This window comes from Scyliorhinus canicula, chromosome 7 (assembly GCF_902713615.1).
Source record: "Scyliorhinus canicula chromosome 7, sScyCan1.1, whole genome shotgun sequence".
Lineage (NCBI taxonomy): Eukaryota > Metazoa > Chordata > Chondrichthyes > Carcharhiniformes > Scyliorhinidae > Scyliorhinus > Scyliorhinus canicula.
In genome coordinates this window covers 200,370,025-200,514,203 of record NC_052152.1, presented here as the reverse complement: position 1 = coordinate 200,514,203, position 144,179 = coordinate 200,370,025, and the positions used below count along the sequence as shown (strand labels likewise).

Genomic DNA, 144,179 nt, shown 5'->3' with positions numbered 1-144,179 from the left:
CCACAGTCCAAAGATGTGCAGGTTAGGTGGATTGGCCATGATAAACTGCCCTTAGTGACCAAAATTGCCCTTAGTGTTGGGTGGGGTTACTGGGTTATGAGGGAATAGGGTGGAGGTGTTGACCTTGGGTAGGGTGCTCTTTCCAAGAGCTGGTGCAGACTCGATGGGCTGAATGGCCTCCTTCTGCACTGTAAATTCTACAGCTGAATCACTGCAGTAAAAATGGGTTTGGTTCTTCGAATGGATAGGTAGAGGTCAGCCCAAATGCTCTGCTCTTTGATGGTTCTTAGATAGGGTCTCGTTCCTCTGCGGGTCTGGACCCTCTATTGCTCCAAAAATGTGTCTTATTAAATTATCCTAATCAGAAACCTATATTACGATCCTGGACCAGATCCCAACAGTGGCTAGGATACTGGATCGAAACCCCAATGTTATATTTGAATTTTGTAAGACTGTTTGGAAAGAATACCTCACTCCAGGTGTGATTGCACACAGAATAGGGATATGGGGCTGGATTCTCCACCCTCCGACACCGCCATTTCCCCGCATGGAATTGGGACCGGCACTGGTTCCCCGATTATCCGCCCCCGAAAAGTGGCGTACCCGGAGAGTACGCCGCGCCGCGTATCACCTACCTGTGGCCATTGCTGGAGGCCGTGCCGTCGGGGGTTCGGGCGATCGGGGGTGGATAATGACGGGGCGGGCCTCCAGCAATGGCCACAGGTAGGTGATACGCGGCGCGGCGTACTCTCCGGGTACGCCACAAGAGTAGCACCGAGCCCATGGGTAGCGATTTCCGGGGTTTCGGAGGATCCGGGTTTGCAGGCGGTGAGAAAGGCAATGTGTTAGCCTTTGCCCCCCCCCCTTGATATGCCGGAGGAGGACCATGTTTGGTTGGCGAGCCTCGAAGCCGCCTCAGGCAGCGGGATGGGAGAGTGATATGGCAGATGTCCTCCATTTGCAAAAGGTGAAGTTTGCCATGAAGGGCTCAGAGGAGGGTTTCCGCTTGTGGTGGAGGCCATTCACCTGCTTCTTTAAGGATTAGTAAACGTCAGCAGAGAGGTGGTGGTTGGAGGTGTTAGGGAGTGGAACCTTTTGGGGGGGGTTTTCTTCTTTTAAAAAAAAATCTTTTCTTTAAAGTATAGTTACAAAATGGAGCAGGTAAAGTTTAAGAAAGAGGGACGTAGTTAAGAAAGACTTGTACAAAGTTTTAAAAGTGTGTCTTTTGTATATAATCTGAAAATGCCTTGAATAAAATATTGTTATGTGAGGGGAATTGTTAAAGTTAAGGATAAAAGGGTGGAGGGAATTAATGATTGAGTGTCTTGAACATGTATAAAAAGGCACCGGGCCTCCCACAGCTAGTGGGCGCTGCAGGCCGGGGGTGCATCATCATCCCAGGAAATGATATTCCCATTTGATTGGTTAAGTTTCCTTTGACGTTTTGATGTTTGATACAGCGCCCCAGTAGGCGCTTTTACCCCCTCTCATTTTGATCTTTGGTTTGAGTTATTTGTTGTTTGATCAAAGGAGTATAAACAGGGGCTTGCTGGTGCGTTGGGTGGGCTGATAGTGAGGAGAAGGATTTGTGTCTCGATTCATTCTTCACCACCTGGTTGTCATCATTCTAGCGATTCCCACCTGGTGTGTTTTCATTCTGAGCAGTTTGGAGATAAGGCGCCTCATCAGAAGTGTTTACAGAGAACAGGATTTCCTGAGCTGTCCACAATGATGTCTTTACCTAAACCGAAATCTAAACTGTACCTTTCTGTCCTCAACCTTTAATGACCCCAAATTTTAGAAATATAGCCAGGCATGTGTGTTTCTATAATTACAGTTGATGTGTTGCAGCATAATTTCTCATGTCTCTCTTGCAAACAGGTATATCATGCACACCCTCATTCAATCACGTTGTTGTCAATGTTTTGTGTATAAGTCACTTTAGCCGAGTTCTATATGACTTTTTCATATAACATGCGTTGGCTTACACGGTGATTCCAGTTGCTGGGATGAATACCCCAATATGAAACGAGGTGATTGGGCCAGACATTCCATGGAGTTGCCGCCGTCACCGTCAGATTGTGACTCTGCTGGTCCCTCTCACTTACCTCAGTCGAGAACTGTACATCTGTCGCCCGACCTTCTCACCTGGGCCTGCTGTCAATTGTGCCTCATAGCGGCTCCGAGACGCTTGAGCACTGTACAGCAGCCCTGGGAAAAGGGAAGCCACGTCACCTTTTGGCTAGTTGCTGAAAAGTGGGTAAGGCTAAAGGTCCAAGCACTTTGAGAAACAAAGGAGAAGGTAACTGAGTAGGAGGGGGTGGGCGGGAGTGTGGGTGGGGGGCAGGGGGATGAGGGGCAGAAAGGGTCAGGGAGGTAAGACTTGTCGAGGGAGGGTAGGATGGGTTTGGGGGAGATATCAATTAGACCAGATTGGGGCGGGGGGGATGAGGGGCAGAAAGGGTCAGGGAGGTAAGACATGTCGAGGGATGGGTTGGGGGAGATATCAATTAGACCAGATTGGGGGCGGGGGGATGGAGAGTTCTGGTGGAATTATGAAGCTGGATAAGGCTGCAGGGGTAGGAAGGAGTGAAGTTATGACAGCAGCCCAAGAATGAGAATTTCAAATTTAAGATGCTGAGGGAACAGGAATCAGTATTTAAAACAAAGCAGAAAATGTTGGATATACTCAGCCTGTCTGTCAACATCCATGAAGAGAGAAACAGAGTTAACGTTTCGAGTCTGGATGACTTTTCTTTAGATTCTCCTCGCTCCACAGACACTGCGTTTATCAAGCACTTTCTGTTTCTGTTTCAAATTTCCAGCATCCACAGTATTTTTTTGCTTTTGCATCAGTATTTTGTGGTATTGTCATAACAGTAAGAACTGTAAGAGTTAATGAAATGCATGGAGTAGCCACAAGAGGGAGCTACAGCTACAAGTATATAAGGCATGGATGCTAAGCCTTGTGGGGGGGGAAGAAGCGAGGAGTTAGCTAGAGAGTCAGAAGTATTATTAGGGTGAGTAAAGAGCAGATCATAGTTTATACCAGTATTAAGACTGGTTGTAGATGAGTGTAGTTTATATGTTAACAATCAACTGTGTATTATTTTAGGAGTAAGTGTTGAATCCAAAGTAGTAGTGTTAATAAAACCATAGCTTTGTTTAAGTTTAAGCTATTTGTGGTCTTTGTGAACACTACACCAACCACCCTGAATTTAGCAACACAAAGAACGTCACATATTTAAGCACTGGTGGAGTAGTGGGTTTCATTTACTGGACCCGAGTTGAAAAAATGAAATGAAAATGAAAATGGCTTATTGTCACGAGTAGGCTTCAATGAAGTTACTGTGAAAAGCCCCTAGTCGCCACATTCCGGCGCCTGTCCGGGGAGGCTGGTACGGGAAGTTGGAAGACAGTGCAGAATAATGGGACCAAGCTCTTGTCTGTCTTTGGGGCAATGTGAGGGCCACAGCAGATAAAGAAGGCCCTAATTTTGTGTTAATCTTAGCACAAAGTTGCCACCTTACTCAGAAGGCGCACCAGTGGCTGTGAGCAATATTCTGCTGTGGGGGTAAAAATTGGGGCAGGGCGCGTCACCTCCTTTAGGATAGGCCCTGAGGCACATTGTCCAGGGAGGAAAAGAGGGAACTTTACTCACAACTTATCCGGGAAGAGATAATCGTGTCTGAAATTGCAAATTAATCTGGCTCACCTGGATAGCTGCAAAACCTTTCACCCAAAAAGAGTTTGAACAAGCTGATCTAGAAACCAACATTCACTTTGGGAGATCATAGAATTTACAGTGCAGAAAGAGGCCATTCGGCCCATTGTGTCTGCACCGGACCTTGGAAAGAGCACCCTACCTAAGCCCACACCTCCACCCTGTCCCCACACCCATAACCCCACCTAACTTTTTTTGGACACTAAGGGCAATTTATCATGGCCAATCCACTTAACCCTGCACATTTTTGGACTGTGGGAGGAAACTGGAGCACCCGGAGGAAACCCACGCAGACACGGGGAGAACGTGCAGACTCCGCACAGACAGCGACCCAAGCCGGGAATCGAACCTGAGATCCTGGCGCTGTTTAGCCATTGTGCTAACCACTGTGCTACCGTACTGCCCTGATGAGATTAACATTTGTGCTGTGATTTCTGTTAAAAGCAGCATCCTCCAAGATGCATGAGTTTCTCTATCCTAAATATAGCCTGTGTTTCACCGAAACACCTATTACTCCAATGCCTGTATGGACTGCGCCTGTTCTCAAGTACACAGGATCTGGGCAGGTTTGATCCACAGAAGCCTGAATTACTGAAATCTGCAGCCTCTTAGTTCAAAGAAATAAAAAGGCGGGGCAAAACTTACATTTGTCCTGATGTAGCTGAAATGAAATGAAATGAAAATGAATGAAATGAAATGAAAATCGCTCATTGTCACGAGTAGGCTTCAAATGAAGTTACTGTGAAAAGGCCCCTAGTCGCCACATTCCGGCGCCTGTTCGGGGGAGGCTGGTACGGGAATTGAACCGTGCTGCTGGCCTGCCCTGGTCTGCTTTCAAAGCCAGCGATTTAGCCCAGTGAGCTAAACCAGCCCCAGTTAGCTCAAGAATAGCGAGGTTCCAGCCTGTGTAATCTTGCAGGAGCTGCCCAGTGATCTTTCAGAGAGGAAGTTTAGATGGCTTGTAACTCTTTTTGTTCATTTACGGGATGTGGGCTTCGCTGGCTAGGCCAGCATTTATTGCCAATCCCTAGTTGCCCTTCAGAAGGTGGTGGTGAGCTGCCTTCTCGAACCGCTGCGGGCCCTGAAGTGTAGGTCCCACCTACAATGCTGTTGGGGAGGGGGGTTTCAGGATTTTGACCCAGCCACAGTGAAGGAACGGCGATATATTTCCATATTAAGGTGGTGAGTGACTTGGAGGGGAGCCTCCAAGTGGTGGGGTTCCCAGGTATCTTCTCGACGGTAGTGGTCTTGGGTTTGGAAGGTGCTGCCTAAGGAGCCGTGGCGAGTTCTGCGGTGTGTCTTGTTGGTCAGTGGTGGCGGGTTTCCATTTACACTTGCTTGAGGAGCAGTCATGGTGAGTATGGAACGAGCAGCATTACATTCACAAAGATAAAAGCTTTGACAAACAATCATCCAGACCCAAAACGTTAGTTCCCTTCTCTTTCCACGTATGCTGTTCGACCTGCTGAGATTGTCCAGTATTTTCTGTATTTGTTCTTGATTATATTCACAAAACCTGGGATCCCACCCAGTTGTTTATTCAACAACGTTCATGACTTTCAGATGACCTGTATGGTTTCCAAGCGGCGCTGCATTTTTTCAAGTGGAGTTATGTTTGCTACATAGGAACGGTGAGAGCCAATTTACACACACAGCGCGCTCCCACAGACAATACCATCCCCACGCAGCCACGGGGAGAACGCGCAGACTCCACACAGACAGTGACCCAGCAGGGAATCGAACCCGGGACCCGATGCGCTGTGAAGCCACAGTGCTAACCACTGTGCTACCAGGCTGCCCATCCATGGAGTAAACTTTCTCAAGGCATCTCACAGGGGGATTGTCGAACAAAATTTGTCACAGAGAGTTAATTGACTTTGGTCAAAGAGGTAGGTTTTAAGGAATATCTTAAAGGAGAAGAGGCGGAGGGGCAGAATGGCTTCAAGGAGGAATTCCAATGTTTAAGATGCAAACAGCTGACAGCTTGGCTACCAATGGGGGGGGAACAATCAAAATTGGGGTTGCGCAAGTGGCCAGGATTGGAGGAGCATACGTATCTTGAAAGATTGTAGGGAGAGGCAATGGAGGATCTTGACGATGATGCTAAGGCTTGGGGTCAACACTGAGAGTGCGGTTTAACAGAACAATTTGTAAATGTAATTTAGGGTGCGGTAGGCAGCACGTTGTTTATCGACGGTCGATTTGGCGAGATCATGGTCCATATTTAATGGCAGTTAGTGCCGGAAATGAGTCCCCACGAGTGTCTCACCATCACTGCCGGTCTCGCCGTCTGATTCACTAGACTAGTGCCTCAGTGTCTCGCCGCTAACAAGACGGAGCTGCTTTTAAACACTCCCTCAGCACCTCCTCCCAAACAACAAACAATCATGGCACCGTGCAGACCTGCTCAGCAGTTTGGTGATGCCAACCTGGCCAAGCTTCTCTTTGTCCCCACAGGAGAGGATAGCCCATAATAAACGGGAAAGGGCCAAGACGGGTGGGGTGGGGGGGGGGGGGGGGGGGGAGGGGGGGGGGGAACGGGAAGGGGGGGGGGAGAGTACCAGATATCTGCATTCACATCCTCTGTGAGGAACAGCCCTGGAAATCGCAGAGAATCCTGCAGCTCCAACACACAGAATCCAGGAGCTCACGGATGCACTTGTGAGCCGTAGCTTGTGAATTGCCGCACAGATCCCAGCTCGAGCCGAGGAATAATCAGGCAGCATAGAAGGTCAGAGCTGCGGTGACCTACACCACCACCAGGCGCAGGAGTTCCTCCTCCTTCACGGGGTGCCAAAGTCCGCCAGGGTGTGGCACAGGTGCCGCACTGTCTCTTTGTTGAGATGAAGTCTCCTGCAACACACGTTGTCCGTCACCTCCTTGACAGACCAACGAACCTTGCACACCCCAACGCCGGTGTCTCCCTCCAGCTTCCTCCTCGGCCTGATGGGCGGCTGGGTCTCCAGTGTGTGCGTGGTGGCCCCCTGCACATGGGGTGCCGCCTCCAGCCAATGTCGGCGCTGCTGTCGCTTTCTCCGGCGTCTGGTCACCTGGGCTACCACCAGCATCGCGAGGGCTTCCTCTGCGGGACCGACACCACCATCCATTTTTGTACCTGTAAGGAATTGGAGAAGGGGAGAGACTGACAATCAGTTTGGGCTTCCACCGCAGGACCCTCAAACCCCCCAAGGCTCCTCCTCCACCTTACGTGTCCCGTCTTGTCTTAGAGTGCGAGCCAGTCATGCTGGAAAACCTCGCTCTGTACACTCACCCCCGGACACAGCTGGAGCCCCTAGACCCAGACCCCCTTCTGGAAACATCAGGGAGATGATGGACAATATGTGCCGCAGGAGACTTCGTCTTAACAAAGAGACAGTGTAGCAACTTGCCACATACTCACAGACTTGGCCCCCCGCGGAGGAGGAGGACACCTGCACCTAGTGGTCGCGAAGGTGACTGCAGCCCTGAACATTAGGCAGACGGTGCTCAGGTGCCCTCCTCTGATCCACACACTCACCCTGTGTTCGCGAGGATATCCCCAGGGCTGAAGTCCAGCTCTTGAGTGTCTGATTGTTGGCTGCTGCCTCCATAGTGCTGACGCTTCTAGAGGTCAGACAAACCTCAGGCTTCAAAGTTTGATCGAATGTGATACAATTATCATCATTTGAGACATGTATCCACATATCACACTAACCATTAAACAACAAGGAAACGTCACCGTGCCACATTGGTATCAATACAAAGCTGTATCAGCTCATTTTCATAAAATAAAACCAAACACATGGGGTGCGATTCTCCGCTTCCCACGCCGGGTGGGAGAATCGCGGGAGGACCGGGCGAATCACGACACGCCGCCCTGGCACCCCCCGCGATTCTCCCACCCCCCCCACCCCAAAATGGTGTGTCGTGGAATCGCCGGTCGCCGTTTTTCATGGCGACTGGCGATTCTCCGGCCCGGATGGGCCGAGGGCTTGACGAACCCGACCGGTTCACACCAGCGCCAACCACACCTGGTCGCTGCCGGCGTGAACATTGCGCGTCAGGTAAGTGTGGGGCCTGTGGGGGGCGGAGAGAATAACGAGCACCACTGCCGTTCTCGGGAGGGGACTGGCCCGTGATCGGTGCCCACCGATCGTCGGGCCGGTGTCTCTAAGAGACGCACTCTTTCCCCTCCGCCGCCCCGCAAGATCAAGCCGCCATGTCTTGCGGGGCAGCAGAGGGGGAGACGGCAACTGCGCATGCGCCGGTTGGAGCCGGCCAACCTGTGCATGCGCGGCTGATGTCACTTAGGCGCCGCCTTCGCGTCATTCTTGGCGTGCCGCTTTGATGCAAGCGTCAAGGCCCGGCGGCCGAGTTTCTCACAACGCCGCTCCTAGACCCTGGGGGGGGGGGGGGGCGTGAATAGGGTGCAAGGAGGGGCCTCCGACGCCATCGTGAAACTCGGCCGAGTTCACAACGGCCTTCCCAATGCCGCGCGGGAGCGGAGAATCGTGCCCACGGTATCAGCCTTCGCAGGTTCCTCAACAGAAATGGAGGTTAAGCCTGAAAATGTGTTATCATGTCCAGAACTTTGTCGTAGAAATTATTTGGTATCGATGTGTTACTTGTTCCACGTATCAGTGCCATTCTCCGTCCAGGAGCCGCAGTTGTGCAGGCCCCTCCCACACGGCCCAATCTCACCGCAACCAAATCCTGGCATCCGCCTATTCCACTGGCGCTCAGGGTGCAGGTGAACATCCTTGATTCCAGCGTGTTTAACCCGCGGTGACGTGCCAGTTACATGCAGCACTCACCACACCAGCCACAAAAGTATCAGCAATCTGCAAAAGCATTTCTTCAACGGTGTTAGCAGGTGGCTCATTTGGATCAATGTCAAGCACCAGGTCCCGCAGCGTCTTTTTGCTTCAAACCAGATTGCCTTCTGGACTCATACATCCCCCTGAGCTCGGGCATCCAGGACTCAGGTATCTTAGAAAAAAATGTCCTTCTTTCCGGCTACAGAAAAGGAAGGAAACAGGAACAGCAGCCTCCAGGCATCAGCAGCCACCAGCAGGAGCAAGCAGCAAACACACCCTGCAGCTGCGAAGCACTCTCACAACTAACAAAGCCAATTGCTTATTAGCAAAAGCCTTCAGCTGCGAAGCAAGAGGCTGCTCAGAGTCAAAGGGAGTTCAAGTTACCTTCAGCATAGAACCAAGAACAGGACTCTGTTCTGGAAGTGTTTAGTAGGACAGGCAGGGCAACAGCTGTAGTTGCCCCTGTTCTGGGTATCCACAATATTTAAAATTGTCTCGGTGACATCACAGACAAAAATTCTCTCACTCCCCACACCCCCCAACACAGGAGCGCCCCCCGATCTGGAATGCTTCAGCCCCCTGGCGAAGCCTGACCCCCCCTGAGGTTAATTCCCGGGAGGCCGTTACATTCGACATCAATCTCACTGATGAGAAATTAATGCAAATTGGGGTCAATAATATGCGCTCAGTATTTGGGTGCGACTGGAACTTGCCATCGGGTGCAGGCCGGTTAGATGGTAAACTGAATCGCGCCCACGCGAATCTAGAACGCGATTCTCCGCAAATGCGGCGAGTTGTAAAGGCTGCCGTGAAACTGGCCGTGTTTCACAGCAGCCTCCGCGCCCCCTCCCGGGACCCGATTCTCCCCCCGGGCGGGACTAGCAGCGGGGCCCCGTGAAGCACAGCATCGCGGACTTAGCGACCGTCGGTAAGTCCGCGCGCCAAGCGTCACGCCGGCTGACGCGCACGATGACGTCAGCCGTGGACGCACGGATTGGACGGCTTCAACCCGCGCATGCGCGGGGCCGTCATCTCCCTCGGCCGCCCCGCGGACTGATCCTGCGGGGCGGCGGGAGGGAGAAAGAGTGCGTCCTTAACGGACGCACAGCCCGCGATCGGTGGGCCCCGATCGCGGGCCCATGCCCCCCTTGGCACGGCTGTGGTACTGCTGTGCCAATCGGGGCCCTGGATGCCCAGAACGGGCACATTGCGGCCGTTTTTACGACGGCAGCAAGCAGGTGTGTTTGCTGCCGTAAAACGGCCGTAAAGGCCTGGGAACTCGGCCCATCGGCCTGGGGAGAATCGCTGTTCCCGTAAAAAACGGCGAGCAGCGATTCGTGTCGTGGGGCAGCCGTGGGGGGGGGGGGAGAATAGCAGGAGGGCGTGAAAAATGTCGGGGATGCCCTCCCGCTATTCTCCGACCCGTCGTGGGCAGCGGAGAATTGCGCCCTAGATTTTGGCCTTTTTCCGCTATTTACCACTGCGCTCAGATATACGCGCGGGTGCAACGGGGTGATTAATTTGCGCCCCGGGGGCGCTAATTCACATCCTACTCAGAAATGCATCATTTTGGCTACTCGAGATTTTCGGAACATTGATGAGGTCAATTATTTATATTTGGATAGCAACTCGCGAATTTGTCAAAATATCTCAAAGTTCCTCACACAAAGACTTACTTTGTGGAGCACTAATGGTGCTCATTATGTCGGCAAACAGTCAATGATCAAAAGCATTGTCGGGCAAGGCCATTTATTGCCAGGACACTCAGTTCAAATTCTATTTTGCTGATGTCACTGAAATGCTCAAAGTGCTTTTCAACAGATCCGATCAATAACCAGTGTTAATGAAGGCCAGTTCAGACTATGTGTTGTTGGAAAAGTACTGCAGAGTGTTGAATGAGGTCTAAGTCCAAAAAAAATCCTTTAATGGCATACTAACAATCTTAGTGCATGGAGGGCTTTCTAGCAATGATTTCAAAGGCTCACAAGGAGGTTAGTTAATTAGGCGGAGAACTGATCTGACCTTGAAAGACAGTTCACAAACGGCTTAACTCTTTGAATGGTCCTCACAGGAAGCGATGCAACGGGGTGAATAGCACATCCAGCAGAAACATTATTGGAGGCAGTAGTTTGTACAGAGTTCTTTCAGTCTTTGGTTCCAATCCAGGTCAGACTGTACGGCTAAAGCTGGCATTTATGTCGCACCTTTCGTGACGTCACGGTACCTCACAGCCAATTAAAATGTAGGGAAATACCCAAATTTACACAGCAAGGTCCCACAAACAGCAATGAGATCAATTTGTGGACATTTTGGGTGGGATTCTCCAGCCTTGCCTGGACCTGTTGCGGGCGAGAATGGAAAATTTGGCATTCCTGCCAAAACTCCGCTCACTTTCAGCGAACGAGGAGGGAGGACTTCAGCCTCCGCTTGGGCGAGGTTAGTTGAGCAATAAATTAAGCCAGGTCTCTGGGAGAAAGCCCCTGTCCAAACATGCCATGGGATCTTTGACATAAACCTAAAAGGCAGAGAAGCCATTGGTTCAACATCTCCTCTGATCGACGTGTAGCCACCGAAGTTGGCCATTCCCTCAATACAAAATGGAGGAACGCAAAGCTTACAGGTTAAAATGGACAATGTTTGCAGCGCAAGCAGGCTGCAACAAGCCACTGTGTATTCTGTCTGCTAAGAGAACAGACAGCACCGAAACGAACATTCCGCATACTAATGAGGCAATCTTCGGGATAGTTAACATAGCAATGGAACGATCCCAGGGACAATGGACACAAATAGAGAAGTGATTGCAACAGTGTATGGGAAACCAGCGGGGTTCGAAAACAAAGCACCTGAAGGCCCGCCCAGTAGCCGAGAGACAGCCTCAGTATTGGGGGGATTCAAACAAATCAATTGGAAATAGACCCAATCGATCCCCAGCAGATAGAGGGTCCGCCCAAAAGGGCGCGAAGCCCTAGGACCTATAAAAGACAGGTCCCACACTTAGTTCATTCTTCTTGACCAGCCCTCCTCTCTGGACCAGCCCTCTCGACCAGCCTTTTACCGAAGAAGACCTTGACCGAGAGAGAGGAGAGGTTTGGGACAGCAGCCGCCAGCAAGTAAGTGTCTCACAACGATCGCTACCAGAGATAGACACTCCTGACCCCTTTTGAACCCATACCAACCTGAAGTCTGCGGACCAGTGCAGAGCAAGAGGCCTTGTCCCTGATCCGGCAGTTCCCTTTAAGATAAGTATTGGTTTATATAGTGGTAGGAATAGTTTAGTCATCTTAGCATGTGCATGGGTAGTATTATAATTATATTATAATAAACTCAGTTGTTTGAACTTACTAATTGGTGTATGGTTTATTGCTTTGAACTTGACCTTGAAACTTGTGGCGGTATCTTAACGATACCTGCCGACTCCAGAGCTAAGTAACGAAACAGAGCCAAATTGAGTGTTAAGCACACTCACGCAGAATGAGCAACAGATGGCATCTCCAACAGTACAGAGCTCCCAGAGCAGTGCACTGCGCTGTCAGCTTAGATTATGTACTCAATGCTCAAGAATGGGGCTTGAACCCATGACCTACTGACTCGGAGGGCTGAGACTCTTTGAGACGGAAGAGCAGAAGGATTTGAGAGCACAGAATCATGGGACATTAAAGGCAGCATGATATTAAGGCAGCCGAAAAAATAAAGCAATGGAAGTCTAGCTTTATTCTCATAGAAATGGCTTGAAGGATTCTATCAGTTGGGGTGGCACATTAGCACAGTGGTTAGCGCTGTTGCGTCACAATGCCAGGGACGGTTCCCAGCTTGGGTCACTGTCTGTGCGGAGTCTGCACGTTCTCCCCGTGTCTGTGCAGCTTTCCTCCAGGTGCTCCAGTTTCCTCCCCCAAGTCCCGAAAGACGTGCTTATTGGGTGAATTGGGCATTCTGAATTCTCCCTCTGTGTACCCAAACAGGCGCCGGAGTGTAGTGACTGGGGGGATTTTCACAGTAACTTCATTGCAGTGCTAAAGTAAGCCTCCCTGTGACATTTTAGTTCATCCATCTAGACTGATCCTGCAGCGGAGAATTATTCGTCAAATTATTCCAGAGTTCTCATCCCCACTACTCAATCTTGGAAGCCAATTCCATATACCGATCACTCTGCGGCTGAAGAGCTTCCCAATATCAGAGCTGAATTTGTCTTGATTTTCCCATCTTTAACCAGTGCTCAGTTTTTAATGTGGACTAACTTCCCAGTTTCCATACAGAAAAGATGGAAAAACTAGGATTTGTATAGCACCTTTCACAGGACATCCTAAAGTGATTTCTACCCAACGAAGTACTTTTTCCAAGTGGAGTCACTTCTAAAGCATAAGATGCAGCAGCCAGCCTCTGCACAACAAGAGCCTACAAACAATGTGATGGTTGTTGAGGGGTGAATGTTGGCTGGTCCAGACCTCCGCTGCTCTTGAATTGGACAGCGCCATGGGGATTTTCACACTCACCTCAGAGGGCAGATAGGACTAGTTTAACATCTCACCCAATCATCCGTACCATTTACAGTGCAGCGCTGCCTCAGTCCAGCACTGTCAGCCTCCATCTTGTGCTCAAGTCCATTGATTGAGACTTGAACCCACAGCCTTCTGCTTCAGAAGCAAGAGAGCTGGCGACTCGCCCACAGCTCATGCCGTTTTACTCAGGCATTCTTAGCCTGGCTGGCATGAATTCAAAGCTCGAAGCATAATCCACCGCTGCTTTGATGCTGATTCATTCCTATGCCTTCGAGAAGACAATGCCTCTGTTGAATAGGCTGTGGGAGTTACCCTGCACCTCAGTGATTCACTAACCAATATTGGCCTCCATTGGAAAGAGGAAGCTCTTGTCTCACTTTCTGCTGCTGGTAACACAGCCGAGATTGGGAATTTACCGAGGGAATCACAGATGGGGATACACACCTGCTACATCAAAGTCTGTGAAGAACAAATAGACAACTTAAGAGACCGCCAAATAAATTGTTCCAAAAGAACAAGGATCCTTTCATAATAATAGCAAACATCAACTGGATTACATCAAGGCAGCATTTGAGTGAGTATGGCTTCAAAAGTCCGAGCAAAACTGGAGTCAATGCAAATCAGGAGGGTAACTCCACTGGTTGGAGTCATACCAAAAGATGGTTGTAGTGGTTGAAAGTCAATCATCTCAGTCCTGGGACATCACTGCAGGAGTCCTAGACTCAACCATCTTCAGATACTTCACACCTTCCATCATAAGGTCAGAAGTTGGGATGTTTGAGGATGACTGCACGGTGTTCAGCACCATTCACTGCTCCTCAGGTAATGAAGCAGTCCGTGTCCAAATGCAGCAAGACCTGGACAATATCCAGGCTTGGGCTGACAAGTGACACGTAGCATTCATGCCACACGAGTGCCAGATAATGGCGATCTCCAACAAGCGAGAATCTAACCATTGACCCCTTGATATTCAATGGCATTACCATCCCAGAATCCCTCACTATCAACATCCTGGTGGTTACCATTGACTAGAAACTGATCTGGACTGCCATATAGATACAGTGGGTACCAGAGCAGGTCAAAGGCTAGGAATACTGTGGTGAGTAACTCCCCTCCTGACTCCACAAACCATCTACAAGGCATAAGTCAGGAAAGTAATGGAATACTCTCCACTTGCTTGATGAGTGCAGCTCCAAAAACACGCAAGAAGCTCAACACCATCCAGGTCAAAGCAGCCCGCTTGACTGCTCCTCCTTCCACAAACATTCAAACCCTCCACCACCGACGAACAGTGGCAGCCGTGTGTACCATCACAAGATGCACTGCAGGAACTCAGCAAGGTTCCTTAGGCAGCACCTTCCAAACCCACGACTACTGCCACCTAGAAGGACAAGGGCAGCAGGTACCTGGAAACCCCACCACCTGGAGGTTCCCCTCCAAGCTACTCACCAATCTAACTTGGAAATATATCGCCATTCCTTCATTGTTGCTGGGGCAACATCCTGGAATTTCCTCCCTAACAGCACAGTGGGTGCACCTACACCTCAAGGACTGCAGCGGCTCCACCTTCTGAAGGGCAACTAGGGCTGGGCAATAAATGCTGGCCTAACCAACGATGCCCACATCCCGTAAATGAATTTTAAAAAACAGAAACATTCCTTCACTGTCACTGGGTCGAAATCCTGGAATTCCCTCTGTAACAGCACTGTGGGTGTACCTACACTTCAAGGGCAGCAGTGTTTCAAGAAGGCAACTCACCACCACCTTCTGCCGAGTGCAGGATGAAAAGCTTTGACAACATGTCCCATTTTTCAGCAATATTCAAGATCTGTTTCTCTAAAGGATGGATACTGTGAGAGGGGATTTAGTTTAACTGGTCCATTTGTTTCTATAAAGACTGTTTATTTCTAAGAAGACCTTACAAGATGGCACACATTACTGAGAAGGAAACTGATACTCTGGTTTCGGCATTTAGTTCAAGTACCTTTGGTGCAATGCCCATCGACTCTCAAATAAAAGCAAAATACTGTGGAAATCTGGAGAAGGGTCATATGGAATCTGAAAGGTTAACCCCATTTCCCTTGCCACAGATACTGCCAGACATGTAGAGCTTTTCCAGCATTTTAGCTTTTCATGACCATTTGTCTTCCTTGATATTGGCCACACTGACAATGAGGCCGTGGGAGAGGGGTGTAGCTTGAAGAGCGAGGAACCCAAGTTCTCAATTTAATAAGCTCTGTGCAGTTATAAAACTGAGTACATTCCTGGAAGAGGGAGGGAAATGTCTGGAGATTTGGGCCAGGATTCTCCGAGCCCGCGCCGGGTCGGAGAATCGACGGGGGGGGGGGGGCGCAAATCCCGCCACGCCGCTCCGATGCTGGGCCGCCGATTCTCCGGCAACCAGAGAATCGCCGCCAATCGCGCCGACGCGGTTGCCGTTGAAAGCGGCCCTGGCGGCGATTCTGCGCGCTCGACGGGCCAAGTGCCCGCCGAGTTCCACCGAGTCCAGCCGGCGTCGTTTCTGTATGGTCCCACCCGGCGAGACCTCGTATTTCTGGCTGCGGGGGCCGTCCTGGTGTGGGGCCGGGGGCGCCTACTCCGGGGGGGGGGGGGGGGGGGGGGGGACCTCCACGATGGCCAGGCCCACGATCGGGGGCGCGCTAATTCCAGGGGTGGGGCCTATGTTCCTCCACGCCGGGTCCCTGCAGGGCTCCATGTTGCCTGCGGGCCGGCGCGGAGACGGCCGTGGTGTGCATGCGTGGACTCATGTCGGCTGTGGCGCGCATACACAGACCCACGCCGGCCGTGGCGCGCATGCGTGGACCCGCCCCAGCCACGGTGGGCCGGCTTTCGGTGCACACAGCACTCCGCTGCCGTACTAGCCCCCGAGGATGGGGAGAATGACTGGGCCTGGAGGCGCATAGATAGAAGCACCAGCATGTAGAAGGAGCTGGCGGCTGTGAAATTGAGGGGGTGGGGGGGGGGGGGGGGGGGGGGGGGGGTGAGGCCTCCATCATCCCAAAGACCACTTTTATCACATTAACAAAAAATTGTTAGCCGATTGCAAATTTGGTCAAAGGGATCAGAGGTCAAGACCGGAGAGACAGAGGTGTTTGGAGAGGAACTTTCCAGAGTGCAGCGTCCAGGGACCTGAAGGCAAGGCCACCAATGGTGAGGCAAAGGAAGAAGAGGCTGAACAACAGATCAGTGTTGGTGTTTCGCAGAGTTCTCACAGGGCAGCCAGTTCTGGAGGTAGGGAGGGGGCCAGGCCATGGATGGATTTGAACACAACAATGACATTGCAGTGTCAGAAGAAGTTTAATGACTTCTCTACCTCAGCAAAGATAAGAGTTTTCAGTTGAATAACAAGGAAGATAACTGAATTATAGGAAAGCATTTGGATAATCACTAGAACAAGAGTCAAGCATTGCCCTTTACGATATCACATGAACACCTAATCCTTTGTCCCAGAAGCATAGTTAGTCATTAGTACTTTGTTTGTGTTCTATTTATGTATTTTATGCTCCATTGGGTCCTTACTCCCGTTCTCGAATTATTATCATCCCCGCAGCTCCTGCTTGTTTGAGATTACAGGACCTGCAGTGTTCACACCTTTCATTTCTCCTGCATGGAGGAGGCCAGGGTTTTTTCTTTATTCATTCAAGGGACCTGGGCTTCGTTGGCTAGACCATGTGCCCAGCCATAATTGTCCTTGAGAAGATAGCTGTAAGCTGCCACCTTGAACCGCTGCAGTCGATGTGGTGTAGCACGAGGTGTAACAGTGCTGTTAGGGAGGGAGGTCCAGGATTTTGACCAAGTGACATTGAAGGAACGGTGACATATTTCCAAGTCAGGATGGTGAATGGCTTGGAGGGGAGTCTCCAGGTGGTGGTGCTCCCAAGTGCCTGTTGCCTTTGTCCTTCTAGATGGCGGTGGTTGGGGGCTTGGAAGGTGCTGTCTCAGGAACCTTGGTGAGTTCCTGCAGTGCATCTTGTAGATGGTACACACGGCTGCCACTGTTTGTCAGTGGTGGAGAGTTGGAATGTTTGTGGAAGGGGGAGCAATCAAGCGGGGCTGTTTTGTCCTGGACGGTGTCGAGCTTCTCGAGTGTTGTTGGAGCAGCGCTCAGCCAGGTAATTGGGTAGTATCCCATCACAATCCTGGGCTGGGATTCTCCATTTGGGAGGCTGGGTGTTCCTGCCGGGGCTGAACCGTGCGATTCACAATTCCGTTGAGGGTGGTATTCGGTAAGCGGGAATATTCAGGAAATGCAAATAGGCCAGCGGGCACCCACGTGAATTCAGAGAGGTTCCCATTGCCGCTGGCGCCTGTTTCGCCGAAATTAGTGCCGAAGAATCTGACAAGTTGGAGCTGCTTAAAACCACGTCACTCAGCACGCACTCTCATTCCAGCCACGAAGATGGGTCCAAGGGGACCTGCCTCCGCTTTCGGGAAAGTGAGCTGGACCGGGTACTGGATGCAGTGGAGGAGAGGAGGGACGCCCTCTTGCCCATGGTGGGCCGCAGACTAAAGCCAGCTGTAGTCAACAGGGGCTGGGAGGAGGTGGCAGGGCTGCCAGTCTGCCCAGGAGGACCTCAGGGCAGCTCAGGTGATTCACCACCTCTGTGCCTCTGGCATTACTCCCGTCCAGGCCCCACCTGCCCGCACCTCCCTTCCAGCTTCCCTCCCATCAAACCCCAACACGTGTACTCTCCTCCTTGGCCAGCAGCCTTGCACGCCCATGCCACCAGCTACAGGGCCCCTGGAGAACTCGCCCCCATGCATCTCGCCATATCCTTTCTGTGCCCCCGAGGATATGACAGCCCATAACAGGTGAGAGCGGCAGAAGGTGCCAGGGGGCATCCCAGATCTGTGAGTCCAAACCTTTGCGGTGGAGAGGGCAATGGAGCGAGTGGGCGAGGCCGAGGGAAGGGCAGGGGCACACGCAGGAGGTTAGTGTGTGGCAACCAAGTCAGAGCCCAATGCAGCACTGGTATTCCTATAGCAAGTGAGTCACCCCTCTCCCACAGACTAGTCCATCCCAGGATCTCACCATGTCTCGTGTCTTTCATCTTGCAGAATCACCAACAGACTAGGCCGGGTCGTGCGGGGTCACTGATCATCCCCCCCCTCACCCCCCCACACCCTGGATGGAGCACTAGTCCAGGGATGACACCGACTTCTCCTCACTGCTGTCACCTGCGCCCTCCACCAACACAGAGACTATTACTTTGATGGGCATTTTAGTGAAGAGGCTCCTGGGTCACCTTCTGGTGAGCACATTACCCGTGGTGCAGCACATCAGGTGGAGGCAGGAACTCCCGAGGGAGCGGAGGCTGGTGGGCTGCTCGGTTCCAGGGAACAGCTGCAGTCCGGACAGGTGTCGCACTTCTGGAAAGTATGATCCCATCACTGGTAGAGACGTAGACACGGAGCCAGAATCTGCAGGAGGGGGTGTCAGCAACTTTCCAATGCCGGCAAGTGTAGCTGGAGGACTCCAATTTCCTTCACGCACAGGAGATGGTGCCGACAATAGGTGGTGCCCAGGACAACACTGGCGTCCGCGGTGGAAGGCCTGGGCGAGAAGTCAGAGCCATGGGTCAAGATGTCCAAGGCTTGGGGCACACTGTATGGTCAACGGCTGAGGCGCAGGAGAGGGGAGCACAGTCAGAGGCAGACATGCCCCCGGCCCAAATCGACATGGCTGCGGCGCTCCACAACCTGGCCCGTTCACAAAGGGTTATGGCTAAGGGCATCGAGAGCATTGGCCAGGCGCTGACTGACTTTAGCTGGTCACAGAGGGACATGTCCCAGTCTCAGCGCACCATGGTTGAGGCTGGAGGATGGAGTGGGGCAGATTCTGTGACAAATGAAGATGTCACCCTCAGAGAGAAGTGGCAGGGAACAGGGTCAGAACTGTGAGTTTGCCGTGTATGACAGCTTACCCAGTGAGGGGGGGGGGGGGGGGGGGGGGGGAACTGTGGTAATAATAATAGTCATAATACTCTTTAATCTTTATTAGTGTCACAAGCAGGCGTACATTAACACTGCAATGAAGTTACTGTGAAAAAACCCCAGTCGCCACATTCCGGCGCCTGTTCGGGTACACAGGTGGAGAATTCAGAATGTCCAATTCACCTAGCAGTTCATCTTTCGGGACTTGTGGGAGGAAACTGGGGCACCCGGAGGAAATCCACAGAGTGGGTGGTGGGAAGGAGTGGAAGGCTAGAGGAAAGGTGGAGTGAAGGACTGAAGCACAAGAAAGGGGTGGAAGGACTGAGGGACAGGGAGATGGAGTGATGGACTGAGGGGCAGGGAGATGGAGTGATGGACTGAGGGAGAGGGAGATGGAGTGATGGACTGAGGGGCAGGGAGATGGAGTGATGGACTGAGGGGCAGGGAGATGGAGTGATGGACTGAGGGAGAGGGAGATGGAGTGATGGACTGAGGGGCAGGGAGATGGAGTGATGGACTGAGGGGCAGGGAGATGGAGTGATGGACTGAGGGGCAGGGAGCAGGAGTGATGGACTGAGGGGCAGGGAGATGGAATGATGGACTGAGGGAGAGGGAGATGGAATGATGGACTGAGGGACAGGGAGATGGAGTGATGGACTGAGGGACAGGGGAGATGGAGTGAAGGACTGAGGGGCTGGGGAGATGGAGTGATGGACTGAGGGACAGGAAGATGGAGTGATGGACAGAGGGAGAGGGAGATGGAGTGATGGACTGAGGGAGAGGGAGATGGAGTGATGGACTGAGGGAGAGGGAGATGGAGTGATGGACTGAGGGAGAGGGAGATGGAGTGATGGACTGAGGGGCAGGGGAGATGGAGTGATGGACTGAGGGACAGGGAGATGGAATGATGGACTGAGGAAGAGGGAGATGGAGTGATGGACTGAGGGAGAAGGAGATGGAGTGATGGACTGAGGGAGAGGGAGATGGAGTGATGGACTGAGGGAGAGGGAGATGGAGTGATGGACTGAGGGGCAGGGGAAATGGAATGATGGACTGAGGGACAGGGAGATGGAGTGATGGACTGAGGGGCAGGGGAGATGGAGCGATGGACTGAGGGAGAGGGAGATGGAGTGATGGACTGAGGGAGAGGGAGATGGAGTGATGGACTGAGGGGCAGGGGAGATGGAGTGAGGGACAGGGAGATGGAATGATGGACTGAGGGAGAGGGAGATGGAGTGATGGACTGAGGGAGAGGGAGATGGAGTGATGGACTGAGGGAGAGGGAGATGGAATGATGGACTGAGGGACAGGGAGATGGAGTTATGGACTGAGGGAGAGGGAGATGGAGTGATGGACTGAGGGAGAGGGAGATGGAGTGATGGACTGAGGGACAGGGAGATGGAGTGATGGACTGAGGGAGAGGGAGATGGAATGATGGTCTGAGGGACAGGGAGATGGAGTGATGGACTGAGGGAGAGGGAGATGGAATGATGGACTGAGGGACAGGGAGATGGAGTGATGGACTGAGGGGCAGGGAGATGGAGTGATGGACTGAGGGGCAGGGAGATGGAGTGATGGACTGAGGGAGAGGGAGATGGAGTGATGGACTGAGGGGCAGGGAGATGGAGTGATGGACTGAGGGGCAGGGAGATGGAGTGATGGACTGAGGGGCAGGGAGCAGGAGTGATGGACTGAGGGGCAGGGAGATGGAATGATGGACTGAGGGAGAGGGAGATGGAATGATGGACTGAGGGAGAGGGAGATGGAGTGATGGACTGAGGGAGAGGGAGATGGATTGATGGACTGAGGGACAGGGAGATGGAGTGATGGACTGAGGGACAGGGAGATGGAGTGATGGACTGAGGGACAGGGGAGATGGAGTAAAGGACTGAGGGGCTGGGGAGATGGAGTGATGGACTGAGGGACAGGGAGATGGAGTGATGGACAGAGGGAGAGGGAGATGGAGTGATGGACTGAGGGAGAGGGAGATGGAGTGATGGACTGAGGGAGAGGGAGATGGAGTGATGGACTGAGGGAGAGGGAGATGGAGTGATGGACTGAGGGAGAGGGAGATGGAGTGATGGACTGAGGGAGAGGGAGATGGAGTGATGGACTGAGGGGCAGGGGAGATGGAGTGATGGACTGAGGGACAGGGAGATGGAATGATGGACTGAGGAAGAGGGAGATGGAGTGATGGACTGAGGGAGAAGGAGATGGAGTGATGGACTGAGGGAGAGGGAGATGGAGTGATGGACTGAGGGAGAGGGAGATGGAGTGATGGACTGAGGGGCAGGGGAAATGGAATGATGGACTGAGGGACAGGGAGATGGAGTGATGGACTGAGGGGCAGGGGAGATGTAGCGATGGACTGAGGGAGAGGGAGATGGAGTGATGGACTGAGGGAGAGGGAGATGGAGTGATGGACTGAGGGGCAGGGGAGATGGAGTGAGGGACAGGGAGATGGAATGATGGACTGAGGGAGAGGGAGATGGAGTGATGGACTGAGGGAGAGGGAGATGGAGTGATGGACTGAGGGAGAGGGAGATGGAATGATGGACTGAGGGACAGGGAGATGGAGTTATGGACTGAGGGAGAGGGAGATGGAGTGATGGACTGAGGGAGAGGGAAATGGAGTGATGGACTGAGGGACAGGGAGATGGAGTGATGGACTGAGGGAGAGGGAGATGGAATGATGGTCTGAGGGACAGGGAGATGGAGTGATGGACTGAGGGAGAGGGAGATGGAATGATGGACTGAGGGACAGGGAGATGGAGTGATGGACTGAGGGGCAGGGAGATGGAGTGATGGACTGAGGGGCAGGGAGATGGAGTGATGGACTGAGGGAGAGGGAGATGGAGTGATGGACTGAGGGGCAGGGAGATGGAGTGATGGACTGAGGGGCAGGGAGATGGAGTGATGGACTGAGGGGCAGGGAGCAGGAGTGATGGACTGAGGGGCAGGGAGATGGAATGATGGACTGAGGGAGAGGGAGATGGAATGATGGACTGAGGGAGAGGGAGATGGAGTGATGGACTGAGGGAGAGGGAGATGGATTGATGGACTGAGGGACAGGGAGATGGAGTGATGGACTGAGGGACAGGGAGATGGAGTGATGGACTGAGGGACAGGGGAGATGGAGTAAAGGACTGAGGGGCTGGGGAGATGGAGTGATGGACTGAGGGACAGGGAGATGGAGTGATGGACAGAGGGAGAGGGAGATGGAGTGATGGACTGAGGGAGAGGGAGATGGAGTGATGGACTGAGGGAGAGGGAGATGGAGTGATGGACTGAGGGAGAGGGAGATGGAGTGATGGACTGAGGGGCAGGGGAGATGGAGTGATGGACTGAGGGACAGGGAGATGGAATGATGGACTGAGGAAGAGGGAGATGGAGTGATGGACTGAGGGAGAAGGAGATGGAGTGATGGACTGAGGGAGAGGGAGATGGAGTGATGGACTGAGGGAGAGGGAGATGGAGTGATGGACTGAGGGGCAGGGGAAATGGAATGATGGACTGAGGGACAGGGAGATGGAGTGATGGACTGAGGGGCAGGGGAGATGTAGCGATGGACTGAGGGAGAGGGAGATGGAGTGATGGACTGAGGGAGAGGGAGATGGAGTGATGGACTGAGGGAGAGGGAGATGGAGTGATGGACTGAGGGGCAGGGGAGATGGAGTGAGGGACAGGGAGATGGAATGATGGACTGAGGGAGAGGGAGATGGAGTGATGGACTGAGGGAGAGGGAGATGGAGTGATGGACTGAGGGAGAGGGAGATGGAATGATGGACTGAGGGACAGGGAGATGGAGTTATGGACTGAGGGAGAGGGAGATGGAGTGATGGACTGAGGGAGAGGGAGATGGAGTGATGGACTGAGGGACAGGGAGATGGAGTGATGGACTGAGGGAGAGGGAGATGGAATGATGGACTGAGGGACAGGGAGATGGAGTGATGGACTGAGGGAGAGGGAGATGGAATGATGGACTGAGGGACGGGGAGATGGAGTGATGGACTGAGGGAGAGGGAGATGGAGTGATGGACTGAGGGAGAGGGAGATGGAGTGATGGACTGAGGTGCAGGGGAGATGGAGTGATGGACTGAGGGACAGGGAGATGGAATGATGGACTGAGGGTCAGGGGAGATGGAGTGATGGACTGAGGGAGAGGGAGATGGAGTGATGGACTGAGGGAGAGGGAGATGGAGTGATGGACTGAGGGAGAGGGAGATGGAGTGATGGACTGAGGGACAGGGAGAAGGAGTGATTGACTGAGGGAGAGGGAGATGGAGTGATGGACTGAGGGACAGGGAGATGGAGTGATGGACTGAGGGGCAGGGAGGTGGAGTGATGGACTGAGGGACAGGGAGATGGAATGATGGACTGAGGGGCTGGGGAGATGGAGTGATGGACTGAGGGGCAGGGAGATGGAGGGATGGACTGAGGGAGAGGGAGTTGGAGTGATGTACTGAGGGGCTGGGAGGTGGAGTGATGGACTGAGGGGCAGGGAGATGGAGTGATGGACTGAGGGGCAGGGAAATGGAGTGATGGACTGAGGGAGAGGGAGATGGAGTGATGGACTGAGGGGCAGGGAGGTGGAGTGATGGACTGAGGGACAGGGAGATGGAATGATGGACTGAGGGAGAGGGAGATCGAGTGATGGACTGAGGGAGAGGGAGATGGAGTGATGGACTGATGGACAGGGAGATGGAGTGATGGACTGAGGGACAGGGAGATGGAATGATGGACTGAGGGGCTGGGGAGATGGAGTGATGGACTGAGGGGCAGGGAGATGGAGGGATGGACTGAGGGAGAGGGAGATGGAGTGATGGACTGAGGGGCTGGGAGGTGGAGTGATGGACTGAGGGGCAGGGAGATGGAGTGATGGACTGAGGGGCAGGGAAATGGAGGAATGGACTGAGGGAGAGGGAGATGGAGTGATGGACTGAGGGGCAGGGAGGTGGAGTGATGGGCTGAGGGACAGGGAGATGGAATGATGGACTGAGGGAGAGGGAGATCGAGTGATGGACTGAGGGAGAGGGAGATGGAGTGATGGACTGATGGACAGGGAGATGGAGTGATGGACTGAGGGAGAGGGAGATGGAGTGATGGACTGAGGGACAGGGAGATGGAGTGATGGACTGAGGGAGAGGGAGATGGAGTGATGGACTGAGGGAGAGGGAGATGGAGTGATGGACTGAGGGAGAGGGAGATGGAGTGATGGACAGGGAGAGGGAGATGGAGTGATGGACTGAGGGAGAGGGAGATGGAGTGATGGACTGAGGGAGAGGGAGATGGAGTGATGGACTGAGGGAGAGGGAGATGGAATGATGGACTGAGGGACAGGGAACGGGTGAGTGGTTATGGGGTAGGGGGTTTCATGTTGAAGTGGGGGGAGGTATGGAGAGATGGGACAGGGCGACAGGCCTGCAAGAGGCCAGGCCTCTTGGTTGGGAAAACAGGAGGTGATGAGGTTGTCCCCTGTGCAGTGACCCTGGATGACACATAGGGGGCCCTGCCCGGCCAGCCGGGCTCCACAGCCAGATAATCCTGGCCACCTTCTCGCCCTCCTCGTCAGGTGAGGCCTGGTGTTCTTCCTCCTCCCCCAGCAAGTTGCCCCTGTGCTGAGTAAAGTTGTGAAGGCTGCAGCTGGCCAGCAAACGCTCAAGACCCTCCTGGGGCTATAGTGGAGAGCTCCACCAGAGCGGTCCAGGCATCAGGAGCACATCTTCAATAAACCGATGCACCGCTCAATAATATGCCGGTTGCTGCGTGGGCATCTTTATAACACGGCTCTGCCTTGGTGCGGGGCCTCCAGACAGGTGTCATCAGCCAGGACCTCAGCGGGTAATCCTCGTCACAAAGAGCCAACCCCTCACCTAAGGGTGCGCATTGAGGGTGCTGGGAGCGTTGTGCACGCTGCCAGGGTATCGGGCACAGGCCTGCATGATGTGAACCTGGTGGTCACACACCACCTTCCTGTTCAGGGAGTGGAACCCCTTCTTATTGATGAAGGGCACCCCCTGACAAACTGGTCCTCCGAGGGGGACATGCGTTCCATCGATTACCCCCTGGACCTGCGGCATGCCAGCGATGGCGACGAATCCTGTTGCCCAGGCACCGTGTTGGGCCTGGTCCAGGTTAAAGGTTATGTAGTGCGATTCCCGGACGCAAAACGCATCCGTTACATCGCGGATGCACCTGTGTGCGGACATCTGCAAAATCACACACAGGTCCCCGCTCGAGCCCTGGAATGATCCAGTTGCATAAAGGTTCAGGGCGACCATCACCTTGACGACCATCGGGAGTGTGAATCCTCCTCCAAACCCCCACGGTGCTGGGTGTGCCACCATACGGCACAGGTGGTGCATGGTCTCCCTGGTGAACTGGAGGTGTCAGCGGCAGCGCACACGGTCCGGCAGCTCCTCGAAGAACAGGCGCCGGGGGTATACACGTGCCCTGACGCGGCGCCTCTTCTGCACCTCGTCCTCCTCAGCCGGTTGGACGGTTGGCAATTCAGCCTCACCGGCTGGACCCTGCTCTTCTCGGGCAGGTTCCTCTTTGTCCAGGGTCCTCCCTGAGCAGGCCCTGTGCCTCCAGCCTCCATGCATTCGCAACGGCAGTTACGGCCAGGTAGATAGCGATTATCCCTGTCTGTACTCCTTCCAAGGATTGGGGGGGGGGGGGGGGGGAGAAAGAGAAAGGAATGTGACCAAGTTGAGTATTCCCTTGCCCGTCGAAGGTCATCAGGGTACATGGACATCCTGAGTTGTACTACAGCGCCACCCTCAGCATGTCCCGCTCACCCCCAACCAAACCCCCATCCCTCACTCAGCCCCTTCGATATGTTATCATTTGCACTGCACCCCGTCCCCATGAATGTTGTGACACGGGGCCTGTGATGTGGGGAGTCTCTATATTTACCCCGCGTGGGGTTTACTGCGGGTTCCCTCACTGGGTGGGCCGTGTGTTATCTCGCCAGCAGGGTGGCGCCTGGCTGTGCGGTGGAGAGGTTCCCATGTGCTGCCAGTTGGCTCCATGCGTCGAGGTCTGTGTGTGGACAGGTCCCCCAGATGGGGGTGAGGCAGGGAGGTGTGTATCTGCTGGGAGCGTAGCTGCCGTGTGACGTGGGTCCTGGGTGTGACACACAGGTTGTGACAACCTGACCGGGGGCAGGGTGGATGGGAGCAGGGGGCGCGGTGGGCAGGCAGGGCTTGGAGACAGCTGGTGGTCCTGATGGTGATGGTGGCACTGGTGAAGTCTCTGCCCTGAGGGGCAGTGTGCCAGGGAGGGTGCCAAAGGCCATGGTGCTTTGTTTGAGGTGAGCTCTGCTATTCCCCTGCTTCCCCAGCAGTGGGGCTGAGCTTCTAATGAGCGAACTGAGGAGATGCAGCACCTGGTGGGCCACTGATTGAGCTTGGCCACGCCCATCCCGGTGACGATAGCGCCGGGGTCTGAGGGTTTCCAGAGGGGCGGCCAAGGTGGGTTCCCACATCACCAGAAGCTCTGTGAGCATTTACAGGACACAGTGAGCAGTGTGAGCAGAGTGAGCAGCCGGGGCCAGTAACTTGTACCAAATGGGTGCGTTTAAAACAAATAGTGCAGCAATGGTGATGTGAGCCAGGCCATCCCCGATCCCGAGAGGGGACATCCCGAGTCTATGGACCTGGCGACCAAGTCGTTTCCGCTACTCCCCTGGTCCAGCCGACCAGACCCCAGCAAGCCCAACAAGTTTGGAGAGATTTTGCGAGTTTCCAACCCACTAATTATGAAATGAAATGAAATGAAAATCACTTATTGTCACAAGTAGGCTTCAATGAAGTTACTGTGAGAAGCCCCTAGTCGCCACATTCACATTTCGGCGCCTGTTCGGGGAGGCTTGTACGGGAATCGAACCGTGCTGCTGGCCTGCCTTGGTCTGCTTTAAAAGACAGCGATTGAGCCCAGTGTGCTAAACCAGCCCCTTTTATTATGTTAAAATTCATACAAATGACGGTTTTGAATGGGCCTGCCAGCACGGGGCATAAACATCGATATTGGCAAGCAGCAAAGGACCGGACCCGGCATGGCATTGGAACCAGCACTGGGCACACAACAGATTTCTTCAACTTCGCGTGATCCTCTGCCCGATCATAATTCACTTCCAGCGTCACGAAACGGAGAATCCAGCCCCTCATTTGGGCCTTGCCAGTTGTGGACTGGCTTTGGGGGGTCAGGAGGTGAGTTATTTACCACAGAATTCCCAACCTCTGACCTGCTCTTGTAGCCACAGTATTAATATGGCTGGTCCAGTTCAGTTTCTGATCAATGGTAAGCCCCCAGGATGTTAATAGTGGGGATTTCAGTGATGGTGATGCTGTTGAATGTCAAGGGGTGATGGTTAGATCCTCTCTTGTTGAAGATGGTGAGTTTAAGAGCCGTGAGGTTATGCTGCAACTGTACAGGACCTTGGTGAGACCACATTTGGAGTATTGTGTGCAGTTCTGGTCACCTCATTATAGGAAGGATGTGGAAGCAATGGAAAGGGTGCAAAGGAGATTTACCGGGGTGCTGCCTGGATTGGAGGGTAGGCCTTATGAGGAAAGGTTGAGGGAGCTAGGGCTTTTCTCATTGGAGTGAAGGAGGATGAGAGGTGACTTAATTGAGGTGTATAAGATGATGAGAGGGATAGATAGAGTGGACGTTCAGAGACTTTTTCCTTGGGTGGATGTAGCTGTTACAAGGGGGCATAACTATAACGTTCATGGTGGAAGATATAGGAGGGATGTCAGAGGTAGGTTCTTTACTCAGAGAGTGGTTGGGGCGTGGAACGCACTCCCAGCTATGGCAGTGCAGTCGGACACCTTGGGAACTTTCAAGCGGTTATTGGATCGGCATATGGAGTGCACTAGAATGATTGGGAGTAGGTTGATTTGATCCTAGTTTCAGACTAGATCGGCACAACATCGTGGGCCGAAGGGCCTGTACTGTGCTGTACAGTTCTATCTTCTATGTATGATCATTGGGTTCAAGTCCTGCTTCGAAGGCCTGAGTGCACAACATAGGCTGAGACCTGTGGCGCAGTACTGAGGGTGAGCAGTACTGTCAGAAGTGCTGTTTTTCTAATGAGGAGCTGGGTGAGAGAGGTCTTTGATGGGCTGAAAGTTCCAATGCCGTGTGTAAACTATTTGTCCTTCAGGTGGTAAACTGTTGCTGCCCTTGTTCTTCATGGCCTGTGTCTGTAATGTTATCAACCCCTTAGCCAAGCCCTTCCCTTTCAGCACCGCTGTGTGAGGTATCAACCTTATCCCAAAACAGACAGAATTCCCCATCCAACGGTCTATCCATGTCCCTAGCTTTTCTTGTGTACATTGCCTGTGACGTTGTAGTTGTGATAGTAAGACATTTGAAGGGCAAATTAATATCGCGGGGTCAGAATTCTTGAGGACGAGAGTGGCCAACGCTCTCAAGTTAAATACTTCCTGGCGGTTTTTGCTGTATAGAATCATAGAATGGTGACAACACAGAAAGATGCCATTCAGCCCATCGAGTCTGTGTGGTTCTGCACCAGGGTGATTTAGCGAGCCCGACTTCCCTGCCCTTTCCCTGTAACTCTCCAATTTATATCCCTCCAGGTGCTGATCCAATTCCCTCCAGGGAGCCTCGGCTGAATCTGCCTCCACCACCCTCTGTATTCCAGATCACTACCTTAATTGTCTCTTTCCTCATATCCTCTCTGACGATCACTTCGCAACCCTTCCTACCTGTCCAGTTCAATAGCGTTTGGCCCATCTCCAATATTAATGTACAAATGTGGTCAAACATAGTGAAAAAAACAAACCTTGTAATGTCTTTCCCAGGTCCTGTTGCCTCACAGCATTGAGGACCCGGGTTCGAATCCCGGCCCTAGATCACTGTCCGCGTGAAGTTTGCACAATCTCCCCGTGTCTGAGTGGGTTCCGCCCCCACAACCCAAAGACGTGAAGGATAGCAGGATTGGCCACCCTAAATTAATAATAATCGCTTATTGTCACGAGTAAGCTTCAATGAAGTTACTGTGAAAGGCCCCTAGTCGCCACATTCCGGTGCCTGTTCGGGGAGGCCAGTATGGGAATTCACTGGAAAAAAAAAGAATTGGGTAATCTAAATTTATTTTTGAAAAATGTTTCTCCCAGGTTGACCCTAGCAATGATTGGATAGTTTAATCTTTGATTCCTGGAGACTCCAGGGCTGCCCTGTAGAGTTGGCAACCTTAATTTGTGGGCTGTCATTTGGAAATGCTGTTTTCCTGGGAGCTTTCTGTGGGAGTGGGCAAGGAGATCGGGCAGCGACCCAACTTAACGCCCGAACACTTGGTTTTAAGAGATCACGCAGCTGTCCCGTGCACTAATACGGAAGGAGTACAAAGCTTTACATCTTCACATCTGCTAATCCTGCCCATTTAATTCAAAGACAGCAATTATCTCTTGCATGCCGTGCAATGTTAGTCTCTTTAATGTGAGGAAGCAATGGTTAGAGTGACCTCTATGGATGGATGTGTAGATAGCGCTGCTGGGGAGAAGGTTGGCTCAGAGGTTTGCTAGGTGTGCTCAACAGGGAAATGCCTTTCAGATTTATTCGAAACAGGGTCACGACTGTGCTAAAGGAGCATAGAAACAGGTTTTCAAATGTATTAAGCAAAAAACAAATGAGAGAGAGGGTGTAGTACCATATGCCTTTAAAACAATGAAGATTTTTGATAGAGTCTGCCTATCAAAGAGGGAAGAGGCCATCACTCTCAGATAATCAGTAATAAAGGGCGGCACGGTGGCACAGTGGTTAGCACTGCTGCCTCACAGCTCCAGGGATCCAGGTTCAATTCTGGCCTCAGGTGACTGTGTGGAATTTGCACGTTCTCCCCGTGTGTGCGTGGGTTTCCTCCGGGTGCTCCGGTTTCCTCACCCAGTCCAAAGTTGTGCAGGTTAGGTGGACTGGCCATGATAAATTGCCCCTTAGGGTCCAAAAGGTTTGGCGGGGGGGGAGGTACGGGGACAGGGCGAAGGCATGGGTTTAAGTAGGGTGCTCTTTCCAAGGGCCCGTGCCGACTCGATGGGCCAAACGGCCTCCTTCTACACTGTAAGTTTTAGGAATTCCTATTAAAAAAAATCCAACAGGGAATTAAGAGGAAACACTTTTACCCAAAGGATGGTGGGAGTGTGGAACTCGCTGCCAGGGAGGGGTCGATGTGAATAGTATGGATGTACTTAAGGGGACAGGAGACAGGCCTCTGAGAGAGAAGCGAATGTGCTGGCAGAGTTGGAGGAGGAAGGATGGAAGGAGTCTCAATTACAGCATAAGGGCCAGGCTGGAGTGGTTGGGCCGAATGGCCTGCCATTATATGTTCGAATTAATCCTATGTCAATCAAACCTCCAGAGTTCTTTCACATCTGGATTGTGCGATTCAGTCATTCTCAAGTATAAGGCTAGTGCAGGTATGAGTCTGTTGGTGGAACTCGGACCTGCAAGTCTGAAGGTTGTGGATTTGAATTCAAATTTGCTATGATCTGGGCTGACACTTCAGTGCAGTTCAGTCTCATTGTCAGAGGCACCAGAAGGCGAGGATGTGTCGGCTTGTTCAGTGGTCCCAGGTGACGTACGGTGTCCCACAGGGGCTGTTTAGCACAGAGCTAAATCGCTGGCTTTGAAAGCAGACCAAGCAGGCCAGCAGCACGGTTCGATTCCTGTAACAGCCTCCCCGAACAGGCGCCGGAATGTGGCGACTAGGGGCTTTTCACAGTAACTTCATTGAAGCCTACTCGGGACACTAAGCGATTTTCATTTCATTTCACCAGCGAAGGTGAACACGGAATTTCACTGTTTACTTCAAGATCACCCAGAATGGATGTACAAGTACTTATTTACCTCACCCAGTGTTTTGTGGGATCTTTTAGTCTGCAGGAGAAATGTATGAGCTAATTGTATGTGAAGAGCTTTGACATTATCTTAGGCAAATATTAAAGGGAAATGGACAGGATATTGGGATCAGACTCGGTAGTTCCTGCATTAGAACAGCACATGAACTCGGTGTTTCAGTGTTGTAACGTTCCACGGGACACCTGTAGGTGTCAGTGTGGCTCTGTTAATACCAATATTGACTCTAAATCAGGAAGTCCTGGGTTTAAACCTCACTGCAGAGAGTCAAGCACATAATCGGCCAAGCTGACGTGCAGCGCTATATTCAAAGCAGTTCTCCATCGTCAGAGGACCCATCTTTCAAATGAGGCATTTAAACCACGGTTCCATCCACTCTTCCACGTCCATGGCACTGTTTGAAGAAGAGCAGGGAAGTTCACCTGAGGTCCCGGCCAATATTTATCCTTCGCCCTCCGTCAGTAATGTTGAATGATCTTGCCATCCATCTTATTGTTGTTTGTGGGAGCTTGCTGTGTAAAAATGTGTTTTTGTGTTTCCTACGTGGCAATAATGGCTGCATTTTAACAGCACCTCACTGACTGTAAAGTGCTGTGCGACATGCTGAGGTTGTGAAGGACGGGATTCTCCGGCACCCAAGCCGCGTGTTGCTCGGCACGGCGCCGTTCACTGACGGCGGGATTCTCAGCTCCCGCCGCTTGTCAATGGGATTTCCCAACGAAGCCACCCCATGCTGTCAAGAAACCTGTGGGTGGGGGTACTCTGCCGGCGGGGACACAGAATCCCAACACCCGGAGAATTCCAGCCGCTATACAGAGGCGAGTCTTTCATCATTGTCCTGGGTGCACTGCAATGCGCGAGTGTAGCACAGAGGAAATACTCACACTGCAGTACTGAGGGAGCGCTGCCCTGTTAGAGGTGCAGCCTGCAACAATATGGATATTGTATGTGAGACAAAGGGTTAACAATTTCATGCTAATACTTCTGACCACCAGATGGGGTTTAAGAGCAGTCATATAAATATCATGTGACTCCTGGGATTCCGGGAGAAGTTGTTTAGGCATGAGATAGAATAGTTGTGTATTAGAGAGTTCTGGAGAGATAGTCTGACCATAGTTTACTTAGCAACCTGGCAGCTAGGGATATGTTTGAATCTTATTTAAGTTGTGTTAATAAATTGGATTTGTTAGTTAACAAAGCTTGATGTTCTTTGTTCAACACTACGCATCCAAACCATCGAGCTAAAGCAAAACAGAGAACATGACGCTGCCCTCCAGATGCAATGGCCGTGATTTCCCAGCCCTGTCGAGGTGGGACCCGCTGCGAAGCCTGCGGCAGACCAGCCCAAAAGACGGCGATAAAAGATTCTGCTGCATGATTTTGAAAGCAAAGCAAGGTTTCCTGGTCAATATTTATTCATTAAGCAACACCACGAAAGTACAGATTATCCGGGCATGGTCCCAGTTTGTGGGATCGTGCTGTGCATAAACATGCTGTCGCACTTCGCACATCAGAACAACACTAGATCGGCGAGCGAGGAAGTGTGTTGGGCCAGCTAATCGGAAGCCAGCCCTGTCAACTGTGACCAGTGTCACTGGCGACGTACCTCTCAGCGGCCCAGGATTGCTGAGTGACCCAGGCCGCAGGAGAGCGAGGGTGACCGATAGGTCAAAGGGTGGGGCTCACCGGGGAGCCCGCAAACAATGTCGACAGAGAGTGCTGCCCCGGCGAGGCTGTGGGCTGCGTTTCTTCTCAGTCATGTGATCTGACACCATTCTCACAGCAGCATCGCGTGTGCTTCTTATCTTACCCTTTACTCCACACCTTCCCAGGTCAGATTGAACCAGAAGGTGTCGAGGTTCCCACCCGGCAACCCCACATCCGATTCAATGACGACCGCGCCTCCTAACTCGCCTCAAGTGAGGACATTAAGCTTCGCCCACGGTCTTCCGATAGTCGAGGCAAAAGAGGAGAGAAGGGAACAGAGAATAAGAGCAGGGATGGACAGAAATAGAGTGGGCTAGGTACGGAGGTCGAGGGCAGCAGATAGAGAAAGGAAAGTGGGGCACAATTAAAGGTGTCAAAAAAATGTATTTGATGATTAGACAAGATGCTATTCCCAGGCTCTGAAAATAACAGCTTTTTAAAATTCATTCGTCGGCTGTGGCCTTTGTTGGCCAGGCTAGTATTTGTTTCCCATCCCTCGTTGCCCTTGGGAAGGTGATGGTGAGCCACCTTCTTGAACCGCTGCAGTTCCTGTGGTGTAGGTACACCCACAGTGTTGTTAGGGAGTGAGCTCCAGGATTTTGACCCACCAACAGCGAAGGAAAAGTGATATAACCCCAAGTCAGAATGTTTTTAAAAATTCCTTCATTGGATGTGGGCATTGCCGGCTGGGCCAGAATTTATTGACCATCCCTAATTGCCCTTGAAAGGATATTTCAGAGTCAATCACATTGTCGTGGGTCTGGATCCATTTTTATCAACCAGCCAACCTTCGCGACCCAACCTGGCCGACCTTCGTGACCCACGCCGGCCAACCTTCGCGACCCACATCGGCCGACCTGAGCGACCCACGCCGGCCAACCTTCGCGACTCACACTGGCCGACCTTCACGACCCACACTGGCCGACCTTCACGACCCACACTGGCCGACCTTCACGACCCACACTGGCCGACCTTCACGACCCACACTGGCCGACCTTCACGACCCACACTGGCCGACCTTCACGACCCACACTGGCCGACCTTCACGACCCACACTGGCCGACCTTCACGACCCACACTGGCCAACCTGAGCGACCCACGTCGGCCGACCTGAGCGACCCACGTCGGCCGACCTGCGCGACCCACGCCGGCCGACCTTCGCGACCCACGCTGGCCGACCTTCGCGACCCACGCTGGCCGACCTTCACGACCCACACTGGCCGACCTTCACGACCCACACTGGCCAACCTGAGCGACCCACGTCGGCCGACCTGAGCGACCCACCATTTTATCTTACCTTGTTTGCTGCTGACAAAAATGGAGGAAATGGTTTTGGGTCCCTTTGGCCCTCGTACACGCTCCTCCAATGGAGCCTGTTGGATGAAGGTGAAGCCTTTCGATGTCGGAAAGTATGGAGTCTCCATCTGTCCAAAGTTCTGCATTTTGTTCCTGTAAAATTGTATCAAATAAAACCTCCCCCAAACTATAAAAAAAAGTAAAATGAATAAAATAAGTGAATAAAATGAATAAAAACCCCCTGAACTTATAAAACAAAAAGCTGCGACCGTTTAAAAAAATAGCGGCCACATTGCGCATGCACGCCCGATCATCAGCGCGCAAGCGCATAGTTTTACGCATGAGCGCCGATGATCGGGCGCATTTTCTTTTCCAATTAAGGGTCAATTTTGGTGGCCAATCCACCTAACTGTCACATCTCTGGGTAGTGGGGCTGAGACCCACACAGACACGGAGAGAATGTGCAAACTCCACACCGACAGTGACCCGGGGCCGGGATCGAACCCGGGTCCTCAGCGCCATAGGGAGCAGTGCTAACCACTGCGCCACCGTGCCACCCGATCATTAGACTTTTCATTCCCGATTTTTCTTGAATTCAAATTTCACCATCTGTAGTGCTGCGATTCGAACCCGGGTCCCCAAAGCATTACCCTGGGTCCCTGGATTACTAGCCCAGCAACAATACTACTACGCCACTGTCTCCCCAGGTGATTGACTTGGAGGGGAACCTCAAGGTGGTGGTGTTTCCAGGTATCTGCTGCTCTTGTCCTTCTAGATGATAGTGGTCATAGATTTGGAAAGTATTGTCGAAGGTGCTTTGGTGAGCTCCTGCAGTATGTCTTGAAGATGGTACACACGGCTGCCACTGTGTGTCGGGGGTGGAGGGGGTGAATGTTTGTGGAAGAGGGAGCAATTAAGCGGGCTGTTTGTCCTGGGTGGTATCGAGCTTCCTGAGTGTTGTTGGAGCTGTGCTCTTCCAGGCAAGTGGAGAGAATTCCATTGCACTCCTGACTTGTGCCTTGTAAATTGTGGACAAGCTTTGGGGAGTCAGGAGGTGAGTTACTCACCGCAGGATTCCTAGCCTCTGACCTGCTCTGGTAGCCACAGTATTAATATGGCTAGTCCAGTTCAGATTCTGGTCAATGGCTGATAGTGGGGTTTTCAGGGATGGTTGAATTTATTGAATGTCATGGGGCGATGGTTAGATCTCTCTTATGATGGTCATTGCCTGGCACTTGTGTGGCACAAATGTAACTTGCCACTTGTCAGCTCAAGCCCGGATATTGTCCAGGTCTTGCTGCATTTGGACATGGACTGCTTCAGTGTCTGAGGAGTTGCGAATGGTGCTGAACATTTTACAATCATCAACGAACATCCCCACTTCTAACCTTACGATGAAAGCAAGTTTCCACACACACGAGTACAGCCTCAACCGGGACCTTGGATTCATGTCGCATTACTTCCACCCCCCACCATCTGGCCTGGGCTTGCAAAATCCTACCAACTGTCCTGGCTTGAGACAATGAATAATATATTCACACCTCTTTAACCTGGGATTGCCCTCTCTCTGGATCTGTAAAGACGTAATTACTTGCAAATGCTCACATTCGAAGAATTGTCTTGCACTTTTGCCTTTGTCTATGTAAATGTTTCTGGAACCTACCTCTTCATTCACCTGAGGAAGGAGCAGTGCTCCGAAAGCTAGTGTTTGAAACAAACCTGTTGGACTTTAACCTGGTGTTGTAAGACTTCTTACTGTGCTCACCACAGTCCAACACATTTCCACATGATGGAAGCAAGGATATTGATGAAGCAGCTGAAGGTACTTGGGCCCAGGACACTGCCTTGAGGAACATCTTCAGTAATGTACTTGTTCTGAGATGATTGACCTCCAACAACCACTTCCATTTTTCTTTATGTGTAGTTTTCCAGAGGGTTGGAAAACTCCAACCAACGGAGAGTTTTCCCACCAATTCTCATTGACTACAGTTTTGCTCGGGCTCCTTGATGCTATACCCAGTTAAATGGTACTTTGATCTCAAGGGCAGACACTCCATGTTTGAATCAAGGCTTAATTGAGGTCAGGCTCTGAGTGACCCTGAAAAAATCTCAGTGAGCAGGTTTCTGCTAAGTAAGTACCACTTGATAGCACCATTGATGCCTCCTTCCATCACTTTACTGATGCACAAGAGCAGATTCATCGGGCAGTAATTGGCCAGGTTGGATTTGTCCGTGTACAGGACATACGTGGGCAATTTTCCATTTTGCTGGTTAGATGCCAGTATTGTAGCTGTACTGGTACAGCTTTGCTCGGGGTCCAGCAAGTTCTGGTACACAAGTTCTCGGACTATTGCCGGAATATTGTCAGGGCCCATAGCCTTTGCAGTATCCAGTGCTTTCAGCCGTTTCTTGATATCAAGTGGAGTGAATCAAATTAGCTGAAGACTGACATCAGTGATGCTGGGGACCTCTGGAGGAGACCGAGGTGAATCATCCACTCAGCACCTCTGGCTGAAGGTTCTTGCGAAAGCCTCAGCCTTGTCTTTCACACATAGGTGCTGGGCTCCTCCATCATTGAGGATGGGAATATTTGTGGCGCCTCCTCCCCAGTGAGTTGTTTAATTGTCCACCACCATTCACAGCTGGATGTGGCAGAACTGCGGAGATTAGCTGTTTGTTGAATCACTCAGCTCTGCCCATCATTTGCTGTTTATGTTGCCACAAAGTATTTTCAGTGCCTGGGCACAGAGCCATCCACTGGCCTATTTGTGCATTGCATTTAAGGGGAATCTATTCCTCAGGATTATCACAGAATTTACAGTGCAGAAGGAGGCCATTCGGCCCATCGAGTCTGCACCGACTCCTGGAAAGAGCACCCTACCCAAGGTCAACATCCAGGAACCCCACCCAACACTAAGGGCAATTTTGGACACTAAGGGCAATTTATCATGGCCAACCCACCTAACCTGCACATCTTTGGACTGTGGGAGGAAACCGGAGCACCTGGAGGAAACCCACGCACACACGGGGAGGATGTGCAGACTCCGCACAGACAGTAACCCAAGCCGGAATCGAACCTGGGACCCTGGAGCTGTGAAGAAATTGTGCTAACCACTATGCTACCGTGCTGCCCTCAGGTAAAACAAAAGAAGATTGGAAGGATGGCCCAGAGTTTATACGCTGCACTTGCACTTCGGGGCTATGCACACATGCACATAATAATACTATCCTAATAATACAGACATGTGCTCTTAATGAGCACCAAGTTCGAAATTCTGTTCCTGTGTTTTCCAAGTTCTTTGCTGCAAACGTTGACTATGAAATCTCGGGACAGCACAGACTTGACCTGCTTATTTATTTGTATTTTTCTTCCCGTCTAGAATCATCGAGCAGAGGCAGGAGACATCAGAGAGCATTTTCTCCTGGGGGTTAATGTTTTAGAATAGTTTTTATCCATATGTTTAAAATTTAATTTAATTTCATAATCTTTCTCGTCACAAGTAGGCTTACATTAACACTGCAATGAAGTTACTGTGAAAATCCCCTAGTCGCCACACTCCGGCGCCTGTTCGGGTACACTGAGGGAGAATTCAGAATGTCCAATTCACCTAACAGCACGTCTTTCAGAACTTGTGGGAGGAACCCGGAGCACCCGGAGGAAACCCACGCAGACACGGGGAGAATGTGCAGACTCCGCACAGACAATGATCCAAGCTGGGAATCGAACCTGTTACCCTGGAGCCGTGAAGCAACAGTCGTGTACATTAAGTGAAAAAGATATAGGGCGGGATTCTCTGTTGCCCGGCGCTGAAATTGGGAACGCCGATTGGGCGGAGCTCCTGCCGCCGGAATCACGGCAGGCATGTTTCACGGCGGGTCGCGATGCTCCGCCCCCTCCAAATTGGCGACATCGCGATGCGTGACGTGCACAGTCGCAACCACGTTTGCATATCATTAGCGGCCCACCCGCGCTGCTCCACCCCCCCCCCGATGGGCCAAATTCCCGACGGCACGGGCCACGTGTGGTCTCAACAGTCGTCAACCTGGCATGGCGGCAATGGAGAGAGAGAGGGGGCGTACGGACAGTGTCCAGCACTGCCATACTTCACCCCTGGCTGGGGGGGCTTCTGCCAGGGCTGGGGGGAGTAATGGGGAGTGGCCAGGAGGTGAGCTGTGGGGTCGGTGTGCGCAGGTACGTGATCCAGCACAACCCGTACCATATTTCCGGGCGCGATCGGTGCGTCTGTGGGGGGTGTAAGCGTACGCGCAGCTGCAGCTTGTCAGCCATGCTCGTGTCCAGCACATTGATTTTCCCACCATTTTTGGTGCGTTCCGCGGGTGATTCACGCGGTGCTGGCTGTAGCTTCTCACCGGTAGCGGAATCGTTGCGGAATTGGCGCTGATTTTCCATCATGAAAAACCACAGATCCTCCATTGGCATCAGCACTTAGACACAGGAACGGAGGATCCAGCCAAAATTCTTTTAGACTTTGGTTTGGCAGGAGGCTGGTAATTCCACTGAAAAACACTTTAATGTATAAAGTGAGTTTGAGGTCATAGAAAGTGAAAGAAAGATTCTTTTATACTTTGGTTTGTTGTGCGGATGTTAATTCCATTAAAGGAATTATAATGGATAGAGTAGGGTTCAGAGTTTATGCAATCTTCGGCAATCACTCACTAACGAGTATGATTGTCCACCTAAGATACTCCGTGTTACTGGTCATCGGTTCTGTGGGTTTTGCTTGGTTGTTGAGCCCGATCCCAGAGCCACATCTCTAATTACTCATTTGGCAGGTGTTTCCGGAAGGTGGGATCAGTCCTTGGATTCTAGATCTCTGGTATTACTTTCTCAGGCTCCTTTACTGGGCCTCACCTTGCTGTCGGGTGTCCTTGAAGAATTCTGTCCCTTCAATCAGGAGGTTCCTCCCAGTAGGTCCCTTCTGAGCAACGGTCTACCAGGCATTGATGTCTATGCTGCATTTCTTGAGGGATCCTTCAGGGTATCTTTGAAGAGCTTCCTTTGTCCTCCTGTTTTCTCAACAGAAAACGCTTTACTTCTTTGATGTAGTCAAGAGCTGTCAATCATAGCTGTTGCAGTTAGTTTCACATTGGGGTACTTGAGATCCAGTCAAGCGTGAAGGGAAATTAAATTAAACACTCCAGAAATCTGGTTGTCTGGTAGCTGTCAATCACAGCTTAGTTAAAGCTCTTTCTCATTGATGCGTATAAGCACCTTGCAGGTCAAAGGTTCTGAGTTGGGGGGGGGGGGGGGGGGTTGGGGAGGACGTTAAACCCTGGAGATATGGGGCTGGATTCTACGAGTTAGCGGCTATGTCTGGAGGAAGTGTCTGGTCTTACAACCAACGGCGTCGGTCGAGTGTCCTCTCAATTTTCGGGGACCTTACCTGGAGGCTGCGGACTGAGTCCAGCGCCGCCACAGTCAGGAGGGGGGAGCCGTTCCGCTGGCGGGGGTCTTCAGCGGGGGATGGAGGGTCTGGTAGTGATGGTCCTGGAGTGGTGAGGGGGTTTACAAGGGGGCAGTATCTGGCAGGTCAGGTCCACTGGGTTACGTGTGTGGGCCTAAGTGGGATGCTATGTCCAAGGGCCGGTGCAGGCTCAATGGGCCGAGTGGCCTCTTTCTGCACTGTAAATTCTATGATATGACATGTGGAATGAGCTACCAGAGGAAGTGTTTGAGGCTGGGATATGGACAACATTTAAAAGGCATTTGGACAGATACATGGATAGAGGGATGTGGGCCAAATGCAAGCAAATGGGGTTAGCCTAGATGGGCTTTCTGGTTGGCATGGACCAGAATGGGCCAAAGGGCCTGTCTCCGTGCCGTAGATTCTATGACACCTGAGGCTAAGTCTGGACACCAGAGGGCCAGGAAGTTTCAAAGGGTCCCAGCAGGGAGGGTGGGGAAGGCCTGGGGGCCTGTGTTGGCAGTGATCCGGGCCTGTTGGTTCAACAAGAAAGCAACAAGGGGGTCTGCGGTCAGAACCATGCCCATAACGTGGACGGTACTCAGCCCAGTACAACAGAGTATCTACCACAGCTCCCTCCAAATCGGGAAAATTACCTCCTTTCATATCACAAACTCCAAGAAACAAAATAACTATTTTGAGAGATATGGAGTGTTTTCAGACACCGCTCCTGATGCAGACTGCTGAGTCACCACCTGGAAGCAGCATAAACAACTCAGTGCCACTGACACATGTTTAAAGGATCCCCGAGGAAACATTCACCTTCAGAGTAAGTGTGTCACTGACGTAGTGACAGTCTGGGATTGTGCTGAGTTGGCCCATGAAGGGGAATAAACCTATTGTTTGGGAAGTGACTTGGTGGGATACCAGGTAACGGCCCTGCAGAGACTGGGGAAACAGAAGGGTGTGGGCAGCACGGTAGCACAGTGGTTGGCACTGATACTTCACAGCGCGAGGGTCCCAGGTTCAATTCCCGGCTTGGGTCACTGTCTGTGCGGAGTCTGCCCGTTCTCCCCGTGTCTGCGTGGGTTTCCTCCGGGTGCTCCGGTTTCCTCCCACAAGTCCCGAAAGACGTGATGTTAGGTGAACTGGTCATTCTGAAATCTCCCTCAGTGTACCCGAACAGGCGCTGGAATGTGGCGACTAGGGGCTTTTCACAGTTACTTCATTGCAGTGTTAATGTAAGCCTACTTGTGACAATAATAAAGATTAAACAAAAAAATCAGAAAAATTCTACTCAATTGCTGAGAGCTATAGAAGTCCCTAGCATCCTACAGGGGGCTTAGAGCCAACACTGAATTACTCAAAATTCTGGTCGCCACACAACCAGAAGGATGTGGAGGCTTTGGAGAGGGTGCAGAGGAGGTTTACCAGGATGTTGCCTGATCTGCAGGGTGTTAGCTATGTAGAGAGGCTGAATAGACTCGGACTGTTTTCATTAGAAAGACGGAAGTTGAGGGGTGACCTGATAGAGGTCTACAGGATTATGAGGGACATGGATAGAGTGGATGGGCAGGTACTCTTTCCCAGGGTGAAGGGGTCAGTCACCAGGGGGCAAAGGTTTAGGTCCATGGGGCAAAGTTTGGATGAGTTGTGTGAGGCAGGGTTTTCACGCAGAGGGTGTGAGTGCCTGGAACGTGTTGCCAGGGGAGGTTGTGGAAGCAGATATATTAACGGCATTCAAAAGGCATCTTGACAAACACATGGATAGGATGGGTATAGAGGGATACGGCACAAGGAAGTGCTGAGGGTTTTGGCCAAGGTTGGTATCATGACCGGTACAGGCTTGGCAGGCCGAAGGGCCTGTTCCTGTGCTGTATTGCTGTATTTGTTGTTTGTTCTTTGACTGAAGCAGTCCATGTCAAATGTAGGCAGGCCTGGGCAATATCTAGGCCTGGGCTGACAAGATGCAAGTTACATCCGCGCCAAACAAGGGCCAGGCAATGGCCATCATCAACAAGAGCGAATCTAACCATCGCCCCTTGACATTCAGTGGCATTACCTCCGCTGAATCCCCTAATATCAATGTCCTGGGATTTACCATTGATCAAAAACTGAACTGGACCAGCCATATATATACTGTGGCTATGAGAGCAGGTCAAAGGTCGGAATCCTATGGCAAGTGACTTACCTCCTGATTCCCCAAAGCCTGTCCACTATTTTTACAAGACACAACTGAAGAGTGTGATGGATTCGTCTCCACTTGCCTGGATGAGGGCAGCTCCAACAACACTCAAGAAGCTCGACACCATCCAGGACAAAGCAGCCCACTTGATTGGTAGTCCTTCCAGAAACATTTACGCCCTCGCTCACTGATGCACAGTAGCAGAGAGTGTGTACCATCTACAAGATGCACTGCAGGGACTCATCAAGGCTACTTAAGCAGCATCTTCCAAACCCACCTCAACCACTACCATCTAGCAGGAGAAGGGCAGCAGACACATGGGAACACCAACACCTGGAGGTTCCCCTCCTAGCCACTCACCATCGATTTTGTTGGTGGAAACTGGGATCTCACACAAGGGGCACCTGTAGTCCTGCCCAATTGGTCATTCTTCACAGCTTTGACTTACGTTTGATTCAGAACCTTGCCTAATCTTATTCTTGTTTTGGTGTCAGTCCTGGTTCAGGTGGGAGAAATCTAACCACTGAGCCCAACGTTGTGAGTTTAAGCCCCATTTTATATGCCTGGGTTCCATGCAGAGATCGCACTAATTTCTATTTCTAACTGGTTTTATTTATGCTGCTTTGAAATGTCTACTCCATGCTTCTAGCTCTAGCTCCCAGTTCTTTCTACATCTTTATTTACCTTTCTCTCAGTCCACACCCAGGCTTAATCAATCAAACACAGTGAGTGTCTGTAGTAACAGATTCACAAAATCGAACACAGGCCAATTGAAAACCACATTTAGCATTTAATCCAGGCTGATACGTCATTGTGATACTTAGGAGGTCCTTACACCATCACCGGTCCCATCTGACCTCTCAGGAGGATGTAATAGCCCCAAGGAGCTATTTCATAGAAGTCAAGGGGGCTCCAGCCCAATGCCCTGGCCAATAGTTATCTACCAATCAACGTCATAGAAATAAATGATCTGGTTGTCTATCTCATAGCCGTTGGCAATGTGACCCTGTTTGTCGACAGATTACGGCGGAGTGAATGGAGAGCCAAGAACAGGATGGGTGATAGTTGAACAAGGCGGGAAAAAAATTAAAAGTGGAATCTATTGGAGCAGCACGGTAGCACAGTGGTTACCACTGCTAAATCACCGCACCGGGTTCAATTCCGGCCTTGACTGACTGTGTGGAGTTTGTTCATTCTCCCTGTATCTGCGTGGGTTTCCTCCGGGTGCTCCGGTTTCCTCCCACAGCCCAAAGATGTGCAGGTTAGGTGGATTGGCCGTGCTAAAGCTCCCCTTAGTGCGCAGGGATGTGCAGGTTAGGTTACGGGGTTATGGGGATAGGGCGAGTGGACACGGGCAGAGTGCTCATTCGAAGGACGGTGCAGAATTAATGGGCCGTATCGCCTCCTTGTGGCGATTCTATGATTCTAAGACAAAGAACAAGCAATCAAAACATATTAGTGCCTGGAATCAAAATGTTTGATTTCTGTTTCAAAGATGGTATGATGATATTTCATTGGGACTGCAAGATTTCTCCAGGGCTCATGATTGGGGTAGGATAATAACTAGTGGGATGTGTTGAATTGGATAGGATTAAGTAATTCAGAGTAAAAGGTGGAGATAGAAAATCAGAACAGCAAATGGGATATTGGGTAGAATGTTTAGATTTGGCATTTGAGGTTATAAAGGAGAGGAAAGTCTAGAGGACGCTAGTACATTGATGCACTTTCTCTTGGGAATAACTGTCCTTATCTATGATTTTTATTTCAGAGAGGAAAATTTGTTACTCTGGTCACCACTGGAGCATACGTGAAGAAATAAGCAGAAATTGAGATATTTTGATAAGATCACAAAGAGTTCAAGAATGTGTGGTATGAGACTTGGGAAACTGCCTATGTTTACAGATGAGGTGCGTGTGAAGTAACTAATATGCAGGAGTAATAATATGAGGAGGAAACTGGAATTAAAAAAAAAAAAATTTTTTTAAATGCAATTTACAGATCACCCCACTCATGGGGAAAAGAGAGAGAGAGAAAAAAAAAGAAAAATAATGAGACACGGGGTGAAGGAGTAAGAAAACTGGATCCTTATTTACTTTGAAATGACATTAAATCCACAAAGGAAGCAATGAATTAAATTAACATAGCAACTGGTCAAATTTCATCTTTATACATGATGATTTATGAGCTGAAATTAAAAATGAAATGAAAATCGCTTATTGTCACGAGTAGGCTTCAAATGAAGTTACTGTGAAAAGCCCCTAGTAACCACATTCTGGCGCCTGTCCGGGGAGGCTGGTACGGGAATTGAACCGTGCTGCTGGCCTGCCTGGGTCTGCTTTAAAAGCCAGCGATTTAGCCCAGTGTGCTAAACCAGCCCCAAAGTTGCAATAACACTGGTGAAGCCAGTCCAGTCCCCACACTTACAGAAGAAAACACAGTGAGAGGTAGTTAACGCACAGCAATAGAATTCAATCTCAGCCTCAAGGTAGAGAAACCCATGTCAAACCATTAATTTTAGAAGTTAACACGCAATATTTTACACTGAATTCTGGGACACAAGCTCAGCACATGACGTGGTCTTTGCATTCTATTCAGAATTGACCAGGTAGAAGGAATATATGGCCCTCAGGCAGTGATGTGAGATGTCAAGTTGATCAATTACTGGTACGAATTATCTTTCTCTCTCGCAATTAAAGTTCTCAGTTCGGTTCTCTGGATTCAAAGTTCATTGCCCTCAGAAAAAACATTAAAACATTCAGCCTCCTGCATTAAAATTAGTGCTGTTTAACATGCGGCGATGCTTAAGAGAAGTCACTTTCACACTGTGCAACCATCTTTAACTTTGCAAGTTTAGGAGTAAGTCCTGTTAGTTGAATGTACTGAATAGACTGTGTTATATTAGCAGACAAATCACTTTAAAGCATTGATATGTATTTTATACAGACTTTGTGTTGTTTAAAAGTAAAGCAACTCTTTCCAAGTAACCCAGAGAGGGAGATATCAAAACCAAATTTTATCTCAGCAAGCAGTAACTGAAACAAACTTTAATGAGCGGGATGTTCCCTGAGAGGTCCAGTTATGGGATTATGGGGGGGGGGGGGGGGGGGGGGGGTTGGGGAGGGGGGGTTACGGGTATAGGGTGGATACGTGGGTTTGAGTAGGGTGATCATTGCTCAGCACAACATCGAGGGCCGAAGGGCCTGTTCTGTGCTGTTCTGTTCTATGTTCTATGTCTAGCTGTTAGTAGGTAAGTATAGACAAATATGTGCTTGGTAATAGACTATAAGACATGAGCAGAATTTGGCCACTTGGCCCATCGAGTCTGCTCTGCCATTCAATTATGGCTGATATTTTTCTCAGCCCCATTCTCCTGCCTTCTCCCCATAACCCTTGATCCCCTTATTAATCAAGAACCTATCTATCTCTGTCTTAAAGACACTCAGTGATTTGGCCTCCACAGCCTTCTGCGGCAAAGAGTTCCACAGATTCACCACCCTCTGGCTGAAGAAATTCCTCCTCATCTCTGTTTTAAAGGATCGTCCCTTTAGTCTAAGATGGTGTCCTTTGGTTCTAGTTTTTCTGACGAGTGGAGACATCCTCTCCATGTCCACTCTATCCATTCCTCGCAGTATCCTGTAAGTTTCAATAAGATCCCCCCTCATCCTTCTAAACTCCAATGAGTACAGATCCAGAGTCCGCAACCGTTCCTCATACGACAAGCTCTTCATTCCAGGGATCATTCTTTTGAACTTCCTGTGGACCTTTTCCAAGGCCAGCACATCCTTAGATACAGGGTCCAAAACTGCTCACAATGCTCCAAATGGGGTCTGACCAGAGCCTTATACAGCCTCAGAAGTCCATCCCTGGTCTTGTACTCTAGCCCTCTTGACATGAATGCTAACATTGTATTTGCCTTCCTAACTGCCAACTGAGTCTGCATGTTAACCTTAAGATAATCCTGAACTAGGACTCCAAAGTCCCTTTGAGCTTCTGATTTCTGAAGCATTTCCCCATTAAAAAATTAGTCCATGCCTAAATTCCTCCTTCCAAGCACTTTTCCACATTGTATTTCATCTTTGCCCACTTCTTTGCCCACTCTCCTCGCCTGTCCAAGTCCTTCTTAAGCCCACCTGCTTCTTCAATATTACCTGTTCCACTGCATATCTTTGTATCATCTGCAAACTTAGCAACAGTGCCTTCAGTTCCTTCTTCCAGATCATTTATTATATTGTGAAAAGTTGTGGTCCCAGCACAGACCCCTGAGGCACACCACTAGTCACCGGCTGCCATCCTGAAAAATTCCCCTTTATCCTCACCCTCTGCCTTCTGCCAGTCAGTCAATCCTCTGTCCATGCCAGGATCTTACCCTTAACCCCATGGGCACTTAAACCTATTTAACAGCTTCCTATATGGCACCTTGTCAAAGGCCTTCTGGGAATCTAAATAGATCATGTCCACTGGTTCTCTTTTGTCTAACTTCCTTGTTACCTCCTCGAAGAATTCTAACAGATTTGTCAGACATGACCTCCCCTTGACGAAGCCATGCTGACTCAGTCCTATTTTCTCATGCACTTCCAAGTACTCCACAATCTCATCTTTAATAATGGACTCTAAAGTTTTACCAATGACCAAAGTCAGGCTAACCGACCGATAATTTCCCGTTTTCTACCTCCCTTCCTTCTTAAACACCGGTGTTACATTAGCCATTTTCCAGTCCTCTGGGACCCTTCCTGCTTCCAGTGATTCCTGAAAGATCACCACCAATGCCTCTACAAACTCCCCAGCTATTTCCTCTAGAACCCCGGGGTGTAGTCCATCTGGTCCAGGTGATTTATCGACCGTCAGACCTTTCAGTTTCCCCAGAACCTTCTCCTTAGTAATGGCCATTACACTCACCTCTTCCCCTTGATTCTCCTGGAGTTATGATATCCCACTGGTGTCTTCCACCGTGAAGACTGATGCAAAGTAACTATTCAGTTCCTCTGCCATTTATTTGTTTCCTTGTACTACTTCTCCAGACTCATTTTCCAGTGGTGATATTATAATTAAGTATATATGACAAGAATATGATTGGTTAATTATACTCATTATGTAAACCTGATTATAAATCATGAATGGATATGGATAATTCCTACGCAAAATGTATTCTTTGATTGGTATATGATAATTATTTGGAAGATAAGCAAAAGATATAATTGCTCAGTATTTTCTTTGTTTGGCGAGCTGGCGTGCCACATGGTGGATGCTTAGCTCCCCTGCTAAGGCTTGAATAAAGCTTTTTAGGAACTGGAACTCGAAGAGCTAAGTCATTCACGGAAGATGTCAGAAAGCAGTTCTTCATGCAAAGTGTAGTGGAAACCTAGAACTTTGTCCCTCAAAAAAGGTGCTGAGGGTGGGGCTCAATTGACAATTTCAAAACTGCGATTGAATATTTCTGTTCAGCAAAGTTTTCAGCTAGTGATCGACTTCCGGTTGCGGCTATGCGGAGCTAAGCCGAACGTTCGGCAGCTCCCGCTTTAAAAGGACTTGTGGGCTCTTTTAAGGGCCCCAAACGGCGCTGATTCGACGATTCCCGGTGGATAAAGGGGTCTGGAGCAAAACCCCCCGGGATTTATGGTGCGGACTCGAAGTGGGGCGAGGAGAAAAACGGCAGCAGCTCCCCTGGAAAAGCGGGGGAAGGTGGACAAAATGGCGGCCGGTGGAGCCCCTGAGGAGTGGAGGCAGTGGGCTGAGGAGCAGCAGGCGGCCCTTCTGCGCTATTTCACGGAGCTGAAAGGGGAGTTGTTGGAATCCCTGAAGGTGACGACGAGTAAGCTGCTGGAGACCCAGACAACCCAGGGTGCAGCGATACTCGAGTTGCAGCAGCAGGCCTCTGAGCGCGAGGATGAGGTTTCGGCCCTCGTGGGGAAGGTGGAGATACACGAGGCACTTCATAAAAAGTGGCAAGATCGGTTCGAGGAGATGGAGTTTTGATCGAGGAGGAAGAACTTGCGGATCCTGGGCCTCGAGGAGGGGCTGGAGGGGTCGGACCTGCTGGCCTATGTGGCCATGATGCTGAACTCGCTGGTGGGGGCAGGATCCTTCCATCTGCCCCTGGAGCTGGAGGGGGCCCATAGAGTGCTGGCCAGGCGGCCTAAGGCGAATGAACCCCCACGGGCGGTGCTGGTGCGGTTCCATCGGTTCAGTGACTGGGAGTGTGTTCTGCGATGGGCCAAGAAGGTGAGGAGTAGTAAGTGGGAGAATTCGGTAGTGCGTATCTACCAGGACTGGAGTGCGGAGGTGGCCAAGTGGAGAGCTGGGTTTAACCGGACGAAGGCGGTGCTCCATGGAAAGCAGGTGAAGTTCGGCATGTTGCCACCTGCGCGCCTGTGGGTCACCTACAAGGACCGGCATCACTACTTTGAGTCTCTGGAGGAAGCATGGGCCTTTGTGCAGGCTGAAAAGCTGGACTCGAACTAGAGATTGGGGGCTGTGGGAGTTTTTCTATTCTATTCATGTATCATTGTTTATGCTGTAGCGGGTTATTCTGTTTGTTTTTGTTTTTTCTCTCGCTTTCGGACGATGTGGGTTATGGTTCTGTGTTCTAAGGGGGGTACTGGGGTTTGTGGTTGATCTGTGTCTTTGTTTGTACGGAGTTGGTGGTTGGGTTGGGACTGCGGTTTGGGAGCTGTGTTGGTGGGGTGGGGTGGGGCAGTGTGAAAGTGCGGGCTTTTCTCTGGTTTCCCGCGCTGCGGGACGAGGGGGTGGAGCTGGTGGTGAGGGGCGGGGTTACTAGACCGGGTATCCCGCGCCGAAGCGGTGCCCAGGAGCTGATGCAGGGGAGGAGGGGGGACCTCATATCGGGAGGGGTCGGAGTTAGAGCGGGAGCTGCCGGGGTCAGCAGAAGTCAGCTGGCTCACGGGAATACAGTGGAGGGAGAGTCGCGGCTAGGAGGGGTCCTAGCCTGGGGGGTGGGGGGGGGGGGGAATACTGGGTTGCTGCTGGATTGGCCAGGGAGGAGTTCGGGGCGGTCGGGGTGAGGGTCTATCGCCGTGGGAAATGGGCCGAAGGGGTGATGGCCAGGGGCGAGGGGGGAGGGGGGCGGGGTGCCCCCTGATCCGGTTGATTACGTGGAACGTGAGGGGGTTGAATGGGCCGGTTAAGCGGGCCCGGGTGTTTTCACATCTGAAGTGGCTGAAGGCGGACGTGGCCATGCTCCAGGAGACCCACCTGAAGGTGGCGGACCAGGTCCGTCTGAGGATGGGGTGGGTGGGGCAGGTTTTCCACTCAGGGCTCGACTCGAAGAACCGGTGGGTGGCGATCCTGGTGGGGAAGAGGGTGGCGTTTGAGGCGTCTGAGGTTGTGGCTGATAGTGGCGGCAGATATGTGATGGTGAGCGGTAAGCTGCAGGGGGAGAGGGTGGTGTTGGTTAATGTGTACGCCCCAAATTGGGATGATGCTGGTTTCATGAGGCGTATGTTGGGCCGCATTCCTGGCCTGGAGTTGGGGGGCTTGATCATGGGGGGGGGACTTCAATACAGTGCTGGATCCCCTACTAGATCATTCTAGTTCAAGGACAGGCAGGAGGCCAGCGGCCGGCGGCGGCCAAGGTATTGAGGGGGTTTATGGACCAGATGGGAGGAGTGGACCCCTGGAGGTTCGGGAGACCGAGGGCTCGGGAGTACTCCTTTTTCTCCCATGTGCACAGGGTTTATTCCCGCATTGATTTCTTTGTTTTGAGCAGGGGACTGGTCCTGAGGGTGGAGGAGGCCGAATATTCGGCTATCGCGATTTCGGACCATGCTCCGCATTGGGTGGATCTGGAGATGGGGGAGGTGCGGGACCAGCGCCCGCTTTGGCGTCTGGACGTGGGGTTGTTGGCTGATGAGGAGGTGTATAGGAGGGTCTGTGGATGTATCGAGAGGTACCTCGAGGTCAATGATACTGGGGAGGTCCAGGTGGGGATGGTGTGGGAGGCTCTGAAGGCAGTGATTAGGGGGGAGCTGAGCTCCATCCGAGCCCATAGGGAGAGGGGGGAGAGGGAGAAACTGGTGGAGGTGCTGTTGAGTGTGGATAGGAGATACGCGGAGGCCCCGGAGGAGGGATTGCTGGGGGAACGGCGTAGCTTGCAGGCCAAGTTTGACTTATTGACCACCAGAAAGGCGGAGACACAGTGGAGGAAGGCGCAGGGAGCGGTCTATGAGTATGGAGAGAAGGCGAGCAGGATGCTGGCGCATCAGCTGTGTAAGCGGGACGTGGCTAGGGAGATTGGTGGAGTGAAGGATAGAGATGGGAATGTGGTGCGGCAGGGGGCAGAGGTCAATGAGGTCTTTAGGGACTTCTATAGGGAACTGTACCGGTCGGAGCCGCCGGCGGTGGGAGGGGGAATGGAGAATTTTTTGGACTGGCTCCGATTTCCAAGGGTGCAGGAGGAGCAGGTGGAGGGACTGGGGGCGCCGATCGAGTTGGAGGAGCTGGTCAGTGGGATTGGCCACATGCAGTCGGGGAAGGCGCCAGGACCGGATGGGTTCCCGGTTGAATTGTATAAGAAATATGCGGACCTGCTGGGCCCCCTGTTGGTCAGGATCTTTAACGAGGCATGGGAGGGGAGTGTTCTGCCCACAACGATGTCTCGGGCACTAATCTCCCTGATCCTGAAGCGTGATAAGGACCTCTTGCAGTGCGGTTCATACAGGCCGATTTCACTGCTGAATGTAGACGCCAAGTTGCTGACGAAGATCTTGGCCACTAGAATAGAGGACTGCGTGCCGGGGGTGATACATGAAGATCAGACGGGTTTTGTGAAGGGGAGGCAGCTGAACACTAACGTGCGAAGGCTGCTAAATGTGATAATGACGCCGGCAGCAGAAGGAGAGGCGGAGATTGTGGTGGCATTGGATGCGGAGAAGGCAAGGGTTGACAGGGTTGAGTGGGGGTACTTGTGGGAAGTGTTGGAGAGGTTCGGGTTTGGGGTGGGGTTTATTAAATGGGTGAGGTTGCTGTACGAGGCCCCGATGGCGAGTGTAGCGACAAATGGGAGGAGGTCCGAGTACTTCAGGCTCCACCGTGGGACAAGGCAGGGGTGCCCCTGTCCCCCTTGCTTTTTGTGCTGGCAATAGAGCCTCTTGCCATGGCTCTCAGGGAGTCGAGGGGGTGGAGGAGTTTGGTGCGAGGTGGGGAGGAGCACCGAGTGTCGCTGTATGCGGATGACTTGCTGTTGTATGTAGCAGACCCGGTGGGGGGAATGCCGGAGGTGATGGAGATTCTTGCTGAGTTCGGGAGTTTCTCGGGATATAAATTGAACCTGGGCAAGAGTGAGCTGTTTGTCGTACACCGGGAGATCAGGAGGAGGGGATTGGTAGGCTCCCGCTAAAGAGGGCAGTGAGGAGGTTTAGGTACCTGGGGGTTCAGGTGGCTAGGAGCTGGGGAGCTCTGCACAAGCTCAATTTTACTAGGTTGGTGGAGCAGATGGAGGAGGAGTTCAAAAGGTGGGACATGCTGCCGTTGTCGTTGGCGGGTAGAGTACAGTCCGTTAAAATGACGGTGCTCCCGAGGTTTTTGTTTTTGTTTCAGTGTCTCCCCATTTTTGTTCCAAGGGCCTTTTTTAGGAGGGTGAACAGCAGCATTCTGGGATTTGTTTGGGCGCATGGGACTCCGAGGGTACGGATGGTCTTTTTGGAGCAGGGTAGGGATAGAGGGGGGCTGGCGCTGCCCAACCTCTCTGGGTACTATTGGGCAGCTAATGTCTCGATGGTACGTAAGTGGGTAATGGATGGGGAGGGGGCAGCATGGAAACAAATGGAGATGGCGTCCTGTGGCGGCACGAGCCTGAAGGCACTGGTAACGGTTCCGTTGCTGCTCCCTCCAACGAGGTACACCACGAGCCCGGTGGTGGCGGCTACCCTCAAAATTTGGGGGCAGTGGAGGCGACACAGGGGGGAAGTGGGGGGCTCGGTGGAGGCCCCGCTGCGGGGGAACCACCGGTTTGTCCCAGGAAACATGGATGGCGGGTTCCTGGGGTGGCACAGGGCGGTTATCAGGAAGTTGGGTGACCTGTTTATTGACGGGAGGTTCGCGAGCCTTGATGAACTGGAGGAGAAGTTTGAGCTCCCCCCGGGGAAAATGTTCAGGTACCTTAAGGTCAAGGCATTTGCTGGGCGACAGGTGGAGGGATTCCCTTTGCTGCTCCCACGGGGTGTAAGGGATAGGGTGCTTTCGGGGGGTGTGGGCCGGGGATGGGAAGGTGCCTGACATCTACCAGGTAATGCAGGAGGTGGGGGAGGCGTCGGTAGAGGAGCTGAAGGCTAAGTGGGAGGTGGAGCTGGGGGAGCAGATTGAGGAGGGGACATGGGCGGACGCCCTGGAAAGGGTGAACTCTTCCTCTTCATGTGCGACGCTTAGTCTCATCCAGCTCAAGGTGCTGCACTGGGCCCACATGTCCGGATCTAGGATGGGTAGGTTCTTTGGGGGCGAAAAGAGGTGCGTCAGGTGTTCGGGGAGTCCAGAGAACCATGCCCATATGTTCTGGGCATGCCCGGCACTGGAGGAGTTCTGGAAGGGGGTGGCGGGGACGGTCGAGGGTGGTGGGATCCAGGGTCAAGCCAGGCTGGGGACTCGCGATATTTGGGGTTGGGGTGGAGCTGGGAGTGCAGGAGGCGGAAGAGGCCGATGTCTTGGCCTTTGCGTCTAGTAGCCCGGCGGAGGATCTTGCTGCAGTGGAAAGATGCGAGACCTCCGAGTGTGGAGACCTGGATTAACGACATGGCGGGATTCATTAAGTTGGAGAGGGTTAAGTTCGCCCTGAGGGGGTCGGTACAAGGGTTCTTTAGGAGGTGGCAGCCTTTCCTTGACTTTCTGGCTCAACGATAAGGTACTAGGTCAGCAGCAGCAGCAACCCGGGGGGGAGGTGGGGAGGGGGGGGGGGGGGGTTTAGGAGGATAGTGTTTAAGTTAATTTGCTTATTGTTAATTTATTCTGTTGTTTATTGGGGTTGGGGGGGGGGTGGGGGGTTTGTTATATGCGTTGTTACGGGTGCCGGGGGGTGTTTATTATTCTTATTGTTATTGTTATTATTGTTTTGTTGATATATATTTTTCAAAAAATTCCAATAAAAATTATTTTAAAAAAAAAAGTTTTCAACTAGTTAAAAAAAAACATGTACTTGGATGCTGTTAAAATGCAAGTCAGCAGTGATCTAATTGAATGGTGGAACAAATCCAAGGGTTGAATGGACTCCTCCTGTACCTACAATGGACTGAATAGCTTCCTTCAAAAGCAGACCTGTGACAATGCAAAATGCCGTCATACCATATCCGAGATAGTTCTGGTCCCACAGTATCTTCTATCCACAGGTCAGCACTTGGCCACTTCGCGTTATCACACTGAAAGCTCAGCTATCAAATGTGGATGCAGGATTATTTCTCTGAATGGAAAAGGATTCAGGAACCGCGTGTGAAAATAAATCTACTTATTTGTCTTTTCAGTTGAAGGAAAGTGAGTTAGTGGGTTTCATTTCCTGCCTCTCTACTTTTAAGCGCATTAAATTGTTCTGCTTTAAAATGAGCATTTGGATTAATGGTCGAGCATCCCTTTTGAATTAACCCGCACAGAACATTTCAGAGAATGCATTAATGGCTGCTAAACATAGCCAGAGTTGGCGTTAAGCTCATTGCAGGTTTGAGAATTTGCAGCATACGTGTCACAATAGATTAGCCGCTCAATCGAGTGGTGTACTGTATTTTAATAGGCAACAGAATGAGCTGCGGAATGTCTTTACGATTTTAAGTGGGTTTGATTGAGTCAATGCAGAGGAGAGAAACACTTGCATTAAATATTTCGCCATTCACAGTCGCAGGGTGCCCCAAAGCACTTTACAGCCAATGAAGGAATTTTTGAAGTGTAGTGACTACGGTAATGTAGGAAATACAACAGCAATTTACACACAGCAAGATCCCAACAAATAGCAATGTGATATGATTTAATCATTTGAGGTTTTTTTTGGCAATGTTGATTGGGGGAATAAGACCATAAGACATCGGAGCTGAATTAGGCCACTCGGCCCATCGAGTCTGCTCCGCCATTCAATCATGGCTGATATTTTTCTCATCCCCATTCTCCTGCCTTCTCTCCATAACCCCTGATCCCCTTATTAATCAAGAACCTATCTATCTTTCTCTTAAGTGACTCAGTTATTTGGCCTCCACAACCTTCTGCGGTTCTACAGATTCACCACCCAGTGGCTGAAGAAATTCCTCCTCATCTCTGTTTAAAGGATCGTCCCTTTAGTCTGAGATTATGTCCTCTGGTTCTAGTTTTTCCTACAAGTGGAAACATCCTCTCCACGTCCACTCTATCCAGGCCTCGCAGTATCCTGTAAGTTTCAATAAGATCCCCCTTCATCCTTCTAAACTCCAATGAATACAGACCCAGAGTCCTCAACCATTCCTCATACGACAAACTCTTCATTCCAGGGACGATTCATGTGAACCTCCTCTGGACCCTTTCCAAGGTCAGCACATCCTTCCTTAGATACAGGGCCCAAAACTGCTGACAATACTCCAAATGGGGTCTGACCAGAGCCTTATACAGCCTACAGCCTCGGATGTGCATCCCTGGTCTTGTATTCTAGCCCTCTCGACATGAATACTAACATTGCATTTGCCATTCTAACTGCCAACTGAACCTGTACGTTGACCTTAAAAGAAAGTTGAACAATGACTCCCAAGTCCCTTTTTGCTTCTGGTTTCCTAAGCATTATAAGGACCCCCCCGCCCCCCCCCCCCCCCCCCCCCCCCCCCGCCATGAGAGACTACCAGGGGAACATTTATGTCCCCCTGAGAGATGAGAGAGCCCAGGGTTAATATCCCACCTGGGACCCCACACCTCTAACAATGCAGGACCCCCTCAGTGATGCAGTGAAGTGTCAGCCTAGATTTGGTACCATTGGTGTCTCTGGGGTAAGACTTAACCATACAACCTCCTGGCTCAGGGACGAGAGTGCTACGCACTAAGCCACAGCTGGCCCAGCGGAAAACGTGTCTCCTCTTGTGAGGGAGCTCCAAACGAAGGACCATAAATAAATCACCAGTAGTGAGAGTCGCTGATGTAAGTGCACACACTTATCAGCCTTCCCGAACAGGCGGCGAAATGTGGCGACTAGGGGCTTTTCACAGTAACTTCATTTGAAGCCTACTTGTGACAATAAGCGATTTTCATTTCATTTTTCATTTCACACTGTGCGTGTTAAACATTAAGAAGAGTTTGTTGTGACTCAGACAGAGCCCGATGTTGACATGTTTCTTCCTTCACTGATTTTATCTCAAATCGTCACAGCGTCTGACGCAATCACTCCTTTGATCCAAATGCTGACATTTCAGCATCTGATTCTAATCTGCCCCGAGGAGCTGCCAATTAAAAACTTGTGGAAAATGTAAGGATGCGTACTCAGTGGAAGTCACTCTGACTGTCCTCACACAAAATCTTCAATGCATTGAGTCACAATGACAGTTTTTACTATTTCTGTGCATGACGCAGGCAATTAAAATAGAGACAATTAACTTCTTCATATGTTAAATCGGAAGTCATGGCCAAACTTCATTAAACACTAGTTTAACCCCAACTGCAGCCTGGTGTCCAACCTAGGAGATGGCACTTTAGGTGTCCAACCCAGGAGATGGCACCTTAGGTGTCCAACCCAGGAGATGGCACCTCAGGTGTACAACCCAGGAGATGGCACTTTAGGTGTCCAACCCAGGAGATGGCACCTTAGGTGTCCAACCCAGGAGATGGCACTTTCGGACGGAGGTGAAGGCTTTAGAGGGGCTGCAGGAAAGATTTCCAGGAATGGTTCCGGGGGGGATGGACTTCAGTTCCGTGGATAGCTTGGAGAAGGTGGGACTGTTCTCCCGAGAGGAGAGAAGGTTGAGAGAAGATTTGATAGAGATGTTCAGAAATCATGAAGGGTGTTATTCATAGAATTTACAGTGCAGAAGGAGGCCATTCGGCCCATCGAGTATGCACCGGCTCTTGGAAAGAGCACCCTACCCAAGGTCAACACCTCCACCCTATCCCCATAACCCAGTAACCCCACCCAACACTAAGGGCAATTTTGGACACTAAGGGCAATTTATCATGGCCAATCCACCTAACCTGCACATCTTTGGACTGTGGGAGGAAACCGGAGCACCCGGAGGAAACCCACGCAGACACGGGGAGAACGTGCAGACCCCGCACAGACAGTGACCCAGGCCGGAATTGAACCTGGGACCCTGGAGCTGTGAAGCGATTGTTCTATCCACAATGCTACCGTGCTGCCCACAAAAGTAGGACAAGAGTAGATCAGGAGAAACTGTTCTCACTGATGGAAGGGCCATGAACTGAGGGGTACAGATTTGAAGTGAACTAAAGGTGACATAAAGTCTTTTTACACGGTGAGTGGCTAGAACCTAGAGAGTGTGATGGAGAAGATTCAAAAGGGGATTGAATAAACATTTGAAGGCAAAGAATTTGCAGCAGCATGGGGAAAATAATACCCTCTAAAGTCACACAGCAAACAAACCCAAGGTGTCTGTGCAAGAATCTCTTCTGTCACCAAAGAGACTCCATGCTCTGTCCAAGGGAATATATTTAAATACTCTGAACAAGCTATGCTCTGGATCACCTGCATCATTACAGGCATGGCACTGGATACATCAACCGACTAAAAACAAGTAAGCCTGGTGTTCAGCGACCCCAAAGACTGTTTCTGCAACTGTTTTTGAATGTCCGGGCCACCCTTTCCGCGAGCCCCTTCGAAGCCGGGTGATACCGGCCTGTCCAGATGTGTTGTACCCCATTGGCCTTCAGAAACCCCCGAGAGCTTTTCGCCCGTAAAAGGTGTGACTAGCACCTCGGGTATGCCATGGGTACAGAAAGACAAACGCAGCTTCTCAATCGTTGCCCTGGAGGTGGCTGCCCCCCAGCGTGGGGACCTCCAGCCATGAACATCAGAACCCCAAGCGGGCCGGCAAAATCGGTATGCAACCGCGCCCATGGCTGCCTAGGCCAATCCCAAGGGTGGAGAGGCGCGGCAGGCAGGAGCTTCTGGCGCTCCTGACAGGGCCAATTGTTCAATGTCACCATTCAGGCCTGGCCACCAAATGTAGCTGAGCACGAACGTTTGCATATTGGGCACAGCCGGGCTCCCATTGTGGAGATATTGCAAGATCAAACCTTGGCCCTTTTCTGGAATGACGACACGCATACCTCAAATCAGCACACCATCCTCCACACTAAATTCGGACATCTTAGATGTGAAGCCCGCGAGCTGTCTATGCTGGCCACCATTCAACACAAAATGACGAACTTTGGAAAGAACCGGATCCGTTTGGGCCCACTCACGGATCCGAGATGCAGCGACTGGCAAGTCCATAAAGTCCACATGTGGACTTAACAATGTGAGTCTTTGGACTGTGGGAGGAAACCGGAGCACCCGGAGTAAACCCACGCACTCACGGGGAGGATGTGCAGACTCCGCACAGTGACCCAAGCCGGAATCGAACCTGGCACCCTGGAGCTGTGAAGCCATTGTGCTATCCACTATGCTACCGTGCAGCAGTTACGGGAGGGAAGGAAAGGGAATGGCACTCGGTGAGTTGCTCATTCGGACAGCCAGTGCAGACACAATGGGCTGAATGGCCAACTTTGGCCCCATAACAATTTTGTGATCCTGTCATTCAAAATTCAATTCTGTTTTGAAAGTTACGATTGAATTGGCTTCCATCATCCTTTCCGGCAATGTATCCCAGGTTAACTGTCTCAAACCTGCCCTCTGGTTATTGACCCTCTTGTCAATGTGAATAGTTTCTGCTTCATTGATCTATCAAACCACTTGTTCAGTTTAAATGCCACAAGTAAATCTTCCCTTAACATTTCCTACTCTAAGGAGCACAATCCCAGATTCACTAACTGAAGTCTCTCATGCAGATCATTCTGGTAAATTTCTTCTACATCCTCTTCACAAATTTGACATCCTCGTAATGTGCCCTGTCCAGAATTAAGCAGAATACTCTGGGTAACCGGTGTTTTCATTCACATATTATGCCTGTACCACTGCCAAACTACCCAACTGTGGGTCACCTAGTGTGGCTCACTGTTAGATTCCTGCCCAGCTGCTTGGTGATGTTTTTGAGTGGATCATCCAACCTTTATAAAACCTGCTTCTCCCCATTGCCTCAGGTGGCCTCTGTAATTGGGTGGATTGTAAGGGACTGCTGCTTGTCATCATCTGGAAGTGTTGCGCTAGTTTTGCAGGAGAAACATGCGCTCAGTTCCCCTGCGTTAATGTCTATACCAAGCAGCAGCACTTTAAATTCTACTGCTCCAACAGATTAAGCCAGCAACCAGCCTAGAGCCTAGAGCAGTGTTTTCCAAACTTTTTTCTGGGACCCATTTTTGTCAACTGGCCGACTTTCATGACTCCATGTTCACTTACGTTGAATGCAAAAGGGAAGCCTGACTGGCCCTCACAAGCTCACTCCAATCAGGTTCATAGGAGGAGAGGGCGATGTGAATGTCAGGTGCCGAGTTAAGCCAGTTCCTTTGTGCCGTCTTCATCTTTATGAGAACCGAAAATCCATCCTCACACATGTAGAACATCGTGAAGGGCAATAGCAACAAAATGCTTGTTTTACTCAGTACTGGATTCTCCTGGGAGATGTTGCTCCAGAATTCTGACAGCCTCATGGACTTTCGGTGTGTTTTTAATATGCTGTACAGATCAGGTACAGCAGCATGGCCTTATCATTTGAAGTCAGCTGTAAGTTGATAACTGACTCTGGGGTCTCAACCTCAAAAAGACATTTTTCACCCACCACTTCCCTTTCAAAATCTGCAACTTCTCCTCTCATTTGCCAGTACTTCCCTACGTATAACACACATGGACTTTACATCCTTATCTGTATTGGCACAATTGACAAAACCATACCTCAACAAATCATTTTATACTGCTCTGCTAAGTTTAGTTTCTTCTTTGTCGGCTGTTAGTCAAATGTCCTGGAGCTCTGTACAGAGCAACCACGAGCACTGCACTGTGTTGCCCTGGATTCTCCTGAGCAGCTCTCTCCAACAAATTTAAATGTGAGATCCTGGCCAGTAGGTACTCTGCCTATTTGTGTCTCTGGCCATCCTTTACTTGTAAGAAAATGATTCATCTTCACAGTCCTCTTGCCTTACTTGCTACCAGCTAGAAAATGGAAGAAACTGTCCTCCGGCATTTGCCACCAAAAGGATGTTACATACAGGGCACTGGATGTCAAGGGCACCATGTGGGGCATGTGACCTGCTCACTGCTGCCACTTCTGGCCGGAGGACTGCTCATAGCCTCACTCCCTTCTCGTTTAAAGGCCAGCAATGGTCGCCGTTGTGAACAAAAATGCCGGGAGTGGCCGTTGGATGCTTCTCCCGCAACCGGGATCACCTTGGGAATGCCGCGACTGATCACCCTATGATCCTTCCAACACCCGCGGATCGCGACCCGCACTTTGAAAATCCCTGGTCTCGAAGATCACTGAATTAAACAGATTTTTGATCGACGCGAGAGTTGCTATGGGGAACAGGCAGGAAAGTGGAGCTGAGGCCACAGTCAGGTCAGACATGATCTTACTGTATGGTGTAGCAGGCTCCAAGGGCCAAATGTTCCTATTCCTCATGGTCTTATGGTCTTACCTACTGGGCAAAACATTTCCCCTGTGCCTGTAGCCAAATCAAATGCTGATGGGGGATGGGGCCGGGGGTTGGGGGGGGGGGAGAGCGGAGGGGTGGGCAGGGTGGGGGGGGGGGGGGTGAGAGGGTAGAGGGGCAGAGTTTAGGATGAAAGGATAAAATTCAACATAACCGAACCCTTCAGTCACAGGTGCAGGTGCGACCCTGCTCTGGGATTAAGCAGCCTAATCTTCTGCTGCAATCTCAACATTTAGTAAATGCAATTTAATTGCTTCAAATTTGATTGAGCTTCTGAAGTTTCTAACCATAGCCACTGTGGGCCGTTGTCTGAGCTGCATTATCTCACTCCTATCGCAGTTTCCTGCTACATTCTCTCTCATATCTGCTCACATTATGAGCCTGTGTTGCCATTTCGCACCGGAGACGCCAATAATGTTGCTCTTTTTAATTGGATACTGACATGACAGTTATTAATGATGATATTGCTTTTCAGAGTCGCCAGGTATCAAATGATACCACCAGAAGGCTTTACCGGATATTGATCAAAGACCAAACAACCAGTCGGTTAGTTCATGTTCAAAGATAGTTTATTTACACACAAGAATTACTTTGACATGCAACATAAAACACTACAAGCTAAATTACACCTAACAACTACAACAACCTGTACTTAACTTCAGGGCACCTGGCTTCATGCAGAGGAACAAGGCCTTTGTTCCGATCTTGCGTGGCTGGGTCTGGAGAAGTGTCTTCGTTTCTGCTGGGCTCATCCGTCTGGTAGCGATTGTTGGTCTTGAACTTGTCTTTTGGTCACGATGTTACACTTGGTTTTAGGCGTAGGTCGGGGCCAAAAGAGACCGAGCGCCAGGGCCAAGAGAGACTGAACACATGGCAGTGTCTCTCTTTATCCTTCTGGGGTTTCGCGCTTTTGAGCGGTCCTTAACTTTAGACACTATAATTCGGCAGGCTTCGATTACTGCCTTCGATTTTGGCAATAAAAGGGCATGTCCTGAGTGGTCATTGACCTTGGCTTTTTGGGCTTCCTGAGCAAAGGGAGTGGCGCCGATGAGTCTGTTTCTGTATCTGTTGCCTGAGTACAGTTCTTTTGTTCTGGGGAGATGGGCCATTAGAATGCAAAGGAGCTGGGGGTTTCGATAGCGTCTAGTTATCTGAGTTGCCAATATACGTAAGCTCTGAGCACCTGAGTCCTGGGTTGACCATATTTCCTATGGTCCTTTGCATATTTCCCGGGATCCTTAGTAAGTGGCCATCCCAGATGGCTGGCACCTGTCAAGAAAAGCAATTGTTTGTGGCTGGATTTCCGATGACTGGCTGCTGTTATCTCATCCCTGTTGATAAATGTCATTGCCGTTTGCATTTTCATTCATTTATCATTTCCTCCTTTCAAAAAATAAAGCACTGCGCTGAAGCCCACATGGTGATAGCTAATCCTAAAGAGGGGGAGAGGGGAAGAGACAAAAAATTCCACATCTGTGCTATTTTTGGCTTAACACGACAAGGTTGCTAGGCGATGGGACAATAAAAGGATTGAGTCAGAGGTGAGTCAGACGTGACCCATGCTCTGCAACAACCATTGGTGTTAAAAATGGAGTGAATCGAATAATTCGCAGTCATCGAGGGATTCATTCTGCTTTAACGTGTGGGCAGCTCTTACAGCGAACTGCAAAATCAGCTAATGTGGTCTGTTTGCTACCCTGATTCATCTTTATGGAACTAATTAAGGAGCGCGGTGTAGAAGAGTGAGGCTGCAAAATTTATTTTCCAAGGGAGGCTCTTAGTCAGAGACACTTAAAACCCACCCACCTTCCCTGGACCAACCTAATTAGCCCGAGCTGCTGTTGTGCCAATTATACACAAGAGGCATTATCTTAAGCCATGACTTCAAGGCACACACACTGCTCTGGTTTGGTGGGACATTAACATTCCTTCATTGTCACTGGGTCAAAATCCTAATATTTCTACAGTCGTTGAAGAATGAGGGTCTACCCCACTTCCTCAGGTAACTGAAGGATGGACAATGGATGTACCCCTTGCCAGTTTTGACCCGATCCAGAGAACATGTATAGAGCAACCACGGCCAGCATTTATATGGCAACATTAATGTCCTAAAGTATCCCAGGGGACTTCACGGAAGCGAGGGTAGGGGGTAGTGGAAGGGTGCTGGCAGTTATCAAATGGAATTTGACAGTCAGCCACAAATGGTGACCAAACGTTTGATCAAAGAGGTTTCAAGATTTCAAGGTTTTTCCCAGGTGAGCACATCACCAAAAATCTGTCCTGGTCCACCCATGTCGATGCTACCATCGAGAAAGCACAACAGTGCCTATACTTCCTTAGGAAACTAAGGAAATATGGCATATCCACGTTGACTCTTACCAACTTTTACAGATGCACCATAGAAAGCATCTATTTGGCTGTATCACAGCCTGGTATGGCAACTGATCGGCCCAAGACCGTAAGAAACTTCAGAGAGTTGTGAACACAGCCCAGTCTATCACATGAACCTGCCTCCCATCCATTGACTCCATCTACACCTCCTGCTGCCTGGGGAAAGCGGGCAGCAGAATCAAAGACCCCTCCCACCCGGCTTACTCACTCTCCCAACTTCTTACATCGGGCAGGAGATACAAAAGTCTGAGAACACGCACAAACAGATTCAAAAACAGCTTCTTCCCCACTGTTACCAGACTCCTAAACGACACTCTTATGGACTGACCTGATTAATACTACACCCCTGTCTGCTTCACCCGATGCCGGTGTCTATGTATTTACATCATGTACCTTGTGTTGCCCTATTCTGTATTTTCTTTTTATGTACTAAATGACCTGTCTGAGCTGCACACAGAAAAACACTTTTCACTGTATCTCAGTACACGTGACAATAAACAAATCCAATCCAATCCAATCCAAGGAGCATCTTAAATGAGGAGAGATTTAAGGAGGGAATCCCAGACGCTGGGCCCAAGCATCTGGATACATATGGCCGGCAATGGTGGAGCAAAGGAAAATTGGGAATGTGCAAGAGAGGCCAGAATTGGGAGGGGGAAGAGATCTTGATGGGCTGTCGGGCTGGGAGAAGCAGCAGAGATAGAATAGGCGAGCAAGGCCGCAGATGAATTCAACCACCTAGATGACGACTTTAAAATCAACGCTTTGCTAGACCAGAGACCGCTCTAAGTGCCAATGCCTTCTGCCAGCTGACCCAGCAGCTCCCCCCCCCCCCCCCCCCCCCCCCCCCCGCCCTGCAAAACACATTTTATTGCTGGAGGCCTCACTCTGAGAACGGGAGCAGAAGAAGCAAATTTATTTTGCAGGTTGCAGATTGTGAAGCGCTTTTGAAGATTAAACCGCTTCAGCCAGTCAATGAGCCTTGTTCTCGATGTTACAGAAAGGCAAACAATTATATCACTTACAGGCTGCTTGCCAATGAGAATTCCCACACAGCCAATCATCAGTGACATTAATATCAAACCATGCTAATGCTTCCAAAGATGACATCAGGAAAGACGAGCCAACAGCAGACCTAGCCAGTCATTAGATTTATTTGATTCACTCGCAGGACGTGGATGTCCCTGGCAAGGTCATTGAGCATCCCTAACTGCCCTTCGGAGGCTGCAGCTGAGTTGATTTCTTGACAACTGAGGGGCTTGCTCGATCACTTCAGGGAGAAATTAAGAGCCAACCACATTGCATTGAGTTTGAGTCGCGTGTAGGCCAGACCAGGTCAGGAATGGCAGATTTCCTTCCCTCAATTCTGGAGAAGGGGCGTCGTTTGTTCCATACACCCTAAAGACTCAGGAGGGAGGAAGTTGGGTGAAGTATGGACCCTCGGAGCCGATACCCAAAATGGTGCAAAGAACGGGCGCCATGGAAGCTACTGATGAAGACCGTGAGATTGGGAACTCGTATGAGGAAGGATTCCAAGAGTATTAATGAACCAGGCGGGTTTTTATGATAAACGGGAAGTTTTATGGTGACCATGACTGAGGTTAGTTTTTTGCTTCAGATTTATCGAACTGTGTCCAGTGGTTTTTCAAAAATATTTTTTATTCTTCTCCTTTTTCACATTTTCTCCCAGATTTACTCCCAACAATAAACAATAATCAGTAACGAATGTAATGTCAATCCCCATATCAATAACAACCATCCCATCCTCCCACCAAACCCCAGACATTAGCCCGCATGTTAACATAAACAAATGACAAAAAGGTATCAGGAATCACCCATAGTCACCATTAACACACACAGTCCCCCTCCCCCCAACTCCCAACCCCCCTAATGTTCGATGTGTTCCAATTCTCGAAAGTGCATAATGAATAACGTCCATGAGATTGTAGAACCCTTCCATCCTTCCCCTCAGTTCAAATTTGACCTTTTCAAACTTCAAGAATTCCAACAGGTCCCCCCCCCGCCACGCCAGGGCACAGGGTGGAGAGGTCGATCTCCATCCTAACAGAATCCGCTTTCAGGCGATCAACGAGGCGAAGGCTACAACATCTGCCTCGGCGCCCGTTTCCAACCCCAGCTGATCCGACACCCCGAATATGGCCTCCCGAGGACCCGGATCCAGTTTGACGTGCACCACTTTAGAAATTACCCTGAACACCTCCTTCCAGTAATCCTCCAGCTTTGGACAGGACCAAAACATATGAACGTGGTTTGCGTTCTTTTAGTGTCCTAATTCCTTTCTCCTCCCATCTCTGAAAATTTCCATCCCACTTCCCTGGCTCAAATCTATGATTCCCCTGAATCGGCCTTTTCCTTGACCCTGCCCCCAACCCTGCCCCCAACCCCAAGTGCTGTCGAAACTGCCTCCAAATTCTCAACAAAACTATTACTACCGGACTCCCTGAGTATCTCCCCGGGGCCGTCGGAAGCGGCGCTATCACTAGCGCCTTCAATCCCGACCCCCTGCACAAACTCTCCTCCATTCTGAACCATTGGGAGTCAACCCCTCTGACCCAGCTCCGTACCTTCTCCACATTCGCCACCCAGTAATAATACATCAGGTTCGGAAGACCCAAACTCCCTGCCTAACTGTGTCCAGTGTTTGATCTACAGGCCAGATAATCAGCTTCTGAAGCAGATCCACTTTTCACAACTTTTGGGCAGCACCTGATCTCAAGGCGGACAGAGAAAACGTCATAAGAATGCTGAGGGCCTCATTAAAAAGGGACAGATTGACATTGGTGCATGGGCAGAAGTTGTTGTGAACCTTGCTTGCTTCTTAAAATGTATTCTTTCACGGGAATCACAGGCTAGGTCAGCATTTATTGCCCATCCCCAATTACCCTTGAGAAGATGGTGGTGAGTCCCCTTCTTGAATCGCTGCAGTCCATGTGGTGTAGGTACACCCGCAGTGCTGTTAGGGAAGTGCGTTCTAGGATTTTGACCCAGCAACAGTGAAGGAATGCCGATATATTTTCAAGTCAGGATGGTGAGACATGGGTGTCCTAGTGCATGAGTCGTAAAAAGTTGGTTTGCAGGTGCAACAGGTGATTGCGAAGGCGAATGGAGTTTTGTCCTTCATTGCCAGGGTCCTGAACCTCAATAAAGGTAACTATGATGGCATGAGGACAGCAGACAGGCAATGATAGGCATTCAAGGAATGAATAGGTGAACTCCAAAAGTTGTTTATTGCTATTTAGTGCAAGAGTAAAAAGAGAACTGTGGCCAAACCATGGCTTCCTAGGGAAATTAGAGATAGTATTAGATTCAAAGAAGAGAACATAGAACATAGAACAGTACAGCACAGAACAGGCCCTTTGGCCCTCGATGTTGTGCCGAGCAATGATCACCCTACTCAAACCCACGTATCCACCCTATACCCGTAACCCAAAAATCCCCCCATTAACCTTACACTACGGGCAATTTAGCATGGCCAATCCACCTAACCCGCACATCTTTGGACTGTGGGAGGAAACCGGAGGAAACCCACGCACACACGGGGAGGACGTGCAGACTCCACACAGACAGTGACCCAGCCGGGAATCGAACCTGGGACCCTGGAGCTGTGAAGCATTTGTGCTAACCACCATGCTACCATGCTGCCCCTCCAGGGTACACATTAGCATGAAAAGGCAATAGACCTGAGGATTCGGAACAGTTTAAAATTCAGCAAAGGCGAACCAAGGGGCTGACTAAGAAGGGCAAAATACAATATTAAAATAAACTCGCGGGGAACATAAAAACTGATTATAAAAGTTTCTACAGGTGTGTAAAGAGAGAAAGATTGATTAAAACTAATGTAGGCTCTTTACAGTCAGAAACGGGGGTATTCATAACAGAGATCACCACTGACGGGTGAAAGCAGAACTAGGGGACATAGCCTCAAAATAAGGGGAAGTAGATTTAGGACTGAGTTTAGGAGGAACTTCTTCACCCAAAGGGTTGTGAATCTATGGAATTCCTTGCCCAGTGAAGCAGTTGAGGCTCCTTCATTAAATGTTTTTAAGGTAAAGATAGATCGTTTTTTGAAGAATAAAGGGATTAAGGGTTATGGGGCGCGATTCTCCGCAAATGCGGAGAGTCGTGAAGGCTGCCGTGAAACTGGCCAACTTCGCTAAGCCTGCGCGCCAAGGGTAACGCTGGCTGACGCGGACGATGACGTCAGCCGCGCATGCGCGGATTGGACGGCTCCAACCCGCACATGCGCGGGTGACGTCATCATGCATATGCCTGAAACCCGCGCATGCGCGGGCCGTTATGCCCCTCAGCCGCCCCGCGGACTGATTCAGCAGGGCGGCAGAGGAACAAAGAGTGCGCGGGATTCGGACCCGCTGCCCGCGATTGGTGGGCACCGATCGCGGGCCCATGCCACCCTTGGCACAGCCGTGATGCGGCCGTGCCAATCGGTGCCATGGTTCTCGAGAATGGCACTTTGTGGCCGTTTTCACAAACTGTGAGAGCAGGTGTGTTGGAGTTTGTGAAAACGGCCGTAAAGGCCTGGGAAATCGGCCCATCGGATAGGGTAGAATCGCTGCTCGCCGTAAAAAAACGGCGAGCAGCGATTTGTGTCGTGGGGAGGCCGTGGGGGGGGGGGGGGGGAGAATAGCGGGAGGTCGGGAAAAATGTCGGGAAGGCCCTCCCGCTATTCTCTGACCCGTCGTGGGGGGCGGAGAATCGCGCCCGCGGTGTTCGGGCCGGAAAGTGGAGCTGAGTCCACAAAAGATCAGCCATGATCTCATTGAATGGCGGAGCAGGGTCGAGGGGCCAGATGGCCTACTCCTGCTCCTAGTTCTTATGTTCTTATGTTCTTATAAATGGCTGAGGAACTAAATTCATACTTCACAAGGAACTCATGAATAATGTACCGGAAGTTCTAAAAAACACAAGTTTTAGTGAGGAGTTGAAGGAAATTAATATGAGAAAATAAATGGTTTGGGGGAACTTAATGGGATTGAAGGTGGACAAATCTCCAGGGCCTGACAATCTTCATCCTAGAGTACTTCAGGAAGTAGCCCTAGAAATAGTGGGGGTCATTCTCCAAAATTCTTTGGACTCTGGAATGGTTCCTACAGATTGGAGGTAGTGAATGTAACCCTGCTTTTCAAAAAGGGAGGTAGAGAGAAAACAGGGAACTATAGACCAGTGAGCCTAACGTCGGTAGTGGGGAAGTTGCCAGACTCCATTATCAATGATTTCAATGCACAGCATTTGGAAAGCAGTGTATAATCAGACAAAGTTAGCATGGATTTACAAAAGAGAAATCATGCTTTTTTAAAATAAATTTAGAGTAGCCAACTATTTTTCTTTCTTCAATTAAAGGGCAATTTAGCATGGCCAATCCACCTAACCAGCACATCTTTGGGTTGTGGGGGTGAAACCCACGCTGACATGGTGAGAATGGGCAAACTCTACCCGGACAGTGACCCAAGGCCGGGATTTGAATCAGGGTCCTCAGCGCTGTAGTCCTAGTGCTAATCACTGCGCCACATGCTGCCCTAGAGAAATCATGCTTACCAAATTTACTGGAATTCTTTGAAGATGTAACTGGTAGAATTGACCAGGGAGAACCAGTGGATGTGGTTTATTTAAACTTTCAGACGGTTTCCGACAAGGTCTCACATAGCAGATTATAATGTGAAGTTAAAATGCATGGGATTACAGGTAGTGTCTTGAGGTGGAGGGTGGCTGGCCGGCGGAAGTGCTGAGAGGAGGAGTTAGTGTGATCGTGCAAGTGGGGGATGTTAGTGCGATGGCCCTGAAGGGGGAGGTGCCAGTGGAGGGAAAGACAGGGGGAGGTGGCTGGTGAAGCTATGGGAACGGGGTGGAGGGAATGGCCAGACATGGGGAGCAAGGTCCAACCTGTTCATGGCACACACATGGACAAAGAAGTGTATATGTAAATGCACAGAAACAAGGCTGGCTGTTGTTAAGATTTATATCTGGTTGGATAGCTCACTGGATGAGGCATCACATGATTTCTTAATTGCCTGACTATGGGAGGAAACCAGAGCACCCAAAGGAAACCCACGCAGAGATGGTGAGAACGTGCCTCCAAAAGGGGTGGTGAAGTGTGTGAAGAAATGCTTTAAAAATGCACCTGATTGCTGTGGTTTTTTTTATTTTATAAAAAAACTTTATTAAAACAAAAGAAAATAAAACAATATTTAAACTTTTAAACTTCAACTCTAACAATCATTAGCAGATTACATGTAGTTTCTTAACCTTAACACATTGGTTCCCATTAAACAGCACGTTAAATAAACCTGATTGATGTTTATGGGACTTTGCAATGTGCAAATTCGCTGCGGAGTTCCCTCATTTTACGCCACTTTAACCTATTGCATCGGCTGTAAATAGGGATGGCCTGAGATCATGAATAATTGCAAATTCTTTCCCATTCCTTACCTGAGTTCTCCGCTTTCAATCAGACCAAGGGGCAAGAATATCCCAAATAAAAACTGAAAATGTAGGAAATACTCAGCGGGTCAGGCAAGATCTGTGTGAGGAAATAGAGTTAATGTTTCAGGTGGATGACCTTTCCACAGGACTATAGAAGGATAGAAACGGAAGTGTTTTGAAGCAGTGGAAGGGAAGGAGAGGGGGCAGGAAGAACTAAAGGGTTTACTGTGTACAGTTTTGGTCCCCTTCTCTAAGGAAAGATACACAGGCATTGGAGGCAGTCCAGAGAAGGTTCACTAGGTTGACCCGGGGTATGGGGATGTTTTCCTATGAGTAGAGGTTGAGTAGGTTGGGCCTGTACTTATTGTGTAAGGGCCCTTCCTGTTGAATCCCTTATTTCCTCTTTCTTTATTTTGGCTGTTATTATTTTGATCCATGGATGCCTAATGGACATGTATCTTTAAGTCAAGTAGGAGAAGTGAGGAACTAAAAGATACAACATAGTGTTTGCTTCCGAACAGCAGAACTCAGACTTTTCGGCACCTGTGATATCTATGGGACTCAGTTCAATTGGTTGGCTGGTGGCCAATCAATTGGTCAAAAGGCTGTATTCTGCCCAGTCACAGGCAGTGATTGGGTCCTGCCTGGGTGGGATGGTTTTCAGAGAGCCAGGGGAAAGTCAGTTCGAGACATGGATGTTGAGAGACAAGGGCCTGCTCTCTCTTGCTCCCTCATGGTTTCTCCAGAAAAGCTGGATAGCTGTTATAATAATAATAATCTTTATTGTCACAAGTAGGCTTACATTAACATTGCAATGAAGTTAATGTGAAAAGCCCCTAGTTGCCACATTCCGGCGCCTGTTCGGGTACACAGAGGGAGAATTCAGAATGCCCAAATTACATAGCAGCACGTCTTTCGAGACTTGTGGGAGGAAATCGGAGCACCCGGAGGAAACCCACGCAGACATGGGGAGAATGTGCAGACTCTGCACTGACAGTGACCCAAGTCGGGAATCGAACCTGGGACCCTGGAGATGTGAAGCCACGTTGCTAACCGCTGTGCTACCCTGCTATATTTCTGAAATTGCAGAGACCTGACTGAATCTACAGTGAAAACAAATACAGACAGGAAACATTCTCGAACTGAAAGACGCAAATGAAGGAAGGTGTGCAAGAAACAACCATCTGAAACAAAGACTTATCTTTTACCTATTATTTTACCCGCCTCTTCTTCCCTCTGTCTCTGGCTGTCTTGTGTGGGTGTAGAGGGTGAGACGAGTTTAACAGGAGGGGTTGGGAGTTAAATAACAGTTGTATTTGCTGCATATTTAATCATAGTTATTGTTATTAATAAAGTTAATTGTGTTTAAATTTACAAGCCTGGTGACTGTAGTTATTGGGCAACTTAGAGCCAAAAATGTCAGGCGTTTTTCTAAGAAATATTTATTAATTTCATCTGTGTTGTGACTCTGGGTCAAGTGGGGCTGGAGTTGACCCCACACGCACTAGCCCGGGGGGGGGGGGGGCAAAACAATTGACATTTAGAAGAATGAGAGGCGACCTTATTGAGACATAGAGGATTCTCAGGGGGTTTGACAGGGGCGATGCTGAGAGATTGTTTTACTCTTGTGGGAGAGTCTAAGACCAGAGGACATTATCAAAGTAAAGGGACACAAGTTTAAGACAGAGATGGGGAGGAATTTCTTCTCTCAGAAGGTAGTGAATCTGTGGAATTCTTCACCACAGAGAGCTGTAGAGGCTGGGCCGTTAAGTATGAGACAGACATTAATCAGTGAGGGAATCAAGGGTGATGGGGTTAAGGTGGGCAAGTAGAGTTGAGGATTATATCAGATCGGTCATGATCTCATTGAATGGCGGAGCAGACCCGATGGGCCGAATGGCCGACTTCTGCTCCTACATCTTCTGGTCTGTGATAGTGTGATGACAGGGAAGCGATGTGGCTGCTGCACTCCCAAGTAGGCAGGGAAGGGCTCTGGGCTGGAATGGAGTGCTACTTCCTCCGCCTGCTTTCAGCATGTCGCAGCCGACAGTTCAACTGCTACCTGCCGGGACCTGGAGGCCAACTGAAAAATCCCAGAGGCCTGATGGCAGCAAGGGGGGTCGGCAGGGGGAGGGGGAGAGCCCTGATGACAGCAGGGGGGTCGGCAGGGGGAGGGGGAGAGCCCTGATGACAGCAAGGGGGGTCGGCAGGGGGAGAGAGGAGAGAGCCCTGATGGCAGTGAAGGAGGGGGTTGGGCGGGAGGTGGGGGGAGAGGGGAGAGCTGTGATGCCACGCCGAGTTCCCGAAAGCAAATACCACACGCAACCAACGCCGTCGGGAACTCGGCCCATCGGGGGCGGAGCATCGGAGGGGGGGGGGGGGCCTCAAGTAATGTCCACAGGCTGTCCCAATGGCGTGCTGCCGTTTTGGAGGGGGCAGAGTATCGCAAAAGCAGCGCCGCCTTGATTTCGGCGCCAATGTGGATTCTCCGGCCGATCGCACAAACGCAATTTCGGCGTTGGAAACCGGGGAATCCCTCCCCAGGTGTCAGTCAGATTCTGACACTTTGCCATTTCTTGTGGAAATTCTGTCCATTGTTTACACCTATTAATCAGTCAGGTTTAACTCCTTTTAACTCCATGGCCTGATTTAAAATAGCTCCCGTCCCTTTTCCACCCAGAATGGAACCGATGAACCTGTATTAAATTTTCAACATCAATCTGCTGCCTTGCTGCTGTGGACAATTAACATTTGATCATATTTACTTTGGTTTTTATTATCCGGTGTTTTTCCAGATAAAACACGGAAGTCAGGCCGGAGCTACGGAGGACCTTTCAGTCTGACGTCACCCTTCGCTGACTGGATCAGCCCACAAGCTACGGCATTTGAAACCCTCATTTCCCCCCGGTGGAATGAGCTGTGGCCTTCGACCATCGATTCCAGTGGATCAGTCCGCAACGCAAGCAAAGTCTATTTTTAAATAAACCTGCCTTTGGAGTAACGTCAGGACGCAGCCTTGTGATGCAGCTGGGATGGGAGGAAGGTGGGGGGGGAGGGGTGAAGCAAACATAATTCACACACACACACACATTGGCCTACAAGTATCAGGCCCTGTGTGTATTTTCTAATTCCTGGGCATCGTTTAAAACACCCCCTGGTTCATTTCCCACCCAGAACGGAACCAATAAACCCGCAATGCCAATCTGGCATGCACATCTGAAATAGACACTTGCATTCACCTAGCGCCTTTTGTGACCTCTGAATGTCCCACAGCGCTTTTGAATCACTGTTGCCAAGTGTGCAGCCAGGCCATGCGCACAGCAAGCTCCCACAAACAGCAGCGAGGTAATAATTAAATTCTGTTACTTTTTAGCGCTACTGGTCAAGGGAGAAATATTGGGTGGCACAGTGGTTAGCACTATTGCTTCACAGCGCCAAGGACCCGGATTCAGTTCTCTGCTTGGGTCACTGTCTGTGCGAAGTATGCATGTTCTCCCGGTGTCTGCGTGGGTTTCCTCCGGGTGCTCCGGTTTCCTCCCACAAAGTCCCGGAAGACGTGCTTGTTAGGTGAATTGGACATTTTGAATTCTCCCTCCGTGTACCCAAACAGGCGCCAGAGTGTGGCGGCTAGGGGCTTTTCACAGCAACTTCATTGCAGTGTTCATGTAAGCCTACTTGTGACACTAATAAAGATCAGGACGGAGGAAGAACTCCTCTGCTCTTTACAAACAACCACAGAATCCTTTACACTCGGCCAAGAGGGGCAGGCAGGGGATTTGGTTTAATGTCTCATCATTAAAGTCGGCACTGTTGACGGTGCAGCACTCCCTCCGTCCTGCCCAGCCCAGATTGTGTGCTCGCGTCTGCAAGGAGGGAACCTGAATCCCGAATGGGTCAACGTGGCCATGACCAGTCTGTGTGCAACCAGCGCAGTGAGCAACAGCAAGGCTGGCTGTGCCTCAGGATGGAAATTCTGGGCGAGAGCTGGGGTCAGCTCCCTCTTCCCCAGATCCCTGCCGCAATCTAAAATGCAGCATCGGAGGAAGCGTACCGCTTAACTTTACTTTCACTTTATCTGATCGAAATGAACAATAGTTTAAAGTTGAAATGAAAGTGGTGATTGAAATGAACGGTCATGCTAATCATTAAAGGGTTTTGTGTAATTTGAATTTCTTGCTTCTATTACTGTGCGTAAATGTCAATGTTAAAATCTTTGATTAAATGGAGAGGGAAACGAACGATGGTGTTGGAGAGGATGACTGAAGTCTCCAACACCATAATTCGTTTCTCTCTCTCCATTTTATCAACATTCCAATGATCAGTATTCCTTTGAACGTTTCCCTTTTGATCTTCCTTTGGTCAATGTCCACTGCTCCTCACACGTTTTCCTCTATCAGAGGAGTTGAAGTCAAGAATGGCCACACTCTGTCGCTCTGTTGAGGCCAAGAAAGGTCCTGTATAAATACGAGTAATAATAATCTTTTTATTGTCGCAAGTATGAAGTTACTGTGAAAAGCTCTGAGTCGCCACATTCCGGCACCTGTTCGGGTAAGCTGGTACGGGAATTGAACCCGCGCTGCTGGCCTTGTTCTGCATTACAAACTAGCCCCAAGTATTCCTTCTCCTGCTCCGACATATCAATTCCCTGAAAACTCTTTAGCTTCTTTACCTCCCTTGATCTCCCCTTTGCTCCTCCTGCAGTTTACAGGGATTTCTACAACATGGGATTTTCCCCTTTTCTTGAATGATAGAATGTTTCCAACACTGAAGGAGGCCATTCAGCCCACCTTCCCTGTGCCCACTCTCTGCACGAGCAACTCAGCAAGACCCAGTCCCCAACTTTCTCCCCCCCCCCCCCCCCCTCACCCCCTCACCGCCACTCTGAAATTTCCATTCTCTTCAGATAATTATCCGATTCCCTTTGGAAATTCACCACACTCTCAGGCACCGCATCTCACATTCTTTATTTTTCTTTATTTTAAAATAAATTTAGAGTACCCAATTATTTTATTCCAATTAAGGGACAATTTAGTGTGGCCTTAACCTGCACATCTTTGGGTTGTGGGGGTGAGACCCACGCAGACACGGGGAGAATGTGCAAATCCACACGGACAGTGACCCAGAGCCGGGATTCGAACCCTGGTCCTCGGTGCCAGCATTTCAGATGCTAACCACCCACTGCGTGAAAAGGTCTCTGGTTTCCTCTGGGTCTCGTCCCCTAGGCCAACGGAAAGAATTTTTCCTTCACCCACTCTGTCCAGATATCTCATGACTTTGAAAACATGTGTGTAATCTCCTCTCACCCTTTCCAACTCCAGTTCCTGCCAGGCTTCGGGAGATCTGCACATGCACACTTTGTTAACCTTTCATGTGTTTAGGTTGGGAATGCGGATTGTGCGGAAGGTAAGGAGTCGAAGAAGTGAAACAGCCCAAAGCTGCAAGATCGCCGTAACCAGAGTGCCATGAAAGAGAAGGTGCCCCAGGGAGCAGGACATGGGGAGGGGGACAGGGAGAGGCCCCAAACCAAGAAGAAGATCCCAAGCCAGGGTGTGGGACAGGAAGAAGCCCCAGGCAGGGACAAGGCCAGACATCAGAAACAGATCCTGGTAAGCAAAGGTGAGAGAAAAGAACAGAGAAATAGGCTCCCAGTTAATGAGAGGGCGCTGTGAGAAGCAGATTTGAAGCAAAGTGGACTCGGAAGAAGCCCTGAAGAGCTGAGAGGGCAGCTGTAAGTCGGTGGCTCCATACCGTGGGCCATAAGGACAAAGATACCCTATTGGAGCAGCGGTGTTCTGCTTGGCATGGCCAAAGATCTGAAATTGTGCTTGGAAGGTGAAGCTTAAGATTCCGAGGAAAGGAATCTCAGAAGGTGAAATCAAAACCTGGAAGTGGATTCTTGTTGAAGCCATCCGAGTATGAGCAATGTGTGGAGAGAATTCCATGGTGTGTTCGTCAAATGTGGAGATTGCCAACCCTCGTGAGAAAGCCAAAGTCCCAGTGAGACTGGATAGCTCACATTGTGACAAGCATCGGATGGATTGTTGACAAGTCCATAGAATCTGCTTTGGTCATATCTGTCATTTGCTTTGCAATGTGGTGTGTCTGACCACAGTTCACCTGCTACTGCGCATGTACCACATATGTATCCTGAACATTAGCTTATGAGATATATTCGTAAATTATTTTAAGTTTCCAAATTTGCACACGTAAAGAGATAGCTGAGATGAAGGAACAGTGTGAGTTTGAATCATTTTCCTATGTTTGTATTGAGACCTTTCCAACCTTTGCAACTGGTGTAATTTAGTTAATTTTTCCTGTTCAAGAATATTTCATTATTTGTGTTAAAATCTCAGCAGCAGACTCCTGTGAATTTGTTCAGTAACCTCCCTCCACGGTGTCTAAAAAGGGTGATGTAGGGATGGCAAATCAGCAGCTAGTAGGTTTGATGGGTGAAATGGGCACAATTAGAAGGAATACTGAGGATGGAATGGGTAATGTGGGGACTGGGTGGTAGAGGGACAGTTAGAGGCTGCAGTTTTATGAATGGCCTCAATTCTGAACACAGGATCCACATCGATTACTGAAAAGCTCCCTTGTTTTCCTTTAATTGCCTAGCAACATAAAAAGAAAAAAAAATTGAATAACAGCTTTAATAGAGCTGGGAGAGGAGATAAAGTTCCTGTGCAACTTAATAGCATCAACACCACAGACCATAGTTCTAAAGATGTTCAATGGCAGTGATAATGCGAAGAAAAAAAATCTAACTCAATTGTGCGCGTTTATTGATTTGACCAAGTTCCAAAGAGAACAATCTGGCAGAGGGAAATGACATTTTCTGGGACGCAGTCTGCAGCCTTCCAATGGTATAACCTCTGTGTTCCCTGAGTGTTCACAGACTCAGTGGACACCCAGGCTAGATTAGCACTGCCCACTTCTCATTTTGCATGGAAGTTCCTTCAATTGACCTCAGCTTGAGGCAGGAAGGGGGGCTCAAGTTGCTGAAACGACACCTGCCACTTGCTTTGCCTCACACCCTTTACGCAGGAGCTCAATGAAGGAGTCGGTGTTGAGTGAGACCGGTACATGGTATTGAAATTACTAACTGTTATAACCTGCCCGGATCCTGTTGGCTGGGGGCAATTGTTATCCCATGTTATTTGGGGAATATTGAGCTCGCCCGACGAGATGGGGGCAGGGCAATCATTAACAGTGCAGCTGGGTCAATAGAGCTGGCCGGCGTGGTACCGGCTACAGAGGGAGCCGGTAATGAACTCCTGGCCCTGTGCACACATTCTTGTAAATAAAGTTACTTTCTATTTGACTTTACAAACTCGTGCTGGATTCTTCGTGGCCCTCACAAAACGAACCTACAACTTCACTATGATCGGCAAAAATCACTGCCCCCGTTTATCTGTCACGCAAGAAGAAATTGCATTTATACAGCATCTTTGAGGCAGTAAAAACTTCCCAGGACACCTGCCGGCTGTACCTGTCTGGCCCAAGTGTGACTGCAGATCTACAAGTGTTCCCCAAAATGGCCTGGCAAGCCACTCGATTGTTTTCAACTGCAGCAAAGACAATAAACAGGAATGATACCGGACAGACCGCCCGGCATCGGAGCAGCAGAAATGCCAATGGCCAACCCAGCCCTGTCGAGTCTGCAGAGTCCTCCTTACTACCATTGGTAAACTATGAAGAGGACAGCGTAGAACTTCAAAAGGACAATTTGGTGGAGTGGCAGATGGGTGGCAAATGAAATGTGAGGTGATGCATTTTGGTTGGAAGAACGTGGAGAGACCACATCAAATAAGGTGTAAAATTCTTAAAAGGGTACGAGAGCAGAGGGACCTGGGAGGATAAGGGAGGGGCTGGTTTAGCTCACCAAGCTAAATCGCTGGCTTTTAAAGCAGGCCAGCAGCACGGTTCGATTCCCGTACCAGCCTCCCCGGACAGGCGCCGGAATGTGGCGACTAGGGGCTTTTCACAGTAACTTCATTGAATCCTACTCGTGACAATAAGCGATTTTCATTTCTTTTCATTCAAGTGCACAAATCATTGATGGTGGCAGGACAGGGGGAGAGAGCAATTAATAAAACATACAGTAATCTGGGCTCTATTAATAGGGGCATAGGGTACAAGAGCAATGAGGTTACGCTGAACTTATACAAGACACTAGTTAGACTTCAGCTGGATTACTGTGCACAGTTCTAGCCACTGTACTAAAGGAAGGATGTGAATACATTGGAGAAAGGCCAGAAGAGGTTTACAAGAATGGTTCCAGGGTTGAGAAACTTCAGTTATGAGGATAGATTGGAGAGGTTGGGACTGTTCACCTTGGAGAGGAGAAGACTGGGAGGAGATTTGCTCGAGATGTTCAAAATCATGAGGGGGCTGGACAGAGTAGATCGAGAGAAACTGTTCCCGCTTGTAAAAATGAGAGGGCACAGGTTTAAGTTGATTTGCAAAAGAAGCAAATGTTTTTTTTTTTTTAATTTAGAGTACCCAATTAATTTTCTCCAATTAAGGGGCAGTTTAGCATGGCCAATCTACCTACCCTGCACATCTTTTGGGTTGTGGGGGCGAAACCCACGCAAACAGGGGGAGAATGTGCAAACTCCACACGGACAGTGAGAAAGAATCAAATGTGATGTAAGAAAAACCACAAGTGGTTGGGGTCTGGAATGCACTGTCTGGAGGTGTGGTGGAGGCAGGTTCAATCGAGGCATTCGAGAGGGCATTAGATGATTATTTGAATAGAAACAAAGTGCAGGGGTACGGGGGAAAGGGAAGGCGAATGGCACAAACGTACGCTGCTGGTTTAGTGAGCCAGTGCAGACACAATGGGCCAAACGGCCTCCTTCTGCGATGTTAGCATTCTGTGATTCTGTGACCTGGGTCTTGTCTCAAAGTTGGGAGAGCTGTCTCACAGACTAGTCAAGCAACAGCCTGACATAGTCACACCCACAGAATCATACCTTACAGATAATGCCCCAGAAACCACTATCACCATTCCTGGATATGTCCTGTCTCACAGTCAGGAGAGACCCAGTAGAGATGGTGGCACAGTAGTGCACAGTTAGGAGGGAATTGCCCAAGGAGTCCTCAACATCAACTTTGAACCCCATGAAGTCTCTTAGCATCAGGTCAAGCATGGGAAAGGAAATCTCCTGCTGTTTATCACGTACTATCCACCATCAGCTGATGAATCAGGACTTGTCCATGTTGAACACCACTTGGAGGAAGCACTGAGGGTGGCAAGGGTGCAGAATGTACTCTGGGTGGGTCTTCAATGTCCATCACCAAAATGGTACCATCACAGACCAAACTGGCCACGTTCTAAAGGACATAACTGCTAGCCTGGGACTGCAACAGGTGGTAATGGAACCAAAAAGAGGAAAAAACATACTTGACCTCATCCTCACCAATCTGCCTGCCGCAGATACATCTGTCCGAGACAGTATCATAGGAGTGACCACTGCACTGTCCTTGTGGAGACAAAGTCCCATCTTCACATTGTGGATACCCTCCATTGTGTTGTGTGGCACTACCACAGTGCTAAATGGGATAAGCATTGAACAGATCTACGAACTCAAGACTGGGCATCCATGAGGTGCTGTGGGCCATCAGCAGCAGCAGAATTGTATTCAACCACAATCTGCAACCATATGGCCCGACATATCCCCCCACTCTCCCATTACCACCAAACCAGGGGGTCAACCCTGGTTCAACGAAGAGGGCAGGAGAGCATGCCAGGAGCAACACCAGGCATACCGAAAAATGAGGTGTCAGCCTAGTGAAACTACGGCACAGGACTACTTGTGTGCCAAACAAATTAAGCAGCAAGTGACAGAGCTAAACAATCCCACAACCAATGGATCAGATCTAAGCTCTGCAGTCCTGCCAAATCCAGTCGTGAATGGTGATGGACAATTGAACAACTCACTGGAGGAGCCTCCACAAATATCCCCATCCTCAACAGCCCAGCACATCAGTGCAAAAGACAAGGCTGAAGCATTCGCAACAATCTTCCGCCAGAAGTGCCGAGCGGATGACCCATTCTCCCTGTGTCTGCGTGGGTTTCCTCCAGGTGCTCCGGTTTCCTCCCACAGTCCAAAGACGTGCAGGTTAGATGGATAGCCATGATAAATTGCGCTTAGTGACCAAAAAGGTTAGAAGGGGTTATTGGGTTACGGGGATAGGGTGGAAGTGAGGGCTTAAGTGGGTCAGTGCAGACTCGATGGGCCGAATAGCCTACTTCTGCACTATATGTTCTATGACCCTCCAGAGGTCCCCAGCATCACATATATCAGTCTTCAACCAATTTGGTTTGCTTCACATGATAATAAGAAATGGCTCAAGGCACTGGCTCAGGCAAAGTGTTTGGGCCCTGACGATATTCCGGAAATAATACTGAATGCTTGTGCTCCAGAATGTACGCAACGCCTAGCCAAGCTGTTCCAGTCCAGCTACGACACTGGCATCTATCCGGCAGTGTGGAAAATTGCCCAGCTATACCGTGTCAATAAAAAAAGTAGGACATATCCAACCTGGCCAGTTAGAGGCACATCAGTCTACTCTCAATCATTAGTAAAGTGATGGAAGGGGTCATTAACAGTGCCATCAAGTGGCACTTAGTTAGCAATAATCTGCTCACTGATATTCGGTTTGGGTTGACTCGATGCAGGAATGTTGTTTGCTCTGGCTGGAGGATCTAGAACAAGGGGGGGTCACAGTCTCAGGATTTGGGGCAGGCCATGTAGGACTGAGATGAGGAGAAACCTCTTCACTCGAATGACGGTGAACCTTTGGAATTGTCGACCACGGCAGGCTGTGGAGGCCACGTCACTGACTGTATTTAAGAAGGGAATAGATTTCTCGATTTTCTGAAGGTGTGAAGGGATGTGACGTTGAGATAAAAGGTCAGCCTTTATAACATTGAATCTCGAGCAGGCTGGAGGGGTAGAATCGCCTACTCCTGCTCCTATTTTCTATGTGATCTTTGCGGTTGATCTGCTGAGCATCTATTTCGACATTGGCAGTGCCTGCAAGCCCTTCAGAGAAAAATGTATTTCCGGTTCAAAGATCAGAGCTGCAGTTCACTCCAAACTGCCGGCAAAAGGTCCCAAACAAAAAGTCAATTGTCAAGAGCAGCAAACATTTTCTCTGGACAGGAACAGGAGTTGTAAATCCTGCCAAGTTCATAAGAAACATTAAAAAATAAACCACCATAAACACTCAGTCAGTCTGGCAGCTTCTCTGGAGAGAGGAACAGAGTAAACCTTTCAGGTCGACAAACACTTTTGATGAAAGGTCATCAACCTGAAACATGAAATCTGTTTCCCTCTCCAGAGATGCTGCCTGATGTGCTGTATATTTCCAATTTCAGATTTGCAGCATCCGCACTATTTTGCTTTTGTGTGAAGAAAACAAAACATTGAGTTTTCTCTGGGGTGGAGAACTCTGTCTGGGGTGGAGAATTCAGAAGATTGATCACCTTTCTGATACAAAACATTTAGCTCAAAGCAGTTCGTGCCCGATGAGGTACTTTGGTGCAGCCAGTTGCTGTCACAAAGAGATTGGGAAACACAGCCTCCAATTTGCGTGTGCCAGATCCCACGGGCAGCGATGAACTGAGTAACGCACATAGGACCCCGTTCGCCATCTTTGCACACAGCAAGATCCCACGGGCAACGATGAACTGAATAATGCACAGAGGGCCCCGTTCGCCATCTTTGCACACAGCAAGATCCCACAGGCAGCGATTAACTGAATAATGCACAGAGGACCCGTTCGCCATCTTTGCACACAGCAAGATCCCAGGGCAGCCATGAACCAAATGACGCACATAGAACCCTATTCGCCATCTTACGCTGGTAGCAGCTGATGATCCAAAAGCAAAGGAGCCCAAAAGATCCGCTTTAAAATGCCTTTAAAATTTGAAAATGGGACTTTCCCTTCTGATATTATGTTCCTCCGATTTGCTGACTTGCCGGAGCTGAAACCAGCCTTGAGGCACTATTAGAGGGTGAACACACCATTGTGCTGCCTCCTGCTGCTCCAGCATCAACCAGCACCATCTGAACTGCACACAAACTCATCTCTTCTGCTCAGGAATACGGCTATTCCCATCACATCTTTCTCTGAGCCGTTAGTGTGAGTCACAGGCGTCATTCACTCCGTAACCATAGAAACTGTGCACAGTAATCCCTTGTTCTCACATGTGGACTGTGAAAGTTGGAAGCAGGAAAAGAACCTGCTCGGGGTATTAGCTTACACAGTTTGGAATGACTGGAAAGATAACTGGGAATAGCAAGTTATAGCAGCGGAAGAAATGGGGGCAGGAGCAGGCCATTCAGCCCATCTGGCCTGTTCTGCACTCAGTAAGATCATGCCTAATCTGCTTGTGTCCTTTACTTCACCTTCCTGACTGCCCTCCATAACTCTTCACTCCCTTGTAGATCAAAAATCTGTCTAACGCAGCCTTAAATATATTCAATGACCCAGCCTGCATTCTGTCTGGAGTGGAGAATTCAGAAGATTAATCACCTTCTGATAGAAAAAAAAAATCCTCCTCACCTCTGGCCTGAAATAATAATAATCTTTATTATTGTCACAAGTAGGCTTACATTAACACTGCAATGAAGTTACTGTGAAAAGCCCCTAGTGGCCACATTCCGGCGCCTGTTCGGGTTCACTGAGGGAGAAATCAGAATGTCCGAATTGCCTCACAAGCACGTCTTTCGGGACTAGTGGGAGGAAACCAGAGCACCCAGAGGAAACCCACGCAGACACGATGAGAACGTGTAGACTCCGCACAGCGACCCAAGCCAGGAATCGAACCTGGGACCCTGGCACTGTGAAGAAACAGTGCTGGGTGACTCCTTATTTTGAAGTTGTCACGCCACACCCTCCGCAGTTCTAGATTCCCTCACGAGGGGAGACATCCTCCAAGCATTTGCCCGATCAAGGCCCCTCAGAACCTTACATATTTCAATAAGATCTCCTCACACATTTCTAAAATCTAACATGATGTGGAGATGCCGGCGTTGGACTGGGATGGGCACAGTAAGAAGTCTTACAACACCAGGAACCACTGTGAAAAGAAATGGATACATGGGTGAATCTTTTGCTTAAAAACTCCTGTCAAATAACCAACGCAAAGTTCAAGGCAGACGCTGGCCGCCTGCCACAGGAGCTTTTCTTGGAAAGTCCAAGTGTGTGCCAGCAGGTTATGATTGATTTGAAGCGATTCAGCTCCTTCTTGGAGAGCAGCAGCTTTGAGATGTGAGAGAGTCATCAGGGTCAAAGATACTGCTCTTCCCAGATCAGTGGGAGGGCAAGGGGGTGTAGCGGGGTGGCGGGGGGGGGGGGGGGGGAGTGGGGGTGTCACACCCGGCCAGTGACCTCTGATCCTGATTGCTGGATGGGCAATTTTAAATACGCTTGCACCAATGTATTTTAGGCGTCTAGCATTTAGTGGGGTTGCTAACTCTAGTTGAATGTATTCCTGGAGGTTTACTGATAGAACCTCCTGCCTCCACTTTCCTTCACTTGAAAATGAAAATGAAAAATGAAATGAAAATCTCTTATTGTCACGAGTAGGCTTCAAATGAAGTTACTGTGAACAGCCCCTAGTCGCCACATTCCGGCGCCTGTTCGGGGAGGCTGGTACGGGAACTTTCACAACCTTCTCCAATATTTTTATGACTAATATTTCCATTTTCTCCGCAGGTTTCTCACAACCATGTCTTAGAGACTCCAGGGCAACCAGGGATGGTTCGCAATCCCACTTTGTAGCTGTGTGTGTGGGGGGGGGGGGGGGGGGGGGGGGGGGGGCGTTAAATGGGAGAGGGCAGCACGGTGGTGCAGTGTTAGCACTGCTGCCTCACGGCGTTGAGGTCCCAGGTTCGATCCCGGTCCCGGATCACTGTCCGTGTGGAGTTTGCACATTCTCCCCCTGTTTGCATGGGTTTCGCCCCCACAACCCAAAATGATGTGCAGGGTAGGTGGATTGGCCACGCTAAAATTGCCTTTTAATTGGAAAAAATGAATTGGGTACTCTAAATTTATTTTTTTTAAAGAATTAAAAGAAAGTTCCAGGTTATGGTCAGGGGATATTCTCATTTGCCATCGCACATTACCAAACAGATCTCAGGAGGGTCAAGCAGGAGTTCATCAGATGGTAACATGAAACCAACCTCACCTAATGTCATGCCACCCTCTCAGAGGGAAGAATGGAAGTCATGGAAGAAGATGCCGGGTGAGGAACAGTGTGACAGACTAACGTGAACACTTTATTGATCTGAAGTGATATTTTCGGAAAGCACGGGTCCCACTGTTTGCAACCACTTTTATATCAACTCATTGGGAGGGAGTGGAGATGGGAGGAGGTTAGTCCCATTGAAGGGGGGGGGGGGGGGTCCTGAGATGAGACCCCTTAAAACTGGATAGCTAGGATAGCACTAGAATAGTTCTACATAAATTAGTTTATTAAGGATTAATCATATAAAATATACCCAGTAATCATTATTAACCATTAAACATGTATTTTAAGACATAGCAGTAATAAGCATTCAAACTCTTGCTACAAGCAGTGACCACAATGCATGATGGGATTTAAGCTATCTAACTTGCCCATGTTTTCAGATAAACAGAGATATACAGAAGTAGTGTGGTCAGCAATAATACAGTCAGCTCAGTCAACAGTCCTTATCAGTGCCCCCAACATCCTGTCTCAGACAATCCATGATGTAAAAAGGAACCAACTTTGGCATCCTGCCCCTGGATGAACAATGAGGTGGACAGGAACTGGCTGCATTAAGTAGGCTGGGAATGAACAAAAACAACTTCATAATGGACACAGGATCCTAGTAAACAACAGGTAGCAGGATGGGGTTAAATCATGAGCTGATCACAGTCATCATTTTGCTGAAAGTAAATTTCCCTGCTCAATATAAAATTGGCAGCTTCAAGGATTGGATCAAGTCCAACTGAGGTGGGCTTTGATTTTTTAGAAAACTCTATAATTGTGTGTTTGTACCAGTGTCAGACAGGGTGATTTTGGCACTTATCCAGATCTCTCTCCCATGTACATGAACCAAGCTTGGGAAAATCAAACCATCTTAACCGGAGTTGGTGTGTCTGCAGATCTGTGTGTTCAGCTGAGCTGTAACTAAGAGAGAGGAATCCCACGTAAAAGCTAGCTCAGTACTCAGGCCTTGGAAGTGCTCCTACACTTACAAAACAGGAGGATTGTATAGTCTCTCATATGTCAAGCAATAAGAGGACAGCCCAGCAGATAAATAACCCACTGGACACCAACCCAGAATTCAGCGCTGGAGCTCGGGGCTCTCACTCACCCAGACTGTTTGGAGTGGGGGATCTCCCGACTAAGAGATGGGAATGGTAAACATTGAGCCAAAGGCTGCACCATAATAAATTCAGATCAGACATCCAGATTGAATAAGCTGCCATGGTAACAACTTTTGGTGAATTTGATTATCAAACAGTACATTTAGCACAAAGTGATCTTAATCAATGCCAAAGGTCAGCTGCACTGCCAATGTGTGGATTGGTTTAGATTAGCCAACAAAAGACGGGAATTTCTCAAAGGTATTCCAGAGGCACTTATGGTCCAATGTAAACAAAGATCTAATAACCATCAATCTTGTTGTATTGAAAGGTGGAATAAATGTCAATCACTATAATGATGATCCATCTCATTGTCATGGGAAGAGGGATAACGGGTGTGATGGAGATGCACTGATGGTAATGGGAAATGTCAAATTGGATTTGATAACGTTCCCGTGAAGCAGCTTGGGATGTTTTACCGCATTCATGGTGCTGGGTAAATTGCCTCTGATATTTGATCCACAAGGGAATCGAGCATTATCTGGATTTGGTGGGAATGTGGAATTAGGGTCACAATCAGATCAACCATAAACGTACTGGATGGTAGAGGGGGCTCGAGGGGCCAAGTGGCCTACTCCTGCTCCCACTTCCTGCTGTTCTAGTACTGTGTAATGAAGGTTCATCGCATTGTAATGGGAAATGGAATGGCAGGTGTAATGGAGATGAAGCCAGCATAACGCCCACTGAACTGAGGTGTAATGAGGGCTTAGCCGTGCCATTGTAACGCGGGTAACGATGTCAAACCTCTCATCCGATATCCAGTACTGGGTGAGCAGACATTTACTCAAGTTAAATATTGGGAAAACACAAGCCATTTGTTCTCAGCCCCAGTCCATATTCTGGTTTCCTAGTGACTAACTCCATCCCTCTCCCCACAGCAATAGTCTGAGATTAAGCCAGCCGGTTTGCAACCATGGTGTCACATTTGACCTCCGAGATTAGCTTTTCCTTAGCCATCACTAAGGTCACCCTATTTCACCTCTGCAGAATCACCCGACTTTGGCCCTGTCCCAGCTTATCTGCTGCTGAGACCCTCCTTCATTACCGTTAGACTTGATTATTCCAAGGAACTCCTGGCTGGTCTCCCACATTCTGCCCTTCATAAAGATGAGATCACTCAAATCTGAGCTGCGTGGGTCTTAACTCACAGCAAGTCCCGTTCCCCTATCACCCCTCTGCTCGTTGACCCCACACTGGCTCCCAGCCAAGCAATGTCTTGATTTATAACAATTTGAGCCTTGCTTTCAAATCCCCCCCCCCCCCCCCCCCCCCCCCAAAGCCTCGCATCCCCATCTCCGTAATTTCCTCCAACCTCACACCTCGGCCTGGCCTCTTGTAGACCCTCACTTTTATTGCTCCCCCATTAGTGGCTGTGCTATCAGCTGCCTGGGCCCTCTGCTTTGGAAGCTCTTGGTCTCTCTCTACCTCTCGCTCCTTCTCTTCAAGCACTTTGTAAAACCTACCTGTTCGACCCAGCTTTTGGACCTAACACATCCGTCTGTGACTGGATGTCACATTTGTAAAGCTCTTGTGAAGTACCTTGGGCTGTTTTATGATGTTCAAGGTGCTTTATCAAATGGCTGGGGGAGCAGGGAGGTGAGCGGGTGGTGAAGATCAAGGAGAAATGGGAAGCGGAGTTGGGAATGGAGATCAATTAGGGAGTATGGAGTGAGGCACTGCAAAGGGTAAACGGGACCTCCTCCTGTGCAAGGATGAGCCTGATATAGTTTAAGGTGGTGCACAGGGATGACTCGGGCGAGAATGAGTGGGTTCTTTCAGGGGGATGATTGTGAAAGGTGTGGGAGCCAGCAAATCACGCGCACATGTTTTGGGATTGCGAAAAATTGGGAAGATTCTGGGCGGGAGAGTTTGTGGTCTTAGCCAGGATAGTGGAGGAGGAGGTAGACCCGGACCCTTTGGTGGCGATATGTGGGGTTTCAGAGAAGCCGGAGCTCATGGAGAGGAGGAAGGCCGATGTCGTGGCCTTTGCCTCAGTGATTGCACAGCGGCGAATTTTACTGGAGTGGCGGTCGGCATCGCCACCGGGGGCAGCGGCTTGGTTGGGTGACCAGTTCGACTTCATGCGGTTGGAGAAGATAAAGTTTGAGTTAAGGGGCTCTGCAGAGGGGTTTGAGAAAAGGTGGATATTTGGGACCATATTTGAGGAGCTGTTTGTCGCGGGGGGGGGGGGGGGGGGGGGGGGGTGAAAAAGGGAAAACATTTGTACAGACTGTATAGTTGATTGTTGGGAAGTATGTTGCCCGGTGTTTATTTGCGGTAACCTGTTTTGATACATGTTTGTAATAAAATACTTTTTAAAAACAGTGCTGTATAAATATAAGTTGCTGTTAAGTGAATTGTGCTATTATGGTGCAATGCTGAGCTGTGAGTATTTATTCAGAGCAAATGTTGGTAAAAATTAGCAGAGATTCACCTGGGGAAGGGGGGCGGTGGGGGGAGATGGCAGTTGGATCGTTTTCAGGAACAGGAGGGCGACTGTGTATGATTTGGCTGTTATCGTGTTCAGTGAGAGGTCTCTGTGTACAGGCTAGCTGTCCCTATTCCCACCTTACAGAATTAACAACACTTATTGGCAGTCAAGCACTTTGGGACATCCTTGAAAGGCGCTATATAAATGCAAGTATGTATTTCCTTCATTGAAAGTACATTCCATGCTGCCATAACGTGATTATGTGCTGTGTTAAGTAAAAACAAAACTCTATTATTTAGAACAGCAAGAATATGATACACTGGATAGATGACCGTTGCATCAAAATTCGATTTTCACAGGATAATGAAATAAAATTGACCAGATTAAGCCTATTATTGGTACAGCAATTGGAGAGCAACCGCACATATATCAGGGATAAAATTTGTAATCCTGTCCTGTTTAACTTTCCCATCTTGCCAGATGCCAGTTTTATTTGTACCAGAAAACATTCCTCATTGTGTGAGGTCTGAAAGCTGGAAGCATCATGCTCCATCCAGCAAGAGCGGCGTCTAGTTTGTGTGTGTGTATGTCGTGGAGGGAGCAGATGCAACAACAGGGACAGGAATTGCATAATCTAATTAGCTATGGTGCTTCCTGTACGTCTGCACAGTCCTCAAGGTTGAAGTGGGCAGCGGTGATCAGCTGCTCAGAGTGTGTGTGTGTGTGTCTCAGAGAGTGTGTGTGTGTGTGTGTGTGTGAGTGAGAGAGTGAATGAGTGCAGGAGGGATGGGTGGCTGCAAATGTGAGCGCGCAGTGTGAAGCTGGCAGACTGCAGGTGCAGCCCCCCACAACCGAATCCATCGCCAACTAGACTCCAGGCAGCAGAGATTAATCCTCATCTGGCAACCGGGGCTGGTGGATGGGACTGCTGCGTGGGGAGCAGTGGTAAAGGTCTGCTCCGCAACAGGTAAAGCATGCAGGAGGAGTGAGCGCTGGATCCCTCTCTCTCTCTCTCTCTCCCTCTCTGTCACCCTCTTGTTGTCTCTCGAAATGATCTTCTGTCGGCGTTTCATAGAATAATAGAATCTGCCTTAGTCACTTCACAGCAGTCAAAATGTGGAAGTATTAACGTTGATATTTGTATCAGAATCAGACAGTGTCAGGGGCATGTAGCTCTGCATTCAGTTTATATTGATTCCAGCCTGGGCTGTACTCCGAAGTCATTAAAATATAGAAAGTCGAAGAGATGGGCAACTCTTGTGGAATGAGGTCTGAGGTTTCTCGACTCTTATTTCTCTCCTCTTTGTTCTTTCTAACCACTTTAATCTTGCACAATCTCATCAATAGTTTTCAAATCCCATTTGAAAGAGGTGGGTTCTGGGTGTCTTGCACTTGAAGCTGATATCATTTTAAATTGTTTCTTGTCCCCCAGGTTTTCTCTCTGGAAGCTTTACCCCTTGCTGCTGTTTGTTTTTCCTGTCTAAATTCTTTTTTCTGTCACCCCCCCCCCCCCCCCCCCTCACCTCTCCGCCCCATGTTTCTTTCAGCTCATGCTAACTCTCTCTGTGTTTCTGTCCAAACTCTTATCTCGTCCATTTATTTATCCCTCCTCTCCTCACATCTCCTTCCCTCCCTGGCATAATTCTTCCTCGAGATTCTGGGGGATGTGTTGACCTTGGGGGAAGTGCAGTGCAGATTCAACCCAATGGCACCGCGGCTAAACAGATTCAATTATGAGGAAAGGTCAGGTAGGCTGGTATTTCCTTGGGATTGGCAGATCGAGAATCGATTCAATCGAGATGATTGAAGAAGTTGACAGGGTGGAGAGAGAGAAACTGCTCTGCGGGGGGGGGGAGCAAAACAGAGGGGTGAATGGGGGGGGGGGTGTGATTGGGGGGGGTGTAATACTTAAAATTAGAGCTAGATGCTTTGGTGTAATGTCAGAAAGCACTTCTTCACACAAAGGGAAATCTGGAACTTTCTCAATCCCCCCCCCCCCTCCCAAAAAACTAGTGGAAGGGGGGAATTGAAAAATTCAAAACTGAATTTGATAGATTTTCATTCAGCAAGTAAGGGGTTCAGGCCCAAGACAGGTCAATGGGGTTAAGATCAGGCCTGATCTAATTGAACGGCAGAATAAACTCAAGGGGCCAAATGGCCTCTTCCTGTTCCTATGATGCATTCAGTTCAGGTCTTTGAAGAAGCTGATTTTCACTGTTTGAATCACTAGAGTGCCATTCAGCCCATCGAGTCTTCACCGACCCTCCGAAAGAGCACCCTGCCTAGGCCCAATCCCCCACCCTGTCTCAGTAACCCCACCTAACCATTTGGACACGAAGGGGAAATTTAGCACGGCCAATCCACCTCACCTGCACATCTTTGGATTGTGGGAGGAAACCGGAGCAGCCGGGGGAAACCCACGCAGACACGGGGAGAACGTGGCTGGAATTGAACCCCGGACCCCGGCGCTGTGAGGCAGCCAGTGCTAACCACTGTGCCACCGGTCAGCATTCTCCATGAATTCTCTCACATCTTTTACTCATCTGGCATATCCTGGAAAATTAAAGGCTAGCTGAACAGGAATTGTGTCTTTGGAAAGAGATAACTAACAAAGACCAGCCTGCCAATGCATGCGACTCAGCAACAGTTAAATCTCTCCCCCGATTCTGTCTTTGCACATTCTGTTCCTGCACACACAAGTGCGTGTGTCAGCTCTCCTTCCTCCCTGCCCGGCTCCACACCGCACGTTTACACCAGCTAACTATTACATTTCTCCCCTTCAATGGCTTCCCAATTAACATTTTTGATCTTATTTACACTAATCTGTCCCTTCACCATCTCTGTCTTAATTGTGCCAATTGACAGCTGTCTTTTTCTTGCAACTTTACCTCTTCATTCTCTCTAGCTCTCGCTATTAAACGTAATCCAAATGTAAAAGGTTGTCAACCGTTGCTTCAGTCAGCGTTGTCAATTATACAGAAAAGCTGCTGTCTCAGAATTAACATGTTCAAAACGCTCATTCTCCAAAATCCAGTTCTAACATGGTGTGTGTCTCTGTCTGCTTGTTCTGTGTGTTTTGAATACACACACAAATATAAATATAATTATCTGTCTATCTTCAACTCAACCTGCCTATCTAAGTGTATGCATGTCTGGTTGTCAAGCCTGACTCATTCACAGCGAGACAGGCACATTTCGGTCTAACATTTCGGCAATGAGATTTCCCCTGTTCAATCACTGGGGAGACAATCGACAGAAAATGTCACCTTGTATTGGTTCCAACTCGCATTAAAGGTACACCAGCCAAAATTTCAACCCTTTTGCTATTATCAATATCTCCGCGCGTTCAAATGGAGTGAACCTCTCTCAGCCTCACGATGATTTGTCCGTTTAACCCTCGCTGCCTCTGAGCCTGCACAGCACAAACCTTTCAAAACTTTTCTTTTAAGAGCACCAAATTATTTTATTCCAATTAAGGGGCAATTTAGCGTGGCCAATCCACCTAACATACACATCATTGGATTGTGGGGGTGACACCCCAGCAGACATGGGGAGAACGTGCAAGCTCCACATGGACAGTGACCTGGGGCCGGGATCGAACCCGGGTCCTCGGCGCCGTGAGGCAGCAGTGCTAACCACTGCTCCACATGCCACTCCTCCAAACCTTTAAAAGCACGACAGTGGGGCACACGCAGAGTCGTGTGTGCCATACGGGAGCTGTGCGCACTGTGCCAGACATGGCACAGACTGAGGGAGCAGGATCTTCTTTTTGGGTGTCAGAGGGCTGTGGGTTCTAGTCCCCAACCCAGGGGCCTCAGCGTAGAATCTCAGCTGACAACCCCCCCCCCCCCCCCCCCCCCGAAGTCGCGCTGAGGAAATTCTGTCGATGGGTTGAAAGGTTAAACCAAGGATCTCTCGGGTGAAGGTGTGAAAAATACCACAGCGCAATTTGAAAGAAAAGCAGAGAGGTTCTCCCTGGTTTTTCTGTCCAATACATATCCCTCGATAAACTTACACAAAAGAAAGTGTTCAAATTGCTGATTGTGCTTAAACCTGGCTCCCTACACAGCCAAAAGTGAACACAATAAAGCACCATGGAATGCCATGAGGATTTGAGAAATGTTACATTCAATTTTCTCATTTTTGCTTTACCTTGTGTGCATTCTGCAGAGCTTGGAGTAAATAGCAGCTCTTCAATCCCTGGTACCATTTGTTCTCTGCTGTTATCCGCGCCCAACATACCCAATTCACCCAATCATGTGACATTATGTCAGATCTACATAAGCCTGCAACAGTGGCAGAAGCACCTGTAGAGTTAGCTTCCAACTGCTATGTGCTGTGTGTATCTACTGATCTACCGCACACAAACCTTCTTTGCTAAGGTGCCTGTCAATGACTTTGTCTCAACATGCTACCGTATTGATGTGTGTACAGGCCCCCTCTGAATATCACATACAAACGTTGAAAAACTGTAGAAACCGCTTAACTGCTTCGAAACAAACCAGTCAACTTATAAACCTTAAATAACAGCCAGGTAACCATTCTGCCCAACATTCCATCGCTTATACAGAGGATGGTAGCGGTAATGACATCAGGACTTGTCGATCTGGTGTGTCCCCGAACAGGAGTCACATCACTCCTTCGTGTTCTTCACAGTTAATGAAAGGCAGCTCCTCACACCTGTGCACTGTTCGCATCAGGTTTACAAGACAGAAACACACCGACCATCAAAATCGGCCTCTTCACCCTCAATGACAAATATCACCTCCTATCTGGCTCCACTAAATCAGCGACACCTGTTTTCACATAATGGGATCCCATTGGACTTCCATCATTCAGTCCTGTGCTCCTGTTTCCAAAACAATGAGAAGTGACTGAGAGGAGGAGAATCTCCCTCCTAACCCTGGCCTAAACCTCTCTGTCTCTCTCACCTCCTTTTCAGGGTCTTGCCAAATCCATCTCTCAAGCCTGTCCTTTGGTTGCTCCAATTCAATTCCCATCCCAGTCATCAGTGTGAAGCCCCATGGCCTTACCTTTACACTGGAGGGAACTGGTTGGAATGATACAAAGTTTGCAGCAGAGAGAGAGCCCCACAGGTCCATTCTAGTCTGCACAATCCACACACGCCTCCTTCCACTCGACAGCATCTCGCCCTATTCTCCAGTGGGGTTTTAATACTTGGACTGGGAGCCCTATGACTGAGGTTTGTCTGCTTTGCCGTGACTATTAGTTTGCAGGTTTTCAAGTTGGTGGCATGTGAAGGTAGCTGCCTTCCTCCCAATGGAGGCTTCCCGTACCAGCACACATAGAACCTCCTGATTTCCGCAGGGGACGCGTTCCTGATTCAGGAACCCCTCTGGCTGACAGCTACCAATGAACTCTCATTGAGCAGGACCTCAAATAAAACCCCATCCGCCCATCTGAAATCCCATAGTGCTGGCTGGAGCACACTCCACACCCTGTAAACTGATGACAGCCCCACCTCTCGATGATGCACCTCTTGACTGATTGCAAACATCATCATCCTTAATTTGGTAACTGTCCCGAGTGGTGAAGTCCTGGGTTTCAACAAGCCGCAGCAATCCTGAACTGCTCGAGGGAAGATCTGGGCGTGCAGGTCCACAGTTCCTTAAAACTAGCAACACAGGTGGCCAAGGTGATTGAGAAGGCATATGGGGTGCTTGTCTTCATCAGCCAGGGCATTGAGTACAGGGGTTGGGAAATCATGTTACAGCTGTATAAAACCTTGGTTAGGCTACATTTGGAGTACTGTGTGATGTTCTGATCACCACGTTATCAGAAGGACTTGGAAGCTTTGGAAAAAATGCAAAGAAGGTTCACCAGGATGTTGCCTGGTCTCGAGGGTGTTGGCTATGAGGAGAAGTTGAATAAACTAGGCTTGTTTTGACTGGAAAGGTGGACGCTGAGGGGAGACGTGATAGAGGTCTACACAATTATGAGAGGCACAGACAGGGTGGACAGTCAGAGGCTTTTTCCAAGGGTGGAAGTGTCAATTACAGGGGTCAGAGGTTCAAGGTGAGAGGGGGAAAGTTTAAGTACGTTTTTCACCCACAGAGTGGTGGGTGCCTGGAATGCGCTGCCAGAGTATTTGGTGGAGGCAGGCACTTTAACAACATTTAAGAGGCATCTGGATGGATACATGAATAGGGAGGAAAAAGAGGGATACGGACCGGGGAAGGGCAGAAGGTTTTGTCTTGAGTTAGGACATTATGATTGGCACAGGCTCGGAGGGCCGAAGGGCCTGTTCCTGTGCTGTACTTTCCTTTGTTCTTCCTTTGTTCTTTGACCCACGAGTCAAATTGTGACTGTGGCCATCCAGGTCAGACCACCTCCCAGATACTGAACCCCTGCCCCAAGAGATTCATCTTTGGTGGCACCTCAACCCTTCACACTGCATCAGCTGAAACTATTCAAAGGTATGTTAACCTCGATATCAAACTATAACCGCTTCCCCGGCTTTCCGAATATATCCTCATGTCAGCTTTTCCTTCTATTCCTTTCTCCCTCATGCTTCCTTTGAAACACCCGTGTAAATGTACATGATCCCACTACCTACACCTCTATTCTGAGGTGATGATGGAACCAGTCAGGGTAACTTAAAGCCAGGCCTTTCATTTAAGCTTCAGCATAGCGAGATGTATTTCTAGCTCAGCAGAAACCGCACAAAGATAGAAGACAACATTTCTGCTTTATTTTTAGCTACTGTCATGAAACCAAGCTATAAACAGCGCAGAGCGAGAATGTGGAATGACTCGAAGAGGAAAACCGAACCAGCTCCAAACGCAATGGTGGCACCCAGCTTGTGAACAAAACCAGCCCCAGGAGCTGGAGGGTTGGGCCTTGGGCAGGAAAGCCGTCCATTAACCTATTAAGGCCCCTGGGTTGCCACTTAATGGCCACTTACCCGCGCAGCTGGCCTTGCTCTTCATCACAAACCAACCTCCCCACCGCCCCCCCCCCCCCCCCCAAACCCCCCGTACTGGCTGAGGTTATTCATGCAGGCCCCACCTTCTGAACCTTGCCCCTCGCCTGAGGTGTGGTGATCCTCATGTTAAATCGCCACCAGTCAGCTCTCCCCCTCAAAGGGGATGCAGCCTGTGGTCATCTGGGGCTATGGCGACTTTGTCGTTACCTTAATGGCCACTTACCACTTAATATCCCATTAGTATCCCACCCAGTCCCAATTTTTAAGCTGGCAGAGCGGGTGCGTGTAGGTTGGGAAAGTGACATTTACACTTTTCCCCCATCTCGGATGGAAGGGCGGGGGGCGCCTCACTCTGAATGCACCCTCAGTGTGGGAGCCCCGGAACCCGTTGGAGCTCCGGAACCAGGCAACCACTCCCGCTGCCCCCGGATGTTCCCTACCCTCTGGCCCCCGGGACACCCGGGACTTAGTTTTTTGATGGTCACCGGACTTATGCGTAGGCAGAGCACCGCAGTACCGCCTCTTGCCACTGTAGCACTGTGCCAGCTTCGGGACCTGCTGGCCAATCAGGTTGGCCGACAGCTCTCATGGCCAGGGCTCCCTTCCAAGGGTGGATGGGTGTCCCACTCGCTGCCAATCATCCCTCAAGTGAGTGTTAAATGGAAGTGGAAGATAGAGAATTGTCAGCTGTGCGTTGTACTCGATGAAGCAGTGTCGAGGGAGATTTACTCTGCGTCTAACCTGTGTTGTACCTGACCTGAGAGGAGGTCTCTCCTCCAATACTCTATCCTCTCTCTCTTGATGCCACACTCTTTTTGATGCTCTCTCTCTCCTCTCTTGTGAGCCAGTCACTCTCTACTTGTTCAAGAATCTCTCCTCCTCCTTGGCTCCACTCCTTTTCTCCGCTGAAGATGCTGGCATCTGGCCCAAGGGCCACTGGCCACTCTGCAATATGTCAGCCAGGCTCCCTCCCTTGTCTTCACTCAGAGCCAAGCAAGAAAATAATATCGGGTTCTATTTTTGAGAACATGCAGTGACGCCTGGAAAGTCAGTGTATGTGAGTGAGTGGGGCAGAATTGGGGTTTGTGGTGATGTCCTCTGTGGTCGAATAGCCTCCCACTATCCACTGTCCAGGAGCTTGCAGCAGGCAAGATTGGGGGGAGTGGGTGTTGTTGGGGGGTGGTGAGACGGGTGGGGGCGGGGGGTGGGGGGGGGGTTGGGGGGAGGGGGGGGGGGAGTGGGGCTCCTGGTACAATACTGTACTCCGGCGTGAATCAATGGAGAGGACAGCAGCGGGCCAGTTTCTGGGGAGGCTCTGTACTGGTTGGCAATCGTGGAAGTTGAGGGGAACGTTTTATGGTTTGTCACAGAACGGCAATCTGTAAATCCTCAACCCTACCCCATGAGGGGCTGGTTTAGCACACGGGGCTAAATCGCTGGCTTTGAAAGCAGACCAAGGCAGGCCAGCAGCGCGGGTTCAATTCCCGTACCAGCCTCTCCGAACAGGCGCCGGAATGTGGCGACTAGGGGCTTTTCACAGTAACTTCCTTCGAAGCCTACTTGTGACAATAAGCCATTTTCATTTTTCATAGCTGCTTTGTGCGGCCGCCGTTACAGATTGGGTGTAATTGCGGGTGACAAACTAACCACCTCAGTCCGAGCACTAAGGTCGCTGAGGGTTTAAAAGCATTGTAAGTTGTAAAGTTTGCGTTCACCCTTGTGTCTGGCTGAAAGATCCTTGGAAAGATATTGCTCTTTCTCCAGTTGACCAAAGTGTGCCAACCTTCCAGTGGCAATGAGCAGAAAGGATAACACCAACTTCAGTTGCTGTAAGGTGACTTTGTTCAAGATAACAATAACAGCTTGTCTTTATATCGCGCCTTTATAAGATCATAGAGCGCAGAAGCAGGAGGAGGATATTCAGCCCATCATTCAATGCGACAATGGCCCTAACTGCACCTTCCTGCCTGTTCACCAAAAATCTAAACTTAAACCTGAGTGTTGTCCTCAGTGAGTTCTCCCTGATGTTCGGGGATCAGTATCTACCCTCCCAGCAATATCACTGAAACAGAATATCCAGTCATCTTCTCACTGCTGTTTGTGGCATCTTGCTGTGCGCAAATTGGCACACGAGTTTCTTACATGGCAACAGTGACTATGCTTCAAAAGTACGTCACGTGAACAATGACCGAGGGGAAGTTAGATAAATACAGGAGGGTGCAAGAGACAGAAGAGACTAAAGCAGGGCGGGATATGAACAATGTTGTAGACCCAGTGGGGCTGAATGGACTTTTTCTGTGCTATAAATGCAGTGAAGTACATTTGTCACAGAGCAACGCAAGCAGACCCTATGTCACATGGCCAAAAGATTGGCCTAAGTTCTTAAAGGAGGGAGAAAGGGAGACCTCCAGTGGCGGCCATGGAGTGAGTGGTCGCACACAGGGAAACTGCTGCTCCAAGGCATTGGTTAGGGCTCTTTATACCCAAAAGTGGGGAAACTCCGGCAGGAAAGTGGTGCAGAAAGTGTGGAGGAGAAGTTCCCCTCCATGAGTGGCATGTCTACTGGTTACCAGACCAGGCAAAAAACAGTAAGAACAGCAGGAGCCCATTCATTTCCTTGAGCTTGTCACACCATTCAATGAGTTCATATTGTATCTGCAGTGTAATTCCATTTATGTTATTCCATATCCCTCACTGTGTGACTCCATATCCGTCAGTAAGTGGCCCCATATCCCTCAGTATGTGGCTCCATATCCCTCAGTATGTGGCTCCATATATCTCAGTATGTGGCTCCATATCCCTCAGTGTGTGGCCCCATATCCCTCAGTATGTGGCTCCATATCCCTCAGTATGTGGCTCCATATCCCTCAGTATGTGGCTCCATATCCCTCAGTATGTGACTCCATATCCCTCAGTATGCGGCTCCATATCCCTCAGTATGTGGCTCCATATCCCTCAGTATGTGACTCCATATCCCTCAGTATGCGGCTCCATATCCCTCAGTATGTGACTCCATATCCCTCAGTATGTGACTCCATATCCCTCACTGTGTGGCTCCATATCCCTCAGTATGTGACTCCATATCCCTCAGTATGCGGCTCCATATCCCTCAGTGTGTGGCTCCATATCCCTCAGTATGTGGCTCCATATCCCTCAGTATGTGGCTCCATATCCCTCAGTATGTGACTCCATATCCCTCAGTATGCGGCTCCATATCCCTCAGTATGCGGCTCCATATCCCTCAGTATGTGACTCCATATCCCTCAGTATGTGGCTCCATATCCCTCAGTGTGTGGCTCCATATCCCTCAGTATGTGGCTCCATATCCCTCAGTATGTGGCTCCATATCCCTCAGTATGTGACTCCATATCCCTCAGTGTGTGGCTCCATATCCCTCAGTATGTGGCTCCATATCCCTCAGTGTGTGGCTCCATATCCCTCAGTGTGTGGCTCCATATCCCTCAGTATGTGACTCCATATCCCTTAGTATGTGACTCCATATCCCTCAGTATGTGGCCCCATATCCCTCAGTATGTGGCTCCATATCCCTCAGTATGTGGCTCCATATCCCTCAGTATGTCACTCCATATCCCTCAGTATGTGGCTCCATATCCCTCAGTATGTGACTCCATATCCCTCAGTATGTCACTCCATATCCCTCAGTATGTCACTCCATATCCCTCAGCGTGTGGCTCCATATCCCTCAGTATGCGGCTCCATATCCCTCAGTATGTGGCTCCATATCCCAAGTATGTGGCTCCATATCCCTCAGTATGTGGCTCCATATCCCTCAGTATGTGGCTCCATATACCTCAGTATGTGGCTCCATATCCCTCAGTATGTGGCTCCATATCCCTCAGTATGTGACTCCATATCCCTCAGTGTGTGGCTCCATATCCCTCAGTATGTGGCTCCATATCCCTCAGTGTGTGGCTCCATATCCCTCAGTGTGTGGCTCCATATCCCTCAGTATGTGACTCCATATCCCTTAGTATGTGACTCCATATCCCTCAGTATGTGGCCCCATATCCCTCAGTATGTGGCTCCATATCCCTCAGTATGTGGCTCCATATCCCTCAGTATGTCACTCCATATCCCTCAGTATGTGGCTCCATATCCCTCAGTATGTGACTCCATATCCCTCAGTATGTCACTCCATATCCCTCAGTATGTCACTCCATATCCCTCAGTATGTGGCTCCATATCCCTCAGCATGTGGCTCCATATCCCTCAGTATGTGACTCCATATCCCTCAGTATGCGGCTCCATATCCCTCAGTATGTGGCTCCATATCCCTCAGTGTGTGGCTCCATATCCCTCAGTATGTGGCTCCATATCCCTCAGTATGTCACTCCATATCCCTCAGTATGTCACTCCATATCCCTCAGTATGCGGCTCCATATCCCTCAGTGTGTGACTCCATATCCCTCAGAATGTGGCTCCATATCCCTCAGTATGCGGCTCCATATCCCTCAGTATGTGGCTCCATATCCCTCAGTATGTGACTCCATATCCCTCAGTATGCGGCTCCATATCCCTCAGTATGTGACTCCATATCCCTCAGTATGTGACTCCATATCCCTCACTGTGTGGCTCCATATCCCTCAGTATGTGGCTCCATATCCCTCAGTATGTGACTCCATATCCCTCAGTATGTGACTCCATATCCCTCAGTATGCGGCTCCATATCCCTCAGTATGCGGCTCCATATCCCTCAGTATGTGACTCCATATCCCTCAGTATGTGACTCCATATCCCTCAGTATGCGACTCCATATCCCTCAGTATGCGGCTCCATATCCCTCAGTATGCGGCTCCATATCCCTCAGTATGTGACTCCATATCCCTCAGTATGTGACTCCATATCCCTCAGTATGCGGCTCCATATCCCTCAGTATGCGGCTCCATATCCCTCAGTATGTGACTCCATATCCCTCAGTATGTGACTCCATATCCCTCAGTATGCGGCTCCATATCCCTCAGTATGTGACTCCATATCCCTCAGTATGTGACTCCATATCCCTCAGTGTGTGGCTCCATATTCCTCAGTATGTGGCTCCATATCCCTCAGTGTGTGGCTCCATATCCCTCAGTATGTGGCTCCATATCCCTCAGTGTGTGGCTCCATATCCCTCAGTGTGTGGCTCCATACCCCTCAGTATGTGACTCCATATCCCTCAGTATGTGGCCCCATATCCCTCAGTATGTGGCTCCATATCCCTCAGTATGTGGCTCCATATCCCTCAGTATGTCACTCCATATCCCTCAGTGTGTGGCTCCATATCCCTCAGTATGTGGCCCCATATCCCTCAGTATGTGGCTCCATATCCCTCAGTATGTGACTCCATATCCCTCAGTGTGTGGCTCCATATCCCTCAGTGTGTGGCTCCATATCCCTCAGTATGTGACTCCATATCCCTCAGTATGTGGCCCCATATCCCTCAGTATGTGGCTCCATATCCCTCAGTATGTGGCTCCATATCCCTCAGTATGTCACTCCATATCCCTCAGTATGTCACTCCATATCCCTCAGCGTGTGGCTCCATATCCCTCAGTATGTGGCTCCATATCCCTCAGTATGTGGCTCCATATCCCTCAGTATGTGGCTCCATATCCCTCAGTATGTGGCTCCATATATCTCAGTATGTGGCTCCATATCCCTCAGTATGTGACTCCATATCCCTCAGTATGTGGCTCCATATCCCTCAGTATGTGGCTCCATATCCCTCAGTATGTGGCTCCATATCCCTCAGTATGTGACTCCATATCCCTCAGTATGTGGCTCCATATCCCTCAGTATGTGGCTCCATATCCCTCAGTATGTGGCTCCATATCCCTCAGTATGTGACTCCATATCCCTCAGTATGTGGCTCCATATCCCTCAGTATGTGACTCCATATCCCTCAGTATGTGGCTCCATATCCCTCAGTATGTGGCTCCATATATCTCAGTGTGTGTCCCCATATCCCTCAGTATATGGCTCCATATCCCTCAGTATGTGGCTCCATATCCCTCAGTATGTGGCTCCATATCCCTCAGTATGTGGCTCCATATCCCTCAGTATGTGGCTCCATATCCCTCAGTATGTGGCTCCATATATCTCAGTATGCGGCTCCATATCCCTCAGTATGTGGCTCCATATATCTCAGTGTGTGTCCCCATATCCCTCAGTATATGGCTCCATATCCCTCAGTATGTGGCTCCATATATCTCAGTATGTGGCTCCATATATCTCAGTACGCGGCTCCATATCCCTCAGTATGTGGCTCCATATCCCTCAGCGTGTGGCTCCATATCCCTCAGTATGTGTCCCCATATCCCTCAGTATATGGCTCCATATCCCTCAGTATGTGGCTCCATATATCTCAGTATGTGGCTCCATATATCTCAGTATGTGGCTCCATATATCTCAGTATGTGGCTCCATATCCCTCAGTATGTGTCCCCATATCCCTCAGTATGTGGCTCCATATATCTCAGTGTGTGGCTCCATATATCTCAGTGTGTGGCTCCATATATCTCAGTATGTGTCCCCATATCCCTCAGTATGTGGCTCCATATATCTCAGTATGTGGCTCCATATCCCTCAGTATATGGCTCCATATCACTCAGACAGGCCGACGACGGGAAAGGCAGTGGGGCAGGTGCAGAGGGCAAGGGGGGCATTATATGACTATGGAGAGAAGGCGAGCCGCATGTTGGCCCACCAGTTACGGAGGCAGGTCATGTCCAGGGAAATTCTATGGGTGCAGACAGAGAAGGGGAAGGTAGTGTCGGAACCGGGGAGGGTAAACAAGGTGTTTAGGGGGTCGCCTGAGAAGTTGTACAGGGCCCAACCGGGCACAGAAGAGGGGGATATGGATCTGATTTTGGATGGGCTGGAGTTTCCGTAACTGGAGAAAGAGAGGAGACAGGCGTTGGAGGGGCCGGTGGGGCTGAGGGGGATGATGGGTAGTATAAGGGGGATGAAGTTGGAGAATTCCCCGGGGCCAGATGGCTTCCCAGCGGAGATTTATAAGGAATTTACAACAGAGTTTGCACCGCATTTGCTGAGGATGTTTAGTGAGGCGCTAGAGAAGGGGGAGCTGCCAGAGACATTGACACAGGCATCGATTACACTAATCTCAGAGGAGGAGAATGATCCATTGGAGTGTGGGTCGTAAAGGCCCATTTCACTGTTAAACACAGATGTGAAAGTGTTGGCCACGTTAGGGGCGGGGAGGATGGAGGGGTACCAGAGGTGGCCGCTGAGGACCAAACGGGTTTTGTAAAGGGCAGGCAGCTCTCCAGTAATATTAGGAGGCTGTTAAATGTGATTCTGACCCTGTAGTTGGGGCGGGTACTCGAGGTAGTGGTCTCTGATGGATAGGGAAAAGGCTTCCAATCGGGTGGAGCAGAGGTACCTGTTCGAGATCTTGGGGAGGTTGGCCCGAAGTTTGTGGCATGGGTGCCCGGTGGCGTGCATACAGACAAATGAGAAGAGTTCAGAGTTTTGGGTTTCACAGGGGCACAAGGTACGGGTGTCTGCTCTCACCGCTGTTGTTTGCGCTGGCAATACAGCCCTTGGCGATGGCCCTTAGGGGGTCAGTGGGTGGCAGAGGATCGTGAGGGGGGAGTAGGGAACACCGGATGTTGCTGTATGCGGAAGATTTGTTGTTGTTTGTGTTGGACCCTCTGGAGGATATGGAGAGGATCATGGGAATGTTGGAGAGGTTTAGGGCCTTCTCGGGATATGAGCTAAATGCCGGGAACAGTGAGGTGTTTCTGGTGAATGTGGCGGATCGGAGAGAGCCAACCTGGAGGCATTGCCATTTAGGGTAGCCAGGGATAGAGGAATGGGTGACGATGCACAGGTGGAATCTGACAACATTGGTGGAGGAGGTCAGGGGGGGTTTAGGAGTTGGGTACACTGCACCTGACATTGGCGAGGAGGGTACAGGTGGTTAAGATGAATGTGTTGCCGAGATTCCTGTTCAGAATACAAAGGGTTAATGCCATATCATAATTACCCACTAGATGGAGCTAGAGGTAGAACTATATAAAGCACTGACTCACAGACTTCTTGGAGAGAGCTGGAGGAGAGCTAGAGAGCAGTGAGAGAGAGTAGAATACAGTTATAGATAGAGTGTAGAGACTAGTGTTAGTAGAGTGCAGCTTGTAGATTACTGGATTATTGTTTACTATAGGAGTAAGTGGTCAAGCTTTAATAAGTAGTGTAAATAAATGTTAGCTTTGTTAATGAACTTAGCTTCTGTGGTCTTTGTGAACACGACGATATCCACCCTGATAACAAGAATCACAAAGAACAGCACAGGGGCGGGAGGAGATAGGACGGGAGTGTGCAACGAGGCGATGGGTAGGGTAAATTCAACCTCCTCCTGCGCGAGGATGAGCTTGATTCAGTTCAAGGTGGCTCACAGGGTACATATGACCTGGGCGAGGATAAGTGGGTTCTTCCAGGAGGTGGCCAACAAGTGCGAGAAGTATGGGCGAGGGCCAGCGAATCATGCGCACATGTTCTGGGGCCGTGAGAAGCTGGAGAGATATTGGGAAGCGATATTTGGGACTCTATTGAAGATGGTGGAGGTGGAGGTCAGGCCAGCCCCAATGGTGGCGATCTTTGGGGTATCGGAAATGCCGCAGCTGATGGAGGGGAAGGGGACCGGTGTTGTGGCCTTCGCCTCTCTAGTTGCCCGCCGAAGGATATTGCTCCATATCCCACAGTATGTGTCCCCATATCCCTCAGTGTGTGGCTCCATATCCCTCAGTATGTGACTCCATATCCCTCTGTATGTGACTCCATATCCCTCAGTATGTGGCTCCATATCCCTCTGTATGTGACTCCATATATGTGGGGGGAAATGCCGCCAGGGGTGGCGGCCTGGCTGGGGGACCTGCATGAGTTCCTTTGGCTGGAAAAGATCGAGTTTGAGTTGATGGGATCAGCGGAAGGCTTTGAGACACGATGGGGAATGTACATGACAATGTTTGAGGCATTGTCCGTCGTGGTGGAGGGGGGGGGGGGGGGGGGGGGGAAGAGGGGGGGGGGGGGTGAAAACGGGGAGAAACTGTACAAACTGTGGACTGTGGGGGTGTTGAGAATGTTGTTGATTTGTGTTGCTGTATTTTTGCGCATGTTTGGAACAAAATACATTTTTTTAACAGAGGAGAGAAAGGTGCAGTAAAGGGGTTTAGGGAAGGATTCCAGAGCTTAGAAACCAGGAAGCTAAAGGCAGCTTTGATGGAGCTGGTAAAAGCGTTTAGGATGAATTGTGCCCTGAGTCACTCACTGCAGCCGCCTGCATTAATTAGCACGGCTGTGGAGAATAGCAGGAGGGTCTCATGCATGCACTGTACATCACAAATTGAATTAGTGACTCACTCTCAGAGCAAATGTAAAATCTTAATTGTCTGATCAGTGTGACATAGTCTGCTCATCCGCTTACACAGGTTTCTAAAGTAACAATGAAATTTCAGAATGGGGAAGGGCGGATAAATTAATTTATCTGGGAATGTTACCTGGGATGAAGGTTCGTGAAGTTGGGTCAAGCAGGGAGGCCTTCAAAAATAATGGGTGGGACCCGATTCCGGCATTCCTGCCCCCATCCCCATTTTCGGCAATTCATGCTGACGCGGGAGAAGGTGCAGGTAGTGTGCCCACATGCAGAACTTACGCATCGGCCGACTTCATTGTGGGGGTGGGCATTTCAATACCCTCCCCACTTCAATGTTTTTATGGAGTTAGGCCCATTCCCCTCTGACCTTCCCAGAAAACTGTCCATCGGTCACAGTCAGTGATAGTCCAATTGAGGAAACCTGTAATCCACTTCACATCTCTTCATTTTGTCCAGGTAAACACAGGCATTCAAAAATCTCTTCTAAGAAAGATTAGGTAAACATGTCAAACAAACAAAGCTACCACTCCCCTGCAAAATGTGTCAACTTTGCCTAGAGGCATGCGTCCATTAGTCAGTTTTGGAGTTCAGCCAAGCATTCAAAATGAAGCTGTCTGGCAACTGTATCAACAAAATGCAGGTTGAGCTGATGGCCGGGCATGTTTTTTTTCCAGCTGGTCTCAACATGAATGTTTGGGTGAGCTTCAAGCATGGCGAATGGATTCAACTCTGTAGGCAATGTTGACGTACGTGCCAGGAGAGAGATTGCTTTGTTTGATTGACATTTTTATTACTTTGAAATAAATCTTCCTTTGAAGAATTATTTTTCAATGCCTGTGTATGTTTTTTTTTACACAGGATTAAGAGATACGAAATGGATTAAAGTTTTTCTGTCATTGATTCTATGAATGGGTCTGCATGATTTATGCCTTCGTGAGATTGTAAGATGAACATTTTCATTTTATTTTTAAAGTGTGTTTGCTTATGATGTCAGTTACAAGAGCATTTCAAAGACTTGCCAATGGGTCATTGGTTTTGTTCATAGTAGACACTGAAAGAGGAGGATGTATGGGGCCATGGGAGGGCATAGGGGTAATGGAAAGGAACATGATGAGGTGGCATGGGAATATGCAGGTTATGAGGCAGCATGAAATGGGCATAAAGGATAATTAGCTGATATGATGTGGCCTGGAGCAGGCATGTGAGTGGGTGAAGGGTGAGGGTTAGAGGGCCTAATAGTCATGGTCACAACTGTGCTAATGCTCCAGTAAATGGAGACAGGCCTTCTAACCTGTCAACCTCATCATCCACCTGCCTCTAATGTCACCTTGGGTCTATCTCCAGGGGTGGTGGCCCAACTCCAAATCATAATAATAATAATCTTTATTGTCACAAATAGGTTTACATTAACACTGCAATGAAGTTACTGTGAAAATCCCCTAGTCGCCACACTCTGGCACCTGTTCAGGAACACAGAGGGAGAATTCGGAATGTCTAATTCACCTAACAAGCACGGCTTTCGGGACTTATGGGAGGAAACCGGAGCGCCCGGAAGAAACCCACGCAGACACGGGGAGAACATGCAGACACCGGACAGACAGTGACCCAAGCCGTGAATCGAACCCAGGACCCTGGCGCTGTGAAGCAACAGTGCTCAGAGTGCTAACCACGCTGATCATGGGTGATTCCCCAGGTGGAAATAGGCTGGGCAGGCTCCTCCAGGACCGAGATGGGATCACGGGTTGGGGAAAATTCCCAATTCCCGATACCTGGTTCTTTGATGAAATTCCAGAGCAAAGTGTCTGCACTGAGAACTAAAGGGAATTTTGCTGAATTGCCTATCGGATTTATTAATTATGATCTTACATTTGTGTGCTCTGGTTTTGAACTCTCCCGGAAGTGGACATATTTTCACTTTGTTTATCCTATCGAACCCGTAATAATTTAAAGATCAGGTTGCCTCTCAATCTTCAGTTTTCTTGAGAAAAACCTCTACCTGGCAGATAAAAGCAAACCATTATTGCATATTCTCCACCGTTTTACAAAGAGGTAGAATATTCTTGGGCACAATTAAAATGCTGCTTCCAGTCCATGTAACATGTTCAATTGCCCTTGGTGCTAAAATTAGTTTGAAAATGAGCATGTTGCGATGACTAATTTTGAAGATCCGTTTGGTAAATTAATTTGAATCTATTATCCAGGAATTAGCTTGTAAAATAAAAGGGGCAATGTCTCGAATCCAAGAACTGGCAAAGTGGTTTCAAATGAATTTATTAAGTGATCGTGCAAGTAGTATCACACAGAGTAATTTCCAACCTCGCCTCCTCCAGCTTTCATTTTCAAGTGTTTCATAATGATCTAAAATGCTAAATTGATCATCAAGGAAATACCGCATTAACTGAGCAAGGGTTGGCCAGGTTGCCTGAGACACAAGTAGTTCCTGTCATTGGAGGTCAAGGCCTGATCAACATGAAGCAGGTCTACAGGTCAAACCAGATGTGTTGGATTGGGCGACTGTCACAGATCAGTCACACCCCAGGTGCCCGCGCCCTGCAAGAATCTGAGCGGGAATCAGGAACGAGACAGAAAGAGACCTCTCCAGCTGCAGGACTGGCTTTGTTCCCCGGCATGATTTCCTTTGCCAACTCCACCCCACTTCCCTGACCATCGTCTGGGGCTGAGTCACATCGCTCACGATCTTTAACCCTGGAATAAGCTTCCGAAGTCGATGCCAAGAAAACCATTGAAAAGGGAGCCTTAGCCTTTAAAAAAATATTTATTACTGCCACAAGCAGGCGTACATTAACACTGCAATGAAGTTACTGTGAAAAGCCCCTAGTCGCCACATTCCGGCACCTGTTCGGGTACACAGAGGGAGAATTCAGAATGTCCAATTCACCTAATGGCACGTCTTGCGGGACTTGTGGGAGGAAACCCACGCAGACACGGGGAGAACGTGCAGACTCCGCACAGACAGGGACCCAAGCTGGGAATTGAACCCGGTTCCCTGGCGCTGTGAAGCAACAGTGCTAACCACTGTGCTACCATGTGGCCTTGCTATTAGCCCTTCAGCACTTTCAAGTATATGTCCAACATGACAATAAACAAAGCTTAGTTTATACAGACTTGGTTCGATTAGTTGGCTGTGGCCAATGAATTGGCCAAAAGGCCTTATTCTACCGGAAACAGGCGGTGATTTGGATCTTGCCTGAGTGGAATCATAGAATCCCTACAGTGCAGAAGGAGGCCATGCGGCTCATCAAATCTTCACTGACCCTTCGAGTGAACACTCTATCCGTGCCCACACCCCCATCCACCCTGCCCAATCCCTGTGACCCCATATCCTAACCTGCACATCCCTGGACTCTAAGGCCAATTCACCATGGTCAATCCACCTAACCTGCACACCTTTGGACTGTGGGAGGAAACCGGAGCACCCGGAAGAAACCCAGGCAGACACGAGGAAAACATACAAACTCCACACAGTGACCCAAGGCCGGAATTGAACACGCGTCACTGGCGATGTGAGGCAGCAGTGCTAACCACTGTGCCACCGTGTCACCCCAATGATTTTCAGGGAGTCGGGGAAAGGACAGTGAGACCTGGATGCTCAGAGGAAAGGACTTTCTCTCTTTTCTCTCTCTCGTTCTCCAGAAACTGCAAGAAGCTGCAGTGACTACCTTGAATAAACAGCCTAGATTAGAGTCATGGAGTCATACAACACAGAAAAGACTTTTCGGTCTGCACCGGTCAAAAACCACCACCTAACCATTCTAGTTCCATTTCCCAGCACTTGGCCCATAGCCTTGTCTGTCTTGGGATCGCAAGTGCACATCTAAATACTCCTTAAACGTTACGAGGTCTCTGCTTCCACTTCCCTTTCAGGCAGCGAGTTCCACACTCCCACCACCCTCTGGGTAAACAAGTGTTTCCTCACATTCCCTCTAAACCTCCTGCCCCTTACCTTAAATCTCTGCCCCCTGGCCATTGACCCCTCCACCAAGGGGGAAACATTTCTTCCTGTCTACTCTATCTATGCCCCTCATTATCAAATCCAAAACCTCAGAAACCCCAAACCCCACAAAACCTTAAACCCCAACTCCCCAAATCCTTCAATTTACAAACTTCCATTCACAAAGTTTGAAATGCCTGAGTCTGGCCGCTGAGAGCCAATGTGACGAAGCACACTGCCCACCCTCAGCAGGTAAAATGGGCTGGGATCAGTAAGAATGAGAGGTTCGAGATGGGTGATGCAAGTAGAGTTCAGCACTCCTCCCACCATGTGCTTTGGCACGTTTAGATTCGGGCATGTGGCTTGAACCTTGTGAGCGAGTGAGTACAGTGGGGGGTGGGAGACCGGGGTTTGGCACAAGTTAGGATAAGGTTGTTTGGATGAATTGAAGTTTATGGAGGGTGGGAGACGGGAAACCAGCCAGGAGCGCATGGAGTCCGGCGGGAACAAAATTATGGATGCCATTTTCAGCAACAGATAAGCTGAAATAATGAGTTGCAGGGTCAGTTCCTTCATAGAGTTGAAAGCTAATGGTTTTTAAGGATGGACTTAGAGGACACCTTGTGTACGAGCCTTGCGTAGAATTAGGATCAGAATCGCTTGCTGTAGCCCAGAGAACAATCTCGTTAGCAGCACTCAATTACTTCCGACCAAAAGTCAAGTATGAATGAGGGATTGGGAGCAAGAGTTGGCCATATATCTCCTTGAGTTCGCCCCACCATTCAGTAGGATCGTGGTTAAACTTCTGCCTCAACTCCACTTATAATGTGTGAAGCGTTGAGCCCCACGCTATCGGGAAAAGATTGAGGCTTTTGAGAGGATACTGTACAGATTCCCCAAGGCGTCGCCTGGTATGAGGAAATAGGAAAGAAATGCTGGGTTGATATATTAGGGTGACAAAATAGAAGCAATTAAAATAACGAAAGGGACAGTGTTGATTGTTTCATGCTATGCAGACATGCACATAATGAGATACAGACAGCTAATGAACACAGGGAACAGGACATAACCAATCAGTAGGCAGAACACTTGGGGGTTGTTTCCCACTATAAAAGGCACGAGGCACTCACACTCCACCTCTTTCCACTCGGGACATCTACAGAGTGAGTCCGGTGTATATATCACGTAACGCATACAGCGTGTGGCTGAGAGCTAGTCTGGTTCAGTCAGACAGAGAGATCACACTTAGGTTAGCCGAGAGTCAAACTCATAGAGAACTGTGCTAACTGTGTGACAGGTTCAATAAATCAGATTGAACTAACTTCAAGGTCTGGAGTCTATGTCAGTCATTGCTGCATCCAGTTGCAGCCCGTGTTATCTCATAGAATCATAGAATTTACAGTGCAGAAGGAGGCCATTCAGCCCATCGAGTCTGCACCGGCTCTTGGAAAGAGCACCCTACCCAAGGTCAACACCTCCACCCTATCCCCATAACCCAGTAACCACACCCAACACTAAGGGCAATTTTGGACACTAAGGGCAATTTATCATGGCCAATCCACCTAACCTGCACATCTTTGGACTGTGGGAGGAAACCGGAGCACCCGGAGGAAACCCACGCACACACGGGGAGGATGTGCAGACTCCGCACAGACAGTGACCCAAGCCAGAATCGAACCTGGGACTCTGGAGCTGTGAAGCGATTGTGCTATCCACAATGCTACCGTGCTGCCCCATGTGTGCTGTCTCAGTGTGCTTAACACGACAGATCGGAGCAGGTTGCTTCCAGGAGGTGGGTGGTCGATAACAAAAGGACCCATTTGGATACCAGATAAAATGGAGCAGATTTGGACAAAAGAATGGAGAAACCTCCTCGCAAAACTGTGGAATTTGTGTTCAAGGACAGTGATTGGAGCAGAAACTATGTGAAAGGCAGAGATTTTGAATCATTGTGTGTGTGTGTGTGTGTGTTGGAGATATGGGATGGGTGAGCATTTCAGGGCTTTCCCTTGATAATGAGGGAGGAATTCTCCAGAGTGTATCCCCGCACGATTAAATAGGTGGGACGAGTCAATGTTGGAGCTGATTGCAGACGTTCTGCAGAAGGAGTGGGTGTGATTAGCTGAATGGATGTTTGTTTCATTGTTTCTCGCTGTCTCTTTTCCCTTCCATGATTGCTGTGTGAATCGAAGAGCTTGTTCTGGATTTTCTTTTTTCCCAGGCGAACTCCATGGCGGGCTGTGCAGACTTCTGCATGACCCAAACGAGGGGAGAGCAGCGTTATGGAGTACGATCCTACCTCCACCTGTTCTACGAGGACTGCACCGGCTCAATGCTGGAGGATGACGAATTGGACGAGCTGAACAGGCAGCGCTCCTCCAGTGGGTGTCGGTCTGTCCTCTGGAAGGTAAGAACCTCTGTCAGAACGTGTGTCCTCCTACCCAGAGATAGCAAGAGCAACAACGTCAACTGTTTCCATTTCACAAACCTCACAAGGCATCTCACAGAAGCATTAATGAGGCAAAATCGAATCACATCTGGAGACATTTGGACAGGTGACCCAAAGCCTGGTCAAAGAGGCAGGTTTTAAAGAGCCTCTTCAATTGAGAGGTACCGTTGGCAGAGAGACTGAGGGAATCCCAGAGGTTTGGCAGCAGAAAGCACGTCACCAGTGATGCAGGAATTAAAATCGGTGTTGTGACAGTGACCAGATGCTCCTTAAAACGTAAACCTTTGCCCAGTTTTTGGTCGCTTGCTCTAATGTATGGCTCTGTGTTTCGATAACACTCCCGTGAAGCACTAATAACCTTTTGCTACATTAATGATGATTTATAAAAGCAAGAGGTGTTGTTGTCATTGGGGAAACTGAGTGAGTGGGGTCAATGCCCTGTCCAAGTCAGAACTGTCATGATATGCGGTCACACACACAGACAAGCAGCTAATGGACACAGAGAACAGGACATGACCAATAAGCAGGCAGGACACTCAGGGGTGGGATCTGACTATAAAAGACACGAGGCGCTCACACTCCGCCTCTTTCCACTGATGAACATCTAGAGAGTCAGTCAAGGGTGTTGTTACAATCTCACACCTCCACCACGTGGCTAAGAGCTAGACTGGTTCAGTCAGACAGAGTAACCACACTTAGGTTAGCAGAGAGTCGAAATCACAGAGAACTGTGCTAACTGTGCTATTAGTTCAATAAATCAGATTGAACTAACTTCAAGGTCTGGAGTATCTTTCTGATCTAAGCTGCATCCAGTTGCAGCCAGTGTTAGATCAGTAAACCTAACATGACAAGAACAAGAACTGTTACCGTCTCAATTCTTTTCTAGGATTTAGACACACGCACACACAAAACCACACACACACACACACACACACACAGAACCACACACACACACACACACACACACACAGAACCTCACACACACACAGAACCACACAGACACTCACAGAACCATGCACACACACACAGAACCACACACACACACACACACACACAGAACCACAAATACACACACACACACAGAACCTCACACACACACACGGAACCACACACACACAGAACCACACACAGACACACACAGAACCACACACACACAGAACCACACACAGACACGCACAGAACCACACGCACACACACAGAACCACACGCACACACACAGAACCACACACACACACACACACAGAACCTCATACACACACACAGAACCACGCACACACACACACACAGAACCACGCACACACACACACACACAGAACCACGCACACACACACACAGAACCTCACACACACCAGAACCACACGCACACACACAGAACCACGCACACACACACAAAACCACACACACACACACACACACACACACGCAGAACCATGTACACACACAGAACCACGCGCACACACACAGAACCACACACAGAACCACACACACACACACACACAGAATCACACACACACACAGAATCACACACACACACACAGAACCACGCACACACACACAGAACCACGCACTCACACACACACAGAACCACGCACACACACACAGAACCACGCACACACACACAGAACCACGCACACACACACACAGAACCACGCACACACACACAGAACCACGCAAACACACACACAGAACCACACACACGCACACACAGAACCACGCACACACACACAGAACCACACACACGCACACACAGAACCACGCACACACACACAGAACCACGCAAACACACACACAGAACCACGCACACACACACAGAACCACGCACACACACAGAACCACGCACACACACACAGAACCACGCACACACACACAGAACCACACACACACACACAGAACCACGCACACACACACAGAACCACGCACACACACACAGAACCACGCACACAAACACACACAGAACCACGCACACACACACAGAACCACGCACACACACACACACACACAGAACCACGCACACACACACACACAGAACCACGCACACACCACAGAACACACACACACACAGAACCACGCACACACACACAGAACCACACACACACACAGAACCACGCACACACACACAGAACCACACACACACACAGAACCACGCACACACACACAGAACCACACACACACACACAGAACCCACACACACACACACAGAACCACACACACACACAGAACCACACACACACCACACACACACAGAACCACGCACACACACACAGAACCACGCACACACACACAGAACCACGCACACACACACAGAACCACACACACACACAGAACCACGCACACACACACAGAACCACCACACACACACAGCACCACACAACACCCCACACACAGAACCACACACACACACACAGAACCACACACACACACACAGAACCACGCACACACACACAGAACCACGCACACACACACAGAACCACGCACACACACACAGAACCACGCACACACACACACACGCAGAACCACACACACACACACAGAACCACACACACACACACACACGCAGAACCACACACACACACACAGAACCACACACACACACACAGAACCACACACACACACACACACGCAGAACCACACACACACACACAGAACCACACACACACACACAGAACCACACACACACACACAGAACCACACACACACACACACACGCAGAACCACACACACACACACAGAACCACACACACACACACAGAACCACACACACACACACAGAACCACGCACACACACACAGAACCACGCACACACACACAGAACCACGCACACACACACAGAACCACACACACACACACACACAGAACCACGCACACACACACAGAACCACGCACACACACACAGAACCACGCACACACACGCAGAACCACACACACACACACAGAACCACGCACACACACAGAACCACGCACACACACACAGAACCACGCACACACACACAGAACCACACACACACACACAGAACCACACACACACACACAGAACCACGCACACACACACACACAGAACCACGCCCACACACACACACACACACACAGAACCACGCACACATACACAGAACCACGCACACACACACAGAACCACGCACACACACAGAACCACACACACACACACACACAGAACCACACACACACACTGAACCACGCACACACACACACACACACAGAACCACGCACACACACACACAGAACCACACAGACACACACAGAACCACGCACACACACAGAGAACAACACACACACACACAGAACCACACACACACACACAGAACCACGCACACACAGAACAACACACATACACACAAAACCACACACACACACACACAGAAACGCATACACAGAAGCGCGGTTTTACACTGGCTAGCTAATGTGAATCATACTCTGTGAAAGGCTGAATGTAGCCAGGTTGGGCAGGAGGAGGGCGGGTGCCCAGAACAGGGCGGGTGCGGGTTGGCGTTTCCGATAAGCTCCCTCAGGGGGACAGCTGCGAGTGTCCAGGCTGCACAATCACACGCAGACCTCAGTCCCCAGACACGTTGATTAATTTTATTTCAGCCCTGAAGGTTCATCCCGCCCTGGATCCAGGTTACAGCTAAAAGGTAAAGGCTGTCTGACCACTCGGCCCATCCGCCAGCCACACAATCACCTGGGCCAGGCAAATCTGCGGTCAGTTAGCCCCTTCATGGGCTAAATTCATCATTGCTGGCTGCGCTTCCAACTCCGCATGCCCACCGACCGGAATACTGCATGAGTGCACGATGAGGTCTGTACGCACGCCCGACACTTTCTCACGCAATTTCACACCCTTACAGATAGAGCGCACGCTCGCCCAAGCAACATAAAATTCTAGCCATGGAATCACAGAAACACATAGGGCTGGATTCACCGCTCTCCGACGCCAAAATCGTGTTCGGTGACGGGACAGTGAATCCATTTGGCTCCAAAATCGGGAGCGCCGCCGGTTTTTGAACACTCCGGCCCCTGAAAATCGGAGTACTCAAGCGCCGATTATCCACCGCCTCAGGCCATTGCCTGAGGCCAGCCTCACGATGCTCTGTTGCCGACCGTCCGAATTCCCGACACCATCCGGGATTCTCGTGTGGCGGCTGCGGACTCAGTCCGGTGCCGCCACAGTTGGTCAGCGTGCTCGAGCGGTCGGGGAGGGGGGGGGGGGGGCACTACTTTGGCGGTCCAGGTCCGCGGCTGAGTCCGCCATGGAGCACGGCGCGGCCGCCGCTGTGCGCATGCGCGGCCTCTGACCCGGAAGTACCAGCAGCTGGAGCTCCGAGCCCTGCAGGCTCCCCGCTAGCTCTCAGCAAAAACGGGGAATCTGTGGCCTTTCGACACCAGTTTTCCTGCCGTAAAAGGCCACAGTTTTCACACTGGCCCTGGGGACTTAGTCTCCAAAACGGAAAATCCAGCCCATAGCACTGAATGAGGCCATTCGGCCCGGCAATTAAGTGGACAATGAACGCTGGTGTTAATCTAACAAGGGGAAAGCAGAGTTTGGGTTGGGGGTGGGGGTTGACGTCATGTGAAGAGCACAACAAGAAAACCCACATTCAAAGGCTTTGTGTCATAACAGGTTCTCGCCCAAGCCCTCGCCGTAGGCCCCATGGAAATATGAACATAGACAAAAAGCACCAGAAGCAAAACATTGGTTCCAAACACTGGATTAGGTATTGGATTTCAACATAACAATCTGGTTACCATTAATACAGTGTTTAAACATTGTAAGGGCCTATTTTGTATTTTACGATGTTTGTTGTTTACTGGAATTGTGGTGATGGTGTTGGGCCTGGCTCTGGTGAAATCTTCACTGGCAACAAGTTTACCTTTGGAATATCGATGAAATAATTTATTTTGTAGAACAGTAATGGCACTCAGAGAGATTTCAGCCCTTGGTAATGAATCCCAGTTAATTAGCACTGCTCAGTATTAGTATTTATGGGAATAATTAACTATTCTCAGCACCATGTCATTGAATTTAAGAAATCTATCGGCCAGGTGTCTCCTCCTTCCCCGTCACCATTGCTGCCCAGGTGCTAAGCCCAGGCATTCCCTCCCTAAACCTCTTCCCATCTCCAATCTCCTCCTACTTTAAGAACCTCCAGAAGGGTCCACCTCGGCCAGCCAAACTTGCAATCTTTCAGTAACCCAACTCCTTTCCTGGAGACCTCAGAGGATTGTAGAGGTGGGGGAGGCGACAGGGATAGGGAGGGTGCACCAGTTTATCATTTGTGCAAATCCATGCCCATCTTTCCCAGATCCGCTATATTCTTCCCTTTCTGGCCTTTTGACCATCCCTGATTTTAATAGCCCCACCACTGGTGGCAGTGCCTTTAGCTGCCTGAGCCCTAAGCCCTGGAGCTCCCTCCCTGAACCCGTCCAAGATCTCAGCCTCTCTCCTTTAAGACCAACCTTAAAACCTATCTTTGGGACCAAGTCCCCTGCTGTTATACCCCATTAGATCAGTGTTCTTCAAAGTCGGGGGCGCGACCTGCGGGTTGGTCGCGGGCGGGTGTCGGGAGGGTCACGGAGCCGTTGTCCGCGGCGCTCCCAATCGCGCAAATCCCCGCGCAGCAGCCGGCTTTTTATAACGCTGGCTGCAAACACATTGCGCATGCGCACCCAATGATCGGCGCTGATACTCGGGCGCGCATGCGCAGTGCGCCCGCTATTTTTTTAAACAGTTGCAGCTTTTTGTTTTATAAGTTCAGGGGTTTTTTATTCATTTAATCATTTATTTTATTCATTTAATTTTCATTTTTTTCATTTATTGTATTCATTTTTTTTACAAGTTCGGGGGGGGGGTTTTATTCATTTTTTTCATTTATTTTACTCATTTTATTTTTTTTACAAGTTTGGGGCGGTTTTGTTTGATAACATTTTACAGGAAGAGAATTCAGAACTTTGGACAGATGGAGACTCCATACTTTCCGACACAGGAAGGCGTCACCTTCATCCAACAGGTTCCATTGGAGGAGCGTGTACGAGGGCCAAAGGGACCCAAAACCATTTCCTCCATTTTTGTCAGCAGCAAACAAGGTAAGAGAAAATGGTGGGTTGCTCAGGTCGGCCAGCGTGGGTCGTGCTGGTCGGCCGGCGTGGGTCGCGCAGGTCGGCCAGCGTGGGTCGCGAAGGTTGGCCAGCGTGGGTCGCGAAGGTCGGCCAGCGTGGGTCGCGCAGGTCGGCCAGCGTGGGTCGCGCAGGTCGGCCAGCGTGGGTCGCGAAGGTCGGCCAGCGTGGGTCGCGCAGGTCGGCCAGCGTGGGTCGCGAAGGTCGGCCAGCGTGGGTCGCGCAGGTCGGCCAGCGTGGGTCGCGAAGGTCGGCCAGCGTGGGTCGCGCAGGTCGGCCAGCGTGGGTCGCGAAGGTCGGCCAGCGTGGGTCGCTCAGGTCGGCCAGCGTGGGTCGCGCAGGTCGGCCAGCGTGGGTCGCGCAGGTCGGCCGGTTGGTAAAAATGGGTCCCCGGAAAAGAAGTTTGAAGAACACTGCATTAGATAACTCGATGACCAGTATTGTCTGATATTTCCTTCTGTGACATGCCTTGCAATGTTTTACTTTGTTAAAGGCGCTACGTAAAAGCAGGCTGTTGTTGTTTGCCATTCCTTCTTGTCCCTGGCTCTGTTGTGCTACACTGGGCTGCCTTCCAGTCCGCTCTATTATAGAACACTGTGGAACATAGCCTATTAAACCATTCAATCATCATAACATGTCTGGCAAATTAACTCCAGCAGCAAAATATGACATAAAAATACAATCAGACATTTCTAAATCTGCGATATGTATCATTCCCAGGAAAGACTCATGATTCCCGTACCAGCCTCCCTGAACAGGCGCTGGAATGTGGCGACTAGGGTTTTTTCACAGTAACTTCATTTGAAGCCTACTTGTGACAATAAGCGATTTCCATTTCATTTCATTTCATTTCTCAAAGGTTTCTTTCCAGGGTAAGTTATTCCTAGTTCAAAGACGGATTAGATTCCGGAATTTTGGGTGCGCTGCTTCCTGATGTTGGCCAATGCCCCACCGGCTACCTGATCCAAAGCAAGAGTTGCCACCCATGATAATAATTATTATTATTGTCACAAGTAGGCTTACATTAACACCGCAATGAAGTTACTCTGAAAAGCCCCTAGTCGCCACATTCCGGCTCTGTTGTGCTACACTGTCGGGTAGTCGCCTGTCGGGTACACTGAGGGAGAATTCAGAATGTCCAATTCACCGAACAAGCACGTCTTTCAGGAATTGTGGGAGGAAACCGGTGTGCCCGGAGGAAACCCATGCCGACAGAGGGGGACTGTGCGGATTTCACACAGACAGTGATCAAGCCGGGAATTGAACACGGGACCCTGGCGCTGTGAAGAAACATTACTAACTAATGTGCTACCGTGCTGCCCAATGATACCTATGGTGGTACATCCTGTACCATGTTTCATGCATCCACTGGAACATTCCCAGCCTTGTGCTCAATGTGTGAATGTGCGTATCTGAACATGAGTGTGTGTTTGTATGTGTGCGAGTGTGTGTTTGTGTGTGTGCATAAGTGCATGTGTGTCGGAAAATCAGTGTGTGTTTGTGTGTGCGTGAATGTGTGTGTGTATGCGTGCACAAGTGCATGTGTGTCTGAACATGAGTGTGTGTGAGTGCGCCTTTGCGTGTGCACGCAAAAGTGTATGTCTTCACATGAGTGTGTGTTTGTGTGTGTGAATGTGTGTCTGCATGAATGTGCGGGTGTGCCTGCATGGGTGTGTGTGTGCGCAAAAACGTATGTGTGTCTGCACATGAGTGCGTGCGAGTGTGTGTGTGTCGGCATCAGTGTGTGTGTATCTGTGAGTGCATGTTTGAGAATCTATCTGCAAGTGTGCCTGTGCAAGACTGTATGCATGCGGGACTGTAGCCTGGATTTTCACTGAGTCACACGGGCTCCATGCCTTAGGCAAAATGGTGCCAGAGCCCAAAACCAAAAGTCCCATCCCTGAATTGGCACCCACCATTTTCGCCGTTGGGGCAGGACGGGGATGGACGGGGTTGTATTGATTTGATTTGTTTATTGTCACGTGTACCAAGGTACAGTGAAAAATATTGTTCTGCGTACAGTCCGGACAGATCGTCCCATACATGAAACACATAGGACATGTGATAAATACACAATGTAAATACATAGAGATCGGATGAAGCATACTGTTACTCAGTACAGCTGATGCGTGGAGAGATCAGATCAGTCCATAAGAGGGTCTTTCAGGAGTCTGGTAACAGCGGGGAAGAAGCTGTTTTTTGAATCTGTTTGTGCGTGTTCTCAGACTTTTGAGAGGGGTCTTTGATTATGCTGCCCGCTTTCCCCAGGCAGTGGGAGGTGCAGACAGAGTCAGTAGATGGGAGGTGGGTTTGTGTGATGGATTAGGCTGTGTTCACGATGCTTTGTGGTTTCTTATTTCACACATCCACACAGCACATTTAAAAGTGCAGCGGTCTTCAAGAACATACAATGGAGAAGGAGGCCATTCAAGAAGAATCAATTTTCATTATCATGATTTTTTTTAAAACGGCAGCACGGTGGCCTAGTGGTTAGCACAACCGCCTCACGGCGCTGAGGTCCCAGGTTCGATCCTGGCTCTGGGTCACTGTCCGTGTGGAGTTTGCACGTTCTCCCCGTGTCTGCGTGGGTTTCGCCCCCACAACCCAAAAATGTGCAGAGTAGGTGGATTGGCCACGCTAAATTGCCCCTTAATTGGAAAAAATAATTGGCTAATCTAAATTTATAAAATTAAAAAAAAAATGATTTAAAAATAAACATTTAAGAGAAAGATCTAAACCTACCAGAGTTTTTTTGGAGAGGTCAGGCACACTTTGGGAGGGGTCCATTATGTTTTTGGCATTGTTAAGAGTAGACATAAATTTGCATAAAATGTGGATACTGTCTGTGCAAGTGTGAAGCTGCCAAGTCATTTAAATCTCCATCTCTTTAAATTTTGAGAAACGAAAATAGCCTACAGTTGAAAAACATCAGCGTTTGCAATTTTCAGTCTATGGTTGTTGATATAGGCCTCAGGACTATCGTTATGGGATTTCATAGAATCAATACAGTGCAGGAGGACGTTCGGCCCATCAAGTCTGCACCAATCTTCTGAAAGAGCACACTACCCAGGCCCAATTCAAACACCCATCCTATCCCTGTAATCCCACCTAGGGGCAATTTAACATGGCCAATCCACCTAACCTGCACATCTTTGGACTGTGGGAGGAAACCGGAGCACCCAAAGGAAGCCCACGCAGACACAATAAGAATTTGCAAACTTCACACACAGTCACCCGCGTTCGGAATCGAACTAGGTCCCTGGCACTGTGATTTGGTTCAGAGACAAGGGCACAATGCACTGCACCACAAGACCGCCAGCTCTGAGCAAGTGTGCTGGCTGTGATGGACGATCAATTGTGCAAAGACTCAGAATGGTACAACTGTGGCTTTATTGCAGTAAGATGTGTGGCCTCCCACAGCAGCAGGCGAAATGGCAGCTGAATGGAGGACACGCATATTTATACTCCTCCTCCTGGGCGGAGCCAGCAGGCAGGGGCTACCGGCGATCCTGTAGTACAGGTCCTACCTTACATCACCTAATACAGGTGTAACAGTGGTTTACCACAGGTTGCAAATTAATGATTGTAAACAGGTTGATTATTGTTTTCAATGTGGGCTCTGTAACACTGGGGGGGGGGGGGGGGGGCAAAGATTGCCCGCCTGATATACACCTCACCCAAATTTCTATACCGTGGATATCAATGGGGAGGACTGTCTGGGATATTCCAGAATGAGTGGACAACCTGCTTCTGACGGCAAAGGTGAAAAGTGACCCCAGTGTTACTGAATTCTCCGTACACTTAGGAAACAAATTGTCGGGTAAACTCTACCTGTGCTGTCTCACTCGGTCCTACTCTCCATTTCTGAGTCAGAGCCCGAGTAAGACCACGGAACAGAATGATGCCTTAAACACACTTCTTGTCCTGAATTCATTGTTTGCACTTTTACGAGATGAAATTCCTATTAAATCACTCATGTAATGAGATCTGTCAGCTCCCAGCCTGGCTGCTAGGCAACGTCAAGGAAATGGAGTCCCCCCCCCCCCTGCCCTGCCACCCCTACTCCCTGTAGGGGGATGGGGAACAGCCAGGGCACAGGGTGGTGTTGAGGGGAGCAGCGCAGTGGGGAGGTGAAAGAAGGAAATGTATTTGCATTTGACATTGTGAGGTCAATCATGGCTCGTTCAAGGACAGCCCCGGCTGGGAACAGGCCCAGAGGCACTAGAGTCTTTGACAGGGGAAAATTCATTGAGGAACGGTCCTTTGTTCAGACGCAGTGTTTCTTAGTGACTCATGCCATTCAAGAGATTGTACTTGTTATGAATTAGAAAGTAGCTCAGAGTCCAAAAAAAAACACGAATTGCTGATGTGTGTCAGGCAGCAGTACAACAACAAGTTGCATTTATCGAGCGCCTTCAATTTAGTAAAACGTTCTGAAATGAAATGAAACGAAAATCGCTTATTGTCACAAGTAGGCTTCAAATGAAGTTACTGTGCAAAGTCCCTAGTCGCCACATTCCGACGCCTGTTCGGGGAGGCTGGTACGGGAATTGAACCATGCTGCTGGCCTGCCTTGGTCTGCTTTGCAAGCCAGCGATTTAGCCCTGTGCTTCCCAGGAGAAATTTTGAAAGAAAATTTGAGAGTAAGCCACGTGGAGAACCATCAGGGCAGGTGAGCAAATGCTTTGCCAAAGAGGTAGGTCTTAAGGAGGAAGACAGGGAGAGATAGGCGGAGGGGGTGTGGGACTGGAATTCTGGAACCCAGGGCCCTGATTGAGGATATACACTCAGCCAGAACTGGAGGAGTGCAGGGAGCACAGAGGGTTGCAGTCCCAGAGGAGGTGTTGGAGATAGGGAGGCACGAGACCGTGAAGAGACTTGCAAACAAGATTGGGAGTTTTTGAAATGGAGGCGCCATTGGCCCGGGAGCCAATATAGTCCAGCGAGAAATTAGGCAATTAATGAACGGGACTTGGAGCGAGCTAGAGTATAGTAGAGTTTATCGATTGATTTTCCTTGGTGATTGTGGAATCGCTTGGGAAACACAAAACAGTATCATTTTCCAACGTCACGCTCTCAGCCGGGACCTTTGCCTGTTTGGCAGCGGCCATCTGCATTTCACAAGGACTACTTTTCAACCAGGTGTGTCAACAGCTGGAAGATCGTCCACATGGTGTGGCTGTGTTTGGAATGCACGGCGTCAGCAGGACAGGCTTACTACCCAGAATGTGGGATTGCGTAACTGTCCCGGCAAAGCCAGCAGGCACCACCCTCCCACCTCGACGCCCACACAGAGTGCCAGGCGGGGCTCAGGACTAAGCTTGCCAACTCTGGGTGGGTTCACGCTGGGAGTTTAAAAAAAAATCATTGATGGAATGTGGGTGAAGCTGTCCGGGCCACCATTTACTGTCCATCCCTAATTGCCCTTGAACTGAGTTGTTTGCTCAGCCATTTCAGATGAGCAGTTAAGAGTCAACCACACTGATGCGGGTCTGTAGTCACGTGTAAGCCAAACCAGGCAAGGACGGCAGATTTCCTTCCCCGAAGGACATTAGTGAACCAGATGGGTTTCCATGGCAATCAACAATGTCTTCAAGGTCATTTGTAGTCACTTTGGGCACGATTTTCCCACCGCATTGTGCCCGCCGCCGATCCTGTTGCACCAGGTGCATCGTGGGAGAGGCTCAAAATGGGCTTTGTGCCAGACGCCCAAACAATTGTGAGTCACCTAACTTGCTACGTTCAGCATGATCCAGATCACACCGTCATTGGGCGTGATCCAGATAATCATATTTAAATGAATCATTAGGCTTATCTAAGTATGTGTGGCCTGTTTGAGGCCTCATTCTCCTGGCTCCCAGGAATCACCAGCTATAAGACCATAAGACATAGGAGCAGAATTAGGCCACTCGGCCCATCGAGTCTGCTCCACCATTCAATCATGGCTGATATTTTCCTCATCCCCGTCCTCCTGCCTTCTCCCCAAAACCCCTGATCCCCTTAATAATCAAAATCTATCCATCTCTGTCTTAAAGACACTCAGTGATTTGGCCTCCACAGCCTTCTGCGGTAAAGAGTTCCACAGATTCACCACATTCTGGCTGAAGAAATTCCTCCTCATCTCTGTTTTAAAGGATCGTTCCTTTGGTCTGTGATGGTGTCCTCTGGTTCTAGTTTTTGCTACAAGTGGAAACATCCTCTCCACGTCCACTCTATCCAGGCCTCTCAGTATCCTGTAAGTTTCAATAAGATCCCCCCTCATCTGTCTAAACTCCCAACGAGCACAGACTCAGAGTCCTCAACCGTTCCTTATACGTCAAGTTCTTCATTCCAGGGATCATTCTTGTGAACCTCCTCTGGACCCTTTCCAAGGCCAACACATCCTTCCTTAGATACAGGGCCCAAAACTGCTCACGATACTCCAAATTGAGTCTGACCAGAGCCTTATACATCCTCAGAAGTACCTCCCTGGTCTTGTATTCTAGCCCTCTTGACATGAATGCCTGCACGTTAACCTTAAGAGAATCATGAACAAGGACTCCCAAGTCCCTTTGTGCTTCTGATCTCCTCAGCATTTCCCCATTTAGAAAATAGTCTGTGTCTAAATTCCTCCTTCCAAAGTGCATAACCTCACACTTTTCCACATTGTATTTCATTTGCCACTTCATTGCCCACTCTCCTAGCCTGTCCAAATCCTTCTGCAGCCCCCTTGCTTCCTCAATACTACCTTGTCCCTCTACAGACCTTTGTATCATCTGCAAACTTAGCAACAGTGCCTTCAGTTCCTTCTTCCAGATCATTAATCGGTGAGGCCTCACTCGGGTGTGGATTAATGCTGGTCTCCACAAACAGGAGTACAAATATGCTGTCTGATGGTTCAATGATTATTTTTGTTTGTATTTTCAGGTGGGCCTGTCGGCGGGAACCATTCTCTTCCTCGTTGGCCTGGCAACGGTCACCACGGGTTACCTGGTGCCCCCTAGGATCGAAGGTATCGGAGAGGCTGACTTTCTGGTTGTGGACAAACATGCCATCGAGTACAATGAGGCCCTGGAGGTCAGCAAGCTGGTCGGAGCCATCCTCTTCAGTGTGGGAGGGATGTCAATCGCAGCGTGCATTCTGGTCCTGACCCTTTCCAGACGCCACCCCAGAGATGAAGAGGGACAGTTTTCACCAATCCTGAAGGAAGGGCCACTTGAAACGAAGCATAAAATGGTTCTAAAGACTGGGTCACCCGGGGATGGCCAAATCCCCATTAGTTTGTCAAGCGTACAAAGTATCCAACCCAAAACAGGAACCTGAGGAGCCACAACCGAGCCCTTATGGAACAGGTCTTCTTTCTAACATGAATTCCAATGTGAAGTCCTTATCAAATGGTCAAAATTCCATCGATTGGTTTTAAATCGGGATCCTTTATTAATATGAAGAGTTTCCTGGCTGATCTGAGCATTTATCCCTCACCTTTCACCCAACCCCAGCCTCGCACTCTTCACTAATCCAGAGATTTCCCAATTTAACATCTAACTCGGCAAAATCTGCTACCTTGACTTTTTCTTTCCGGCCTCTTGTGCATTCCTGATTTTCATTGTTCCACCATGGTGGCCATGGCTTCTGCTGCCTAGACCCTAACTTCTGAAAGTCCCTCCCGAAACCTCTCCACCTCCCTTTATGACACTTTTTTTAATAAGAAATTCCAATTAAGGGGCAATTTAGTGTGGCCAATCCACCTGCACATCTTTGAGTTGTGGGGGTGAGACTCACGCAGACACGTTTAGGATGTGCAAACTCCACATGGACAGTGACCCGGGGTCGGAATCGAACCCGGGTTCTCAGCGCCCTGAGGAAGCAGTGGTAACCACTGCGCCACCGTGCTGCCTCTTTAAGACACTCCTTAAGATCTACCTCTTTGGCTAAGTTTTTGATCACATACTCTGTATATTGCCTTATATGGTTCGGTTTTAAATTCCATCCATGCATCCATAAGGCACCTTAGGATGTTTTGCCACGTCAAGGGCACTAAATGAATAGAACTTCCTTTTGCTGCAGTTGATAGTTTCCCACATAAACATTCGGTGAAGGAGGATGTCTTTGGTTAGAAGGCTACTGTGGTGATGCGGTGAGTCATGACATACCAAGTATCCCATGAGCGCCTGCTCTGTGTATAAATCAGTTAATCATGACGATATCCTCTTTAACAAACCTCCACCCGCTTTAATTACCAGTTACTATTCTAGCCATGTGGTAACTCAGGAGACATAAATGCGAGCTAAACCCATTGGTAAATCAGTTGGATTATTAAACAAAAGAGGCTTTATAATCTACCATCCAACTTTTGCCTGGAAAGTTTGATTCTTTAAGTTATTTTCCAAACAAAAACGTTGCAAAGGGCACATTAAGCGGCAGTGATGCAGGAGAGTGGCTTGGAGAGATAATGCAAAGCTCCTCTGGATCAATGCAGGCATTGCCTTTAGAAGCCCTCCAGGTATTTGGAATAAGCTGTCTGAAAAGGTGGACGAACCGGATTCACTGGTCATTTTGCGAAGATGTTTCCACTCTTGGGATGGGGAGGAGAGGAGGGGTGCCAAAACTAGGGGGCCGTGAATACAATATAATCACCAATGAATACAATTCTGGTGCAGCATCTTTACGCATGGAGCGGTTGGAATGCGAAAGCTGTTGGGACCAATGCCGTGAGTCTAAAGGGAATCCAGATAAACATCGGAGGTTGAAAGTATCAGGAAGATCGGCCGATGGGATTCGACGCAGAGGGATGGGAAGAGACTTGCATGGACTATAGACGCCACCTAGGCTGAATGTACATTCTATCCAATACAGAGCGGGATCTTCCAGTGCTGCGGTGGAAATGGCCCCCACAACCCCACCCACCGCGGTTCTCTGGCAGCCAAGGGTGCAAAACACAGGAAACCTCGTCAATTGCAGTGGGTCCCGCTGTCGGCCAATGATAGGCCACCTCCGCCCGCTGCAAAACATGCCTCGGGGGAGGGGGCGGGGGGGGGGGGGGGGGGGGGGGATGATGGAAAACCCTGCCCAATAGAGAAAGAAATTGCACAGATGCTTGAAAAGGAGAAATTGAGGGCAGCACGGTGGCGCAGTGGGTTAGCCCTGCTGCCTCACGGCGTCGAGGTCCCAGGTTCGATCCTGGCTCTGGGTCACTGTCCGTGTGGAGTTTGCACATTCTCCCCGTGTTTGTGTGGGTTTCGCCCCCACAACCCAAAGATGTGCAGGCTAGGTGGATTGGCCACGCTAAATTGCCCCTTAATTGGAAAAAAAGTAATTGGGTACTCTAAATTTAAAAAAAGGAGAAATTGGCAGGGCTATAGGAAAAGAGCTAGGCTGGGGGGTGGGGTGGAGGGGGTGGGAGGGGATGACTGTTCCACAGTGTCAGCACAGACGAGATGGGCCGAATGGTCTGCTTCTGGCTGTGTAATAATTCTATGACTTCAGAATTCCACGATCAATGATTCCAACTAGCTTTCCATTCCGGAGCATTTTTTGCAGCTGGAAGTATCGGAGATCAGTGCATGTGAAGAGCTCACAGTTAGCGTTTTGTTAACCCTGAGGCCTGTGTGAAACCAGCTCAAAGCTACGGGATGAAAACGTAGTCTTTCCGTTGAATTACCTTTTGAATTGCTCCTTCCACCACTCTTTCAGACAGCTGATTCCAACTCACTGCTTTAAAAAACGTTTTGAACTCCCGACTTTTCTGCACAATTGTAAACCTCTCTCCTGGGGGCTGGATTCTCTGACCCCCCGCCGGGTTGGGGAATCGCCGGGGGGCGGTGTGAATCCAGCCCCCGCCGTCTCCCGAAGTCTCCGGCACCAGAGATTCGGCGGGGGCAGGAATCGCGCCACGCCTATTGGCGCCCCCCACCCCCCCCACCCCGGCGATTCTCCGACCCGCAATGGGCCAAAGTCCCACTGCTGTAATGCCTCTCCCCCCTTACCGGCGGGACTGGCGGCATGGGCGGGCTCCGGGGGGGGGGGGGGGGCGATCTGGCCGCGGAGGGTGCCCCCACGGTGGCCTGGCCCACGATTGGGGCCCAGCGATCGGCGGATGGGCCTGTGCCATGGGGGCACTCTTTTCCTTCTGCGTTGGCCATAGCCTTCACGATGGCGGAGGCGGAAGTGACCCCCTCCCCTGCGCATGCGCTGGGATGACGTCAGCGGCCGGCAAAGTCCCTTCGGCATCAGCTGGCGTGGTGCCAAAGGCCTTTCCCGCCGGCCGGCGGGGCGCCAACCACTCCGGCGCAGGCTTAGCCCCTCAAAGTTAGGATTTGGCCCCTAACGGTGCGGAGAAATCCGAACCTTTGGGGCGGCCCGACACCGGAGTGGTTCACGCCACTCCATCCCGCCGGGACCCCCCGCCCCGCTGGGTTGGGGAGAATCCCGGCCCTGATTAGGGACCCCCTTTGTCAGGGGGAATAATCCCTCCTTACTTACTGTCATCAAAACCATATGTAATTTTCAAGACCTCTACTAAATCTCCACCTATAAAAATCCCATCTTTTCTAATCTTGCCATACAATTAACATCCCTCACCCTGAAAGAATCCATGGTACACTCCTCTGCTTCCTTTCGCCAAGGTTAGAGTTGGTTACAGCTTAGCGCAATTCATGACATACTGAGCCATATTTTACAATTCCTATCCCTGAGTGTTTATGGCACAGGAAATAAAAAAAAAAAGAAAATTGCTTATTGTCACGAGTTGCTTCAATGAAGTTACTGTGAAAAGCCCCTAGTCGCCACATACCGGCGCTTGTTCGGGGAGGCTGGTACGGGAATCGAACCGTGCTTCTGGCCTGCTTTGTCTGCTTTAAAAGCCAGTGATTTAGCCCAGTGAGCTAAACCAGAAATAGAGGTAATTCGACAGGAAGTCACACCACCATAAAGGGCTTGCCCAATTCGGCATCCAGTAATCGAAATGGATGTAAAACCAGATGAAGCTCCATTTCTTGTCCAATTCTCCCTTCTTCATTGTGGCCAGGGGTCCCACGCATACAGGGAGAGAGACAGAAACCTCTCAGGGGCGGCACAGTGGTTACCACTGCTGCCCCACAGCTCCAGGGACCCGGGTTCAATTCCGGCCTCGGGTGACTGTGTGGAGTTCGCGCATTCGCCCTGTGTCTGCGTGGGTTTCCTCCGGTTTCCACCCACAGTCCAAAGACGTGCAGGTTAGGTGGATTGGTAATGCTACAATTGGCCCTTAGTGTCCAAAAGGTTAGGTGGGGTTACTGGGTTACGGGGATGGGATGGAGCCTCCAAGGGCTGGTGCAGGCTCGATGGGCCGAATGGCCTCCTCCTGCACTGTCGGGATTCTATGATTATCCCCCCCCCCCCCCCCCCCCCCCCACCCCCGCATGCTCAGGCCTTTTAGGAGCTGTTTGGGGAAGGCTCACTAGGCCGATCTGGGACGAATGGGTTGTCTGATGAGGAAAGGTTGAGCAGGTTGGGCCGACATTTACTGGAGTTCAGAAGAATAAAAGGTGATCTTGTTGAAATATCTAATGTTCAGCTGGGGGAGGGGGGCTTGGCAGAGTAGCTGCTGAGAGGATGCCCCCCCCCCCCCCCCCCCCCCAACATTCGGGAATCTAGAACTCTGGTCCCAGTTTAAAAATAAGACGTCTCCCATTTGGGACTGAGATGAGAAGAAATGTCTCCTCTCGGGGGTTGTTAGCCTTTGGAATTCTCTTCCGCAGCGAGCAGTGGAGGCCGCGTCAATCAATTCATTCCAGGCGGAGTTGGACAGATTTCTCATCTGCAAGAGAGGCAAGGGTTTTGGGGAACAGGCAAGAAAGTGGAATTATGGCCAGTTCAGAGCAACCATGATGGCATTAGGCTGAATGGCCTGCTCTTGCCCCTTTTCTACATTATCTTATGTGTCACTTTAAGGCTTCACCACTTGACCTGTTCCAATAAGGGCAGCGGATTCTCAGATAAAGATATATTCCTGATCACACATTTCCCAACGGGCCATATATTAAAGGAACCCAATCGCAGCGGACACCACCTTCATTCTGAAATTGTTCCTGGCCATAACTTCATGAAAATAAACTATAAAATGAAAATAAATGCATTGCTGCCGACTGCAGGCACAGCGTTGTTGTGTGTTTACTGGGATTTCTCTCTTTATTGCTAGCCCCTGGTACCATGTTCTGTCCTGCTCCATTGTCAATCGACTCGTCAAAGTTCTCTTGCCTCATTAACCGCTTATTCTTTTTCTTCATTTCCTTCAATGGGGTGCTCCAAGGCAGGTGGGGAAAGGGAAGGTTTAATAGACAATGCACTTGTGTAAAGCCCCAATCAATCACACCCTGAGACATCTCTGCCGTAAGTGAGTAGGATTCATTTCATTTCCATGAATATGTATTACGCAACTATCCTCCACTTACTACATTTTTGCTCAAAGATCAGATCCCAACAGTGGCTAGGATACTGGACTGAAATTCCAAATATTGGGTGGGATTCTCTGAGCCCGGGGCCGGAGAATCGGCGTGACCGGCGCGAATCGCGGCACGCAGTCCCGACAGCGGCATGCGATTCTTCGGAGAGCGGAGAATCGGCGCCGGCGCGGTCAGCGCGGCGCCGGTAGGGGGCCGCTCTATGGGCTCCCCTCCCCCCCCGGCAATTCTCGGCCCAGGATGGGCTGAGCGGCCGCACAAAAAAACCCGAGTCCCGCCGGCGCCGTTCTAACCTGGTCTTACCCGGCGGGACCTCGGCATGGAAGAATCTGGGGGCAGCCTGTGGGGGGGGGGGAGGGCAGGGTCCGACCCCGGGGGGGGCCTCTGCTTTGGCCTGGCCCGCGATCGGGGCCTACCGATTGGCGGGCCGGCCTCTCGGGCTGGGGGCCTCCTTTGCGCCAGTCGCACTGCGCATGCACGGACCCGAGGCGCCATCTAATGCTGGGATCGGCAGCTGGAGTGGCGAGGGTTGCTCCAGTGCCGTGCTGGCCCCCTGGAGGGGTCAGGATTGCTGATGCTGAGGCCATGTTGACGCCATCAGGAAACGCGACGGCGTTTACGATGGCATCAACACTTAGCCTCAGGGAATCAGAGAATCCCGCCCATTATATTTTAATTTTGTATATTTTAACTTTGCTCCAGGAGTGATTACGTGAAGAAATAAGAATATGGTATATTAAAACAAACTTTGTTACCATCACAGTATTAAAAATATCTTTAACCACTGTTCCCACTCAAACAACAAGAAAAAATATCTCAGCTCTCAATCTACTATAAATAACATGCACTTAGGAATACTTGCTTTCCTGAGATGTCCTCTGAGAAAGAGCAATCTTTTGACACTGCTTTAAAGACAAGATCTGACTCCCGTCAGACCCATGCAGAAACTCTGACTGTATGTCTTCAGAAGATGCTTCTCCAGCTTGTTTCAGCTTCCCCTTGTTCTCAGGCAAGTCTGCTCTGCTTGGAAAGGCTGTTCATTTCTTTTAACTGAACTGCGGTGAGACAAACTGCTTGGTGTCTGGGCATAGCCTCATCTAACTCATAACTGACTGCTTTCTGCAAAATGCCTGATGCCCTTACCAATCTAAAATCTAATTAACTCTACAGGGAATCCCCTTAATCCAAACAAAACTGCATGAGCCCAAGGTTTTTACAATGGTTTCATTACACCCCAGTTGCCAATAACTTTATTTTAAAACATGGCTGCAGCAGTCAAATATTAACTCAGGCTTTTGACCTTTACTGTACCAAATAACTGTGACACAATATATCTGAAAATCCCACATTCATCACAAAAGATAATCCTGGAAATTTCCCCCTTCTGCCAGCTTCCCAAACTTTTTTCAGAGATCCGGAACTAAATGGTTTGCCTTGTCCATTTGGGGAAAGCAATGGGGAGGGTGGTTCATGTCAGACAATGAGCTGGCAGGGTGGGATATTGCAGAAAATGGAGTCCACTTAATAGCAAATTGTCTATTCACTCAGCAAACAGTCTACAGAGTCTACTTAAATAGAACATTTTTGCACGACAGAAAATGGAACTCATGAGCGGAACTATAGCAACATCGCCCTGGAAGCAGGATTATTACTCAAGCAAGATGCTATGAGTAGAGGATCGTTACTGTCGCCGGGGCCAGAAGATCCCACCAGCAGGAACTGCCGGAAAATTCCACCCTAAAGCAGTAAAACTGATCCTGGTCACTTACACCTGAGTGGGCTTGACTGACAGGCGAATTCCCCAAACATCTCCATTCTGGGGCGGGGGCTTGTGGCATCAATTAATTTTTCACATTGCCTGGATCTGTGTCTGCTTAGAGTCATAGAAGTTTACAGCATGGAAACAGGCCCTTCGGCCCAGCTTGTCCGTGCCGCCCCAGTTTCTATCAGTAAGCTAGTCCCACTTGCCCGCATTTGGCCCATATCCCTCTATACCCACCCAGCCCATGTAATTGTCTCAATGCCTTTTTAAAAGACAAAATTGTCCCCGCCTCTACCACTGCCTCTGGCAGCCCGTTCCAGATGCTTACCACCCTCTGTGTGAAGACATTTCCCCTCTGGTCTCTTTTGTAAATCTCCCCTCTCACCTTAAACCTATGCCCTCTAATTTTAGACTTCCCTACCTTTGGGAAAAGATGTTGACTGTCTATCTTATCGATGCTCCTCATTATTTTATAGACCTCTATAAGATCACCCCTAAGCCTCCTAAGTTCCAGGGAAAATTGTCCCAGCCTATCCAGCCTCTCCTTATAACTCAGACCATCAAGTCCTGGTAGCATCCTCGTAAATCTCTTCTGCACTCTTTCTAGTTCAACAATATCCTTCCTATAATAGGGTGACCAGAGTCCATGTGTGGTCTTACCAACGTCTTGTACAACTTCAACCAGACGTCCCAACTCCTGTATTCAATGTTCTGACCAATAAAACCTGGCATGCTGAGTTCCTTCTTCACCACCCTGTCCACCTGCGACTCCACCTTCACCTCCACCTTTCCCATCTATGTTTTCTTGGATGTGCCCAAGTGCGCTCACACGTACAGAGCTCAGTGAGCCGATGGACCAACCCGGGAGAGCCAGGCAAGATATGAAATATCAGAAACCAGCCTGGGCTGAGTTTGTGCAGCTCAGCGAGACCAACAGTCAGAGTGGCGCAATTAGCCTCAGCACCTCTCGGGAAGCGGGAGATTCAGCCAAGAGTCACTTTTTCATCACCATCCACTGTTCAGTTGGAATTAGCTTCGTAGTCAGGAAAGAAAACCGAATGCTTCTCTCCATTGGCGGGGCAGCGAATATAAAAACTAACAAGTTGTATAAGACCATGTGAAATGCATGTGGAATATTGCGCACAATTCTGTTCTCCACACTATCAGAAGGATGTGGAGGCTTTGGAGAGGGTGCAGAGGAGGTTTACCAGGACGTTGCCTGGTCTGGAGGGTGTTAGCTATGTGGAGAGGCTGAATAAACTCGGGCTGTTTTCATTAGAAAGATGGAGGCTGAGGGGTGACCTGATAGAGGTCGACACGATTATGAGGGGCATGGATAGAGTGGAAAGGCAGGCACTCTTTCCCAGGGTGGAGAGGTCAGTCACCAAGGGGCATAGGTTTAAGGTCCGTAGGGAAATGTTTAGAGGAGATGTGAGAGGCAGGTTTTTTACGCAGAGGGTGGTGAGTGCCTGGAACGCGTTGTCAGGGGAGGTTGTGGAAGCCGATACATTAACGGCGTTCAAAAGGCATCTTGACCAACACATGGATAGAATGGGTATAGAGGGATATGGCACAAGGAAGGGCTGAGGGTTTTGGCAAAGGTTGGTATCATGACCGGTACAGGCTTGGAGGGCCGAAGGGCCTGTTCCTGTGCTGTATTGTTCTTTGTTCTTTGTTCACTCTCTCTTCTGAAGGTTACGGGTTCAAGTCCCATTCCACGATGAGAAAGCAAGATCTCAGTTTGCACTAAAGTATAATACCATCAAAATGAAGTGTTAATCTGAAACCCTAGCTGCCATCTCAGGTGGATATAAAGAAATCCCACGACTCTATTGCAAAGGACTGCAGAGTGGGTTCTCCCTGGCCGTTATTGACCCTTTGACCAACATCATTAAAACAGATGATCTAGTCAGTATCGCCTTGCTGATTGTGGAATCTTGCTGTGCACAATTGGCTGCCGTGTTTCTACTTTACAGCAGATAAAGTGCTTTGGGATGTCTTGTTGTCATGACGGATGCTATTTAAATGCAAGTTCCTTATTTCAGTCTGGCTGCAAATTGAGTGAGCACTGCCTCACGCTCCATTGTGGCGGCTTCCATGCTGGAAGAGTTGACACTGAGGGCGAGGTTTATTTTTATTCTTTCGCGGGATGTGGGTGTGGCTGGATCGGCCATCATTCTGTTACCCATCCCTAATTGCCCTTGAGAAGTGGGTGCTGAGCTGCCTATTTAAACCATATGGAGCATCTACCATGTGGACTTTCTAACCTCGGGACCTTCCGGGAGATGGATCTTCACTTTCAACGGAGGATATGTTGATGTCCAGGTGCCTTTTAAATATGGAACCCAGATATGATAGTGACACCACCCAGCCGACAACACCTCCCCTCCCCCCCCCCCCCCCCCTCCCCCAACTTTGCAGAACATTGGGAAACCCCTGCCTGCATAATTAATTAGACTGTCGTTGCACAACACAGCCTGAAATTCCACCGGCTTCCGCAGAGGGGAGTACTCCCCGTTCCAGTCCTTGCCATCGGACTTAGTCCTGGAATGGAAAATTCTGCCCCTTGCACTCCTTCATGAAGGAGGCACTCCATATAATGTCATCCATAATTTCATTTGACTGTTGGTAGAGAGGTTCCATGCAATGAAACATAAGCTGCAGTAGTCTTTGGCTTGCCAATCGGTGGCAGTGTGGTACAATTATTGCCTGACTGACTCTGTCTCATCCGTGTTAACACTTTCTCCGGTTGCTTCACAAAGTCAGCGTTTCAACCTTCACAGCTACTGGGAGTGCACGAGGCTAGTGTTATTGCAGAGTAAATGCCACAATAGTGAGGACCAAGGTAAAGGTGATTGGGGATAGAGTGGGGAACAGCAGTAAGCGCAAAGTGTGAAGTTTTTGAATGCAGCCATCTGAAGATGTTAAAAGCTGTACAGTGCCAGGGTAAGGCAAGATCTCTATCACGCACTGGGCACTGCCAAGGTAACAGATGTGTGGTGATTTGTGGTGGTTGTTGCTTTAAGGGCAGCACAGCAGAGTAAGGGTCACCTGGCTTGGGGGACCAATTGGGACACAGATTGGGCAATCCCCCAGAGGGTGGAGTCCTTTCTTGGGCAGGAGACATGTAGGGGACTAGGTGCAGCCTGCGGCTGCTGTACTGTTCTTCTTGGCAGTAAATCCTTTTGTGTTTCCAATGAAGCCTGTGAAAGTACAATAGGCTTTCTATCACTTCCTGGCAGTGCCAGGATACCGCAGGGTCTGTAATACCCTGTGCAGTACCTGAGTACCACAAATAAGTGTGAGGTCATCCGTTTTGGTCGGAAAAATGGAAAGGAAACTTATTATCCAAATGGGAAGAGACTTTGGGGTGCTCCGATGCAGAGGGATCTGGGTGTCCTTGCGCATGAGTCACAGAAAACGAGCATGCATGTACAACAGATATTAAGGAAAGCAAATAGAATGCTAGCAATTGTAGCTAAAGGATTAGAGTATAAAGGTAAATAAGTGTTTCTGCAACTGTACACGCCATTAGTGAGACCACACCTGGAGTATCGTGCACAGTTTTGGTCCCCTAATTTGAGGAAAGATGTAGTGGCGTTGGAGGCAGTTCAGAGGAGGTTCACCAGATTGGTTCCAGAGATGAGGGGCGGGGGTTCTCCGCCCCCCCCCCCCCCCCCCACCCCGGCACCCATTTTCTGGTTCGGCGCCCCCACCGGCAGCGGGATTCTCCATCCTGGCAGCCGGCCAATAGGGTTTCCCATTGAGGGCACACCCCCCCCCCCCCCCCCCACACACCGTCGGGCGTGAGTGCGCTGCCGGCGAAACGGAGGATCCCGCTGATGGAGAATCCAGCCTGAGGAGTTTGTCTTCTGAAGTGAGATTGAGCAGTTTAGACCTATACTCTCTCGAATTTAGAAGAATGAAGGGAGATCAAATTTAGGAATACAAGATGATAAAGGGTATGGATCAAGTAGATGTGGAGCGGATGCTTCCTCTCGTGGGGCATTCTAGATCTCAGGATAAGCGGTAGCAAGATGAGGAACTACTCCTCCCAAAGGGTCGTGCATCTGTGGAACTCGCTACCCCAGAGTGCAGTGGATGCTGGGACAGTGAGTAAATTCAAGAAGGAGCTAGACAGATTTTTAATTAATAATGGGTTGAAGGGTTATGGAGAACGGGCAGGACGGTGGAGTTGAGGCCATGATGAGATCAGCCTTGTTCGTATTGAACGGTGAAACAGGCTCAAGAGGATAAATCCTCTTCCTCCGGCTCGTATGTTCTAAGAACGAACTTTCCGGATGACTTCCACTTTCTAGCTCTTGGTCTGTAGGCAGTCCTGTAGGTAACAGCACCTCAAGCACAAATCTGGTGTTCTTTATTAGTAAGGGGATCAGGGGTTATGGGGAAAAGGGAGGAGAATGGGGATGAGAAACATATCCGCCATGATTGAATGGTGGAGCAGACTCGATGGGCCGAATGGCCTAATTCTGCTCCTCCATCTTATGGTCTAAACTATATTAGAACCTTGGGCATTTCTACGGTAACATGGATTCTCAGAATGATTATCAGGGACTTTTTGCAACTAGAAGGAGGCTGTTTGGCCCATTTTGGCGCTGCCGGCTCTCTGAAGGAGCAATTCACCCACTACCACCCTGCCATCATCTCCCCATAGCCCTGCACAGTCCCTGTCACTCTGTGGGCAATGCCTGGATAATACAGGTGGCACGATTCAGCAGACTCAAGTTAAAGTCCGCTGAACAGCATATTTAATTAGGTGCTTCCGGTGCCGAGAGAGAGGCCCATCTTTCAATGGCACTTTCCCGTTGGCCTTAGCCCAGCCGAGGCCACTCTTTAAGTCATTTCATGCACGGCGAGCTCAGCTGCCATGTTTAAAGGCAGTGCCGATCATCCATGCCCCCTCTCTCCGTGCCTTCAGGACCCCCCCCCCCCACCCTCCTCACTCAATGTACCTCTTCCGGGCTCCTCCAAAGCACCTCTCACCCCACCTCTTATGGGCAAACCCCCCCCCCCCCCCCCCCCCCCACGGGCCCGACCACGGGCAACCTGGCACCTTGTCAGCCTGGCATCCTGACAGTGCCTCTTCCAGCCTCACAGTGCCACCCAGGAGCCTGGGTGACAGTGTCAAGGTGCCAGGCTGGAAGTGCTAAGGTGTCCAGGTGCCAGGGCAAGTGCCAGGGTTCCATACTGCCCTGTCCCTGACCATCCGGGGGGCTTCTACTCCCCCGCGAGACCACCCCTCCTCCCTGCCGAGCTGCCATCATAACTGTTTCACGACTTTGAAGCAGTGCCAAATGGAGAGGCCGGTGAATCTGGGGCCCTGAGTGGATTGGGCGAGGACATATTTAAATGAGCCTAATGTGCGTGTCCGGATCTCACCCAGCGAGAGAAGGTCCAGATTGCAACACGCCGCGAGGTGCAATGTTTCAAGCGTTGCAAATCTCGATGGAGGCTATCTCGTGGGATTCAATGGCCTCGTCCCAACACCAAGTCGGACGCGTCAAGGCTGCTGAATCGCACCCAGGGTTTTATCACATAAAAGCTCCACCAAGATCTGGGGATGCCCATGGTCCAGGGTAACCATGAGTGTTCTCATGCTTTGAACAAGGGCCAATTTAACACAGGGTCACTGGGCAACAATGGAGATTTTGAGCTCAAGTTGACTTTCTCTTCTCTCAGCCAGAGTTATTGAAGCTGCAACTAATTCAGCACTGACACACAATCCGTCCGCGACTGCGTTTGTCAGTCCCACTCAATCTGACTGGCAGCTGTGCATTTCTCAAAAGGGCCATAGCGGGGAGCTAGTGACAAGGTTCTCGATGAAGACTTCACTCACTGTAATTAAAAGTACAATGTTGTGCAACACAGGATTCTTACTAATGCCTCAATGTGATTTCCCGATAAATAAATGAATAGAGGATTATGACTGAAAGATTATTCACTGCTTACTGGAATTGAGGACAACCAATCCATGATTTAATTGAAGAATAATTAGTTCCTCGTTAGCTGTACCAGTTAACTATTCCAGTGTTCCCCCAGCCATTCTATACTCGACTTGAAGTTCAGCTCAGCCGAAACCCTGCTGTCCGTATCCGAACCCAGGCCACGTCCAACTCGACCACAGTCTTTGCTGACCCATATGTTAACTCCAGCCCCTCAATGCCTAGAATTCAAAACTTCTGTTCAATTTCTGTCTGCTTATGCCTCTGTGGATATTGGACCACATCAGTGTTGCATTAAATTGCTATTGTGATGTAATGCAAGGACTGCATTTAAGAACAAAGAACAAAGGAGATTACAGCACAGGAACAGGCCCTTCGGCCCACCAATCCGGCGCCAATCCAGATTCCTTTTTTAGACCTACTACCCATTGCCCAAATGATCTGTATCCCTCCATTCCCCGTCCGTTCATGTCTCTATCAAGATGCATCTTAAACATTGCTATCGTGCCTGCCTCCACCACCTCCTTTGGCAACACGTTCCAGGCACCCAGCACCCTCTGCTGCATGAGAAGCTTTCCCCGCACATCTCCCCTAAACGTTCTCCTTCTCACCTTGAACCTGTGCTCCTTTATAATTGAGCACCCCCCCCCCCCCCCCCCCCCCCCCCCGGGCAAAAGCTTCTGACTATTCACCCTGACTATATCTCTCATAATTTCATAGACCTCAATCAGGTCTCCCCTCAGCCTCCATCTTTCCAATGAAAACAATCCGAGTTTATTCACTCTCTCCTAATAGCTAACACCCTCCAGACCAGGCAACATCCTGGTAAACCTTCTTGGCAACATCCTGGTAAACCCTCTTTGTACTCTCTCCAAAGCATCCACATCCTTCTGGTACTGTGACGACCAGAACTGCACGCAGTATTCCAAATGTGGCCTAACTAAGGTTTTATACAACTGTAACATGACCTGCCAACTCTTGTACTCAATGCTCCGGCTGATGAAGGCAAGCATGCCGTATTCCTTCTTTACCAGCTTACCCACCTGCATTACCACTTTCATGGAACTATGGACCTAAACGCCCAGATCCCTCAGCCTGTCAATGCTCCTAAGGGTTCTGCCGTTTACTGTATAATTCACATCTGAATTGGATCTTCCAAAATGCATCACCTCGCATTTGTCCAGATTGAACTCCATCTGCCATTTCTCTGACCAACTCTCCAATCTATCTATATTCTGCTGTATTCTCTGATAGTCCCTGTCACTATCTGCAACTCCACCTATCTTAGTATCATCTGCAAACTTGCTAATCAAACCATTACATTTTCCTCCAGATCATTTATATATATATACTACGGACAACACTGGCCCCAGCACTGATCCCTGTGGAACACCACTAGTTACAGGTCTCCATTCCAAAATACTCCCTTCCACTGTTACCCTCTGAGTGCTGTTGCCAAGCAGCTTCTTCGCACATCTAGCTAGCACACCCCAAATCCCATGCGACTTTACCTTTTGTACCAGTCTGCCATGAGGGACCTTGTCAAATGCCTTACTGAAGTCCATGTAGACGACATCCACAACCTTTCCCTCATCAATTAATTTGGTCCTCGAAACACTCTATCAAATTGGTTAACTCGTGAGGGCTGCACGTGGCACAGTGGTTAGCACTGGGACTACGACGCTGAGGACCCGGGTTCGAACCCCAGCCCTGGGTCACTGTCTGTGTGGAGTTTGCACATTCTCCCCTTGTCTGCGTGGGTTTCTTCACCCCCACAACCCAGAAGATGTGTAGGCTAGGTGGATTGGCCATGTTAAATTGCCCCTTAATTGGAAAAAAAAAGGTAAACCGGCCCCCTGTTGTAATTCATGAAGCGAGAGCGGCACAGTGGCACAGTGGTTAGCACTGCTGCCTCACGGCGCCGAGGACCCCGGGTTCAATCCCAGCCCGGGTCACTGTCTGTGTGGAGTTTGCACGTTCTCCCCGTGACGTGCAGGCTAGGTGGGTTGGCCACGTTAAATTGCCCCTTAATTGGGAAAAAATAATTGGGTACTCTAAATTAATTTCTTAAAAAGTAATTCATAAAGTGCAGCAGCCAATGGGCCAAAAGTAAGCTGCAACAAACAGCAATGTTTCGATTGAGGGATGAACATTGTCCAGAACCCCAGGGATAACTTTCCCTGCTCTTCTACGTGACAGTGGCTGTGTGACCTTTCACATTGACGGGCCTTGGTTAGCATCTTGCCCAAAAGACGGCACCTCCATCTGTGCAGTGCACCCTCAGTACTGCACTGAGTGTACACAATGTGCCCTCTTAATAACGCAAGGATATCAGAAATGGTGATGCTGATTACTCGGAATGCCTCTCACCAATTTGGAACATCCAAAAGCGTTTTACAACAATGAAATACATTTGGGGGTAAAAATAGAAAATGTTGGATAAACTCAACAGGTCTGGCAGAATCTGTGGAGAGAGAAGCAGAGTTAACGATTTGCGTCCATAAGACCCTCCCACATCACTCTGTACAAGGGTCCTATGTGTGGCACGGTTGGATTGAACTTAGTTCGAATTGGATTTTGTTTATTGGCACGTGTACCGAGGTACAGTGAAAAGTATTTTTCTGCGAGCAGCTCAACACATCATTAAGTACATGAAAATAAAATAAAAGAAATACATAATACAGCACAGTGGTTAGCACCATTGCCTCACAGCACCAGGGACCCTGGCTCAATTTGACCCTTGGGTGAATGTCCGTGTGGACTTTGCACTTTCTTCCCGTGTCCGCGTGGGTTTCCTCCGGGTGCTCCGGTTTTCTCCCGCAGTCCAAAGATGTGCAGGTTAGGTGGATTGGCTGTGATAAAAAATTCCCTCTTAGTGTCCAAAAGGGTAGGTGGGGTCACTGGGTTACGGGGATAAAATGGGGGCGTGGGCTTAGGTAGGGTGCTCGTTCAGAGAGTCGGTGCAAACTCGATGGGCCGAGTGGCCTCCTTTTGCACTGTCGGGATTCTATGATATGGACTCGAAACGGTAATTCAGAACTGCTGAGTTTATCCAGCATTTTCTGCTTTTGTTTCCGATTTCCAGCATCTGCGGTATTTTGCTTTTGTTTGCTATTAAATACCTTCGGAGTACAGTTACTGTAGGAGCTCAGGAAAGAAGGCACAGCAAGCTTCCACAAAAAAAAAGTGAGGTGGTAATCAGGTTTACCAGTGACGTGGACTGAAGGATATTAAGGCCAGGCAGGACATCGGGTATAACTCCCCCTGCTCTTTGACAAAACAGCGACCATGGGATCTCTTATATCCACCTGAGACCGGCGGCTAGAACCTCAATTTAAAGATTCATCTGAACGATTGTAGCTGCAAATTTACAAACCATTAAACAAATTGGGGCTGATTCATCCCATCTGCGGGGGTGGAAGTACAGACTGTAACTATCAGTGAGCCGTGCTGCTTTCTGCTTCTCCATTCAGTACAGTTGACGAGCTGTTAGACCTCACCCACCGCTGATATTTTGTTTCCTCTGCACTCCCCCCCCCCCCCCCCCCCCACCCCCATTTTCTCTTTTGGAAGCACTGAGTCACCAGGCCACCAATTCTCTGAGCACCAAGGACCTTGACAAGGGGGGAGGGCACTCCTGGGCTACTGCACTGGACAAGCAGCTCAGTGTTGTGGGAATTCACCATAACGAGCTATGAAAACGTACACAATCATTAATATCCACCCAAATGGTTTAAATTCCAATGAATGGCTGGTGTGTGTGGGCGCAAGTCATGGGAAACCCCCCCCCGGAATACATTCAATCACATGAAAAATGAAAATCGATTATTGTCACGAGTAGGCTTCAATGAAGTTACTGTGAAAAGCCCCTAGTCGCCACATTCCGGCGCCTGTCCGGGGAGGCTGGTACGGGAATAATTGGGTACTGATGTGTTGGGTACTCTGGATCTGTGGAGACTGTGTTTACCTTAGAGGTAACATAGACAGGCTACCAACACTTGTAATAGTACAACACTATTTCATTAAGCTAAGAACTGTTGAACATACTTGCACTGTGGGTCAACACTATGTTAGATTAGCTGAAGACCTATGCCTATCCTAACCAGTCTAAACTGTTAGTACATGGTGAAGGCTTGTGCTACTAGCTGCGAGCTCTGTCTGTCTCAGAGGCTGCATCCCGAATGAGAGGGAAAACTAGTGCCCTCTGGCTTTATAGTGAGCGTGCCCTAACTAGTGATTGGCTGCTGTGTTGTGTGTGTTGATTGGTCTTGCAGTGTGTGTCTCTGCACCATTATATACTGATGTGTATATTATGACAGGTACTCTAAATTTAATTTTTTTTAAAGTTGGTTAACTTGCAATTTGTAATTTTAGATTGAACTCTCCTGGTGATACAGCTCGTTAGGGTTAGTCACTAAGTTAGTCCCAGTCACTTGCTGCATGGTTTCAGGTGCTAATGGGCTGGTTTAGGTCAGTTGGCTGGACAGCTGGTTTGTGAGGCAGAACAAAGCCAACACCGTGGGTTCAATTCCCGCACCAGCTGAGGTTATTCTCTTGTCCCCGGCCTGAGGTGTGGTGACCCTCAGGTTAAATCCCGACCGGTCAGCTCTCCCCCTCAAAAGAGGAAAGCCGCCTATGGTCATCTGGGACTATGGTGACTTTGTTCCATGATGACCTACGCATCCCAACCTTAATTGAGTATCCCAGTGCAGTGTAAGTATCTGGCTCGAAGCGATAACTCTGTCTGCACCAAAGAGAAAAACAGTTAAAATGGGGGAATAAGAATACTTCAAGGGAATAACCTGGTCTTGAACATCTTAAAATGGAAGACCAGCAAAAACTGGGAAATACTGATTTTTCCTATTAGGTGCTGAGATTTCCCAACACTTCCTGTATTTATTTCAGATTTTCAGCATCCGCAGTATTTTGCAATTATAGGTTCATAATGACATCAAACTGAAGCTATTTACATTGAAACATGTTGCACAAATAGGTCCATTGGCACAGTGTATCGAGATCTGTCTGTGGCTTATTTACTCCTAGTTCTCAAAGATACCACTGTGTCAGGCGTACATCTCGGGGTGTTGTGAGAATCTGGAACTCTTGCCACACAGAGCAGCTGAGATAAATAACAACAATGTTTCCCCTGCTGGAGAGTTTGGAACTTGGGGTTTTAATCTCGAGTTAATAAGAACAAAGATCAAAGAAAAGTACAGCACAGGAACAGGCCCTTCGGCCCTCCAAGCCTGTGCCGACCATGCTGCCCGTCTAAACTAAAATCATCTACACTTCCTGGGTCCGTATCCCTCTAATCCCATCCTATTCATGTATTTGTCAAGATGCCCCTTAAATGTCACTATCGTCCCTGCTTCCACCACCTCCTCCGGCAGCGAGTTCCAGGCACCCACTGCCCTCTGTGTAAAAAACTTGCCTCGTACATCTCCTCTAAACCTTGCCCCTCGCACCTTAAACCTATGCCCCCTAGTAATTGACCCCTCTACCCTGGGAAAAAGCCTCTGACTATCCACTCTGTTAATGCCCCTCATAATTTTGTAGACCTCTATCAGGTCGCCCCTCAACCTCCGTCGTTCCAGTGAGAACAAATCGAGTTTATTCAACCTCTCCTCATAGCTAATGCCCTCCATACCAGGCAACATCCTGGTAAATCTCTTCTGCACCCTCGCTAAAGCCTCCATGTCCTTCTGGTAGTGTGTGGCTTTTGGATCAGCTATTTGAGATGAGGAGGAATCTCTTCACTCAAGAGGGTTTTGAATCTTTGGAATTCTCTTGAGGTTTACTCATGACTGAGTTTGACAGATTTTTGGAGACTTTAAGGGCATCAAGAGAAGTAGGAACCTGGGCAGGAAAGTGAGCTTGGGACATAAGATCAGCCAGGATCTGGCCTGCATGTGGCTCCAGGCCCACGGCAATGTGGTTGACTCTTCACTGGGCAATTCATGACGTCAGTCAGGATCTAACTGAATGGTGGAGCAAGCTGAGGGGATCAGACAGCCTACCCTTGCCCTTATGCAGAGGTATTTAAGGGGAAGTTAGACATGGGGCTGGATTCTCCGCTGTCAGGATTCTCCGCTGACGGGATTCTCCGTTGCACCGGCAGCCCGGGGATTTCCTGATGGCGTGGTACTGCCCACAGTGGGAACCCCCATTGGCCGGCTGGCGAGACAGAGAATCCCAGGGCCCGCCGAACCGGTGGGACGGAGAATCCTGTCCATGATGTACACAAGGGGAAAGGAATAGAGGGTGTTATACCGTCAATTCACTGCCAGACTGAGAACGAGTAAATATAAGGCTTTATTATCCAGGAACTTGCCTGCCAGTGTCTGCTGTACAAATGGGTGCCACCCACAGGTGGCCGGTCTATATATCACCCTGGGGAGGGCGGAGCCAGAGGTGGAGCCAACCGGGGTTCCAGTACAGTACCTGGAAGTAGACCGTATTATCATTTCCAGGTCATAGGTCACAGCACTTTACAGACAGTTCATACTTAGGTGAATACATTCACCACAAAGGGATATATTGACAAGGTTAGATGGAGTAAGATGGGAGGAGGCTCCTGTGGAGAGTAAGCACAGATTTGCTGGAGTAAATGGCCTCTTTCTGTGCAGTTAAAAATAAAAATTCAGTGTGAACTTGCAAATTTTTCTCTTTATCCAAATTATTGATGGACAACCCGGAAAACAAAGAGCCTTGTGGGATCCCAACAAGTGAGCTACCCACACAAGGAGCTACTACCATCGATAACTCCCCTCTACCAATCTGAATGGGGCTTATTTGAAAATATGATGGTTATTGATAATGTCACTGGATCCGTAATCCAGAGGCCCAGGGCAATGCTCTGGGGACCTGGGTGTGAATTTCACAATGGCAGCATACCCACGCCCGGGGAGTTTCCCGATGGTATGGGGTGGCCACAATGTGAAACTCCACTGGCCGGCTGCGGGAACGGGAAATCCCACTGCTGGCGGGGGCACGCCGCACGCCACGCCGGAAAACGGGACTGGCAGGAAGGATAATCCCGCCTCTGGAATTGGAAGCTGGCCTCAGTAATGGTGACCATGGCAACTATCATCCATTGTCGCAAAACACTACCTGGTTCAATAATGTCCTGTAGGCAAAGAAATCTGCAGTCCACCCGTGGCTCCAAGGCCCAGTGCAATGGAGTTGATACTTAACTGGACAATCCAGTAACAAATGCTGGCTTTGCCAGTGATGACCGCATCCCATGAATGAATTAAAAAATAAGAACAATCAGCAATCAACCTTAAAGTCTGTTCACCATTCCCACGGGAATTCGGCCTTCTGTGTGACAGGAGGATCTTTCGGATTGAATGCGCATCCGGGAGTTTATTTATCTAATTCCCTTCATAAATTGATCCTCCAATCTGCTCCCGCCAATGCTTTCAGGCTGTGCAATGCAGATTTATGGTCCCTCTCTGTGGGCATTGGTAAGTGGTATGTTGTGGGGAATGTTGCTAATTGCAAAACATCGTGGAATAATCAATATCTTTCTGAAGATCCTCTCCAACCCATAATATTAGTTGAATTAAAGGCCTGTAGATGACGCGGTCTTGTGGCGCAGTGGGTAGCGCCCTGCCTCTGAGCCACAAGCTCTGGGTTTGAATCCCGCCCTCGGAGATACCAATGGTTTTCAGTGATTGGAGTCAGGTATCATAAGCAAGGTGTGTCCTCACCTCTGAGTTTGAAGGGTGTGAAGCTTGAGTGCATCATAGAGGACCAGCCTCATGGTCTGGGGATGTGGGTTCAAATCCCACCACTGCAACTGGTGGTGTTTAGATTCGATGAATAAAGTCTGGAATTGAAAGCTAGGCTCAGAGATGGTGACCGTGGCAACTAACACCAAAGAAGGAAATCTGACCCGGTCTGGCCCACGTGTGAGTCCAGGCCCACCGCAACGTGGTTGACTCTTAACTTGGCCCCTCTGAATTGGCCCAGCAAGCCGCCCAGTTCAAGGGCAACTAGAGATGGACAACAAATGCTGGCCTTGCAGTCGGGTTGCCCAAATGCCCGGGGGCTGGTTTAGCTCACAGGGCTAAATCGCTGGCTTTTAAAGCAGACCAAGCAGGCCAGCAGCACAGTTCGATTCCCGTACCAGCCTCCCCGGACAGGCGCCGGAATGTGGCGACTAGGGGCTTTTCACAGTAACTTCATTGAAGCCTACTCGTGACAATAAGCGATTTTCATTTTTCATGTGATTGAATGTATTCCGGGGGGGGGGTTTCCCATGACTTGCGCCCACACACACCAGCCATTCATTGGAATTTAAACCATTTGGGTGGATATTAATGATCGTGTACGTTTTCATAGCTCGTTATGGTGAACTCCCACAACACTGAGCTGCTTGTCCAGTGCAGTAGCCCAGGAGTGCCCTCCCCCCTTGTCAAGGTCCTTGGTGCTCAGAGAATTGGTGGCCTGGTGACTCAGTGCTTCCAAAAGAGAAAATGGGGGTGGGGGGTGGGGGGGAGTGCAGAGGAAACAAAATATCAGCGGTGGGTGAGGTCTAACAGCTCGTCAACTGTACTGAATGGAGAAGCAGAAAGCAGCACGGCTCACTGATAGTTACAGTCTGTACTTCCACCCCCGCAGATGAGATGAATCAGCCCCAATTTGTTTAATGGTTTGTAAATTTGCAGCTACAATCGTTCAGATGAATCTTTAAATTGAGGTTCTAGCCGCCGGTCTCAGGTGGATATAAGAGATCCCATGGTCGCTGTTTGTCAAAGAGCAGGGGGAGTTATACCCGATGTCCTGCCTGGCCTTAATATCCTTCAGTCCACATCACTGGTAAACCTGATTACCACCTCACTTTTTTTTTGTGGAAGCTTGCTGTGCCTTCTTTCCTGAGCTCCTATAGTAACCGTACTCCGAAGGTATTTAATAGCAAACAAAAGCAAAATACCGCAGATGCTGGAAATCGGAAACAAAAGCAGAAAATGCTGGATAAACTCAGCAGTTCTGAATTACCGTTTCGAGTCCATATCATAGAATCCCGACAGTGCAAAAGGAGGCCACTCGGCCCATCGAGTTTGCACCGACTCTCTGAACGAGCACCCTACCTAAGCCCACGCCCCCATTTTATCCCCGTAACCCAGTGACCCCACCTACGCTTTTGGACACTAAGAGGGAATTTTTATCACAGCCAATCCACCTAACCTGCACATCTTTGGACTGCGGGAGAAAACCGGAGCACCCGGAGGAAACCCACGCGGACACGGGAAGAAAGGGCCAAGTCCACACGGACATTCACCCAAGGGTCAAATTGAGCCAGGGTCC

The 144,179-nt window shown here is 49.7% G+C and overlaps 1 protein-coding gene across 1 annotated transcript; it reads left to right on the top strand.

Moving 5' to 3' along the window:
- The first annotated feature begins 86,471 nt into the window (after positions 1-86,471).
- Positions 86,472-123,738, top strand: LOC119969704 (neurensin-1-like). Its single transcript, XM_038803700.1, has 3 exons — positions 86,472-86,824; positions 108,370-108,555; positions 121,630-123,738. Exons 2-3 carry the CDS (start codon positions 108,379-108,381, stop codon positions 122,023-122,025), a joined length of 573 nt encoding a protein of 190 aa, XP_038659628.1. The 5' UTR covers positions 86,472-86,824; positions 108,370-108,378; the 3' UTR covers positions 122,026-123,738.
- Positions 123,739-144,179: the final 20,441 nt, after the last annotated feature.

Bases quoted from the DNA above. Each gene is read 5' to 3' on its own strand.
- LOC119969704 (XM_038803700.1), top strand. From the start codon at position 108,379: ATGGCGGGCTGTGCAGACTTCTGCATGACCCAAACGAGGGGAGAGCAG. The intron at 108,556-121,629 runs GTAAGAACCTCT...TTGTATTTTCAG, and splicing joins GTCGGTCTGTCCTCTGGAAG to GTGGGCCTGTCGGCGGGAAC.